Genomic DNA, 131,676 nt, shown 5'->3' on the forward strand with positions numbered 1-131,676 from the left:
GAAAGATGTTGCTGGTCCCCAACCCAGGCCCGGGCCCTGTTCTCTTCCGGACCCCACATCTGAGAGCTAGCGCTGGGCAGAGCGGGCAGGTGGGCTCTTGCCTCCCAATTAGTCACGGCTTTCACTTCCTGAGCAGCACCCCGCTGGCTGGAGCGGGTGGGGGTGCAAGGCAGAGCCAGACTCCCGGGGGGCCTGCAGGAGGCACTCAGCCTCGGGAAGAGCTCCGTGGTAATAGCCAAGCCCCTTCCCCTGGGGCCCGGGGAGATTAGTGCCTGTGCAATTCCGGTGGCTCTCGGCGGAGGTGAAAGCATTACCGACTCAGACGTGCTTGGCGCTGGAGGGGCGCTCCTCCGCCCAGAGCCCGTCCGTCCATCCGTCCGTCCGTCCGTCCGTCCGCCTCCTAGGTCCTTCTCTGCCTCCAGCTGGACGCGCCCCAGGCTGAGCCGAAGCTCCTCCTCCGATCCCCACCTCTGCCCAGAACACCCGCCATGGGGACCCCCACCAGGAGGAAGCTCCACGTGCTGCTGCTGGCCGCTGTGGCCCTCCTCTCTTCTCCAGGTAAGAGGGTTCATCTGGGCTCCGAAGCGTAGCAGGGATGAGCACATCATTATGTCACTGCTATGGTTTTGGTGAAGATCACAGAAATAACCGACTTCTGCGTTTGTTGTAGCACCTGGCTATCTGAGGCCATCTCCTTGCTAAAATTTCCCATTCGTGGATCTTCCTTCCCCTTGAGGTTAGGAGGGGAGGGAATACATCTTTGCCATGTTATAGAGGAAGGAAGAATGGCCCAGAGAGGATGAGTGGCTTGCCCTGGGTCACACAGCGAGGGTATGCACCACCTGATCTCCACGCTATCAGCCCTGAGTCGCAGCCTCCGGGGCTGACTGTCCAGTGTGGTAGGTGACAGCCACGTGGGACGACGCCGACGCAGGTTCGGCTCAGTTTTAAGAGTCCTTTCCTCAGTGGCCATGGCGCCAGCGTCCCATAACCATGTGGGGTAGCGCAGATGATAGAACATTCCACCGCGGCAGGAAGTTCCCTCGGACAGTGCTCTGTCGTTCCCTGACATGAGGAGACAGCGGTCAGTCCCATGAAACTCTGGGAGGGTCCTTAAGTCCACACTGCAGCCCGGCAAACGGACTGGAGCAGACCAGGCAGAGCAGGGGAGCCCGAGTGCTCCCCGTGGAGTGCTCCCTGCTAGGAGCAGGGCAGGGGGAGGCTGGCAGAAGGAGACAGTGGCGGGGAGGGCAGGGCCAGCTGGGCTGTGGCGAGCACGCCATGCAGGAGCCGGACAGCCACAGCCCGCCTGCCACTCTCAGGGGCCTGGGGACCCTCAGCCCCCATCAATAGGCATTTCTTTTCTCCTTAAACACCTCCCTCCCCCTACACCCCTCCTGGAGTTCCAACCACCTGACTCTGCCTTCACCACCCCACACCCCCTGCCAGGCTGCAGCCTGTGCATTTTAGGGCCTAGTGTCACCAGGGAAGGGCCCCACTGGCACACTTTCAGACGTTCTCATTTTGTCCTACCTGCCTCCCAGCCCTGCAGCCAAGTCAGGGAGGCTGCTGGGAAACAGGGCTGACCCTGAGGGTGAGGGGAGCCGCCTAGCCCCCCAGATCTAGCTTCCCGTCCCAGGCCCACCAGACTGAGAGGAGCTGCCAGGGTGGGTTTACCCACCACAGAGAGAGCAGAGGAGAGGTGCCTGGGTTCCTCTGCAGTCCCCCTCAGGGACAATCCCACGCAGGACATGCATCATCTGAGACAAGGGGCAGGGGCAGCCTGCAGGGTCCGCAGACCCAGAGACCCAGGAAGGCAATTGCCAAGGTGTCAGGCCTGGTATACCACTTCCCGGGGCTCCCAGGAGAGACAGGAGTGACAAATGCCATCCCTTGTTCCCACCCCTCCTAGCAAGGAGCCTCAGCTCCGGCCTCCCTTGCTGACCGGCCCTCGGGGTGCAGCTTCGGAGTCCCGGCAGCCTCGTGCACGGACAGGCAGGGAGGATTCTCCACCCTCTCGCCCCTCCAGTCCCCTCCTCGGCAAGGTGTCCGATGCCTGGGTTTGGGGCAAAGAGTTACAGGACAGGGAACCAGGAGAGACCCAGGGAGGGTGTGGAACCAGAACCGCAAGGAGGGCTGGCTTTGCCTGGGACTGTGTGTGTGTGTGTGTGTGTGTGTGTGTGCACGTGTGGAAGGCACACGTGTGGGCGGCGTGTATGTAGCTGTGGGGAAAGCGCGGGGTGTGAGGGTGCGCTGTGGCCGCGGGTGTTTAGAGGGTGGAGGTGCGAGCGAGGTGGTGCACAGGGGCAGCCGCAGGGGGTGACGACCGTGTCTGGAAGGCCTGACAGCGCAGCACACGGCTCTCAACCCCAGCAGCCCCCAGAATGCCCACGGGGCATTTTTAAAAAGTTGGATTCCTGGGCCTCACTCCTAGAGATTCTGGCTCCTTACCTCTAAACAAGCTCCTTGCTGTGTGAGCTGGGGCGAGTTATTTAAGCTTTCTAAGTTTCAATATCCACATTAGGAAGATAAGCAAATGGCCACACCTATCTTGTAAAGGGGTTACGAGAAGGAAGTAGGGAGCTTGGTATCTGATAAACAGCAAGTCCTCAGTCGATAGCACCTATTTTTACCACTGTGAATGCTCGGAGGGATGTGAGTGCATGTGGCCCTCTGAGGCTGTTGGTGCGTGGAATGGACGTGTGTATGAACGTGTGCATCTGGCCATCCGAGCAGCCTAGAGAGGCACGTGTGTATAGGTGAGCGTTTGGATGTGTGTGTGTGATGTGAGTGCGCTGGAGAGCTGTGGAGGTGAGAGATGTGCAGAGGCGTCTAAGTGGATATCTGGGTGCGTGCGAGGGTGTGCGGACGGCTGAGTGCAGAGGAGAAAGCTCTTTCAGGAAGAAAGATAGTCTGAAAGCATCCGTGTGCCCCGGGTCCACTCGGCCACCCCCGCCCCCAGCCGAGTTCCTGGAAGCTGTAATTGTACAAGGAGGTTCCCAGCAGCCCGCTGCCTCCTCGGCCCCCGCTTTGCCTCCCCTCCCAGCAGCGCCAGCTGGGGCAGGGTCCCCACCCTCCACCACCATCATTAACTTGGGATTAAACCGGGGTCTCCAGCTGAGATGGTGCCGTGGCGGCGAGGTGCTCCGAGGCCTGGGCGGCAGAGAGGGACAGTGGAGCGGGGACACCTGCACCGGGCTGTGTCTGGGAGCCCTGCCTCCCACCTCATTCTGAGAGCCACTGAACAGCTGCCCTCACCCCGGGGGGCCAGGGCTGGGCCTCAGCTGCAGCACGGGGACCCCTGGAAGAGATTGACAGCTGCATGCGCCAGGAAAGGAGGCACTAATTGGTTAATGGGGATCTCTCCCCCCGAGCCCCACCAGGGAGGGCCCGGAATCAGCTGTGTTGGGAGGTAGGAGCCAATTAGGGGTGGCCTGACTCCGCCTGATGCCACAGAGGCAAAGTGGACTGTCCCCACCGGTCAGCAGACAGAGCCCGTCCCTGCCCTGCGGAAAGGCAGCTGTGAGGCACCATCCATCTCTGCCTCTGTGTCCCCTGTCCCTGCCCTGGTGAGGCAGGACAACACCCATGGAGGGAGAGGCGTCTGCCCCAGAGCAGGGCCGGGCAGGAAAGCTCCATGTGCATGTGTGGTGCCCGTGTGTTCGGCAAGTTCAGGAGGTCTAGAGCTGTCTGTGCGGCACACAGGGCAGGCCACTTTCTCTTCTGGGCACTTCTTGTATTGTGACACCAAAGCAGCCTGCCCACAGTAAGACCTGCCCTCTCCTGGCAGTCCCCGCCCACCCGACACTGCGGTCCCGCAGCCATCTGCCGAGCATGCTCCCTGTGCCCTGTGCCCGCCACCTTACCAGGGTTCTGGCTGAATCCTCATGCAGACGCGGGAGGTGAACTCACATTCTTTCCATTTTGCAGATGAAGACATCGAGGCTCAGGAGGGTTCTATAACTTGCCCAAGGTCACGCAGCTGGTAGGAGGCCCAGCCTGGTCCCCAGGTGTGGCTTCTTTTCCTTGGGCCACACTGTCCCAGAAGGGGCATTAGACTCCAGGGACACACATCCTCTCTGGACGTTTTTGGGCGGTGTCTTCTTGGGCATGTCACACCCTGCAGATCAGTTCTGCGAGGCTCGCCTGAGAGCCTGGGGCAGTGGCAGCTGCTTCTGTTCCGAGAGCCCCAGCATCTTGAGCATAAACCACTACTCTGGCATTTGCCACCTTGCACTGTCGGTTCTCTGTCCTCTCCACGGACTGCAAGCTCCTTCAAGAAAAGGAACTGTGTCTGAATCATTTTTGCAAGCCAGTCTCTAGCCCAGTGCCAGGTATACAGGAGGTACTCAACACCTGCGTGTAGGCTGGGTGATTGACTAAACTAAAATGACCAGATGGGACCTGCCTAGCCTATTTGAATTCATTAAAATAATGAACGCAGGGCTGCATTTCGGTGCTCAGTGGCCATGTGGCCAGTGGATACCGCACTGGGCAGTGCAGGGAGTGGAGCCCTGCCACCATCACAGTCTTGCCGGACAGCGAGGCCCAGGCCCTGAGGCCTCTGCTGGTGTCCCTCCTCTGCAGCCTGGACTTCAGCCCGGGGAGCCCTGGCGACCTTTGGGCCTGTCTTTGAAGAGCAGCCCCTGGGTCTGCTATTCCCAGAGGAGTCCACAGAGGAGCAGGTGCTGCTGGCGTGCCGGGCCCGGGCCAGCCCTCCGGCCACCTACCGGTGAGGCCCCCATGGGGGACGCTGGGGCCCTGGGCAGCCGTGGAGTCCCTCCTCCCATCAGCCCTGCCCCCAGCAGAACTCAGAGGTCCCCTCTCTGCACCCGCTGCAGGTGGAAGATGAACGGCACCGAGATGAAGCTGGAGCCCGGTTCCCGTCACCAGCTGGTGGGCGGCAACCTGGTCATCATGAACCCCACCAAGGCGCAGGACGCGGGGGTCTACCAGTGCCTGGCCTCCAACCCAGTGGGCACTGTCGTCAGCAGGGAGGCCGTCCTCCGCTTCGGCTGTGAGACCCGCGGGGGCCACGACACTCGGGGGAGGGGAGGGAGGGCTGGGAGAATGTACCCAGAAAGGACAGGTAACGCCCCCAAGCCAGGCTTTCCTGACCTCACGTGACCTGCCACAGTGAGCTGCTGCTTCCCCGAGGAGGATGAGTTGGGGAGGGTCTCCCAGGCCAGGAGGACAGTGCCTGAGACCCCCGGCCTCCCCTTCCAGTTCTGCAGGAATTCTCCAAGGAGGAGCGAGACCCAGTGAAAACCCACGAAGGCTGGGGGGTGATGCTGCCCTGTAACCCGCCCGCCCACTACCCAGGTGAGTTGGGAGCCTGGGCGGGGTCAGAGGGCTCAGGAAGGCTTCTAGATGCTTAGCAGAAGGATGGAATAAAAGGCGGTGAGTGACCCTTGGAGGCATTGGTCTCTGGGGCCCCAGCTTGAAATGATCTGTGTTTCCATCATGGGACTGTCACTTGCTAAGTCTGTGCCCTGCCTCCCCCCTCAGACTGGAGGGCAGGGACAAAGTCGCGTCTTCCCTCTAGGCCTCCCCCAGCCCTGGTGCAGAGCATGCGGGCTCTCAGGACAGGGTCGGCACATTGCCACCAGCATGCTGGGCTCCACCCGGAGTTGCCCTGTTAGCCCAGCACCCCCTGGTTTCCTCAAACTACCCCCGTCCTAGGCTTGTCCTACCGCTGGCTCCTCAACGAGTTCCCCAACTTCATCCCGACGGACGGGCGTCACTTCGTGTCCCAGACCACAGGGAACCTGTACATTGCCCGGACCAATGCCTCAGACCTGGGTAACTACTCCTGTCTGGCCACCAGCCACATGGACTTCTCCACCAAGAGTGTCTTCAGCAAGTTCGCTCAGCTCAACCTGGCTGCCGAAGGTCAGGATCAGCCGGGGGAGGGGCGGAAGGCTCAGCCCGCGTGGGAAAGGGCTTCTCCCTTGAAGATCGTGCAGAGCAGCTCGGTCCTCCTGCTGCAAGGCCTCCCTCAGACTCTTGTCCCAGGCCCCAAAGGGAGAGTCTCCTGGGACGCCACACAGCTGCCCAGACAGAGATCCCTAACACGGGAGCAGCTGACCTGGAGTCACCTGCATTTGATCTGCGAAACCCCTTTCTCCCCAGACACCCGGCTCTTCGCGCCCAGCATCAAGGCCCGGTTCCCAGCAGAGACCTATGCGCTGGTGGGGCAGCAGGTCACCCTGGAATGCTTCGCTTTTGGGAAGTGAGTGATGGAAGAGGGAGACACAGCCTCTCAGAGGAGGGCACAGGTGACCCCCGGCTGAGGGCGGGCAGGGTCGGTGCTTAGTCATCCTGGTGTCCCTCACAGGGTCTAGCAGGCACTGAGCACACACTCGCTGAGCACTAACTCCGGGTGAGGCATCACACACACCAGAGGCCCTATGCATATCAGCTCACTGGCCCTCCCTGCAATGCACGGGACAGCTTGAGTAACACCCAGGGCTGCAGGCGGGCAGCACAGTGTGCGGACTCCACCCCAGCCCGCCTGGTTCAAATCCCAGCTCTGCCACTCACTGGCTGGGAGACCCTGGGTAGCCTACCTAACCTCTCTGTGCCTCACGTTCTTTGTTTGTAAATGGTGATAACCATAGTACCCACCTGACAAGGCTGTTATGAGGATTCCATGAGTCAGTATATGCGAAGCGCTTAGAACAGTGCCTGGTGTTCAGTGAGGGTTCCACGAACATTAACAGTTATCTGTTGAAGAGGCACAACAGAAAGCTTTACCTTTCTTGCTCTCCCAGAAACAGGATTCACTGGAACAGGGCCTAAGCAAACAGCAGGTGCTCAATAAATGTTCGTAGAATGAAAGAAAGAATGTGATTTGTACTCCGGTCCCCCAAACATCTCCTGAGGTTACCTGGGATGGCCTTTACTTTGTGGAACGTTATCGCTTCCAGAAAATCCATCTGAAAAGCACGTGGAAGGGTGACATATTAAGCCTGTAGGACTCACTGACATCTCAGTCCATTTTAGTGCACAGATTGCTCGTAACCTTTGAAGAGTAGAGGCAAGGCCCTGTTGGGACGATGGGGAAGGGAACCCGTAAAGACCCAAGTCACAGGCTACCGCAGAGGAGGGTAGACCCAGGGACACGGTGACCAGTGCAGCGGGAGGGTGAGCTGGCTTCAGGGCACAGATGCACAGAAGACCAACCTCCCTGGCGGCACAACTGTTGGAGGGGACAGGGGTAGAGGAGCCCTGCCTCTTGTCCCTTCCCAGCTTGTGCTCCCAGCCCACCTGGGGAAAGAGCGTGAGAACAGGCTACCAGGCTCCCTCTCCCTGTTCCCTCCCAGGCCCAGGGTCCCCTTGCCCCCTCCCCACACCCACCTGCCAGCTCCTCAGGAGGGCCTGGGGGTCTGGGCAGGAGGAGCTGCAGGCACACAAGGAACTCGCCAGCCCAGCCCCGCCCCTCCGGCTTTGTCTCCCCCGCCAGCCCTGTCCCCCGGATCAAGTGGCGCAAGGTGGACGGCTCCTTGTCCCCACAGTGGGCCACGGCCGAGCCCACCCTGCAGATCCCCAGCGTCAGCTTCGAGGACGAGGGCACCTATGAGTGCGAGGCGGAGAACTCCAAGGGCCGCGACACCGTCCAGGGCCGCATCATCGTGCAGGGTACAGACCCGGGGACTGCCCTGTCGCCTCCCCCCAGCCTTGTCCTTGAGGAGACAGACCCGAAAGTCAGGGGGGAGACAGGGAGGCCCCTTGCTGCACGGGTATGGGAAGAGAGGGGGCTCGTGCTGCGGCCGGCTCAGGGCCTCAGTCAGGGGTGCGGAAAGCACGTGGGAGGCTTTGGAACGATCTAAGTCACTGCGCGGCGACTTGCCGGCGCCTGCTTGCTCCGCCGTCTCCCGGGTCCTCCCGCCGGGATGCCGACGGCGCCCTCTGCCGCCCGGCACCGGTACCGCAGCCTCGCCTCTCCCTCCACGGAATGAGCTGCGCCCCCTCCCGGCTCATCCGCGTTTTCTCTCCCTTGGTCCCCACAGCGCAGCCCGAGTGGCTCAAGGTGATCTCGGACACGGAGGCCGACATCGGCTCCAACCTGCGCTGGGGCTGCGCGGCCGCCGGCAAGCCCCGGCCCACGGTGCGCTGGCTGCGGAACGGGGAGCCCCTGGCCTCCCAGGTAGGAGACGGGGGGCCCCTTCCCACGGGCCACCACTGACATCTGCTCACCCGGTCCCCTTGCCCCCAAAGCCCCCCACACCACTGGTGGCCCCTCTGGTAGCTAATTAGGGTGCCATAGGGTGGTCCTAGGTGCTTCTTGCCATCCCAGAGTCACGTGGTCAACCTGATGGAGACCCAGAGACCTGGGTCCAGGTACAACTCGGCCACAAAAAACGATGTGGTCACCTCGCCCCTCTGGCTTCAGGCAGGCCTGGGTAACCTCAGAGCCCTGGGGCGTCAGGCGGCCCTGAGGTGGGACTGGACAAATGAGCCACGTCCTTGAGGGGTCATCAGCCTAGAGTCTCCACCGTGCCCACCCCTGCCAGCCCTTCCTGCCTGGGCCTCCGGTGGTCCTGATCCCCTGCCCTGCCCTGGGCCGGGCTCTTCTGCACAGAACCGGGTGGAGGTGCTGGCCGGGGACCTGCGGTTCTCCAAGCTGAGCCTGGAGGACTCGGGCATGTACCAGTGTGTGGCCGAGAATAAGCACGGCACCATCTATGCCAGCGCCGAGCTGGCCGTGCAAGGTAAGGGGCCCAGGGACGCAGGGGACATCCCCGAGGACACACAGGTGGGGACTTCAGGAGTTCTGAGTTTAGGCATTGACACACACACACACACACACACACACACACACACACATGCACGCGGGCAGTTTTCCTTGGTTTTCCAATGGCTTCAGAGTAGGAGAGCTCAGAGATCTGAGAAAGGAGGTGAGACACTGGACTGAGGACTCCCAGAGGACAGGCTCTCTGACTTGGTCCATGTCTGGCACAGGCAAAGTAAATGTTTGCTGCAGTGAAAAAAAGGTGACAAAAGTCAGTGAAAACCAAATCAATCAGATCTGCATTTAACCCAGTCCATTCAGCTAAGTGAGCTTAGGCAAGTTACTATGTTTCTGTGTCTTGCTTTCTTGATTTATAAAATATGAGTAATCACAGCCCTGCCCTCCTGGGCTCTCATGAGAAGCAAATGAGACAGATGGGAGAGGGTCTGCCCATCATATAACAGGTGCCCAGTAAATGTCAGCTAGTGCTCGCTGAGCCTCAGTTTCCTCATCTGTAAAGTGGACCTAATGATACCTGCCATATCAAGTTGTAGTGAGCCTTAACCAAGACTTATTCATTCATTCATTCAACCAATACTTACTCAACACCTCCTAGGGAATAAACATGAAAGATCAGGTCTCTGCCCTCAAGTGGTTTACAGTCCAGTAGAGGGAGAGGGACAGATAAACACAAAACCAAATAATTAAATAATTTCAGATAGCCATAAAAAATACAGTATAAAGAAAATCCAGCAGAGGGATGGGGATGAGGGGGCCAGTTAGATGGGGTGGCAGGAGAAGACCTCCCCGAGGAAGTCACATTTGGGATGTGAGTGTTAAGAAGGGGACACCATGGGAAGATCTGGGGAATTTCCAGGCAAAATTCACAGCAAGTGCAAAAGTCTGGAGGCAGGAAAAGACTTGTAACTTCAAAGGATAAAAAATCAGCCAGGTGAGTGGCGCATGATGAGTTTTTAAAAAGACGTTCCCAGCTGCTGTGCAGAGAGACTGGGAGGGCAGCACGGAAACAAGAGGGCCGATCGGGGGCTTGCTGGAGGTCCAGGCAGGAGACTGGGCCTGGGCCAGAGGGACGGCAGTAGTGGGGAGGAGAAGGGGCTGGATTCTGGATGTGTCCTGGAAGTGGTGCCGCCAGGAGTCACGCATGGGTTGGCCTTGGAGGGCAGGCCGGGTGACATCTTAATCAAGGGTGCTGGGTGCTGCTGTGATCCCGTGGGTGACTGTCTGGCTCTCCCCTTTCCTGCCAGCACTTGCCCCCGACTTCAGGCTGAGTCCTGTGAGGCGACTGATCCCTGCGGCCCGCGGGGGCGAGGTCGTCATCCCCTGTCAGCCCCGGGCGGCTCCGAAGGCCGTGGTGCTCTGGAGCAAAGGCACCGAGATTTTGGTCAACAGCAGCAGGTAGCACCCGCACCCCACCCTGGGCAGGTCCTGCCCCTCCTCGTCCTTCTTGGAGGTCAGTCCCCTTCCTGTGACTACAGTGTGTCCCAGGGTTGGCCAGATCTGCTTTGTCCTTGCTGCAGAGTAACTGTAACTCCGGATGGCACCTTGATCATAAGAAACATCAGTCGGTCAGATGAAGGCAAATACACCTGCTTTGCTGAGAACTTCATGGGCAAAGCCAACAGCACTGGAATCCTGTCTGTGCGCGGTAGGGCTGTGGTTTGGTGAGATCGGTGGCTCCGCGGCCCAGGGTGCCACCCTCCCCATCCTGCTCCTGTGTCTCCCTATTGCTCCTGTCTGGTGTGGAGGCCACCCCAGGACTCAGTGTCACCTGGGACCACACCCTGGCCACCAACTACTACAATCCAGTCATGCCTCCCTGCCTGCCACACACTCATGGGGCTGCCGAGGGGTCAGGACATGTGTTGGTCACACCACCTCTTCTCTTTCCTGGGGCTTAGGACAGAGCCTCTCGCCCTGCCCCACGGCCCATGCCTGGGCCCATTTCCTCCCCCATCCACCCAGGGGCCTTGTTTCTCTTGGCAGATGCAACCAAGATCACCCTAGCCCCCTCGAGTGCTGACATTAACTTGGGTGACAACCTGACCCTACAGTGCCATGCCTCTCATGACCCCACCATGGATCTCACCTTCACCTGGACCCTGGATGACTTCCCCATCGACTTCGATAAGCCTGGGGGGCACTACCGGAGGGCTAACATGGTGAGGCCTGAGGCCAGAGTCCCCATGGCTCCTCCCTCCTTCCAGATAGACAGATGTCCTTAGCCATCTCCGCCTCCGAGCCCCCCACACCCTTCACCACTCCCTCAGGCCTACGCACAGCAAGCTCATCCTTGGATTAATAACCACCCTTCCTGGGTTCCGCATGGCAACCGTGCATTTAGGACAGGGCTAGGGAAAAACCTGGAGCTCCGGCACCCAGAAAGAATCACTCCCACTGCTGTCCTTGCTAGCCTGCCCCCAGCACGAATATCATTATTAACTTGGACTATCGTTGACTGTCTCCTGTAACAAACTGTGTCCTTTAGTCCCCAGTGCTACTAAGTGGAGAGTAGCCGATTCCTCCTATTGAGCAAACAGGAAAACTGAGACGCAGGGGGTGCACAGACGTCACAGAGCGGGGCTCCCAAGCTCTCCCTGGTGTCCCATGGCCCACTGCACCAGCCAGGGCCACCTCTGCTGACCTCCCCGCCGCTGTCCCCCGTGTGCAGAAGGAGACTGTAGGGGATCTGACCATCCTGAACGCCCAGCTGCGCCACGGCGGGAAGTACACGTGCATGGCCCAGACGGTGGTGGACAGCGCGTGCAAGGAGGCCACGGTCCTGGTCCGAGGTGCCGGGATTTCCCACCTCTACCCCTCCTGACTCCCTGACCGGCTCTCCCGGTCTCCCCCACTCTCCCCCAAAGCCACGGGCAGGGCTCCTGCCAGCAGTCGCTGAGCTGGGCATGCCCTGTGGTTCTGCACAGCTCCTTAATGACTAGAATATTTCTCTGCCAAAGCCAAACTCTTGAAAACTTCACTCCTAAACACATGCTAAGATGAGAGTACTTTGCTGAGCCCGAGGTTTTCAGAGCCTAGCGCTGGGAAACCTATGCACCCCTCTGTTCCCACCCCCAGCCTGGAGACAGATGCCTCCCACACACACCCACGTCCACCACCTGCCGCCATGCCTCGCCCCCCAACCCAGGGTGTGCGTGGCGCCCTCTGCTGCCCTGTCTTGGTACTGCACCAGCCCGAGCCTGGCCTGGAGGAGGCTGGTCCCGCTCTGACTCACTGTGCTCTGCCCTCCTGGTGCAGGTCCGCCAGGTCCCCCAGGAGGCGTGGTGGTGAGGGACATCAGCGACACCACCGTCCAGCTCAGCTGGAGCCGTGGCTTTGACAACCACAGCCCCATTGCCAAGTACACCCTGCAAGCTCGCACTCCACCTGCAGGGAAGTGGAAGCAGGTTCGGACCAGTAAGTGTGAGGCCCTGGGGGTCAGCGCTGATGGGCCCGGCGGGTATGGGAGGTGGGAAGGGTCGGGGACTGGGTGTCAGGGGTTGGAGGGCCAGGGCTGAGCCTGGAGCTGCGAAGAGGGACAAGCTTTGCCCTCGGCCAGCCAGCGGGGAGCAGCCAGGCAGGCAGGGAGACAGTCACACAGAGAGTAGGAGAGTGAGGAGGGTGTTAGAGGTGGCGGCGCTCAGTGTGCCCTTGCAGAGTTGGTAGGACTGTTACTGGAGCAGTGAAAATAGCTGTGGGGTGCAGGTACACACAGCATGAGCAAAGGCCCCAAGACAGGGAGGTTTACTCATTTTCAGTCATTTCTGAAGGAGGCATGAGTGCTTAATATATAGCAGTACCGCATGAGGGCTGGGTGTTCAGGCCCCGTGCCTGCCCGCCACATCCCGGTGAATAAACACACGCTGAAACACTGACTCCTGGTGCCCTGCAGATCCCACGAACATCGAGGGCAACGCCGAGACCGCCCAGGTGCTGGGCCTTACGCCCTGGATGGACTATGAGTTCCGGGTCGTAGCCAGCAACATCCTGGGCACCGGCGAGCCCAGTGGGCCTTCCAGCAAAATCCGGACCAAGGATGCAGGTCAGAGACCTGGGTGTCCCAGAGAACTGTCATCAGGGCAGAGACCCTGGTCCCCTTTACAGGGACCCCCAGCCCAGCAGCAATTACGCCGAGTTCCAACCCTTCTTGCCAGCTTCAGACTCTCTGCCGAAACAGATTGGAAAGAACACTGCGCGGGGACCAGGGCCACTGCATGGGTGAACTAGTCCAAACTCCTCATTTAAAAACTGGGCAACCTTACAACTGCATGTGATTCTATAACTCTTTTAAGTTTAATTTTTAAAAATGGAAAAACCAAAGTTTGGAGAAGGGAAAGGTCACACTGACAGAGTGTGGACTTGAACCCAGGACCATGGGGTGGTGGGCAGATGTCCTCCTGGAAGGGCATGAGCCGCAGAGATCAGTTGATGTGGAAGATGCGTGTGTGTGTGTGTGTGTCTGTGTGTTCGCATGTGTGTGTTCTGGGCAGGGGTAGGGAAGCAGCCAGTGTCTCCAAGCTGTTCTTTGCATGGCTTCTTTGGGAGCAGGAGAAATTAATAATCTGCCCACAGCCCTCAGTGAAAGGCACGCAGCTGTCAGAACCTGAGTGGGGAAGGAAGGGAGGAGAGAAGCCCTGAGAGAGGGGGAGGCACCGGCCCCAGTCAGCGTCTGCTGAGAGGCCCCCGCCCACCCTCTGAGCCATTTGTGGATGGGGGCCTGGGATGAGAGCCCTGGGAGCCTAGGACTCGAAGCACAGAATCAGGACCCTGCCTCCCCTCCAGCACCTGTCCAGACCCACCACACTGGTAGTCTTGTCTCCCCTAAACATGTTCTCCTACGTGCCTCAGGTTGGCTCTCCAGGCTCTTTCTGGAATCACTCAACATTTTTTTTTTTGGTGGTACCTCCCCTGAGAAAGAAATTTCAGGGGGAGCCCTTTCTTTGTTGATCCCGAACTTCTTGGAGAGTCAAATGTGGGCTAGGGAGGGGACTCCTTTATTCTCATATCCCAGGAGATGGTGACCCACAAAGACAACAGTGATCCAACGGAAAGGTGATGGGCTTTAGCATCAGAAGAGCTGAGTTCAAATTCTAGCTATGCCATGTAATAGCTGTGTGACCTCAGGCAAGTTGCTTAACCTCTCTGGACCTTAGTCTTCCCACCCTGAAAAGGGCAATAATAATGCCCACCACACAGGATCAGATGGGCAATGTGTTTAGGTGCCCCTTGCAAGTTACAAGCCCTTAAGATACTGTCATCAGAACCAAGTGAAAAGTCTCCAATTTGCTGGATTCTCTGCAGAAATATTTTGACCCTCAGCCAAGTTACTCCCTGCCACGTGAGCTGATGAAATAGATTCTTGTTGTAATATCAGCCTTGTTTAATACTAGAGACAGTTAGGAAATTAAATTGTGCCACAAAAAGAAAAATAGTAATAAAACACCCTGCAACTGTTTTGTTTTGCATTAACTGCAGTTCTGGGTTATTTATTCCCCTTAATTTCAAGTAAACGACTTATTCTCTGCGATTTAGTTTAAGCTGACGGGGGTGAGGAGGACATCTACGATACGCTAGCCACTGTCTGTTGAATTCCATTCTCATTACCGCCTTGGAAAGAAACATGATTATCCTCGTGGAGAGGAGAATCAGAGGCTCAGAAACGTTAAGTAACTTGCCCCGGGGAACACAGCTAGCAAGTGGCAGAGATGGGATTGATCTCAGGCCTGCCTGACTCCAGAGCCCACGCCCAGAGGGGCTGTTGGAGGACAAAACCAGGGCCCCCTTGAAGCCGTGCCCCATCCTAGCATGCTCTACAGGCACTCGGGGCTTCTGTTCCCTTGTGCCCACTAACAAGTCACATCTGTGTCCCTTGGTGCCCGACAGCCCCCTCAGTGGCACCTTCAGGACTCAGTGGAGGAGGTGGAGCCCCGGGCGAGCTCATTGTGAACTGGACGGTAAGCTGGCAGGGACAGACGCCCCCTCCTCCTCCCTTCTGGACTCATCTCCCGCCTGTGCAGCGTGCAGAAAGGAGCACTGCTCAGCTCTGCCTCACACGCAGACAGCTTCTCCCCACCCCTGCACCAGCAGCCCCTCCCGTGAACCCACTGCGCATAAAACCGCAGCAGGCACCGCGGCCCGGGGCCACCCCTCGTGCTGAAGGTTGGGTGGGGCCAGAGGACGGGCAGGGAAGCGCACCACGGCCCTCGCCCATGCCACGCTCTTGCCCCCCAGCCCGTGTCACGGGAGTACCAGAACGGAGACGGCTTCGGCTACCTGCTGTCCTTCCGCAGGCAGGGCAGCACTGGCTGGCAGACCGCCCGCGTGCCCGGCGCCGACGCCCAGTACTTCGTCTACAGCAACGACAGCGTCCGGCCCTACACGCCCTTTGAGGTCAAGATCCGCAGCTACAACCGCCGCGGGGATGGGCCCGAGAGCCTCACTGCACTCGTGTACTCGGCTGAGGAAGGTGGGCTGCCCTCTGGGCCACCCTCGCCCCCACCCCAGCCACCTGTCCCTAGGAGTGCAGGGTGGGAGAACACTGCTCAGCCCCCAGCTCGATTCCACAGCAGGAGGTGGAGAGGACACCGGAGTTCCCAGCCACCCACCGCACTCTGGCCCTTGCTGCCTTGTCTCCTCTTGGCCGAGGGAAGGAGGAGGGAGGCTCCCTGGGAGGAGAAGCGGGCCCTGAGGCAGGCTCTGGGGACTCCCACTGGCCTTGGACCTGGGCCCTGGGCTCTTCCCACAAATCCTAAGCAAAGGCAGCCCCAGTTGTGGGCTTCTCTGTAGGGCATGGGGAGGCCCTTGGAGTCGAAACCCATTCTGTATCGGTCCCCAGAACCCAGGGTGGCCCCCACCAAGGTCTGGGCCAAGGGGATCTCAGCCTCAGAGATGAACGTGACCTGGGAGCCCATGCAGCAGGACATGAATGGCATCCTCCTGGGCTACGAGGTGAGCACCCACCTGGGCCTGGGAGAGGAAGGGGTGCTGGGGCTTCAAGGCCAAGTGGGGGCAACTCAGCCCACTAGTCATTCCTCTGGAATCACCTGTCACTGACACGGCAAACTGAGCACCAGCCTGTGCAGCACTGTGGATGCAAACCTCGCTAAGAGCCACGCGGACACCCACTGGGGAAGACAGACCTGGGGACGGCCTTGTAGGAAATGCCTGGCTGGAGCTGGAAGCCAGGGGAGGCGGGGGTCTGGGAAGGGGCACGGCCTGCCCCTTGTGCCAAAGCCCATTCCAGCTGGGGCTCTGCCCCCAGAACAGCCTGGCCTCCCGGGGCTGCACAGAGGACAGCATGAGCCCCTCCACGTACGGGTGATTGTCTTGTCCCTGGGAAGTCTGGGCCCACTGAGGACTCCACACCGCGGCACCTGCGGAGTAGATGGAAGGCGAGAGGGAGCGAGAGGGAGGGAAAGCGGAAAAAGCGAGAACCGGCATTGCCCGAGGGAGCACCAGGCTGGCCTGCCAGTGACAGTGCAAATTCATCCCGGTAGAGTCAGCTCTGGATTTGAGCGCGACAGCTTAGGCAAGCCACAGGGAGGAGACAATTCCAAACTTTGCCCTTGATTTGGAAGAGTGTCTAGCAGGTCTTACAATAATGTCATGATTGCCATTACAATGGCTCTGTATTTATTGGGCAGCCCTCGTCCGCTTGCTGGGGGCCAGGGCGCTACTTCGCAAGAACAAATATGCCTTTCGTATGTCTTAGCAGAATCCCCCGGTAGCTCCTGCATTAATGAGGTGAGGGTGGCTTCCCGCAGGCCATCGCTAGGTTGAGCCTGTGCCCACTGGCTCCCTCATGCGGCCTGTATCTCGAGCCCACCTTCCTGGGCACTGAGAGACAGCGGGGAGTCACACCAATGTGGCCCTGCTCTATGGGTGCTCGTGATCTAGTGTCCAGGTTCCGAGACTCAAGACTGAGTCACGAGGACCAGGGTGAGAAGAGGAAGAGAATGTGGGGCCCAGGGTAGCCCTGAGATCCTGTGCTTGACCGCTGACCCTTGGGGACCCTGCCCCCTTCAGATCCGCTACTGGAGAGCTGGAGACAAAGAAGCAGCCGCTGACCGAGTGAGGACAGCAGGGCTGGACACCAATGCCCGAGTCAGTGGCCTGCACCCCAACACCAAGTACCACGTGACCGTGCGGGCCTACAACCGGGCCGGCACTGGGCCTGCCAGCCCTTCTGCCAATGCCACGACCATGAAGCCCCGTGAGTCTGTCCGCCTGGGCTGGGGGTGGGAGTATGTGCTGGAGGGTGGGTGCCTCTAGGATCGCTCTTTCCCCAGTGATAAGACAAATGCCGGAGCCCACAAGCCCTAGGCTGGACAGACACTAGGCAGCGAGCCTCAGGGAAATAAGGGGGTGGAATTCATGGGCTCTGAAGTTCCTCGCTCTTCTCCCGCCTTTGCATTTTTATGGGCTTTGTTTCTTAGGCAGTGGTGACAGAATGTTCTGGGCACAACTGCTATAGGCAGACATCCAGAAGGGGGCTGGCTAAAGGCTAGGGGGTGCAGGGGCAGGGAAGCGTTTGGACATCCCCCTGACTCTCCCTCCCTGGCAGCTCCACGACGACCTCCTGGCAACATCTCCTGGACTTTCTCCAGCTCCAGTCTTAGCCTTAAGTGGGACCCTGTGGTCCCTTTCCGCAATGAGTCTGCAGTCACTGGGTATAAGGTGAGGAAGGGACCGACCATGCCAGGCCCGGTGAGGACCAGCACCTCTGTCTCCACTGAACACAGGGAGCTGCAGTTTACAGCAAGTGGGATCTGAGAGAGACATACGCAAAGGGTTTGTGACTGAGAGGCAGGAAGTACATGAATGGTTCTCTGGGTAACTTGTAGTGGAAACTATCAAAACAGGCAGATGGCACCGCTGCGGCAAGGCGGGGTTTACAGGGGCGGTGATGGACTGGGTGGAGTCCAGGGGTCCTTCCAGCCTAAGAAGTCTGCAAAAACAGTTTAGCTGCTTGCGAGCTTTCCTCCCACCAGAAAGGAGCTTGGTCAATAGGAAACACAAAGAGGGGTGAGGGGGTGGGACCTCAAGGACTCTGAACTCTAGAGGCTCCTCCCAGTGTCGAGAGCTGGGAAGACACAAGGATCAGCCCTGGTGCACGAAACTCCACCCGGGACCCCCTTCCCGCAGATGCTGTACCAGAATGACTTGCACCCGACACCCACGCTCCACCTCACCAGCAAGAACTGGATAGAAATCCCAGTCCCTGAAGACATTGGCCATGCCCTGGTACAGATTCGGACCACGGGGCCTGGAGGGGATGGGACCCCGGCAGAAGTCCACATCGTGAGAAATGGAGGTGCTGCCCCCCCCACCCTGATCCCCCCATTGGGGTCCACCCAGATGCCTGGTGAAGGGATCATTCCCGCACAACCAACTCCAGCGTAGACCCCACGGGGAAGGCGGAAGGCAGGCAGATAGGAACCAAATGCAAAGTAGTGCTAGAATTGCCCGTGCCACCCCCTTGTACCCACCCCCCACAACACCCCTGAGGGCCGGGGAGGTGAGTGTGCTCTTTGCATGGGGTACGGGGAGGTGGGGAGGCTGAGAGCAAACAGCAAAACAAAGGTCCTTAAAAACGCTGGGGAGTAGGGCTAATACCACCCAGCCGTCCACACGCCCAGGCCTGCAGCCGGCCCCTGCGAGTCTCCTTAGGAAAGGTCTGGATCCTGTCACAAGGGTGGGGCTGGGCTGGTCCCAGGCCCCGCTGACTCAGCCCCCTCATTCCTGCCCACTGGTTTCAGGCACAAGCATGATGGTGGAGAACTCGGCCGTCCGCCCGGCGCCGCACCCCGGCATCATCCTCTCCCACTCCATGGCCATGCTGGTCCTCATAGGGTCCCTGGAGCTCTGATCCCGGCACCCTCCCCCTGTGCCACAGCTGGCCGCCACCTCCGGGGGACACAGCCAGCTGGCTCCGGCCCCTTCCTGCTGCCGAGGTGGCCCAACACTGTGCCCAAGAGTGGCTGGTTTTAAACACCTACTTTAAACAGTGCTCTTTTTGTAGGAGGCAGGATATTTTATATTCTGCCACAGGTTAGAACCCACGCGAGGATTTTTTTCTTTAAATGAAGAGGCACCGGGCGGTCACGTCTATGATGCTACTAAACCCCGTGCCTGGGCCCTCTGCGGTGCCTGGATGGAAGGAACAGGCCTACGGGAAGAAGGGGGCTTTAAACACGTACCTTCAACTCAGCACAGGTGGCACTCTGGGACCGCATGTGGCTCTGCACTTGAGGCCTGGCGGGAACGGCAGGCACGCACAGGCTGAGGATGTGGGACAGGCGTAAACGTCAGCATCCTTCAGTCCCAGGAGAGCAGCAAACCCTGGGACCAAGAACTCTCCGACTTTCTCCTCTTGAGGAGCGGCACTGCTGGACCCTGACATTGTCCTCGATGACTCCCTAGGGACCCCTGTCCGCCCAGGCGGCTGAGGGCCAGTGTCCTGAGCCCGAGCCCCTTCAGCTTTGGGGAATGACACTCCAGGCTGCTAGGGGTGGGAGCTAAAAAGGGTTGAGAGGCCAGGGCACCTGGTGGAAAGGGGCCCCAGCCTTGGTCTGAAGCAGTCACAATCCAGGTGACGTTAACCTCTCAGCCAACACTGCCAACCCGACCTGTCACCCCCAGAGTGACAGAGCCACTTAAGGTGGCTGGGTGACTAAAGGGCTTGTCTTGGGGAGGTGCCCCGCCCCACCAAGACCCATCCTGCACAGTCCGTACAGGTTTGGGCCAGAGACAGCCGGTCGTGCACCCGCCTCTGCCAGCTCTGCCCGCAGACCCGCGGCTGCCTCCTGCCTGCAGGCCGGGATTCCGTTCTCCCAGCTCTGACCCCGCACCTGGGAGAGCAACGCGGCACAGGCTCTCTGTTCTGCAATCGGAAGGCTTCTGAGAAGGGCAAAGGATCAATGGGGCCCTGCCTGCTCCCAGGAATATCCTTGACCACCTGGCAAGACCCACTCCCAGACTGCCTTGGACGCTCTTTTGCATTTCCCCAGAAGAAAATGGGGCTAATAAATGGGACATCCTATTTTGAGCTCTGGGTATATGACCAGTCACAGAAAGTCAGAGCTGGAAGAGGCCTTTGAGCTCAACTTGTCCAAGTCCCTCACTTTACAGATGAGGAACTGGAGGTCCAGAGAGGGTCAGGGACTTCCCAAGGTTACACAGCCTGTAAATGATGGGCTGGGATAAGAACCTGGGTCTTCCACCTTCCTGCTCAAGGCTCTTTGTCTACCCAGAGGAAGGAGCCATGCTGAGTGGCTACAGCCTGATTAAGAAGGTGGTTAAGGCCAGTGGGGTAGGAAAATTCTGCCTCAAGGGGTTCAGGCTGGTGATCACAGGGACTGGCGTGGCTGCGTCCCAGCCCAAGGCACGGGCAGATTCCAGGAGACATCCAGTCCTTTGCCTTCCTTCTGAGCCTAGCTTCTGCTGCAACCTCCAAATGCAGTGCTGGCTTGAAGCCCGTGCCCCTCACCCTTGCTCCAAGAAAAGCAGCCAAAGGCCGGGCAGATTCCCGAAATCTAGGCAACAGTGGCAGTACAACCAGGAAACCCCAAAGCCTGTGCTCTGACAGGTGGCCCTCCACAGGGAGCAGCGGAACAGGCATCTTGAAGGACAATGCCCCTGGAAGCTCCCTGAGCCTGTTTTCTGTAGTTTACAGTTAGAGCTCTATTTTGTTATGGTTTTTTAAACTTTTAAGTCCTGCTCTATTTTCCTGGGCAGGTTTATGTTGATGTTTACCTGCTATAATTTTCTAAAAATGTACGTTCATATGCCTTCTCCCTGTCCCCACTAAACCCCTTCTACCCCCAGGACAGCTTCCCTAGCTGCCCAATCAAAGCCTCCTAACCTGTTCCCAACTCCCACACACAAGGGTGCTAGGGGCGCAGGTATGCGACCATTGTCCCATTACAGGGACCCCAAACGGGGCCTAGCACCCTTCCTGGTCCCCCGCTGGCTGTGATCTAGCCTGTGCCTGGCTCTCTTTCAGAAGGGGGATGCTGAGCCTCCTTCCAAGGCTTATCTGACTCTTCCCTCACTGCCTCAGGCTGCGGCGGGGGACAGGTGTAGGGCTGCTGGGCTGGCGGGATGAGCTGGTTGGGGCAGGACCTAACCAGTGAAGCTGGAGGCTGCAACCCCTAAGCTTGCTTGAGGCAAAAGATTCTTCTAACTAAGTCCCTTAATTCTAATGAGGTCCATTCGGAAGGGAAGGCAGACCTGCCGGAAGACCCAGGAAGGGTTTTTAACCAGGAAAACCTAACCACTGTGCAGGCAGAATTTGGGGACCAGAGGACTATACTAAAACAGAGACATTCCTGCAGTCTGAGGTTTCAGGTAGAGTACTAAGGTTTACTGAGACAGTGGGTGACATGAGGACATGCAGGTGCGTAAAATGCAACAGCCTCTTGCTGGGGTGGTTTGTTATGCGCCTGCTTGGAGAAGACTAGACTAGATGTGTCTTCTCAGAGTCCCCTCCTGCTCAAGGTCCTCTGACTTTTGTCTTCTCTGCTTGCACGGGCTGGGGGTGTTGAAAGTGTGGCTCACTCTCACTGTGGGCGTGACTCGGTTCTGGATTCTCTCCTCTCTCGCACACCAAGCCCACGCAGGAGGAAGGGGAGACGGTCACACCGAGTACTCTGTCCCACAGCTTAGTGGCCAGTAAATGCTTGAAGACTAGGGACAGAGACGGACTGTAAACACCTCCCGGGGGCCCAGGGAGATAAGCGCCCTCCATTCTGCATACACGTGGGCTCAGCCTATGGAGGGAGCCCTGTGCTCCTGGCCGTGGCTGCTGGTCTGTGTTGTCACCAGTCCCCATGCATACCCCGCCCTCAGAGGGAGGGAAGCTCTCTCCAGATGGAGTCTCGGGACCCAGCAAGGTCAGATTATCTACTTTCATTCAGGGCAGCAAATAATACAGATGGTGCCAGGGAGTGGCAAGGCCATGGTGGGGGGGTGTCTTTCTCTTTTGGTAAAGTAACAACAGGAGAGACTGAGATTAGACATCAGAAAAAAACTTATGCAATGATATCCTGGAATAAGGAAGAGGTTTTTTTTTAGGGACCTTTGAGGAATTTTGACAGCCGCTGGTGTGGGGTCTAGGACAGGTGAAGCTGTGCCTGGAGGGCTGGAAGAGGCTCCAAGTGTCCTTCCAGGGCTGAGGTTCTTAGAATCAGCAAGTGTGTAGCCCAGGAAGAGTCCTGGAGATGCCACCTGCTGCAGTCTCTGCACCTCAGAGGAAGCCATCAAGGGCAGGCTCACCAGGAACTCTGGCCGCAACCCAGCGCTTTTCCTAGCGCGTGCTGCCTCTTGGAAGTCCCAAGAGCCATCCAGCCATACTCCGGGCAAGAGCCCAAAATAGCTAAGGATGTTTTACTCCCTTAATCTCTTCCCCAGCTACAGAGGAATCCTTCCTCGTCCTGGTCAGAATGGGACTGCCAGCTGGGCTCCTGTGTCGGGGAGATGGCCGTGTCCCCACACCTGTGCTCCTGGGCACACCGCGGTGCTCTCTAGGCCAGACCTAACCTGGGTTTCATCCTGGGGATGAAGGGGGTTGCCAAAGAGGCTCCTGGAATGGCGAGAGGGATTCAATGGCTATTTTTCTAAGGGCCTTCAAAGAGCTCCACGGAAACAGGCACTCGGTACCTGAAGCATGCCCCGTGGACGTGTATATATGGTCATAGGCTTTGGGAAGGCAGGACAGTAAAGGAAAACTGTAGAGAAACAAAATGGGTCAGACAGCTCAGAGCCCCAAGCAAGCTTAGGGGCCTACAGCTCCTAGTGCCCTCAGATGGGTACATACTGCCTTGGCCCAAGGCCCCTCAACTTGCCCACCCATCCAGGGCCTGCACAGCTTAGAGAGGCTCACGGCTCGGCACGGGCTCGGGCTTCAGAGGACCACTGACTTGACTTGACCGGTGTTTGTTAAAATGGAACCACTCCACTGGCCTGTTGTTTCTCTCTTGTACTTTCTGTAACGGTAGCTATTTATTGACTCTGGTAGCAGGCAGTTCTTAAATAAAGATGGTTTCTCAACCTGTTGAGGCAGCTGGCACCAGCTGTGGGCGTTTTTATCGTCAGGCGAAAGAATACCTACCTCCTCGTCCTGTTCTGTAACTCCAGAAGCTTTTCTCCAATACTTGCACATTTCACACAGTCAACTCTAAGTTACAACATATAATCCATACTGCTTCATTCACTCCTGGGAGGGGAAAAAAATGAGGCCAAGAGACTTTAAGGCAGGCCTGGGCAGAGCACAAGCAGGCACTGTGCTAGACTGGACTGGCTTTACCTGACACGGTGGCAGTAAACAACGCTTGTGTGATGGTACTGCTTCAAGGCTCCCCGATTTTTTAAGATGTTTGGGGTGTTGACTCAATGGTCCTAAAGGGAAGTCTTCTCCCTGTATGATCTTAGTGACCCCCCGCTGGTGAGAATGGGGGTCACTTCTTTGCTGCCTCTACTCTCTGCTCACAGCAGCCAAAAGTATTGAATTTCTAGTCAGTTTCCAGCTACAACATTCTTACACATTCAACAACCGGTCATCAAACTTCCATAACAGATGACGAGTGTGCAGAGACGCGCAGCCCTGTGTTTGAGTCTTTCAATGCAAGGTGGGTAGGGCTCCAGCCAACTGTGCCCTCAGCTTTTCTCAGGGAGGAGGGAGATGAAGGTGATTGAAGGCCCCACTACTCAGTGCTTAGCTATCTGCCCAGGGTCCATTTGGCATGAGAAATGCAGGCTGAGAGCGAGCCCCCAGAAGGGGCCCGCACAGACACCAGTATGACAGTGCAGCAGGGTCTTCTCTTCCACTTTGCACCCAAAGGGGAAACACCAGCCACTCTAGAACCCAAATGTCAGTCCAGTCAGCATCACCCTGACTCTCCACGGGCAGATTACATGCACAGAACTCAATGAACTGAATTGGGTTTTTGTCTTGACTAACATATCTGAGGGTCTTTTGTTCTCTTCCCTGCTCAATGCCTTCACATTCAAGAACCCAACAACACGCAGCAAGTTATAAACCTAGAGCTGTGCAATAGTCCATCTCATACTTGACTACTGCCTTGCAACCGAATCCTGGAAAAGTTATTCAGTGCGTTTGGGGTCCCAGTCTCTCCATTTGTAAAATAGGAAACAGTACTTCCCACTCCTCCTCCTTCCTCAGCAATGCAATATTCAGTCTATTACACAGAAAGTAAGAAACTCCTTTAACGGCTGCTGCTTCTAGCTTAAGATAGCTTGCTTAAAGCATAGCTGTCTTCTGAATGCTTCAGCAAATTGTCCCGTACTGAACTAAAATGCAGCAATAACATTCCTGAACTCAGGTCCAGTACTTCAGTTTACAAAGCAGTTTAACCCTCAGGATCTCACTGGATCCTCACAATCACCTGTTTCAAAAGTGAGGCCTTGGCCGGGCGCGGTGGCTCACGCCTGTAATCCTAGCTCTGGGAGGCCGAGGCGGGTGGATTGCTCAAGGTCAGGAGTTCGAGACCAGCCTGAGCAAGAGTGAGACCCCGTCTCTACTAAAGATAGAAAGAAATTATCTGGCCAACTAAAAATATATATACAAAAAATTAGCCGGGCATGGTGGCTCATGCCTGTAGTCCCAGCTACTCGGGAGGCTGAGGCAGTAGGATTGCTTAAGCCCAGGAGTCTGAGGTTGCTGTGAGCCAGGCTGATGCCACGGCACTCACTCTAGCCCGGGCAACAGCGCGAGACTCTGTCTCAAAAAAAAAAAAAAAGTGAGGCCTGCAAAGTGTCAGTCAGCTTGCTCCATTACATAGTTGACGACAGGACCAGGGGACCAGAACCCAGGTCTCCTGAAAACCATCCCCTCTGGGTAGGGGTGTGTGTAAAACTTATGATCTTTTCAAGAGCAATAGTAAAAATGACTCCCCATGCACGGGCCTTTGCTACAGATCAGAACCACCCATAAAACTTTTAAAAACCGAAGATGCTCTGAACTCATGATTTATATAATACATATCTAGGACGCTGAAAGGGCGTAGGAGTGAAGACTCTGCAGTAGCAACGAGCACATCCACACCATGCACCTGGGTTTCTAAACACTGTTCCCCACACTAAAAGGAACCAGGGTTCCTTGCAGAAATAGCAGACTCAGGTTTGGGGCAAAGAAAGTCCAAATGTGAGCCTGAGATACTGTGCTGTACTAGAAAGCAAGAAAATGCTCAAAGTCAAATGGGACTGTGGCAAAAGGTTGAAAGATCTGGCTTTACTGGCCAAGCTTGGGGACAATCTGAATATCAAGAAAGTGACTAGAGTAATGGATTATATATAATTCATTGAATAAAAAGAGAATCCACTGCAACCTCAAAAACAAAAAGAGGGTAAAAAGAATAAGCTTTTCTTTACAGAAAAGTGTAGGTTAATAAATCTAAAAACAACAAACTTAAAAGAATTACCATTTTGGGCTGGCAGTGGCTCACACCTGTAACCCCAGCACTCTGGGAGGCCAAGGCAGGAGGATTGCTTGAAGCCAGGAGTTCGAGACCAGCCTACGTAACATGGTGAGACCCAGTCTCTACAAAAAATTTTAAATATTTTTTGCATGGTAGTGCGCACCTGTAGTCCCAGCTACTCGGAAGGCGAGATAGAAGTATCACTCGAGTCCAGAAGTTTGAGGCTGCAGTGAGCTATGATCATGCCACTGTACTCCAGCCTGGGTGACAGAGCGAGACTATCTCAAAAAAAAAAAAAAAAAAAAAGAGAATTACCATTTTCAATCCCCAACATGTATGAGTGAATAAGGCAAGGATCATCAATGGATGTCAAAACATTTGTGAACAGTTTTTAGAAAATCAAGTAATTGCAAAATATTAAAGATCACGAATTACAAAGGGGCAAAATATACACACACACACACACACACACACCTTTGGAGAGATCTAGCAGTCACCACCTTAACCAAATAATCAAGCTTATCATCACCAATAGCGAGTCAACCTCACATTCCGATTCTCCTGCTGTGAGGCAGTAAGCACAGATCCATGTAGGGCTCTTGTCAAAATGCTTAAGATTCATTCCTCATGAATCTAATCATGAGGAAATGACAAATCCAAATAGCAGCACACTATCCCAGACTACTGGATTAGCTTGACTGTTCCATGAAATCAGTATCATGAAGAACAAAATGCAGGGGATCTGTTGTAAAATAAGAAACTTATGAGAAATGTAACACAAGAAATCTTTATTTGGTCCTGGATCACAAATTAAGTTAAAATGATAAAAGATTTTGGAAACTGGGGAAAACAGAATACAGGTTAAGTATCTCTCACCCAGAATGTTTCAGATTTCAGGTTTTTTCGAATTTTGGAACATTCACACTATACTTACGGGTTGAGCATCCCAAGTCGAAACCATCCAGAATCTGAGATGCTCCAGTGAGCATTTCCTTTGGGTCCTGTGTCAGCACCAAAAAGTTTCAGACTTTGGAGCATTACAGATTTCGAATTTTCATATTTGGGATGTTCAATTTGTATAAACTATATGTAAGTTAGGGAATTGTTAATTTTCTTAAGTATGATAGAGATATTGTGGTTACAGAGAATGTCATTATTAGGAGATGCATACATGATTTGGGAGTAAAGAATCACAATGTCTATGACTAGCTTTTAGAGGATTTAGCAAAATTAACATATATTTAAAAAGACAATCGTGACAAGCATTACCTGGTGAATCTCGGTAAAAGGTCTATGGATGGTCACTAAACATTTCTTTCAACTTTTCTATGACTTTGAAATTTATTTTAAAAGTTAAAGGTAAAGGAAATAACAGAGCTCCTGTAGTCGTCATTTAAACTGAATCAGCATCTTCAGGGTTGGGGAATCTTTTTATTTTTCAAAAAGTCATCGGTGATTCTGACACACATCTAAGAGAAGAGAACTACTAGTCTTTGGTTTCTGCTAGCTCCTCCTGTAGGTAAAGTGAAAGGAAGAAACGCTATAATTTTCTCAGTAGAATCAGCTCAGCTGGTGGCCAAGAGCCTTTTCCCTGATGGCTCCACGAGCCAATTATAATTCTCAGGCACAGTCTGGCCCCTCAGCAGCTTAAGAGTGGATTTCCTACTGAAGAATGACGGCGCTAGTCCTCCCTTGGGGGCCTTGGCTGCTGTAAGAAACCGATAGAATTGACCTTTCCAGAAATACAAGCTTCAGGGCACTGAAAGGGCTAAAAGGGAGGGAGCAGGGGGCAAGCCAGGGGACTGTCTGAATGGCCAGGGAAACCTACCAGGAAATGCAATTTAACACTGAATGGGAGGTTTACCTGGAGAGTAGAGGGAGGGCAGACAATTCATTCACATTTAGTGACTGTCTACTATTAATACATACCCAGTCAGATGTCATTACTAACAACCTCTGCCACACATAGGTAGGTATAAGCTACCCCTAACAAAGCAGACTATTTGTTCAATGTCTATTCTAAGAAACCTGAGGAAAATAAAAGCCAGATTAATTACAGGATAATTTAAATAAACACAAGAAATTTTAAACTAAAAGCAGAAAAGTTAAATCTCCATACAGATACTGTGAATTATTTTTATTGAAAGGAAAAAATGTTTTCACTATAAAAGCTATTAATAACATCCTTCTCCATGAACACGTTGCTCAGAAGAGGGGGAATGGAGGTGGGAAGGTATACAAGTTGTACAGGATAGAAAGTGAATGCAAGCTTGTTCCAACTGTTCCCAGGAACAGGGGCGATGCCTACAGTTTCCCGGGTACATAGTGGGCAAGGACGATCAGGAGGAGATTGATCTGGGACAAGCAGTTAGAGATTGCCCACAGCTGCCGCAAGACTCCCCCTCCACATCCCCTACTCATTCTTCTGGCAGTAGGAGTCCTCCCTCTTAGCCGATCCACTATCAGGCAGTCAGAACACTCACTCTCCTTAAAAGCTAGCTGGGCTTCCTGGGCAGCCAGTCCTTCTGGAACAAGGCTTTTAGGCTCTGGAGCCTGTCATTGCTGTAGGTCTCCCTCAGCACACTGCAGAGGGCAATGATCACCAACACACCACCCACCACTCCACTGGCGATACCTATTCCCAAGGCTGTTGCTACCTTCTTTCCCCACTTTGGGTGGTGAGGCTTGGAATAGTTGTCCAGATTAACTTCCAAGCCCTCATCTATTAACTTCTGATCCTCAGTAAGGGACTGATGGAAATTCAGGTTTACCAAGTTAGGAGGAAGGACCCTCAGCCCAAAATAAAGCCTCTTGACAAGTCTCAAGTTTTTTAACAGCTGCACATCACACCGGTATGTCCCCGAGTCATACTCCTGAGCAGACTGAAACTTCACAAAGTGGGAATTGGCTCGGAAGGGTTTGAAGACTTCGTCATCGGTTGAGATGATACCCCGAGCAAGTCTCCACGTGAATCGGAAAGCTTCCTGTCCGACCTCCAGGATGTCTGAACTCAGACAGCTAAGCTCAAATTCCTTCCCAATGAGAATGGTGAAATGGAGCATCCCACAGATCCAGTTGGTCAGGCATTCCAAGCGCTGAGACTTGCACTTCCTTCTCACTCCATCAGGGCCCACCTCACAGACAGTCTCCTCCTTATAGCCAAGGCCACAGGTGACAGTACAGGTTGTGGCATTGACAATAACTTTCCCCACAGCTTCTTGCAGCTTCTTAGGGATGGCCAGTGTTCTAGGTGTAGTCACCACCAAAGGCAGGTAGAAGGGCAACACCAGGATCCCGAGGATGAAACTAGTGGCCAAAACCTTCATGTCTTGGTAGGCACTGCACCACCCTCCACCAGCACCCCAAAGGTATTCCAGCTGACTTCTCTACAATATCATAACTTGATTCCTTTGACATGAGACAGCCTTCAAAATCAAAAGATACGATGCATGTATTGTCAATAAAGCAGTGCAACTTAATAAAAGACCAGTTCTTATTAACAGGGCTGCAAGGCAGAAAAAAAAATCACAATGCTGTTGCTTTACTATATATGCTTGGTAAAGACCACCCTACCATTCTTTTTACTTTTTTTTAGAGAATTTACATCTACCTCTTGGGAAGACAAAGATAAAAAGGCTTCAGAAACTAAAGTGAATTTCCAAATTATCGCAAATGCATAGTGAAATTACACTCTTTCTCACCCTTTCCCCTCCCCTCCAAACTGTGGAATCTAAAGGGTTTCCAAACACCAAGTTAAATGGCACCAAATAAGAAAACAAATACTAAAGTCTTAAAAAAAAAAAAAAAAAAAAGATTAACGTGAATTAAGTTCAAGTTAAAGAACCTGACTCATTGACTCTGAGTGCTCTTAACCCTTCTATAAAAAGATTAAGAACTCTGGACTGGGAGGCAAGTCACTTACCCTTCCTGAATTTCTATTTCCTCCTTCGTAAATTAAGACCTCCTTGCCTATTTCAGGACGATCACTTTTAGCATCAAATGATACACTGTGCATGAAAACACTTTGCAAAGTGTGAAACACTCTTCATTCATATGTAAGGGATTTTCACCAGAAATGAAAATTCATGAAGACAAGGGCCAAGACAACCTTTTAGAATCAGAACATTTAAGGCTCTGTTAAAGGCAGCTCCTCCCTCCCTTTCAGGTACTCTTCCTGCCCAAGGGTACCGAAGATGTTTTCTGGGCCAGACAACGCATAATGTTCTCTCTCAGCCTACTGCCTTTACTCTATAGGACAGAGGATCTCATTGTTCACTTAGGTCAAGGTTGCTATGAAACAGCTATGATGTCAAAGACAGGGTTCCCAGTCACACAAAAGATTAATAAATTGACACTCAGATTTGGCACTTATTAAAATAAAAAAACTCAGACTTTGTGAAACATTCTTTAGGAGACAAGTATTCAGTGGCTTTTAAAGCTATGTAATCTAAAAAAAAAAAAAGGCTAATGAAGAGGAATTTAACTGCACTTAGACTTGAAGTCAAGATCCTTGGAAGGCAGGAACCTCCTGGCATGCATTTGTGTAACTTCCAGAATGTCTAGCACTATGGCCTCTTCAGAGTACTTACACAAACATACTGAGTTAAAGAATTTGAAGAGGGATCACTCCTAGATCATCGTTTCAATTAACAACTTTGTGCTCAGATCATTTATTTATAATTTTGTGTACAGGCAGAAATCAAGACCACCTGCCCAGCCCTAGCCCTTGCAGATCCGCATTTCCACACAGAAAGATCTAACATCACCACAGTAAGCCACGTTTTCCACTGTACAAAAGCAAAGCAGCTGGTGACTTCCGGAAGTGAGCAGTGTTTACAAACGAACATCTACACCTGTTCTTTAATAAACATCCGATTTTATTTACAAAGCATTAAAGCTTCAGCAAGATATACCCAAGGCTAAGTCTCATCTTGTACAAAACTACAGAACATTTTAAAAAAACAAACAATGGGGGAGTGGGGAGGTGACAAAAAGGAAGAGAATATACATATATTGTACAAATCAAGAAAGTCAAACTAACATAGAAGGTTTTAGGAGTTGAAAAAAAAAATTCCAAAAGCATAAATAATTATTAGGAGCTGCTGCCAGAGACAATCTGACAGGGCTTAAGTCGCTTTTCTCAGTAGCTAGTTTAGGAGGTGGACACAGCACAAACACACAGATGCACAGGCAGAAGGCAGGGGAAACCAAGCCACTTCACACACGGAAATAAGGCAGAAACGCTTTGCATCACACAGTTTGCACACTATTGCAGGGGAAAGGACAAAGAAAACTGGAATGGATATAATATCTGTAAAACAAAAACATGTCTAGTGATCCACTTACCAATCTCAACCACTGGTCTAACTCATATGCAATTCACAAAATGAGCATTTAAAGAAAAAGTAATAGCATCTAACCATACAGATGTTTTGAAACTGACTCAGGGAGAGCTCTTTCTTCAATTATTGAATATACTGGTTCTAAAGGATGGAATGGGAGAAAGAGGCTCTTACTGATGTGTTCTACTTTGATTTCTATCCTAAAATCTAAAAGGTAATCAATGTGTTTGGCTACCTACAGGAGCATCCACCAACTGATAAAGATTTCACCATAAGCACAATATTTGAATTCTCCTTTGAAAATACCGACAAAATGATGATCCAGGTTAAGCACTTCTGGTCAACTAAAAGCACTACTCAGGGAGGCTACTGAGTGCCTGGCTTCCTGACTAAATTTTCAGAGAATCAAACACCTAATGTACACATCTATCCACTCTTTCTATCTAAAGAACAACAAAAGCAAAAAAAGGCAAAAAAGCTAGCAACCTTTCACAGAAAGGAAGTGACCGAAAACATAGAAAAAGGAGCATAGATACAGGAAGGGACTGATGGGAACAGATTTCCACAGGCAATGATAAAAAAAAAATTTCACCTTAATCTTTGATTTGAACTGTGTTGCTGCTGCTTTGATTTTGGATGGTTTTACCCTAGTCATTGCATAGATTCCCCAATCCCAATAAAAAAGAAGCTTGTTGAGTGACACCTTGGTTTGTTTCCATCTCTGGAAGCCAGCACACATAAAGTGATACACACTGCTGATGATTCTTTGCTGGAGATGGACAAAACTAGCTATCTTCAAAAACCATGATTAATGACAATGAACCAATACTGGAGGGAAACATGCAATGAAAGGAAAACAAGGAAAAACCTTGAATCTCTTACAGCCCAGCTTCTCGAGCAAAATGTAGTACGGTAGGTATAGGGGGGCCTTCTTATCTTTCTTCCCTTTCTGAAAATTTAAAATTTTTCAAGCACGTTCTTTCCTGCCCATCCTTTGTACACAATATGGAAATATAGGAGATATCTGGGGGGAAGGTAAGTTTAAAAAATGAAAGAAAGAGAATTAGCAACAGAAGTTTCCCTAGGATATTGTAGCAAAATTTCAGATAAGAACAAGTCACTCAAGGACATGCACTGAGGATGGAAGGCTAACAGGAGACAGGAAATGACAGCCAAAGTGATGCTGGGTACAATAACGTTGTATGAGCAACACATGGGTATTTTTTCTCCAGCAATATAACTAAGCATCAAAGTTTAAATGAGTCAAAACTCCTATTTGATGTCTTCACAATCCTCATTCCTGAGAGCCTATTTGGACTTATACTTGAAAAGGAAGGTAAGGGACATATACTCTTCTTCCATAATTCACTTCTTCATTCAAACATAAAATTCACTCCTCCCACCTCCTGGGTGGGAGGCAGAGGCCTTTGTTTTAAATTAAAGTCAATCTCAAATGACTGACCACAGTGTCCAGAGGCCACATGATGGCAAAGTGGGGAAGAACGAAGAACTTCAAGGGTCTTCATAACAATTCTGAGATTGCTCCTCCTGCTAAAGAGATTAGACACAAAAGGTTTTCTGTTAGCATTAACTTAGACCAATTACTTATAAAATAGAAATACTGATGGATGATGGATGATGCATTACAAGCATATATGAGCCAAGAATTTCCCCTTTTTAAGAAAAATTAAAACCAACTCCAACTCCCAATTACTCTTTATTGAAACAAACAATTCAAATCCCAAACCCCTACCCCCAATACTTTTCTCAGTACTGCTCCAAAGGGTGAGGGAAAAAGCAAAACGACCAGAGTTCTATACATCTTCTAAGCTGCTGGCCATTCTCTAAGGGGTTCACAAATAATGCTTAGCAATCCAAAAAGTGCAATAAGTGGAGGAAATTTGAGGGCACTACACCTTTAACCTTTCATATATTAGACTAATTAGTAACTACATGAGTAACAGTGAGCAAGAAACCCTTTTCCAAGCACCACTGTTCCTTAAGTGACATCCTTATCACCTTAGAATCCCAAATATGGTGAAATGTTGATGAAAGCTACTGTTTGCATTTCTATGCACCAACCGATCAATAAATAATATCCTAAATAGTAAAATCAAATGAACACTTCCCTGATTATTCCATAGAAGCTGTTCAACCTCTGAGGGACATCCTTAAATGGGCAGGTGTGAAATATTAACTAGGAAGTGTAAAAAGAGAACAAGGTGAAGAAAATCCTCCCAGATGTCATTTGGAATGGGGGAGAACATGCCACTTGACAGTAAAATGGTTAAAAAAAATAACTGCCCAAATTATGAAAGCAAAGTACTCATTTATAAAACTTTACTTTTAACATGATTTTTAAAGTTCCTGTACAAATGAAAACTGGCAATAAAAATATATTCACATTTGCCTGAAAACAGACGGAAATTATAACAAACTCTCTACTGAATGCTACAGTGTTAAAAATTGAGTTTAAACTTTTTATAGTTCAGTAAGATAAAGATAAAAAGTTGAGGTAGGCCTTGTTTTTCAGATCTCTCCTGACATAAAACGTAAGGAACCTCTTGAGCTGATTAAAGAAAACCTCTCAGATACAGGAATCCACTCCTCAATATCATACCTTTACCACTCTAAGGCTAGTTTCACTAATTGTTCCCATAGGTACCCTGATCGACTTAGTTTTAACAGTTTAAAAATGAACACAACATTGCCATTTCATTAAGCCTAAATCACGATGGGAGAAAGTGGTTTCATCACAAATCCAGAGCATTAATAATGGGCACACAAGATGACTGATATACAGATTAGCTGAGGGCAGATCACGTTTCTATACCATCTTGTTCTTGTAAGTAGAAAAAAGAAATAAATAAAAGCAAAGCGGGGGGTGGGGGGGTGGGAAGGACTTGTTGAGGCATCAGGCAACTAAACCAAACCAAAGCAGGCAATAGGATGAGCCAGGTAAGATATACAGAAAGAGCAACACAGAGGACTCCAGGCAATCTAAAGATCTGAAGCAGCAACTGCGCCCAAGGAAATGTATTATTTAGCTGCAACATAAAGGAAATCTCTAGTAATATAATATTAAGGAAAATTCAGCTCATAAACAGTTACTATTGGTACCTCCCAATAGCAGCCCAATCCAGGCTGGCCTAAGAGAACACTGGGTCATGATTTTCAAATCCTACTTACTTAGCTAGTAAGATCACATAGAATGAGAAAAAACATCCAACTAGCTATCTGAGTTCAGCAGGAATTCATAAATTAGTCTTTCGGAGACTGCTCTTTAAAAAAGAGAATGAAAAAACACCTCACTCACTACCGAGCATTTAAAACAGTCACAGATCCAGTAAGTGACTTGGAGGTGGTTCAGAGCCCCGAGGAGGGGCTGGCTGGCACCAGAGGCAGTGGTGCAGGGCAGCCCCAGGCAGGGAAATCCACATGGTGCCTGCCCATCCCCAGGAGAGGTGCCTTGGCTCACTTTGGCCTTTGCCACCCCCAAAAGACCTAGGTGCACACTAACCACCACCTCATGCCCACCATCCCATGAGGGCTTTAGACCACGTACATGACAGCCTCACTTTACTACTGATGTGTACTGCCAAGGAGCCCTAGTTCTTGAGCAATCCCAGGGCAACAAGGCAATTGGTGATTCTGTTCACATCCCAAGTTTCTCCAGATGACTGGCCTCTGGAGAGTATTTAAAGTAATTGAGGGACATTTGATAAATGGCGCAAACTATGTCAGCCTGGTCTCTCTGAAAAGGCCCAAGCTCAGGGTTACCCTTACCAAGCTTCACTGTTGGGTCTTCACTCAACACAGAGAGTGTCTTCATGGATGTGGGCCCTCTGGTGCTATCCAATACTGATGAGCTGTTTGATAGGAAAGAAGTTTCTGTAGCCCCAGATTCCAAATGGCCAGATTATTTCTATAGGGTCTATTTGTCTTCCAATTTTCCCTTGAAATGCATCATCTCCTGCTGCAACATGCAACAGACTACAGTAGCTTTGTTAGGGCTAATCAAGGTTTACGGAACAGTTTTTTCAGTAACCGGTCAATTGTAGATATTAACAAAGAGTTGTCATTCATCTAACTTAGGGTAGTAATACAACACCTATAATCCTGCCTTCAAACAATTTGACTCTAATGCAAAAGATGTTCATGGTGGGGGTGAGGGAGTATGGATAGGTCCACAAAACCTTGAGTCTACAAATACAACCCTCAAATTGACTTTTGAAGATGGTTCCACCTCAGGAATTCTGGATCAGGTTTCATTTCTTCTTATCTAGTGGAAAATTTACAACGACTGCACACTGCCTTTTATTGAAAATCTCCGAGGTGTGGATGAACATGAGATCCAAAGGCCAAAGAGTTTCTCTCAGTGGCCTTGGTGGGCCACATGCAAATCAGCAGCAGGTGCCAGCCAGACTCAGCCTGCTCTGGCCCTCTAGGACGACCATGTCATTGGATGAAGCCCTACCCTCACCCAGAGAATCCCACATATACAATATGATAGGTTGTCTTAAAACTGAGACTTCTCATGGAATTATCTGTGATATCTAGTTTCACTACTCCCCCCAGCAAATCTGCAGCCTTCACAAAGATTGAAACCACCCCGCAGCTGGTCAATAAAGCTGGATGCAGCCCTTCTATGGGAGTCTTGGAACCATGCCTCAACTCTCTTTTGAGATTTCTTAATGATCTTGTTCCACAGTACTCTGGAGTTTAATCTGGGCATTTCAGTGTTGGAGATTTCCATTCAGGAAAAGGAGAACCAAGGCCAGAGACGAAGGGAGGAAACATGAAGAAGGCTGTGTAGATTACATGGGGAAGCAGGCTGCGCAAGCGATAGAGAAGTCGGGGAAATGTTTGCAGTGATCTGTGCATGCGGTTTCTTTGCCTGTGTGTTGTCATAAATTACATTATCACTCTGGTGCTGCCATGTGGAAGTGTCCTTTAGTCCTTGTAAGAGGTAAAGCTGTTAAAACAATTGTCTCTATTTAAAATTGACCAATTTAAGTGCCTAATAATTAGAAAACAAAAGTCCAGTTTAAAGCACCCTCCTATTCCATGATACGAGTTCTAGCCTCTACTGAGATCAGTACTTTATTAAACTTTGTCAGTAAAGTGAGTGGGAATGATCTTTTAATGAGCCCTTGATAATGGAGTATCTACGCTTACCAGGAGGAGCTTTGAAATGCTGACTTATACAAATACATATATCCTACACACAGTTCAAAATTTTACTGTAAGCTTTCTCCCATCACTAAGCTAATAAAACTAATACATGTATTCAGTATTTTGAGAATTTTAGGGAATAAAAGGGCCCATTCCTTCAGGGCTGTGTAAACTTTCCAACACTTTGCTATTGACCCTAAGGTAGACATTTCCGAAGCACAGCTGAGAAACACCACTGCTGCCATACTCTGAGCTGCGAAACCCCACAGTGCTTCACGGTGCCTCTGACAGAGCCCAGTTCGGGAATTGCTAAAGATAATTAGTTACTGTTAGTGACCACATCAGCTAGAATTAAAAGTTGAAATCACTGTATTCTAGAGAAGAAAATGTGAGTTTTTTACAAATTTGAAATGATTTACCATGTACTTCCAAAGTACATGATAAATCATAGACAGGTTTTGACGAAGCTAGGATTCTATGTCCTAAAGTGTTTTAATTAATGGAATATGTTTGGCCATGTTTTAAATCACCCTAAACATTTTAGCCTTCTGGACTAGAGAAATCTATTTAAATTTGACCAATTTAAGTGCCTCACAATTAGAAAACAAAAGTTTCCTAAGTTTTTTATTTTTCTTCTGTAGTGGCATCAGCTTGTGCAAGAAGTGGGTTACGGATGATCATTTTATTTACATCTAGTCAATCTGCAATCTTTGTTGGCAATGCCCGTAGGACGGTTCTGGCTATTCTACTATGTACACAGACGTAGCCTTAGGTGGACCGACTGTGGAGGTGGTAACTGATTATCAGTACAACACCATGAACATTGTTGTTCGGGAAAAAATCTTGGTGCTCAGTGATACGGTGTTGAATTATGAAAAACTAAAGTCTAAATCTAGCAAACTCGAGGTGAAATACTTAAAATGATGAGTAACTGAGTCTGTTTTAGCTTCACTGTGGAAGAGATTCACGTTCAAAGACAATGACTAACTGAGGTAAGGTATAAATTTTTTTCTTCATTTTTTTACATTTTTTTTATTTTTTTTAAAAATAGAGATGGGGTCTCACTCTTGCTCAGATTTGTCTCAAACTCCTGAGCTCAAGCGATCCTCCTGTCTTGGCCTCCCAGAGTGCTAGGATTACAGGCGTCAGCCACGTCGCCTGGCCAGGTAAGGTATAAATTAAACAAAGAATTCTGTTTGCATTCTAGTACTTATCATCACATTTGGATTAACACACTTAGATTAAAATTTTAAAGCAAAAGGGAAAAAAAACTGCATGCAACCACTGATGTTAACAATGCTGCCTTTGAATCGACTAAACTAGCCACAAAAGAAATTGAGTACTGTATTAACTAACACAGGGCTCACATATAAAATAAAAACTTCCAAAACCCAGTGTCTGAATAGAAATGGATTCTAATTTGATTAATATTTTCTAAACAAAAGACCATTTAGGCTAGCTTCATGAGTATTTGGTAGGAAACTGAAATTGTTCTCCAATACCCAATAAAAATCCCTCAATCATATAAAAGTGAGTGTTAAGAAGCTACATAGATATTGTAGTTTCTCTGTTTTTGGTCATCTCCTCCTGTTTTCAGATATTGAGGAAAAAAACAAAAACATGTCATTTTCCTTAACATGATGGTACTAGTAACTCCATTATGGCTGCTAGACTACTGGGGGAGAGAAAGACACCCTCTGTGGGGTTTGAATGATTTGAAGAGAGAGAAGTAAGATGCTACAGCTAAACAGTCAGCAAGCTACATAGAATAAGCTTATATTTCTGGCTATTTGGCTGTTTCATTTGAGACTAAACAAATAAACAAAGAGCCTAAGAGCAAACACAAAGAAATGAATTAAAGCAGGGGTTCTTACCCTTTTTTGGGTGATGGATTCCTGTAGGAATCTGATAAAAGCTATGGATATCTTCCCCAGAAAAATATTCATATATTTTACATGTAATATCAAGGGAACATAGATTCCCTTGAAACCTATTATGGACCTAAGGTTAAGAGCCACTGAATTAAGCCAAATCTGGTTTAGCCTGCCCTTAGCAGCAGCTTAAAATTCAGAGACTATTTACTGCTGGGAAAAGGAGGGAAGGGAGAAAAAAAAAAATGCTGCAGTTAAACGGAGTCAGGGGCTGTACAAAGCAAGGCCACGAAGCAAGCCAGACAGCGCTCCCAATGTGTCCTTACCTGTCAAGGGCTGGCTGAGTTCCGCCTGCACTTTACCCTTCGCTGATCCTTCCAGAGGTAAACCTCTGTCCCCTTTGTAGAGTTTCGGTTTAAATGGAGAATCTTTCTCTTTACCTTTTGATCCTTTAGGCCGGCCTGCTTGCTTCTTCTTGGATTTGCCATCCCCCTTCACACCCAGTAGTGGATGGACTTCTGTAGAAGGACAGATAGGCTTGGACAGGGACCCACACAGCACCAGCCCCAACACCCCAACAGAGCTCTGTGAGCAAAGAATGTTGCTTTGTGTCTCAGATCCACTAATACAGGGAGGAAAGTTTACCTTGTTTATTATTTATAAAACCACGTGAGTAGCCATTAAATGAGAATTAGTTTGGCCAAAAGCACATGAAGCCTGTATGGGCCATACCAAGCCACAGCAACTCTGAACAGGAGCTGAAAGACGTACTGATGCTATTCCAAACCAAGCCACACACACGGAAAACACACACACACAGAGGCATGTGAGGCTGTGGAACCAGACAGATCAGAACAAGAATCTTGACCCCCTACCCCCACTTCCTGTGAGACCTTGGACAAATTACATAACCTCTCAAACATAACCTCAGCCTAAATTTTCTCCTTTGAAAAGCAGGGATAATAAATCAGCTTGCAGGATTGATATAAAAGTCAACAATGGTATACAAGCCACACAACCGTCCCTGAAACAGAATACACAATCAACAGCACCAGGGAAATGTACAGTTGCATGCTTACTGGATCTGTAGTTAGCTAAAAGGAAAGAGAAAGGAGGATGCCCAAGAGTAAACATACACACACCCCACCCCTCCATCCATCCCCACCTATCCCAAGACATGGTATTAACCATAAAGGCTTCCAGAGTCAGTCTGTAAAAGGTGGCAGGAAGAATGAAATGACTGCCCAGGTCTAACTAATACGTTACCACCTAATAAAACCACTCTATGAGAAAAAAATAAAAAGGAAGAAGAATGGTATAATAAAACAAACTTTGAGCCAGGCATCAGAAGACTTAAAGCGTGTCACCTTAGGGACAAGGTACCGACGGGCAGAACTCCCCCATTTTAAAAGAGAAGTGAACACAGATGTCATCATTACAAAGTTGGAAAACAATGTAAAAAAGACTCCTGGGAAAAGTCCTTTAACTGTAAAACTGTTCAAACAGGAAATTACCAGAGTGCGCTGGGCACTCAAGAGTAGTGGTTGTCAGACAACAGGGAAAAGATGCAAACTCTTACCATCATTTGGTACTCCTTGAAGTTCTATATTGGTTGTTTTGGGCTTCTTCTTGGGTGGCTGGGACCCGTCTGCTGACGACTGCCTCTTCTTCTCTGAACTAGCCCCTTCGTCCATCAAGGAGGTTTGGACTGCATCAGGTGGGGGGCCGTAAGGATTTTCTTCTGGGTCTTCTACCTCAGGGGCAATGGGTAAATACAATAGAGCCTTTGAATCTTCCAGCTCTTCATCACTATTTGGAACAGGATCAGACAAGGGATTGGAAAAAAAGAGGAGATAGTTGCTTAAACCATGAGCCCTTCCTCTATTGCCTATATTACACATAAGCAACACGTATGGATCTAGAACTTTAAGAAAGCCAAGATGAATAAAAAGAAATCAGACACCATGATTAATAAAATCGGTAGTAAAAATAAACAGGATAAATGAATTATTTCAGTTTCTTAAATTCTCTATCAGGGAGAAAGGAAGGGGAAGTAGGACTAGAGAAGACTATATCACATTTCTTGTATACCCAAGGAGTTCTCTCTTTTACCAAAGGGGCAGACAGGACTGCAGGGATGGCCAGAGGAACTGAATAGCACCCTCACCGCCGCCTGAGACTGAGGAGGAGGAGCATCCTAAACTGCCCAGCCCTCCATGCCGGCTCACCTGCTACAGAAGGCAGCAATGGGGTCCACACTGGTAACATCCACCTCCTCATCTTCTGCAGCATCAGCCCCTGTAGGACAGAAACACAGGAGAGGTTTGAGAAGAAGTGGAAAGCTGCTTTTATTTGCAGCTTAATGGTTTTCATAAACTGAAATCCAGAAGCAACAAAGGAGGAAAACTAAACAGTTCATATTTAACAAATGTGTACTGAATTTCCACCCTTTGTTAGGCACTAGAAATAGAGCGATGACCAAGAAAATTGGGAATAGTTCAGTAAAAGCTTCACAGTCTAACTGGGGAGACAGATACAAACAGATAATTTCAATTTAATACAGTAAAGGTATGTGCAATGTGCTCAGGAGACGGCAAGGAGGAACAATTTATGTGGAAGTCTGGGAAGGCTTAACAGAACATAACCCAACAATGCCAATACAATCCAAAACATTCTGCAGCCCTGGAGGTCTTCCTAAAACACATGAGGCATGAAAGTTATCTAGTATCACAAAAGTTAGGACCAGTACTTTCAAGCTGGTGCATACTAACCTCAAGCCTGACTTCCTGGTTCCTGGCACCACTAAGTGACCCAGGAGTCAATGATCTGTGGCATGAATCATTGACTCACTGACAGTGACAATTGGGCATCCTAAGCATTGACACACATGGACCCCTCCTATGCATAAAGCCCTGCGTTAGACATGATGGAGAGAAAAAGTCAGATCTTTATTCTCAAGGAGCTCCTATCTAGAAGTTCACAAGAGATAAAAATAACGATGATTACAGTCATAATCATAATGGAAAATGACACCTGAGTGCCTATTATGGCGTAGGCATATATTAAGTGTGTTACATGAACTATTTCATTTGTTCCCCTCAACTCTAAAGGGCAGGTACTATATTACCCCTATTTTATAGATGAGGAAATTAAGGTGTAAGTATTAAGAATAAGTATTTTGCCCAAGGCAGTCTGACTCCAGAGCCTGTGCTCTTGACCTTTCCCTTACTGAGAAAGGAGAGACAGAACACACGACACAAGCCAAGCACTGGGCACACGTGGCACGTGGCTGCTCTGCCAACTGCTGCGTGTCCACTGCACTTAATCACCTGCAGTTAATCAGGAAATGCAAAGGGAAATGTCAAGAGAGCTGCCTGAGCTCTGGTAATGCCCATATAAGCCCTTAGTTAATGGTTTATAAATGAAGACTCTCCAAACACTGTGAAAACTATGTAAGTTTAAAGAACAAAGTGACATTTTAGCCTAAGTACTAAATAAATTTACAACACAAATTAAGAATATTAAGTGAACCAATTATTTTCCCTTTAGGAAATACTATCTGCAATTGATAAATATTACCTGTTTGCTCAGGCTCACTCTTATCTTCATCTTCAATATCAAACTCTGATTCCCTTTCCTCATATTCTACATTTTCATCCAATTCTTTGAAATCTGGTGCAAATGCACTCCAGTTTTCCTATGCCACAAACAAAATATACTATTTAACCACATGAGAAAGCAATAATCGGTAACCTAGACATTAATATTAATAATAAAATGAAAGATTTGAGCACGAAAGAGACTAACAACTCTGAGATTAAATTTGGCAGATTAAGAATAAAAATTAGGTATCTGTAGGCTTTACTATCTTAAGGTATTTTCTATCTTAAACATTTTAAGTTATTAACTATAGCTTTTTCATAAATAATTGCCTTCTTTCATCTTTTAATATGTAATTTTGAAGGAAAATGTTAAATTTTCTTCAAAGTACACAGATTATAAATATAGTTTAAAAGGGTTCAAAGTAAAACCAAGATGTAAAACAGAAACTGAGCTGAAACTAAGAAAAGCAAAAGAAAAATATGTATTGAATAAATCGCAGAAAAATGTAACAGAAAAGTCTAGTGTCAAGATTTTCTCCCTGAAAACAAATCTAGTAAACTAGCTTGGGACCAAGACTTTCCTATCAAAATAAAGTGAAACTAGATGCATTGAACCTATTTAATTAGGTTGTAAGAATCATATGCAATAAAAAAAGCAAACAAGATAATTATTAGCTTACTATGTATCTAGATGGTTCTTTGATAATAACTAGGGGTATCTAGTTTCAAAGCAAGTAAACCAGAAAAATACTTACCACTTGATTTTGTGCCCAGATAGATACCACTCCACTAGAAATGGATGCTATGATGGGTCGAACAGGATGCCACTAAATTTTAACGGAAAACAAAAAATAGATTGTAAAATAGATTCAAGATATTCGGGCTTATGTAACAACACCAATGGCCCACCACTCTACTCACAGCTACATCCAAGAGGAGTTCTCCTCTCGTTCCATGGAGAATCTTCACCAGGTTACCGATGCTCTTCTCCCAGATGTACAGGGCATGCTGCCGGGCAGAACCTGCCACTATGTATTCCCCATCCCCAGAGAAACAACATTTCTTCCACGGGGTCCTAAAGTACAAAGAAAGTACCAAGGAGAACTGGAACCTGAGTCCAGGTCATGAATTATCACATATTCTTCTAGGTCGTGACACATACCTATTCACCAAGTCCTGCAGTTTTTGCATGGGTTCAGGCTCTCCATCTCTTCCACAGGTTAAGATTTCTCTGCCATCATAAACTCTGATTATTCGATCTGCCGTGTTAATTAAAAAGCAACTACAGGAATGAGAAAAACATCAACACCAGAGGTCATAATCTGTTCCTGTTAAGATTTTCTGTTATTATCAGTTACTTAGAACAGTGCCACAAAACAACTAACTAGGGAGAAATTGAATAAAAATCTAAGTAGGAGCATACTTATATGAGCATACTTATATGTCTACTTGTCACCTTTCAACCCAAAATATAATTTGAATGAGAATATGTTTTATAACTTCTTGTGTATACCTGAACCCAAAACTTACAAACTGTCAGTATTAACTAAGACCCAAGACCTCTAAGCTGAAACCAACTTGCTAAATTCACAGGTTTGTAGTTAAATGCATATAAACACTTCATTTCACTGGCCTGTTATATATACAATATATTCTTCTTAATGAATTAAACTAAATATGTCATTTTAAAATGTCCAACTTTTTACTATAATGACATCAGAAATCTTAGAAATCTGTCTAGAATAAGTTATATTTCATCACTTTCTTACCGGGACTGTGTCTGGGTCTGCTGCCCAGACCCGAGTGCAGTGGTGTAATCTTTGCTCACTGCAGCCTCGATCTCCTAGGCTCAGTGGATCTTCCTGCCTCAGGTTCCTCAGTGGCTGGGACGACAGGAGTGCATCACCATGACCTCTATTTTTTTTTTTTTTTGTAGAGACAGGGTCTCACTATGTTATTTGAGGCTAGTCCCCAACTGCTGGCCTCAAGCAATCCTCTCACCTTGGCCTTCCAATTGCTGGGATTATAGGCATGGGCCACGGAATGTCCTTTACGTATGGCTGTTCCTAACCAAAATAGGATGACTATTATCTCTTCTTGTTTCTGCTGATATACCTACTTCTAACTGGGTAACCGAACTTATTAGAATAACATACAAAATTAAGAATAAATAGCTTTTATATAAATGCATGTTCAGTTACAATGTGAATTTTATGACATCAGTTCTGATTATAATAATAGCTAATCTTTATCTAGTCCTTACTAAATGCCAGGCATTTTGGTTCTAAGCACTGACCACTCACCTTATAATATATACAAAAACTGCAAATCTCAATGTATTTTTGCATTCCACTGAATTTTAAAACTGTCCTTGGTGAGATCATTACTTTAAAAAAAAAAGAAAAAGAAGAAATAAAACTGTCCCTGAAAAGGTAAGATCTTGCTCACCTCCCTTTCCGGGCAAATTCAATTGATTTAATGGCCGTGGTATTGCTTGTTCCAGTTGTTACTCTGAAGGAAGCAACAAGATCCTGAGAATCGGTTTTTAGGACCAAAATCTAAAGTTTGAAAGAGAGAGAGAGAAAAAAAAAGTAAGTATTCTGATTAATAATAATGAGATCTGGCTTTTGTTTCTAAAATTGGGCAGAGACTGGGTAAAAATATAAACATTTCCATTCCCACGTATTCAACCTGATCATAACTAGCATTTCCTTTTTGTCTTTTCAAATAAAGGACAAGGTTTTAAACAATTCTTAAAATATAATGTTTAGGATTATTCACAATAGCCAAAAAGTAGAGGATTACATTATAATATTATATATTTAATATTTATTATATATATTTAAATAGATTTACAATTATTCACAATAGCCAAGTATACACTGACAGATGAACAGAAAAACTTGGTATATACATGGAAAATTATTGAGCCTTGAAAAGGAAGAAAATTCTGAAACATGCTATGACGTGGATGAACCCTGAGGACATTATGCTAAGTGAAACAGGCCAGTCAAAAAGGGCAAATTCTATATGATTCCACTTGTCTGCGGTACCAGAGTCGTCAAATTCATAGAGATAGAGAATAGAATGGTGGTTGCCAGGGGCTAGGGAAGAGCAGTGATTGGGAAATGACTTGTTCAATGAGTCCTGAGTTTCAGTTTTACAAGAGGAAAAGAGTTCTGTGGATGGATGATGGTGATCGCTGCACAAAGTAAATGCACTTAATGCCACTGAACTATTTATATAAAAATGGTTGAAAGGGTAAATTTTATGTTATATGTATTTTAACACAATTTTTTTAAATTGCCACTTTGTAAAATAGACATGCAATTCTACTATCCCATGTGTCCCAGTCAAAAAAAAAAAAAACAAAACACCAAAAAACACAAGTCATCTAATGGAACTACTTTAACTCTAAACATAAAAAGAATCTTGGGCCCTGCTCGGTGGCTCACGCCTGCAATCCTAGCACTCTGGGAGGCTGAGGCAGGAGGATTGCTTGAGCTCAGGAGTTCTGAGACCAGCCTGAGCAAGAGCAAGACCGCCACCTCTACTAAAAATAGAAAAAAAAAAAATTAGCCAGACAACTAAAATCAGAAACAAAAACTTAGCTGGGTGTGGTGGCAAGCACCTATAGTCCCAGCTACTCAGGAGGCTGAGGCAGAAGGATTGCTTTAGCCCAGGAGTCTGAGGTTGCTGTGAGCTAGGCTGATGCCACAGCACTCAGTCTAACCTGGGCAACAAAGCAAGACTCTGTTTCAAAAAAAAAAGAAAAGAACCTTGGCCAGGTGCAGTGGCTCACACCTGTAATCCTAGCACTCTGAGAGGCCAAGGCGGGAAGATTACTTGAGCTCAGGAGTTTGAGACCAACCTGGGCAAGAGCGAGACCCTGTCTCCACTGAAAACAGAAAAAATTAGCCAGGTGTGGTGGCACACACCTGTAGTCCCAGCTACTGGGGAGGGTGAGGCAGGAGGATCCGTTGAGCCCAGGAGTTTGAGGTTGCAGTGAGCTATGATGACCGCCAGTGTACTCTAGCCTGGATGCTAGACTTTGTCTCAAAAAAAAAAGACATTAAAGCTCACCTAACCTGACTTCTTACTCCACAGAAGAAACACCTTCGACAATGTTTCCCAGATAGAAGGGCCTACATATTCCAAAAGGCAAGGTCAGAAGTATAACAAGAAGAAAAAAGGAAGGATAATAAAGTCTCAGTTCTAGAGGTTAAGCTGGCCTGAATTATACAATATTTCATAAAACCAGATATTAAGACATTTATTTTCATCAGCAGTGTTCCAGTTGATAACATGACTTTTAAATTTTATAATTTAGTAATGGCCCTTCATTACTAGCATCTAGTTAAGGCTCTTCCACCATTTTCTAGGTCAAATAATCTCTGACCACTCTAAATTCAAAAAACAAATTGTTATTAAGGCATGGGAGAAAAATAGGCTATATTTGCTACAGGCAGAAGTCATGCTTAGTCCAGGAAGAAAAGAAATTTCAAAACTAGTAAACAAGGAAACATGAAATAAGCCAATGCACAAGATGCCTAATCCTTATTTTACCAACTTGTAGGCTTCAAGGCTTACCTTGCCTTTTGCATTTCCCGTATAAATATATTCCCCTCGCCTATCAAAAGATGCCACCACGTTCAAATCGGAGTCATCGTCTACCGGCAGAACAACATGTTTGGAATCTGAAAGGGTCAACATGACAGGAGCAGATTTCATGGGACACACGAGAACCTTGTTCCTGTTTAAAAATATGAACAGTACATTGGCTGTTGCTTTGGCATCAGCAGGCTGATTCCCTGTCCTTTTCCCTGATCCCTGTCCACAACGCTCATCAACTCTCCCAGCCTCAGCAAATTTGAATAGTGAAAATATAATTTCCAAATGTCTAGTAACAGGGAAAAGACAGTAAAATTATGGGATCTTACTCTGACAAATATAATCATCCAAAATAAATGTGAAGATATAGCAAACTAGTAAAATATGAAATAAAGTGAAAAGGCAAAATATTGATTGCAACTATATAAAAACATCTATTTGTGTGCATTTAATACGTATTGAGACATGAGGCACTATATAATAAGCTTTATACTTAAAGAGAACTTGACTGAAAGAGAACCCAGGGAAATGAAAACAGTTATGTCTGGGTAATAGAATAGTGAGTAACTCATTTTCTTAAATGTAGCTTTAATGTTGAACTGTTTCCCCCTCCTAAAGAAATCCAAATAGTTAAAGGGGGAAAAGCCCCAGGTCACGGCCGAGTGATTACATTTATTCCCACCTTTGCCATTCCCAAAGTCTTAATATTAGCCAGTTTTAAATTATATAATACAGTAACACTCTCCTTAAATGTATTCAGCAGAGCCAACCTAGACAGAAAGATTTTATGTAGAAGGTTTGAAGAGATGTGTGTTTACCTCCTAAAACCTTAAAATTATCCTAAGGCCAGACCTAATCCACATAGAATTAGACCCCATCCCAGGAAGGAAATGCTTAGATTAAACATACTGATCTCGTGGATGATACTGGACTTTTAAGATGGGTGAAGGGAATCGAAACCTCTGGTCGCAGTCGCCTGAAAGAACGTCCCACTGTGACACTATGTTATCAGTGGAAGCACTCACAAGCTTATGGCCATCTCGACTCCAGCTGGGGAGAAAAAGGGGTAAGTTAGTACATAGTCTAAGTTAAAGTACATCATACCACTCTTCTCGATAAAATGTATGAGTCACACACATTGTCCTAATTGCACAGGTCAGCGATGTTTGTTGTTTTGTTTTTCTTAATATATACTCAAATCCACAACAACCTTTCCCAATTAAACAGTAAATAAGAATGTTTTCATATCTAGTAGTGGAAGCTCTTAGTATTTCAAGTTAATACTACAAGTGTTCAGTGAAATAACAGAGATTCATGGGCTAGGCATGGTGGCGCATGCCTATAATCCCAGCACTTTGAGAGCCCAAGGCGTGTGTATCACTTGAGCCCACGAGTTCAAGACCAGCCTGGGCACAACATAGCTAGACCCCATCTCCACAAAATATTTTTAAAATTAGCTGTGCATGGTAGCACATGCCTATAGTCCCAGCTACTTGGGAGGCTGAGGCAGGAGGACCACTTGAGCCCAGGAGTTCGAGGCTGCAGTGAGCAGCTACGAGCCACTGCACTTCAGCCTGGGTGACAGCATGAGACCCTCCCTGTCTCTTAAAAAAAAAACTACAGTCTCAAAACAATAACCCACATGCTCAGCAGGTTTCAACTGAAAATCACTTGTCACAACTCCAGAACAAAGAAAATCTTGAACTGAATAAGAGAAGACAATCAACAGATATTAATGTAGAGAAGACATAGATGTTAGAATTATCTTTCCTGGACCATCTATCCCATCTGTAGCACCTCTGCTTGAGAGTTCTTTACTCTGAGTAAACATTCATTTCCTTGTAACTTTGGTTCACTACCTACTAGTTCTGTTTCTCCTTCCTGGGCCATATTTTTCTGTCTTCCACAAATCAGCTCTCTGATAGTTGATGACAGCTATCATATAAAACTTCTCTTAGTGAAACTTCCTTAGTCCCTAATATGTTCAGATGTTACACAAAGATTAAAATAATACTTAAAGGTATATTCTGGGCCTGGCACGGTGGCTCATGCCTGTAATCCCTGCACTCTGGGAGGCTGAGGTAGGAGGACTGCTTGAGGCCAGGAGTTTGAGACCAGCCTGAGCAAGAGCAAGACCCCACCTCTACAAAAAACAGAAAAATTAGCCAGGCATGGTGGCGCACACCTGTAGTTCCAGCTACTCGAGAGGCTGAGGCAGGAGAATCACGTGAGTCCAGGAGTTTGAGGTTGCTGTGAGCTATGATGACACCACTGCACTCTAGCTCAGGCGACAGAGTGAGACTCTGTCTCAAAAAAAAAAAATTAGGGAACAGTTAAATAATTATGATGCATGTATACTATGCAATACTATATAGACAATTATTTAAAACAATGAGACACAGAAAAAGGTCCACTATATGTTAAATGGAAAAGCAAACTACAGAACAAAATATACGGTATGGCTCTATTTTTGTTTAAAAACATATGTGGATATATATATTTATGCTGTCCTATACAGAGAGAAAAAGATATAACTATCTCTTATAGATAAGATATATTCCATACTGTTTAACAGTGGTTACTCCAAGAAGTAGACAAAGGACTTTCACTTTTTACTTTGCGTACTTATATTTGATTTTTTTAAAAAGTGTTTAAAAATCAAGTATAGGTTTTGTGGTTTTAACAAGTTGAAAATGTTGGAGTAGGAGAGAAAAACCTCTGGCTGTTCATACCCTTTCACCGCCTAGCAACACACTTCTGGAAGTCCATTGCAATGCAAAATCATAGATCAAATGCCTGGTGTGCATCTCCACCAAGACACCCCCATCCATCCAACAAACACCCAAATGCTTACTACACAGCAGGTACCATGCTAGAAGCTAGGAACGTGGCAGCGAAATGGCATGGTCTTGCTCAGGCTGGTCTCGAACTCCTGATCTGAAGTAATCCTCCCACCTCGGCCTCCAAAAGTGCTAGGATTACAGGCATGAGCCACCAGCACCTGGTCACACATTTTTAATAGGGAGGCATTCTAAAATTAAACTGTGATTATGGTTGCACAACTCTGAATATATAAAAACCCATGAATTGTGTACTTCAACTGTATGAATTTTATGTTATGTGAATTATATATATTTCTTAAGCTGTTTAAATCTTTACTGCAAGAGTACAAGAGAAACACAGAGAAACACAAAGGAGCTGGAAGGAACCTGAGAGATCATCCATACCAGTGCTCCCATTTTGCATATTAAGTTCTGTCCAAGCCACCAGTATGTTAGTGGCCAACACTAGACTGGAATTCAGGCCTGCTCTCATTCTATGTTTGGTAATACACTACTGCTTCCATTCAGACAAAAGGAAATAGTTACAATTTAATTAATTGGATTAGGGGCTTTTTGTTGTTCCCGAATTCATCATTTAAAAAAATGCTGCTCCAAAATAAAATTTTCTGAAGCAAATGGTTTCAGAGAATAAGAGTAAAATCAATGAGAATTTATATAATAGCAGATTTCAGCTATTTCTCTATTTGATAGAAAGTCTTAATAACTATATTTCACTGAAGGAATAGGCAGGCTTGTGATCACTAAACCTGCTGGAATTCAGTAACTCACACAAAGCTGGACTAGATGACTTTCAAGCTTCTGTCCTAACCAAGACTTTTTATTAGAAATGAAAGGTAAATATTACAATTATACTGTATTTCGTTTCAGTATTGAGATATTCTCAGAGCCTGACAGAGATCTGTATTACAATGAATTTCTCCCCACAAAGGTGCTTCAGGGACAGCATGGGTTCAGGGTCTAAATAAACTATGAGAAATTGTATTACTAGTGGCTGAATATTTAAAATCCAAATATTAAAATGCCTACACTGGCAAATATAGTCATCATCGATTCCCTTCATATTTAACATATTAATTTAAAAATTCCTTACCATAAAGAACAGACTGGATGGATGTGTGCACTAATTATTTTAGCGATGCCTCTTGTCAAGAAATCCCAGATGACAATTCGGCCATCATTACAGCCAACTGCAAGCAGTGTGCCCCACCTGTTAAAGGTGCAAGTCAGGGCCATGCTGATACAATCCAAAGTTCCATCAGCCTCCTAAAAATTAAAACAAATACAAGAATACAGACAATAATAGCTAGGCAGCCAAATTATTTCCTGAAATTTCTCTATCATTTATGAGACTTCTATTGAATTTAAATTATAATGTATACCACAATAATCTCCATGTGGTAGATTTTTATCCCATTAAAATACCTTCTTATACCTATTAAAATAGCTAAAATGAAGAAATATTTATAAAAGCCAACCATGGATTTTTGGAAACAGATGTGATCAATCCCTTACATTACCACTATAACTTTGTACAAACTTTCTGGAGGGCAAATCAGCAAAATAAATATAATAGAAGTCATTAAAAGAGTCATACCTATTGACCCAGTAATCATAGTTCAGAAAATTTATTCCAAGAAAAAGTATTTAAAACAAAAAACCCTGGAATAGCCTACATGTGTAGCATTAGGGAAGTCAAATTATTTTATATGAACATCAAGCCATTTTAAATAAACACAATGACTATACTGAAACATAGTACAGTATATGTGTTATATACTATACTATATCCAAGTGTTATAAAATATTTTTACACTTAAGTATAGGCCAGGCACAGTGGCTCACACCTGTAATCCTAGCACCTAAGAGGCTGGGGTAGCAGGATCGCTTGAGGTTAGGAGTTCGAGACCAGCCTAAGCAAGAACAAGACCCTGTCTCTACTAAAAATAGAAAAAAAAATTAGCCGGGCAACTAAAAATAGAAAAAAATTAGCCAGGCAACTAAAAATAGAAAAAAATTAGCCAGGCATGCTGGTGTATGCCTATAGTCCCAGCTACTCAGGAGGCTGAGGCAGGAGGATCACTTGAGCCTGGGAGTTTGAGGTTGCTGTGAGCTAGGCTGATGCCACGGCACTCTAGCCAGGGCAACAGAATGAGACTCTGTCACCAAAAAAAAAAAAAAAAAAAGAAAGAAAGAAAGTAAAGTACACTTACAGCATACATATTATTACTGTAAAAACATGATCAAAACTAGAAAAGCACACAGAAAAAAAAACTTGTACAGGTAATGGTGCTGTTGGTGGAAAAACCTTTGATTAAAGTTTTTTTTTTTCCTAATTTAAAGGAAAATGAACTGTAAGATTACAACATTATGGTAAGATTTCCAGCCAATATTGTCTATTTTCCCCCAATCAAAATTATATTATATTTAGTTATATTTAATTATATTTAATATATATAATAAAAAATATATATTTAATTATATTTAGTTCCTTATCATGGCAAAACATATATTATGACACTTAATGTTTCTTTGTCAAAAACAAGGACCAAAAAGCATTTTCCATACTAACAAACCACAAGTAGTTACCATGTTCCTAAAAATCACAAGAAAACTATATTCTTACCTCTGGATAGTTCTGCCCAAAGGACTCTGCAACAAAGCAAAGAAAGACTTAATGGAACATGTGCCACATACTTGCAAGGATCACAGAAGTCATGAACAGCACACAGCAGTGACTGGCAAAGGGAAGGGAGGAACTGACGCCCTGTCAGGGGTTCCATGAGGTCGCACCTGTTTCCATTATCATACTGAGATTTTTTTTTTTTACTTTCACTGTCTCCTAAGAATACAGATGAGTTTTCCTGAGGCTATGTGACCTGTGGTATTGGAATAGAGCGAATGGAGAAGCAGATGGGGGAATCCATGCCAATTTCTACTTAGGCAAACTTTAAGGAGACTGGTAAAAATGGAAAACTATGCCATTCTTCTCAATAAATATTTTCTGTTTTCAAAAACAAAACATTTACATAAACATGTAATGGATTTATTATGGTTACTTTTAAATAATAAGCTTTAAAAATACTATCTCAGTTTTAACTTCTAAACTGGTAAACATCAGTAGATATAACCCACATAAACAAAAGCTCTTTAGCGGTCTTCAACTTCTTAGAAATGTAAAGGGATGCAGAGACCCAAAAAGTTTGAGAACTGTTGATATATCCAGGTCTAGCAATAGTCTTTCCCTACCGTACCCTTTGGGCATTTCACAATTTATTTCTGTATTTACTAAAATGAAAAACAAGGAAAGGCAAGAATCAGATGAGTCAAATTATCTTAAGTACCAACTACTCTCTGAAACCTTTATTAACAGCAGCGATCACTCTCCTTCCTAATAATGGCATTCAGGTTGTAACACAATCTGGTGGTTGACTAAACACAAAATTCTCTATATTAATTACTAACAATCCTATCTGTAGATACTGAAAAAACATTCATCAGCCATTTCAAGTAAAAGAAATAGAAGACTACATAACTGATTTTAAAAAATCTAGGCCGGGCGTGGTGGCTCACATCCTAGCACTCTGGGAGGCTGAGGCAGGAGGATCGCTTGAGCCCAGGAATTTGAGGCTACAGTGAGCTATGATAATGCCACTGCAGTCTAGCAACAGAGCAAGACCCTATCTCAAAAAAAAAAAAAAAAAAAAAAAAAAAAAAGCCCTTTTATATGAGCAAGGAAAAAAGTATAAAAGGGTAGACTTCACTAAATATTTGGGGGGGGGGGAGAAATAATTTTTTCTGTACGTATACTTGTATTCTTTCCACTGTTTTGACAAATATGTACTATGTTAATTTGAAAAGCATCAAATGAAAGAACTTCAACAGGTCAAAGACCCATGGGCCTTTCCCAGATGTAAATTCACGCTGGCTCATCATTTCTTTGAAGTGCTCAAACTTCCATTCATTCACTCTTTCATTTAAATACAGGGTCTCCACATGTTGCCCAGGCTGGAGTGAAGTGGCTATTCATAGGCGCGATCATAGCGCACTACAAGCCCTGAGCTGGGCTCAAGGGATCCTCCTGCCTCAGCCTCTGGAGTAGTTGAGACTACAGGTGTCTGCCACCACACCCTGCTAAACTTCCATTAACAAATGGAATAAATTTGCATCTGGAAAGGCCCATCGGTCTTCAACAGCTACCACTTATTGAATGGGCCAGATCCTGCACTAGAACTTACTTATATTATCTCATCCAATCCTCTAAATTCATTATTAAATGGGTACTATCACACTTCATTTTACAGATGAAAAAAGTCAGACTTAAAGATTGTCCTTTCCTAAGTTCATTTAAAAACTGGCAAAACTGGGGTCTGAAGCAGAAACCACACTTTTCACAAAAACTACAATAAAAAGTCTCTATAATCTTGCCTGAATTTGACCTCAAGGTTACTACTTTATGATTTGCAAAACACACCGGCCCTTTCTGGAAAGTTAATTTGCCCATCTCCTTTGGGCACGTTTTCTTTTCTCCTCAAATCCTCAAAGATCACTAACAGTGACTTCATGTGCAAGCTCCTTCAGGGCCAAGCAACGTAATGCAACCAAGCAATGAGCCAAGTGACCTACCCAAAACCTCTACCTATTGAGGGCTTTTCTTGGCAACTTCACTTCATTCTATTTGTTTTGAAAAACCATCCTTTTGGCCAAAGGCAAAAGAAAATAAGAATTTAAGCATTCCACTTCCCCTTTGCCTATAAAGCCCATAGTAGGCACACAAATGATAACCGAGCATTGAATGAATAAATCTGGTATTGCATCATCCAGCCCAAGCAGAAGACTTCCTTGTTCTTCATATTCCCACATAACATCGAAAACCCTGTCTTGTTGCATTTTTACAATCTCGGCTTTTAATCACATTAGCTTTCCAAACACTGTTCTTAAAAGCCGGTGCTACCCTCATCTGTTCACCTCACATGTGCCCCTCTTGTATGTGCCCTTTCAGATCGTGAGCTCAGACAGCTTTCAGTGCAATCACACCAGCTTCTTCAGGCACCTCCTCCTTTTCTTCCTGTTAGGATCCTTTCCCCAAACTGCACTTTAGCTTTCTGGGTCTCTCAAGCGTTCTTCCTCCCAGTCTCATGACATGGAATAATGTCTGTTCTCTGAATTACTTTAACACCCACCTCCTTAAAGATTTGATTGCCATGAGCTCTAAAATTTCATGGACCTTTTCTCCCACTGGTCCTATTATTTCTACTTGCCAAAAAATTCCTCCCTATTATAATAGTTCAGGTCCAGAGTAGCAATTTCCATTTGCCTCCTCTAACAGGTGCTGGCACTATCAGTATTTCTTTTTAGTGAAATGCAGCTTGCAGGTGTAAGATGATTGAGCCCATTCCGCCCCCAGCCCATCACCACCGTAATTACATGTCCCTGGCTCCAGTCTTGCTGCCAGAGAAAGATTTCTAAGCCCGAAATCATGTCACTCACCTGCTAGAACCTTCCTTGCTAAGTAATATACAAAACTCCTAAGTATAATTTTAACAAGTAATTTCAATCAGGCCCCAACCAGTATTTTCCATTTATCTTTGACTAATTCCCCATCAGCACCTAGTATAGAAGCTGGAGTAACCCACCCCACCCCCAGCACCAGCTGCAGATTACTGACCATTTCCTGAACATACCACACATATTAATGCCTCACAGCATTTGCCCCTGCTGTTCTCTCCACTGGAAATTATCTTCTCCAACTTGTCCCTCTGAAAAAATCCTACTCCATCTGTAATGTCTAGGTTAAGTGGCACTTCCTCTGTAAAATCATCCCCAAATTCTACTGTCAGTCCCACCAACAACGCAGACGCAATTGCTCTTAATTGCCTTCAGCTGGATTTCCATAAGCCTTCCTTTACTACGGATCCATACTATCCAGTTACTTATGCTTGTCCCCTCTCCTAGCTCCACGTTTTTACCAGGGCAACGGTGGTATCTTATTTCAATGTTTTTCAAATACAAGCACTCAATCCGCCATAAATGGATAAATCAATACAGTGAGTTGCAACAAGTGTTTCAATACATTAGAAAAGAAAATATTAGCACACTGAGCGCGACAAGGATTTAAGTATAATTTCGAGAAATTTAGTTAAATGTGTATGTATATAAAATGGGTTAAGATAGAAACTATACTTCCTACTGTAATTTGTAATAAAAATAAGTTTTAAAAACTATCTTATTTAACTTTGTATCTCCAGTGCACACTGCCGGACACACAGCACGGGAAAAGTGGTTGCAGAAGTAAAATTAGTATGTCACCTATGGGCCACCTGAACGACCACATTGAAAACACATTGTCACTCATTTCCTTTATCTGCCCAGATGTCCTTTAGTATGCTCCCACAATCACATCACTTCTGTTCCTTTCTCCTTTTTATCTGTAACCATTACCTTTCTGGCTTCAAAACTCAGTCATTTTCACAGAGATTTTATCTTCTGGACCCAGACCTTTTAAATTGTCTAACCTTCCAATGCTAAATATTCCTTCCTAAGTGTCACCCTCATGAACCTGCTTTATCATTCAAGAAAACCCTCTCCTGCCCCGTAGGTAGGGCAGGAGACTAGTCTGAGCCCAGGGGCCTGTGCACTGTCCCTGCTGGTGCCCGGAGGGTTGGGAACTGAGGGCCACACCTGACACTCAGACAAAACCCAGGGCCTGAGGAGGCCCCTCTCTCTGGTAGGGCTTTTTTGATGCAGAGCAACCACTCAAATAGCCACCTTCCTTTGACAGTGGCCAAGGGGACACCTCTGAAACCTAAGGAACCCACCCAAGGAAAGGCCAGGCTTCCCTCTCGCTGCCTACACCAGTTAGCAAGAAAGCGTTTGGAAGAGGTTCTAGAAACCAAGTCCTCTCCTAGCTTTCAGCTTTCTGCTCTGGGGTTTCCCGAGACCCTAGTGTAGGGATGGTGGAGGCGAGGCCATCTCAGTGGTAACTAGGGACCAGGGCTGAACAATGCCCTTGGAGGGCTTAACCTCCCTGGATGGAGATGGCCCAACCTGAGTGGCTGCACAGGGGATGCGACTAGCAGCAATGGCATGAAACACAGCCGGAGAATTCTGCTATGGCTTTCTTCTTGCCCTCTTTCATTTTTTCCTTCCTGGTGAAGCCTCTTGAAGAGACTCTTACACCATCTTAGAAGCATAGGAGAAAGCACCTTTGTTTCTCGGGGAAGCAGCTGTACTTCTCCGTCCTTAGCTTTCAGGATGAGAGTAAATGAGGGTAGCTGCCATTTCCATCCTTCAAGCCACAGGGGAAGAGTCTAAGAAAGCAGCGGATACAACCTTCACACCAAAACAGTCTCAAGGAATCACTGCCATAAAGCAGATCTAATTCAGCGATTCCAAACCTGTTTCATATTTTCATAAGCACCTGAGTTCCTTTCTTTTTAATTCCTCCTCTACCTAGGTCCCTTCTTTTTAATTTCTACTCTTCCCCCACCTGCTATGATTAGAATGATTTTGTATCCCAAATAAAGTATAAAGTATTTAAATTAAAAAAAAAAAAAAAGAAAACCCTTTCCCAAAACCCTGCTACCTCTTTCAAAGTACTAGCCTATCACCTTTCCTCTATCCTTAACTTTTTAAAAATAAGGGTCAACCTTTTGCCTCTATTGTCTCCCAAACCTTTCTAAAGTCATCGTAATCTGGCTTCTGCTCCAGTTGCTGAGGGGCCCAAGCTGCCCAAGGACTAAACAGAGCAGCCCCTTCTCAGCTCTCGGCCTCAACTGCTCTACAACTGGCTTCTATGAAAAGGCCCCACACCAACCTGTATTCTCTTCTACCTCTACATGGACAACACACGGACAGCACTTGAAGATGTGCCTTGCTCATAGTAAGTACTGTATAACTGTCAGCTAATGTATTATATGATCATTTATTCCTCCCCTTACCCCCTAAGCATAGGTAATTTTTCAAAATTCTGTCCTTGGAAATTTTCTTTTCCATCTCTTCCACTTTCTCCCTTGATCATGTCCTCTACTCACAAGGTTTCAATTAGCCCGCCTGTAGGATTACAGATCTTTCTCATAAATCCAAACCTGTCTCCTGAGCCCAAGATCCACACTCAACATATCTAAAGCTAACTGTCTTTTCCCAATGTCCTTAAATTTTATCATTAGCACCATTATTCGCTCCCATCATTTTTCACTTCACTCTCTTCCTCACCACCAATACATGCAATCAATTCTCTAATTTGTCATCTCTACCTCCTCAGTGTCTTTTCTTTCCATTTCCTAGCTCAGGCCTTCCTTATCATTCACCTACTCTAGCCCTCCAAACTGGTTTTACAGCCCTCCAAGATTCAGCTACACACTGCTATCAGATAACCCTTACAAAATCATAACTGTTTGAATTACCTACCAGGTCAAAACCCTTCAATTGATTTACTCTACCTTCCTTAAAAAGCATAAACTTTTCAGCTTGGAACTCAGGAGCCTATATAAAATAGAAGGCACCAACCCCAACTCTTGGGCCTTCTTTTGTTCATAGTACCTACAACAACCTGGCAAAGGATAAATATTCTTTAGGTCTTCTCTTACTGATGCCTTAGCTCAAACATATTCCTGTTGAGCATTCCCTCCCCCCGTATCTCCATACTTCAGCCTGTTGATATTTTAGCAACCTTAAAAGTCCATTTAAAATTCCAGCTCCTCCACAGGTTTTGGAAGATTTGTTTTTGTTTTCCTGATTGCCTTTCTTCCTCTGCCCCAAAGATATTCATTCCCTCTTCCAGACATTCTTAGCAATTGGTAATGACTCTTACAGGCCTGACTACATTCTGCAACACACCAGGACTGTTTACGTAATCACCTTACACTCTCTCCTTAAAGAAAAGCTCTCTAAAGGCAAACACCATTTCTTAAATATCTCTGTGGCCCTTTGGACAGTCAACACATCTTCTTAATCCTTCTTTAAGAGAAACCTAACCATTAAGGACACCAAGTCATGTAGCAGTTCTTGAAAACTTCAGATATCCTTAGGCTACCACGCTAAACATAACCTAACAAAAGCCCAGAGGGACCTACAGTTTTTAAACAATTTGGGTAACGGGCAAGCAGAAACGACTCAAAATGAGGGTGATAAAAGACAACTGCTTCGTAGTTCACAGCTTGACGTTTTACGCACTGTCCCTAGTAGTAAAAGACCATAAATAGGAAGTCAAGATAACTAGATTCCAGTGCCAACTATGCCTTTTACTTGCTTAGCGCCTGGTCACGACCCTCTGAGCCTTTCTTCACCTGTTCAGTGAGAGACTTCTATCAGAAGATCTTCAAGCCCCCTCCTTAGACATCCCTTGTTTCTATAAAGAGACTTACCCTATCTAGGCACCCAAACCCCTGACAAGTCTCCAAAGCTTCATCCCAACCCTCACTTCTTCAGATTCCATCTCCAACAACTCTGGTCCTGCCTGGTCTGGGCTACTGCGATCCTTGCAATCACAGCTAAGTCACAAACTGTTTGTCCCTAGCGTTCCCCAATCGATCTGAAAGTGGCCTCGGGAAAGGCAATGCATTCTACCTGGGCAGAAACTGGGTTTCCTCCTGCTGCTGATGCTCCGTATCAGGCGTGCCCAATGACCCACCGCAGAAGCGTCCCTAAGGTGCAGCCTGACTCCCCTCCCACCCGGGTTCCCTCCTTCCCAGTACCAAAGGGCTCTCCAATATGCAGCCACAGCCCTCCTCACCCAGCAACTCGAGGTTCATCCCTGCGGACTCCGGCCGCCCGGTCTCAGCTCCGGCAACGACGCCTTCTCCCCTGCTCGCTCCGGAGACCTGCGTCTGAGCCCGGGGCGCCGCGGAAAGCCTGGCGCAAGCTCCGGAGACTTTCCGACTTAGAAGGCCCCGCCGCTTCCGCTTTCTTCCCCCGCCTTCCTCGTTCGTTTCCAGTGGGCTGCCCACATATACGCCTAACCAAAAAGAAGTATAAACTCTCTCGGAATCAATTCATTGCGACCCTTTTATAAGGTATAAAAATGTTATCGTCACTCTGGACTTTAACAAGTGCAAGCACTTAAGGCTGTTTTCTCTGGGAACATGTAGAGGAGCTGAAAATTCCAGGCATATCGTGAACCTACTAGCCCTTGCTCTGCTGTGTGTTCGGCCGCGGTGTCCGGGCGGGCCGCCTGGGCCGCGCACGAAGGTTCCGGGCGAGTCCGCCTGGCGTAGGAAGCCCGGAAGGCCGGCGTGCGGCGCTGGGCTGCGGGGCGCGGCTGACCTTGCCGAGGCGCGCGCGCCCCCTGTCGTATGCGGGAAAGTTGCCGGGTGTCTGGCTGAGTCTCGGGGAAATTTTTTCACACTTGTAAAGATATGCCATCGATCCTACGGAAAGGCACGGTGGCGTTTGTTAGGCCTGTCTATGTTAGGATGATAAAAACCTTTTCTGAGGTCTCAACCGTGTACCCAGCGTTGACCAGGATGGCGTTGACCGGGCTACTGGGAAAAAGAATCGGAATGAGAGGTGGACGGGGTTCCTCGGGGCTCAGTCACGCAGAATGGTGGTGAGATACACAAAGCGATGAGAGAAGGCCTGTTGACAGTAACTAACAAAGGGGCGAGTTTTACATAAACGGATCCCGACCGTAGATGATGTGGACCATCACAAAAAGAGAGAGAAGGCTCGCTGCAGAAAATAGCAGTTGGGCTAGATCTCCCTATGTAAATATAGGGCCGGTAATCCCAGCTCCACCCCTAAATAACTCCACCCCTTGTGCAAAATGTCATCCTCTGTGCCTCAGTTTCCTTATATTTAAAATGGGGATGATAATAATAATAGTATTTGCAGGAGTATTGTGAGGATTAAATGAGTTAACACTTAAAAAGCGCCTAGAATATAGCAAGCGCCCAGTAAACATTGGCTATTATTTACAAAATACTTTCCCCTTGAGGCTATTAGGGTAGGTATTAGCCTTATTAGACCAAGTACAGTAATTGAGGCTCGGAGATACTAGGAAGTTTACGCTCTTCCACATATCCAAAACATTGCCAAAATGCCATCCAAAACATGGCACTAGCAACAATGGTATGGAGTATTTCCTCATACTCTTATAATCAATCTGTCAATTCTCTGCCCTTCGGATAGATGAAAAAAATGTCATGGTTACATTTATTTCTTAATGAGGATAAACAACTTTTCACATGAGTTTTTTTCTCTTACATGAGGTGGTCTGTTTGTGTCCTTTGCCTATGTTTTGGATGGAGTATTCATCTTGTAGGATTTTTTTTTTTTTGAGACAGAGTCTCACTTTGTCACCCAGGCTGGAGTGCAGTGGCACACCACCAACCCCTCACTGTAACTTAAACTCCAGAGTAGCTAGAACTACAGGTGCACACCACTATGCCCAGCTAATTTTTTGTAGAGATGGGGTCTTGCTATGTTGCCCAGGCTGGTCTTGAACGCCTGGCCTCCCAAAGTGCTAGGATTACAAGTATGACCCACCATGCCCAGTCATCTTGTAGGATTTTTCAGCAAGGAATAGATCGGTGTTTAAGAAATAAAACTTAAGGACAGTGTGGAGTAGGAACTGATTTAGACGGGAGGAAAGATGTTAAGAATTTACTGCAGTAATCCTGTAGAGAGATGAGGAAGACCTGAGTCAAAGCCACAGTAGAGGGGGAAAAAAAGAAGGCAACAGATTAAGACAGATGTACAAGACAGAACTGATAGAATGGGAAAGTAATAGAGGGTCAGGAATTCTGTACAAGCTCTGAGGAACTAGGTCCATCCATGTTTCTAAGTTTGGGTGGCTCCATTTGCCAGGGCAGAGAATGCAAGAAAAGGAACAGCTTTGGCAAGGTAGATGGAGAGTCCATTTTGGGATAAGTTAGGTTTAAGAAACCTGTGAGAAATCCAAGTGACCATATAGGTTTGGAAGTAAAAGAGGTATAGGCTAAAGATCTACTGTATTTCATCAATTTGAATATGCACACTTTTCCACATTTTAAAATCTCTGAAATACAGATATAATCGATTATATCTCATTTTAATTAGCAGGGTTTTTTTCTTCCTTAGTACTACATTTCTTTGTGTTTGTAATCTGTGGTACCTTTGATTTGATGAAAAACAATATAATGGGTGGACTTTGCTTTACAAGTGTTAGTTGGAGCTTATTAATACCACCAACTACCAAAGGAGGGTACTCAGATTTGTGTGTTGAAGGAGGGGAAAAGAAATTTAATATTCTTCCTTCTTGGCCTGAAGCAACTTGTACCTGTCTCAACTCTGTGTGAGAAAGAGCTTGGTTCTTAGCTAGGCTGAACTTGCATCTCATTAAGACAATACATGTCCTCCCTCAGTTAGGCCAGAGGTCCTTACCTCTCCTCCAGGTAAAAATCAGGAATTCCCTGAGTGGAGCACCTCCCAGTCAGCCGGGATACACTCTGGCAGCTGGCCCAAATAACAGGAAGTATGGTGGGGGCCAGGAGATCGTTGTAACATTGCAGAGATAACCCAGTAGTTTTCTTTCTTTCTTTCTTTTCTTTTCTTTCTTTCTTTCTTTTTTATACAGAGTCTCGCTCTGTTGCCTGGGCTAGAGTGCACTGGCATCAGCCTACCTCACAGCAACCTCAAACTCCTGGGCTCAAGTGATCCTCCTGCCTCAGCCTCCCGAGTAGCTGGGACTACAGGCGCTTGCCACCACACCTGGCTAATTTTTTCTATTTTTGGTAGAGACAGGGTCTCCATCCTTAAACTCCTGATCTCAAGCGATCCTTCCGCCTTGGTCTCCCAGAGCGCTAGGATGACAGGCATGAGCCACCGTGCCTGTGTCCCATCACACTGTGTGTCTTTTTATGTATCTTTTACCCCCTTTTTTTGACTTCTTTGGATTATTTTTTTGTTTTATACCAAAGAAATGAAAACTATGTCCACACAGAACCTGTACATGAATGTTTTGTAGCAGTTTTACTTGTAATAGCCACAACTGAAGCACCCAGAATGTCCTACAATATTGTTAAATTTTGATACATCCACACTCATCAACAAAAGGAATAAACTTTGATAGACAAAACAATTTCGATGGATGTCAAAGGCATTATGCTGAGTGAAAAAAAAGCCAACCTCAAAAGACCACATGTTATATGATTTCATTTATTTAATATTTTCTAAATGACAAAATTATATAGAGAGAGAACAAGTCGTGGTTGCCGGGAATTAGGGATGATGGGGAGGAGGAGGGTGGGTGTGGCTTTGCAGGGCTGCCGAGAGGCAGATCTTTGTGGTGATGGAATAGTTCTGCACCTTGATTGACAGGGTGGTTCCATGGATCTACACAAAGATGTGTGGATGTGATAAAATGACATGGAGCTATGCACACATTGTTCCAATGTCGATTTCTTAGCTTTGATATTGTTACGTAACTATTGGAGAAAACTAGGTGAAGAGTACATGGGACCTCTCTGCACCTATATTTGCAACTTCCTGTGAATCTGTAATTATTTTCAAAATATAAAGTTAAATAAAATAAAATAGCAACCCAACCCCCATCCCTGCCACTATTATTCCCTTTTACTTTAGCTTAGCGCTCATCATGGTTACACTATTCCATCAATTCTAAGATGCACATTTTTTTTCACTTTGGCATCTAAGAAATGCTGTGTGTTACAATAAATAATTGTTTTGTTAGGAATAACACCCACTGTTGCTGAGCTCTGTGAGAGCATGGAGGAACATGCTTTGTCTCACTGCTCACACTGCAACCCGCTCCATGAACAAATTTCAAGGACCCCCTATATGTTTTTTATAATCCTCTCGCTTAACTAACTCCGTGACCTTTTGAGTTGTTTCCCAGAAATGATGGATTTTCTGCAAAAGAGTTGAGATTCTGAAAGCCCCCAGGGAAGACTTCCTGACACCAGGGGCTCACATCCCCCCTCAACCTGCCCCAAGGCACACGGCCCTTCCTTTAAAAAGCACAGGATCTCCATTAGTCAGAAAGACAAATTTGAGGCAGCTTCTCCCTTTCTTCCAGCAAGAAGTCTGCTGTACTGAAAAGTCCTTTCTTCCTTGGCAGCCCTCCTTGTCTCAATAATTGGGTCTTTGTGGATGAGCAACTGGACCTGTACCAAAACCCCCTTGAGGTTTTGACAACAGCATGATACCCAGATTTCGGGTCAGTGCCTGGCAGTTACTAAATACAGAAAGGAGGGAGGTGGACAGTGAGGGGGAGATCAGAAAGTGCCTTCTCTTTGCAGCAGGTGAATCTACCTTGAAGAAGTGAGGCTAGAGCGGCACAAAGCTCCGTGCTCAAAGATGCTCCAGGGTTACTCACACAGGCAAAAACCTGGAAATAGCTTCAACGGCCCACACTCGGGGGCTTCTTTTTAGCACATTCTTTGCTAAATTCTTTGTCTCCTTTTTCTTTCTCTAACTGAAATGTGAATGGTCCCCTAATGACACCACCTTTCCTGTAGATTTTTAAAGTAGAGGAGGATTTAATTCTCACCTTTGTAAGGTCTAGAGATATGGTAGGTCTCCCCAGAGCCTCTTCCGAACCGTTTCTTTTTCCTGAAAAAAAAAAGTCCCGATCCTTTGAAGGCTCTACCATTAAACGCCACCAGCCCCTGTTCCTCTTCGTTGCTATTAACAACTCTCCCCCTCTTCCCCCCAATTCGCTGAATATTTTAGCACAGGGTTCCTGGTCTTCCTGTCTCCTTTATTCCTTTCATCATTCTGGTGACCTCCATCCGCGGCTTTCTCCCAGTGCCATGGCCTCCCGGTTTCTGTGCCCTCTCCCCTCCAGTGAGCTTTGTCTTCACGCCGCTCCGGCCTCCCGCGCCCAGGGTCACATGCTCAATCCCGCCACCACAGTGTCCCATTTCCTAAATCCCACATCCTATTTTTTCAGCTCACTTACTCTTGTCTCTCAATCAAAGATTCTTCAGTCTCACGAAGATCTTCCAGACCCCCAATCCAATCTGGCTGTCCACAGGTCCCCTCCTGTCCTCTCTGCCCTCTGACCCAGCTTCAACTCCAGGCCCATCAGGATAATTCTTCCCTTGCAAACACCCTTCCTCCCATGTTTCTTCCTCCTTACATTGCTCTTCCTCTTTTTCTAAAAAATGGTGTTAAATGTAAAAACATTAACATTGTTAGGTCTGGAGCCGAGAGGGAGACACACGAAGCCTCATGTGTAGCAAAATGCCGTTTATTTGAGCATCTGGGTGCAGATGGGTGGAGGCCGAAAAGAGCGTCCACGCTGAGGGAGGGGAGAGCCTTGGGTTTTACAGAGGGTTTTTCCAGGGAGAGTGAGCAACTGGGCCAAAACAGCTGCTGCAATAAATTCTTTTCAAAAAACAGGAGGGATAAGTGTTGTCTTTATTAGGCGGTATAAGGAAAGTAAGTCCCCCTCTTGCATTCCATTGCTTTATCTCCCTAGGGGTCTGGCAAAGGCTAAGTGCCTAATACCCCCCTAGGAAGGGGAGAGCAGTGGGTTCTGTAGGAGGTTTGGATGGAAGCTTGGGGAGGGTGAATTCTTTAAGCCCAACAAATGTAAAATTTATCATCTTAACCATTTTCAAGTGTATAGTTAGTTCAGTAGTGTTAATTCTGCAACAGATCTACAGAACTTTTTCATACTGAAAACTAAAACTCTATACTCATTCAACAACTTCCCATTTTCCCTCTTCTCCCAGCCCTTTGTAATCACCTGTGATGGTTAATTTTACCTGTCAACTTGGCGGAGAGCCACAGTGCCCAGATAATGTGGTCAAACATTATTCTGGAAATTTCTGTGAAGGTTTTTTTTATTATTTTTGACACCTAATAATTGTACATATTTATAGGATACAGTGTGGTATTTCAATACATGTATACAATGTGTCATGATCAAATCAGAGTAATTCGCATATCTCTAATCTCAAATATTTATCATTTCTTTGTGTTGAGAACGTTCAAAATCTACTTTTGTAGCTATTTGAAAATATACAATAAACTGTTACTTACAGTCTCCCTATAGTGTTATAGAACACTAGAACTTATTCCTTCTATAGAGTTGTACTTTTGTATCTGCTAACCAACCTTTGGCAATCTCCCCGCTCCTCTTGCCTTCCCTGCCAGTGAGGGTGTCTGGGATAAGATGAACATTTAAATCGGTAGACTTTGAGTACAGCAGATTACCTTCCACAATGTAGGTGAGTCTCATCAAATCAGTTGAAAGCCTGAAAAGAACAAAAGACCGACTTCCTCCCAAGCAAGAGGGGAATTGGGAGCAGACAGCCTTTGGACACCAACTGCTTCAGGCTCTTCCCTGGGTCTCCAGCCTGCTGGCCCACCAAGCAGAGTTTGGACTTGCCAGTTTCCATAATGTCCTCAAGGCTCAGCTCATCTGTACTGTAGCATGTGACAGAATTTTCTTCCTTCATAAGGCTAAAAAATATTCCATTATTACCACAATATCATATATATATATATATATCCTATATATCAAAAATATGTATATACCCCAAATATTTGGTATATTACACAAAGAATTATTTATTTTGCTACTGTATCAATCAGGGTCCTAGCAGGAAAGAGATGGCATATTCTAAAGGGGGAATTGGAGAAAACTTAATGAGAGGGCTTTTTTTTTTTTTTTTTTTTGAAACAGAATGTCACTCTGTTACCCAGGCTAGAGCGCCATGGTGTCATCATAGCTCACTGCAGCCTCACACTCCTGACCTCAAGCAGTGAAGGGGCTATTTAAAAGACATAAACAGGGGCCAGGCACAGTGGCTCACACCTGTAATCCCAGCACTTTGGGAGGCTAAAGCGGGAGGATCACTTGAGGCCAGGAGTTTGAGACCAGCCTGGGCAACATAGTGAGACCCCATCTCTACAAAAAAATTTTTAGGAGTAGCTAAGGGCAATGGCATGGGCCTATAGTCCTAGCTACTCAGGAGGCTGAGGCAGGAGGATCCCTTGAGCCCAGGAGTTCGAGGCTGCAGTGAGCTATTATGGAGCCACTGTACCCAGGGTTTTGTGAAACCAACAAGGCATCCTAGGACTAACAGCAGGGAGAAGCTGTCACCACGCCTAGGCTTGACAGGGCTCTTCCATCTCATCTGCCTTGTGTGGACACAGCGTTAGTCTCCTCTGGAGGACACAGCAACCAGTGCCATCTTGGAAGCAGAGACCAGCCCTCACCACACACTGAACCTGCTGCCGCCTTGATCTTGAACTTCCCAGCTTCCAGAACTGCGAGAAATAAATTTCTATGAATTATAAGTTACCCAGTCTGTGGTATTTTGTTACAGCAGCAGGAATGGACTAAGACAAATGGATAGCCAATTTTACCAAATCATCTACTTTTTCCACTGGTTTGAGATGCTACCTTTAAAAAGGAACAGGCCATCCCTAGAAGGCCATTAGAGGTCTCTGTCAGTCTGTGGCCACTGATGGTAATTGTGCTCAAAAGGAGGCTATTTCAATTAGCACTTTGCAGACTCCCTGGGATTCTGCTAAAGGTAGAAATCTTGATGTAGAATTGGACGATGTTTAGACACTTGGTGGCCTCAACCCTCTGAGCCCCACCCACACACAGGACCAGGAAGAGCACCCAGATTGTCCTACTCAGGGATGAGCTTACTGAGGGATGTGTCCTTGGAAAAGTATGCCCAATCTATAAATGTATATAGGACAGCTATTTTTCCAAAGTAATAATCGTAAGGGAGGAGGTTAAGAAAACTCAGTCACGCTGAACTTTAGAGTACAAGGTATGTGCATGCAGGGTGGGACGGACCCAACTGTGAAGGGTGGCTGGAGTTCCCTGAGAGTTTCCCAAGCATGAGAGGGTTATCTGCATTAAAGGACTACGGTGTGGGTGTCTGAGAACCAGAGATTCAACTCCAGCTTTTCCTTTAAGAAGCACAAACACACCAACTGTCTAAGAAGTGCTGCCATCTCCTGGCCAACCTTCTGCGGCAGTCAAATCACAAGCAGTCGCAGCAAAAAATGACTCAGCCACACAAGCCCGGCATGATATGGTAACCAAAAACAAACCAAAGCAAACACAGCCCGTGGGAGGAGAGACACGCTGCATGCTGACCTTTGCCGGCCACTACGGTCGGTGCTGCTCTCCTGGTGGTGGCCCATGATGTGGCCCATGATGGCACGTGTCAGGCACTGCTGAGCAAGTGCATCCCAACAGTGGGGTGAGCCCAAATTGAAAATTCAAAATATCTAAAGGCAGATAGACCAGTGTATAGATGACGTCCCCAATTCCCTCACAGTGTAATAAAGAATAGCTAGGCTTGTGCATGAACTCAGAATGCTACAAGTTCGTGCTGAAAGGACACTGGAGAAAAGGGTGTCACCCCAGGATGGGCTCTGGAAAATCAATTGCTATCATCCCACCTTGTACCCTTCTCCTCTGCCATCCTAACTCCCATGCCCTTGCCCCAGCCTCTAGCAGTGGTAATTAATGTACAGCATCCAGAGATCAAGAGCTATCATGGCTGGGGAGGGCCCCTCATGGGGAGTAACATGTTCCATCAATCTCTCCTAAGGCAGACTGAGATGTCTGACTGCAGGTCACAATGGAAATGGAATGAAATAGGGAACATCCTCTTAACATGGGTAGCGAGGCAAGGGAACACCAAAGCCAAACAGATGTAAACCTAAAACGTTAATGTGATCTTTATTATACAGCACATTGGGTATTTGTGTCTCCCAAGTATATAGAATATGCTATAAAACCAAACCCAACTATTCAAAATTACACTAAATGAAGACTTAACCCAGAGTTGTGTCTCTTAAAAATACACACAATTACCAAGGTCCTGCTGTAACAGTATCATGGAAAGAGCCAGGTAGCACAAGAAAACAGAGAATATGACGACTGAAGTTTGTGCCAAAGTAATTTTTTTTGTTGTTATTGCACTTTTATTCTATACACTTAGTATGTTACACTTTTATTTAACACTGTAATAAACATTAGTCCTTTAAAACCAACAAAAAAAAACCATTACATAACGACAAAAGACAACAAGCTGTCCAGGCCAATTTTCTTTTCAACCATTTGGGCCAGGTGGCCTCTTCAGTGCCAGGTATTCTCACACAATCTCTGCAATCGCAATTGGACTGGGTGTGAACAAAGCAGATGGAGTTAAAATAAAACCCTTTTTAAGAACAGTAGTGCTACTTGAAACCTCCAGGGGCGTTTGCAGTACAAGTCTCAAGGCCACTCTCTCCTTGCCCACTTTAACAGTGAACCAGCTCTACCCACCCCACTCCCGTATTTAGAAGGATAAACCCTTTTGTTTTCTTTTAAAAAGTGGATTATTTGATCCAGCAAATCCAAAAGGCAAGCTTTGAAAACTCAAAGCAAGCATCTACTCCTTTGGCAGTGGACTCTCCCAGGGCTGTTAATCCCACTCTGAGGCAAAGTGGACTACGGAGGTTTCCCAGTTGGCCAAATAGAATACCAAGCATGCCTTCTCTCCAAAGTAAGGCCAGAGGGCACCTTAATTTCCCAAAGTGCTATGTATTCACCAATTGCCCTGGGCTTCTCAGTGCTAAATAATAAGTCAAAGCCAAAAAATAAAGTGTCATTCAGTGCAGTTGTCACTTCACAGCCCTGCAACCCCGAGCCACTTCTCCCATCAAGAAAAACACGTTGGGACCCTTCTTTGGCAGTTCAAGCAAAGATACAAAAATTTATTTACTAGTTGAGAGTTCTACTATTCCCCTATTTCTATCTGTGGTAGTAATGTATCCTCTCCTCCACTGCTTCCTTGAATTTTAGTGTTAATAATGAGGAGAAGATTCTGCCCAGGCTGTCCCTTTGAAGATGATGGAGTCAAAAGTGACTCTCTTTGGTCTGGGAACAACCAGCACAGTCCCCCTTCCCAGAGAAGTGAAAGGCTTGCTCAGTCAATAAGCTACTCTCTGTAGAGGATCAGGGAACTGGGATGTGCCTGTGGAAACCTCCCTGAAATGAGGCTTCCTCAACCGTGCCAGACTGACCTTGCCACTAGCTCTCTAGGCACAGGGTCAGCCATCTCTTCTGACTGCTCTGCAGGACGGCCTCTTGCTAAGTACTGACGCAAAATGAGTGACCACACTTCAAGCTCATTAAAAATGGCCAAGTCATCATTTTTGTACTGGGGTAACCTGCCCTAATTAAGTTGATTAGAAGGACAGAATAGAACACAGTAAGGGCCATTCTTTCATGCCATACTTCTTCCTCCCCTAGCCACCATCTTACTTACTTCACCACGGTGGGGGGGGGGGGAATGAAATGAACAACCAAAACTGGGAGGTAAAATCTTCAGGACTTTGGCCATGCTGAGCCCTCTCTACAGCCCAAGTGCCGCCAGACTTCTTTGAATGCCTAGTGTCTTCCCAAGTAATATACAATACAGTACATTTCATGGCATTCCATCACTTTAATAAGAATGGGTGCCAAGGAACAAAGAACCCAAAATTAGCTGACAATGTTATAAAACAAAAGCAAAGTATACACATGCTATACACACCTATTCCTGCACTCAGCCTGCTGAGTATTTAAATAACACCCCCAAATATCCATATGTGGACTTTGGATGGCTTGGAGACTTTCAGGAATATTTTGCACCTTTTCTTGCAATACTTTTTTTTTTTAAATGAACCGTAACACAACTACTCATCTCCTTACATACATTAGTCCCTCCATTTCTCCCTCCCCACCAGGCAAAAACTGTGGGGAATCTGCTAGAAAACTGGTATCTGATAGCAGACTAAGCCTTGGGGATAAAGTGAAAAGGGACTCTGAGTAGGGAAAAAAAAAATCTAACCTCCCATGTGTGAATTGGGGTTTGAGCTAAGACTTCCAAAGAATGTTAGGAATGTGGTCTCCCCAATGGAAGCACAGATTCCTGATTATAGCTAGAGTTAAAAGAAAGCAGTTTGGAAAAGGGAACTATATAAGACTTTTCTTGAAATTCCACACAGAACGGACTTACAATGATTTTTCAGCAAGTAGAAAACTACTCATCCCTCCTTTCTTAATTTGACACCTGGCTTCCTGGAAGCCCCATCATAGTTCCCAGAAGAGCAGCTGAATTACTGCCAAGAAGAATAGAATACCTGATGCATAGCTAAATAGGTGTTAAAAATTCTAAGAGATAACTAAACATTCTACTAAAACAATGCTGGAACCTATAGAACCCAAAGACACTGGGCCAATTACTTTATCATTTGCAAGTAAAAAGGTTTTTAGCACTACATGGAGTTTCTGAAAAGCTGCAAGTGCTTTGGGGCTAGTACGCTCAAATATATCATAATCAGAGCCCAGGACAGCCAAAGAGTTAAAACTGAACTTTAAAAGTTATATGAAAAACTTATTATAGACTCCATTTATACTGTTAATATTTAAGGGATGGACATTCTGTCACAAACAAGCCTAGAAAAATCACCTGGGGACCTGTTTCCCACACTTTAGGGCTGGGCACAGGGGCCAGACCACAGTTCCTGGGGATTAGGCAGATAGAGCGAGGCTACTCACCTCCACTGTTTTTCTACTTGTTTTTCTGAATCTAATGGACCGCTCTGGTTGAGAAAGGCTTGAAGTCAAGATCTGAGATGCACCGATGTTTAAACTGTTCCCCTTTGCGTGGAATCAGAGTTTCCCTCCTCATGTTCCTTTATGAGGAACTCCGCAAAAGACCATCCATCACACCACCTCCCGACTCCAGGGGAAGGGAGCTTCCCAGATACGCACACACAGCGGTGAGTCACACACACAGAGAACTACCAGAGGAGCATTCTTCTCTTTTGTCTGATTCTTTTTTTCTTCTAACAGATTATATTTAAAATAAGGTGAAAAGAAGGGATAAATTGCAGAAGAAACCTTGGTTCAAAAGCTCATTGATAAAATTTTAAAAACATCAGTGTGTTAGAGTCAAACACAAAAATAATTTCTGATTTTGTTAAGTTTTAAAAACAAGCTGGTATCCTTTCATTAGGTTTGTATGCAGGCCACGGCCTCTGGATCATTTCCCACTTCTCAGATCTCAGCCAGATATTTCACGTTGGGTTGGTTTTGCTCGGACACTCACTCCTAAGTACCATGTTCTCTGGAGTTTTCCTACCTTGGGACAAAAAGAAGGGGAAAAAAAAGAAAAAAAAAGACCCAAGGGTAGAACAGATTCTGTTCTGGGGTTAGCAGTAACTCAGAATCCAACAGCTTATGTATATATGTATGTATGTATGTGTACACCCACCCCCACACACATACGCACACACACTCTTTTCTGTCTTCTTTTGGCCTCTTGGTGATGTAACAGTGAAACCCTCCCCTAGAAACCAGGGACATGTGGCCCTATACACGTGAACACACTGGCGCTGGGGGAAGCACACAGCTTTGTTTCCACCTCCCTCCCTGGCTTTCCGACTGTCGCAACCTGACATCCCTAGCTGCAGACAGCAGGAACCAGACATCTGTTAAGTTTGTTTTTTGTCCCCATGTTCTCATCAACCCAGAACCAAGCTCAAATGTTCTAAGGGTCCTGACCAAATTATTCCTAGCTAGAGCTCAAATCATGGAAATGATAGGTTTTAATACTATTCCCACTGCAGTGTCCCACTTGTTGTCTTAGAAACATATACAGTGAGTAGACAATGGTAACATTTGCCTCCGCTTCAGTTGTGAGGCCAGAACGTCACATTCCTCAGCTTTCATACGGCTTGGACACTCTTCTGTTAAACAGATAGCTTGGGGCTTCAGTGAACTGCCGAGCATGCTCAGTCATCCAACTCTTCACTGTCCTGGAGTCATCTCTGCCTGGAAGGTCTCAAGTTGCCCAGCAAGCACCAATTCCCTTGGGAGTGCCCTATAGTGAATAAATGTCAATTTCTCCCCATGGCCAAAAGGTGAGGGGAAGGAGAGAAATAGAGAATGAAAGAGAAAGGTCCTTGCTTTCAAGTAGAATCATCCAGCCCTCTGTTCGGCTGCTCAGAATTCAACTTGCACAGCCGGTCCATGATGCCCTGGAGCATGGGCTGGACAATGCCCAAGAGAGGCCTCTTCAAGGGGTCACCATCCCAACAGGCTTCCATCAACTGCCAGCACTCCTCATCAAACACGGAAAGCCGTTCCGGGCGGGCCCCTAGAGAAAGCAGCATGGAAGTAAGACCACAGCCAGAAGGGACCCAACACAACGTCTTCACGGCATGACCAGCTTGAAGGCTCGTTACTCAGCTGGGGCTCACTAAAGAATGCAATGAGCTTTCAGTGCGTTTTAGAACTGAATAGTGATAAAAATATGGAACATATTGGCATAGAAAGTTGAAGAATTGGAAGTTTTGTTTTTTGTTTTTTGTTTTTGAGACAGAGTCTCACTCTGTTGCCAGGGCTAGAGTGCCACGGTGTCAACCTAGCTCACAGCAACCTCAAACTCCTGGGCTCAACCAATTCTCCCACCTCAGCCTCCAGAGTAGGTGGGACTATAGGCACATGCCACCACGCCTGGCTAATTTTTTCTATTTTCAGTAGAGACTGGGTCTCATTCTTGCTCAGGCTGGTCTCGAACTCCTGAGCTCAAGCGATCCTCTCGCCTTGGCCTCCCAGAATGCTAGGATTACAGATGTGAGCCACTTCGCCTGGCCAAGAATTGGAAGTTTTAAAGAAGGCTTTTTGAGATCATTCAACAGAATGTTGTTTGGAAGCAAAGGCTTCATGTAAATGTCTTCTCTGGCTTCCACGATGGTTTTCATGTGCGTGCGGTCCCGCTGTGGAGCAGCTAGGGAGGGGTGACACGAGGCCCCTGCGGCAGGGCCTGGGCTCAGCCTGCTCTTGCCAGGGGAGTTAGGACAAAGTAGTGCTGGTGGCTCTTACCTCTCCGCACGTTGTTCCAGAGATGGTCTTTGCTGGCACACCTCTCAAATGCCTCAGGGAGCTTGACAGAGCCTGAGCAGATGTACCAGAAAAGAATCCCAAAAGCGTAGACATCCACGGAATTATCATACTTCCCTATGGCAAGAAAAGATGAAGAGCAGTGAGCCAGGGAGAGCAAGGCAGCAGCACTGCTCCCTGGCACCTGCAGAAGTCTTTAAATGATTTTTTCTAAAGCTCCCAACACCCCTGTTGGGTAGGCAGGGCACATTCCTAACTCCCCTTTACAAGACAATAAACTGTGACACTGGGAGGTCAGAGCTGGATATTAAGAGAGCTAAGACTAGAATTTGACAAAGGAGAAGAAAAATGAGGCCTTTTATTTTAATGGGACAGTCAAAAAAATTAACCTGAAAGGTCATATGAGGAAAATAAAGTTGGGAAATACAAGTGGGTGGGTAAGCTGTTACTGGAACATAGAGTGTTTAAAGTCAGACAGAAGAGTCTGGATTAGTGGGCAGCAGGAAGTCATTTATGTTTTAGAGCAGGAGGTGATATGAAGGATCTAACATTGTAGAAAGATGGTTCTGACAGCTCTAGCGTAGACTGCAGTAGAAACAATCGATGGAATTTCAATATGCAGTAGCCAAAATAGAATAATAGCAGTGTGAATAGAAATTTTTTTTTAAAAAAGTAAATCTAGGGATAGAAAAATGATGACTGTCTATTTGATGTGGGTAGGACTATCGTTGTCTAGCTAACACCTAATATTATGTGTATCACTCAGTAAAGAGCTGGGGGGAGACGTGTACAAAATGGGAGAACTTCATTTATGTTGCTAATTTTAACTCTTACCAATAGTAACTGACCTGCACCCACATTTCCATCTTTCCCAGCAATGGAACAACCATTCCCTATCCACTTGAGCTCAAAACCTGAGTCATCTTTTAGTCCTTCTTTCCTGTTTATCAACCATATCAAGTTAGTAACAAAATCTTGCCCGTTCTTCCTCTAAATTGATCTCAAATCTGTCACCCTTCTCTTGTTTCATCACTAATACAACCTAATCCTGGGGGCAACCGCTACATATCTGGTCCCTTTACCTTGGTTCTTCCTAATCAAGTCCTCTCTACCTATTGCTGCTGAGCTCATCTTCCATAAACATCTTCACCTCATCTCTCCCCTGCTCAAAAACTCAGTAGCTCCTGAAGTCTTGCACAATCCTTAACTCCTCTGTGGGACTTTGAAGCTCAATGTATTTTATCTCCAACCTTGTTTACCACCATTCTTTAAATGGCTTTCTTTACTGTCATGCTTATGTCTATTCTGTGATTTTCCTCATTATTGCCCCTTCTCTAGCCTCCAGGCTTCTTCCCTGCTGGCATGAACAAGCTACCGTTAAGATGGCAAAACTTTGTTGATAGTTTAGGCACATACTTTGATTAATTGTACCGCTTCTTGTTTGAGATATAATAAAATACACTTTTGATTCGAAATTGGACATTTCATATTTAATGACCTAATGCTTAGCCCGAGGGGTAGCACTCAGGGTTAGAGAAATGAGCTCTGCCCAAGCCCACCCCCATCCCTCCAGCCTTACCTGTGAAAAGTTCAGGGGCCATATGGATTGGTGTCCCCACAATGCTGCCTGACATCATGGCCTCCGGCTTGCAGAATCCTAAGTCAGTGATCTTGGCACGGTTCTGCTTGTCCAGCTGCCAACAAAGCAGGGCAAGAGTCACCTTGTCTCTGATCTTGCACACAGCACTGCTGCACATCCAAGCTCAAGTAGATATCTCAAAGTAGTCCAGTCATGCATTTGTTAATGATGGGGATATGTTCTGAGAAATGAGTCATCAGGCAGCTTTGTCTTGTGCAAACATCAGAGTATTTACACAAACCTAGATGGTACAGCTACTACACATGTAGCCTAGATGGTACAGCCTAGTGCTCCAAGGCTATGAACCTGGACAGCATGTCACTGTACGGAATACTGCACGCAGCTGTAGCACAGTGGTAAGTATTTGTGTATCTAAAACATATTTAAGCATAGAAAAGGTACAGTAAAAATATGGTATAAAAGGTAAAAAATGGTACAGCTGTATAGGGCACTTACCATGCATGGACCTTGGAGGACTGGAAGTTGTTCTGGGTACGTCAGTGAGTGAGTGATCAGTGAATGTGAACGTCTAGTCTAGAACATCACTGTACACTGCTGTAGAGTTTATAAACACGGTACACTTAGGCTACACTAAATTTATAAAAACCATTTTTTCTTTCTTCAATAATAAATTAACCTTAGTTTACTGTCACTTTTTTAGTTTATAAACCTTTTAAATTTTTAAAATTGGCTTTTTTGTAATAGTACTTAGCTTAAAACATAAATACATTGTGCAGCTGTACAAAAATATTTTCTTTCTTTCTATATTTGTTCTATAAGTTTTTCTGTTTGTTTGTTTTTTTAAGATAGACTCTCACTCTGTCACTTGGGGTAGAGTACTGTGGGATCAGCCTAGCTCACAGCAACCTCAAACTCCTGGGCTCAAGCGATCCTCCTGCCTCAGACTTCCAAGTAGCTGGGACTACAGACGTGTGCTACCATGCCCAGCTAATTGTTTCTATTTTTAGTGGAGACTGGGTCTTATTCTTGTTCAGACTGGTCTCGAACTCCTGACCTCAAGCAATCCTCCCACCCTGGCCTCCCAGAGTGCTAGGATTACAGGCGTAGAAGTAGTACTTTTTAATCATATAAACAGTACATGTCATATAAAAGTATAGTATAGCAAATAAACCAGTTACATAGTCACTTCTTATCACTATCAAGTATTATGCACTATACATAATTGTATGGGCTGTATACTTTTATATGTTTGGCAGCATAGTAGGTTTGCTTACACCAACATCACCACAAACATGTGAGAAATGCATTGCAGTATGATGTCACCAGGCAATAGGAATTGTTCAGCTCCATTATAGTCTTACAGGCCCACTATCACATATGTGGTCTGGCACTGATTGAAATGTCACGTGGTGCATGACTTGACTTAATAAATCCTGCCTCCAACCTCCCTACCTCCAGTTTCATTCCCATTACAGGTTGAGTATCCCTTATCTAAAATGCTCGGGGCCAGAAGTGTTTTAGATTTCAGATTTTTTTGGATTTTGGAATATTTGCCTCATACCTAACGATTCAGCATCCCTAATCCAAAACTCCAAATCCAAAATGCTCTAGTGAGTATTTCCTTTGGGTGTCAAGTCAGCACTCAAAAAGTTTCAGATTTTAGGCTGGGCAAAGTGGCTCATGCCTGTAATCCCAGTACTTGGGAGGCTGAGGCAGGAGGATTGCTTTAGGACAGGAGTTTGACACCTGCCTGGTCTCAATCCGGTGTGAATCTGGGTGAAGGCCATATGGGTCTTTACTGTACCACTCTTAGCTTTTCTATAAGTTTAAGATTTTTCAAAACAGTATAGGGGCAAAAACCTTATGTAACATAAGTTAGGTCTAAGATGAAACTGCTCCCTAAGCTTTCGGTCCAAGACACCACCCGTCACTGTGTTGTTAACTCTACTACTTTCCCTGTGGACTTTTCCTAAGACCGAACTTCCACTTATATGTACCCGCCATAAATAAGGTCACTTCACCCACAGAGGCAGGGTACCAACTGCAGGCAACAGCTCTTACTTACCAGCACGTTTTTTAGTTTGATATCGCGATGGACGAGTCCCTGGCTGTGCAGGAAGCGGATTCCCTCCACCACGTCTAGTGCTATCTGCAAACGCGTCTCCAGGGTCAGCCCAGCCTTGGGGAGACAAAAGAGCTTGTCACGACACCACACGGCAACTCCTTAGTTCAACTTGCCTGAACCAAGTGAGACTTCCTTTTGTGGGGAACTAAAAGACTGACTGCCCTAGGGCACACCAAGAGAAAAGTGCATGAAAAAAAGGGGGGAGGGGTAAGCAGCTAGGAGAAGGAAGTAGAGGGAGAGCAAAGAACAAGCTGTAAAGGAGACAAACTCAGATCAAATCCCTCACAGGCTGCAGTCCGGCCAACTGGACAACCCCAGATATGACTAGGAGAGGTACAACCAAACAACTGAGGGATGGGCTTATTTCTAACATCTAAAACTCTGGAACTGGGCTGGGTGTGGTGGCTCATGCTCAGGGCTTTGGGAAGCTGAGGTGGGGGGATCACTTGAGGCCAGGAGTTTGAGACCTGCCTGGGCAACATAGCAAGACCCTGTCTCTACAAAAAATAAAAATTAGCCGGGTGTGGTGGTGCACACCTGTAGTCCCAGCTACTTGGGAGGCTGAGGCAGGAGGATCACATGATCCCAGCAGTTCAAGTTTACGGTGAGCTATGACTGCGCCACTGCACTCTAGCCAGGGTGACAGAGCAAGACTGCCTCAAAAACAACAACAACAACAACAAAAAACCAAACTCTGGAACTGCCTTGGAGGCTCAAAGTAAGTATTCCCAGGTCCCTCGGGCAAATTTACTTTCATTGCTTTATAGGCCTGGTTAGCCCAGGTTTGGTTTTACGAATTCAAATACCAAAGTCACTCATATTACTTCAATTTAGGGTCTCTTGAATTCTTGAAAATGCCAAATCATTCACTCCAAGGCTCAATGAGGTTCTCAAGCCCACTTGCAGAAAAGCATCACACATTGCCGTGCTTAACTCCTCCGAAACGAAGAGGGAAAACTGTGTGGAGTCATTTTCTTCATCCCATTGACTCCACTGATTCCTCCTGACTCCTGGAAGCGCTTCTAAGGTTCCTTTCGGCCCTACCTCTGGAGGCCTCTGTATGGACTGGTATCTGCGAGAAGGGACCTACCCAGATATCCCTCATGAGGTCAGCTTTTCTCTCCTACTCAGCTCCAGTGCAGGGAACAGACAAAAGAAACCTCTTTAGTTTCCTTTTGGTAGTTGTTTTAGAGAAGAGAAACTCAACATCCAATGGAGGGCTTTACCTTCACTTAAATAAAATCCTTCAGTAGCTTCTCATTGTCTACAACAGAATTTGAATTCCATGGAAATCCTTAACATTCTGGGTCCTGTATAACTTGTTCCCAGCATCTCTCTGCACATCATCTCCCCATATTCCCAAAACAAACTGGCTGCTCCCACATGCCTGGTGACCTTCAGATGTTCTGGGCATTAAGCCCTTTCCTCCCCCTGGTACGGCCTGTTTCTTCCAACTGCCCAAACTCTGCCCATCAAGGTAGACTTGCCAAACTCAAACTCCACATCTTCTTGAAATGTTCACTGACTACAATTCTCTCAAAAGCTCCTGACAGTCACAGTTTTTGATATTCCCCAATAGTGCTTAATACAGGACCTTGTAGAGAATAGTCACTAATAAATATTTGTTGACTGAACAACAAAAACTGGCTTTATCCACTGGGAGAAAAAAAAGAGAAAGAAGAGCAGAGTTATAGGAATTCTGCTCTTCTACAGAGTAGAGATTTTTACCACCACCACAGGGGGGCACAGTGATAAATGACAGTATTCTGGATATATAATAGGGCAAAAAGTAGGTTCTGAGAAATCTTTAAGGCTTTGTGGAAGAAAGTGCAACAAGTCTGATTACGGCAACAGTCTCTGGTGAAAGCTGGCAGCTCCGAACAAACAGAAAGGGATGAAGTGCCAGAAAGGAACCTGCCGGCTGGGTCTTGCTCTCTCCTTGCCGGCCTCACCTTCAGCCCCGTGTAGAGGTCCCGGTGCAGCCGCTCCATGATGAGAAGCACAGCGATGCTGGAGCCACCACCGTAGTTGTAGTCGATGACTGAACCGTGGAGATCCACCAAGCGCTCGTGCTTGGGCAGAGACCTGGTAGGAGGGAGAGAGTTCTGGGCTACCACACTCGGGCGGTAATCCTGCATGACATGCCGAATGCAGGAAGGAATAACCTCAAGACCATGTGTAGTCCAGGTCCAGACACAATGGCCCTCAGGGCAGACAGAAGGCAAAAACAATGGCCTCTCCCAAGAAGGACAAAGAATCATGAATCAAAAAGTTGATAAGGCCTTAAAGACTAGAGAAGAAAGTGAAATGAAGAGATGAGTCTGAGAAATCAGGACGGTGGGGAAAGAGCCGGCAAAGACAGTAAAGGCCTTAAAGAGAGCACATGTCTGGCCAAGACCCAGAAATACTAGTCTATCACATTCTGAAACCGAGGTATGGAGGGACAGGGCATGCTGTAGCTGACAAAACTTATCCCAGGCTACTGGCTGCTTTTCTAGATCTTTCCCACAGAGATAAATGAGACCAGGACCCACCTCATGTAGTGAAACTCCAAGGCCAGATCATTCCAGTGCTTCTCATCTGGAGGAACAACTGACTTGAGGGCACAGGGGAAGTGTCCCCCCCAGTTGTCACACAGGTACACCACACCGTACTGGCCCCGGCCCAGTTCCTGTCCCAGTTTAGGTTTACCTACAAGGTGTAGAGACAGAGATAAGGCAGATGGATGGGAACTAGATGGGCAACCTCTGTAAGACTCTTAGATGTGGACCTGCCTAGAGGCCAGGAAGTTGTAAGCACGCCAGGGAATGAAATTCCGGTGTCATTCTAAACCAGCAGAAAGTAACCTAACTCGTTTAATTCAAACAAACTTCTGTCATGTTATTTGAACTATATAAATGCCAGGACCAAACAGGAATTCAAAACCACATCAGTAAGTATTGAAGCAGCTTTAGAAACTGGGATTCTTCAAGGCTGGACATAAAAATGTCAGGTACCCTGAGCCCTCTTCCAATTTACTTGGAAAAAAACAAGGACTCACGGTGTAGCAAGACATCCTGTAAAGAACGACTCTCCAGAGAAAGGCGGGCCAGGCGAGGGGCATGATCTTTCCGAACCTTCAGCCAGAGATCTTCGGTTTTCTCGAGCCGGCCTGAGTGGCCAGCTTCCAGCTGGGAGGGAAACAGGAAAAAACAGCATGACTTATCAAGTACCTGGCTTCAGCTTCCTCACCTGTTATATGGAGATAACAGGATCTACCTCCTAGGGACAACTGTGAGAATTAAATAAGATACATGTAACATGTTCAGCACAGAGACTGGCACATAGTGGACTCTCAATAAATAATAATTTTTCCTCTTGGATGCATAATCACATCTATCCACTCCCTGCCCTGACACACACACACACACACACACACACACCCCGAACAGACAAGCAGATGTCACATCATTATGAAACAGTATGGAAGCTGGAAAGTCATCCCTTCTGTTGTTCATTCCTAAGATGCTACATAAACTTAAAATAAAATTCCTACTCCTCTATTTTCTTCCCTTACTCACTGAAATGAGGAGAAATTAACTGACCTCCCTCCATTCTCCCTAGAGCTAGAAAAATGTCCACATGAAAAATTTATTGATGAAACTTCTTGTAACGGAACAGAATAGAATGAACATATATTGATGATTTTTAGAGAATTATATGAAGAGCAGAGAGCAAAATATTCCCCTGCGGATGAGGCTCTGTCTCCTTTCCCACACACCGACCTGCCGCAAGGAGGCTGCGAAAGCCTCGTGGGAACTGTTGAGCCGAGTACGGAACTGGCTGCAGATGCTCTTGGCCAGTTTGGAGGCACTGAGGCTCTCGATGGCTTCCTGGGCCACTTTCCTCTTCCATTCCAGAGTGATGACAGGTGGGCTCACCCACGTGATGCGCTGGATGATCTGCCAGGAGGAGGACAGTAAGACCATTGAGGAATGGGAGACAGGAACCACCACAGAGACCCACTGCCCTTCCTTTCTGGGTTGCCCACTCATTAGGAGGAGGCACTTAAGTTAGCAGCTATATGAAGTCCAAGGTTCCTCTCCAATTCCATCCACCTCAAAATTAGGGCTGAGCCTGGAGGAAAGCATCAAATAATACCAGGCCTAGTCTACGTGCTCACAAACCCTCAATACATCACATTCAGTGCCAAGGAGTGCCTGATAAGTCTTTTTCTGAAGTCAGTCAATAACGCTACATAAGAGCCAGACCAAATTCCAGAATCGGAACCACGCTCGTGGCCTCTGGCAACAACAAAGCCTGGTTCTGAAAAGACACTGAAGCTGGGAGAAAGAAATATGAGGAAGCTAGTAAGGTAGAGTCTTACAGCTGCATAAAAATCATTTTTTTAATTGTCTACAAAGAACACCCAACATGAAATCTCATATAAACCCACAACTTTTAGGAGTTAAAGGGAATACTGTTAATAATTATTTGAGAATAGGCACAAACCAGAATTCTCTTGGGTAGGCAAACCAGAACAAAAGGCCACCCTACCTTAACAGAAGATCCTAGGTATCTGTTCTCTGTTGGGGCGACTAGGATTCATTTGAGCCAACTACAGGCAGAAAACTATTTCTCTAAGCAACCCCTACCTGCTTGATTTGCTCCCATAGCATCCTTGTAACCGAGGACCCTGAGTGAAACGTGACTTCAACGTGATAGGCAGCATTTAAGATCTGAAAGAGATCACACAAAAGAAAATACGCCCTCGGTAGTGTGGCTATTTCAAAAATGCAATAAATGATACTTACTTTAAGAACACCGTCCAGACTCAGGGCTTCCAAATTTATCCCTCAACATATATGCAGAGTCAACTCAAGTTAATCATCTATTTTGTGAAGATTTAGGCCCCTCCACTTCATCTTTAAATTCATCAACTTAATTACAATTTTACAGCTCCCCAGCACCTCCCACAAGCAGTGGTCATGTGATAGAAAAACAATTCAAACTGGATTGGCAAAAAGTTGAAAGGGAAATTCTTGGCTCTAAGTTGAAGCTGGACTTGCGTGTAAATTGTTTCATGTATTATCCATGACACGGTGTTCTTTTTTTTTTTTTTTTTTTTTTTTTTGGAAGAGACAAAGTCTCGCTCTGTTCCTAGGCTGGAGTACAGTGATGTGATCATAGCTCACTACAACTTCGAACTCCTGGGCTCAAGCAATCTTCCTGCCTCAGCCTCCTGAGTAGCTGGGACTACAGGTGTGTGCGACTACCTGATATGGTGTCTTAACAACCATTCTTTGTGTACCTGTTTGAGATAATTACTGGTGATGTGGACTGAGACATCCTGAGACTTCTCCAGGCTCTGCAAACATCGTTCCAGCGTCCCGACAAAGCTCTCACGTAGGTAATCCACCGAGCTGATCAGCTTGTTAGCCACTGCCTGATTAAGCCGGGAGATGATGAGTTCCTGGATCTGTCGGATGCAGCATTTGATCTCTCTGGTGCCCACTGGTTCTCCATTCTCAGGGACAATGACATCTACAGAAGCAGAGAAATAAGTCAGTCTGCAATGAGCAGACACACTATATCAAGGCACCTCCCAAATCACAGCCATGGAACTACCATGATGACAGCTACAAAAAAACTGGTTTTGATGAAGTCTGATTCTCAGCATGATCGGGGGCTATGTAACCCTCAGCTACTTAAAGCAGCTAAGATCCTGAGGAGGAGCAATTAATTCTAATATGAGCCTGTTGATTTTGTCAGCTTTTATGTCACATTTGTAGGAAGGGAGGAACAACATTTATTGAGTGTAAACTATAAGAAAGGCACTATAGTCAACATTTTATATATGTGATCTAATTTCATCTTCATAATAACTTTATCAGGTGGGTATTACACACCAGGAAACAGCCTTAAAGAGAGGACAAAGTGGGCATGGAAAGGGTACGGTACAGTTAAGAAGGAAGACAGCTAACATTTGAATCCAAAACTCACTGATTCCAAAGCCTGTGATCTTTGCAAAATTTTATACTGCCTAGCATATTAGTGAGAAAAATCTAAGGGTCAGGAGTTTTTTACTAATCAATGACTAGATAAATAAAAAGTCAAACTCAATTGTTGCCCCCCCATGCCACACTACCTTTTAGCACTAGAAAACCTACTTTGTAAAACAAAGAACAGAACTTAAGAGAAATCAAATATCTGCAAAAATATCTGTTCCTAAAAAGGCACTCTCACGCTTACTGATGGAAATTTAAATTGGTGCCACTCTTCAGAGGAAATTTGGCAATATTTATCAAAATTTTAAACCAACCAAGAAAAATTCACATACCCTTTGGCCTAACTATTCATCTTCAAGGAACTCTTTTTCTTGAAATATACCCTTGCAAGTCCCAAAGATGTGTATTTATATACAATGCTGATCAATTCAGTACCGTTTGTATACTCACAAATCCACAATGTAGTTAACAGAGCCAGACATGTGATCTATTAATACTTGTTCCAGTTACTCCCACATCTGTTTAGCTAACTGCTGTATCCCAGACACCAAACATGGGCAATAACAATCAAATATTTCATTGTCTGCCCAACCTAGCTGCCCTACCTCCCTTCATCACACCCACCGTGATGCCAGCATTGATGTGCCAGTGTCTTTAATTAAATATCGAGAAGACTTCCAAGGATATCCACTGCAAGTGAGCATTTCTCAGCAACTCCACCCTGCAATGGGGAATTCTTTTTTGTTCATCTTTAGAAAGACCTATAAAAAATCAGGCATCCTGTGCCTGATAAAGTCAACTATATTTCTTTTGTATTTGTAAGCATGACTTAGCTAGATCCATCATTCATAAACTCATTCATTCTCCAAAGATGTGCTGTATCACAAGCCTATGTTATTTGCTGCAAGGGGATATGGTGAATAAGACTCAGATCCTATTCTCCTTTAACTCTAGGATTTTAGAAAACAGGAGACTATAAATAACTACAATAAAAGGTAGACAGCGAAATTCCAGGGATAAGCTACAGATGAAATGCCGTGGGAATACTGATGAGTGCAATTGTTACTACCTACAAAAATTAAAGAAGATTTTGTGAAAAATGGCATTTGGGAGAGGCCTTGGAGGGTAGGTAGGATTTGGAAATTCACAAATAAAAGCCATTGCAGGTTTGAGGCAGGGCATGAGCAAAGAAAAGGTGAAGGGAGTGTATGTTGGCCCGTAAGCAGTTAAGACCAACTAAAATAGAAATTACAGGAAGGTGCACAATGGAAAATAAGACTGGAAAAGTTGGCAAGGGCTAGGCTTTGGAAAGTCTTTAATAGTAGGCAGAGCAATTTAAACTTACTCTATAGGAATCAGAACCAATAAAGATAAGCTGGAGAAAGAAGAAAAGGAGGTCAGGGAGATAGATTAGGTAACAATAGTTCAGTTAGACTAAAGAAGACAGAATAGAAAAGGTAGGTATAAAATATGAAAGAAAACTCATCAGTACGTGGCAACTGATAAGACAAGGGAAAGAAGACAGCTAAAGACTGTGCTGAGGTTTTGCAGCTGGGTACTAGGAAGAGGGTGGCATCAGTAACTGGGAACAGATTAATAAACAGTAAAACATGGAAATTAAGAGTATGGGCTCAGGAATTAGACTGTCTACATTCAAGTCCTACATCTATTATTTACTAGCTGTGCGATCTTGGGCAAATTACTTAACCATTTAAAAAAAAATTTTTTTTTTTTTTTTTAAATTTATAGAGACAGGGTCTTGCTCTTGATCAGGCTGGTCTCGAACTCCTGAGCTCAAGGGATCCTCCTGCCTTGGCCTCCCAGAGTGCTAGGATTACAGGCGTGAGCCACTGCACCCAGCCTTTTTAAAGCACAATTTACTAACATTCTTCAGCTTCATTGAGGACAAGGAGATACAGATAGAAAGTGGAGGTTAGAGAGCTATTAGGATGAATTTAGGAAAAACTGGGCTAATGTTCTTGGGAAGGAATGACAGTGGAATCTTCCAGAAAGGTCTCTGAGAGCAAGAGAGGCCACCTTGGCTAAATGCTTTAAGGTGGGCTCCTGTTGGTAACAGTGGGGTGGATGAAATTAGCCTGAGGTTCCTTTAACCTTAAGAATTAATGTACTCAATCTCCAGCTACAGAAGGGTGAGAGGCTCCTGCAGTCCCAGCACCCCGACAAGCTCTCTGAGACATACCTTTAAACTCCATGTTGGTAGCATCATCTAGAAGTTCCTCCTTCATGGTGTTAAGTGTCTCCACAATCATATCTTTCATTTCCTCCTGCTTCCGGTTGGCAATATTCATCAGTGACTCATACAACTCATTCTCCTTTTTTCGAGTGTATTCCAGGCGTTTGGGAGTGATCTGCAGGTCCCGCTGCATGTCAAAGGCCTGGTTGATAAAGACGTCGAGGCAGTGGCAGTGCACCAGGTTCAGGGCCTTGGCTGCGTCCACCAGGCGCGCCTGTAGCACCTGGTAAGAAAATGTGCTCAAGTGTCTCAGCTTCTCACTTTGTTCCACCAGCATACTTGGAGCTTTAGTGTCCTGGCCGGGGGCCCCACAGTTCCAGTGACTGCTGCTCAGATAGCCCAGGTCAATCAGCTGGCGATAAAGCGGTGACCTTTCAGTCTCCATTCTCCTGGTGGAGTCTATTATCTCTGAGCCCAGCTTCGGCACTTTGAAAAAGAACACGGGAAGGGAGAAATACTTTCGGATTTCCTGAAGCTCTTGCTCGTCCCTCTCAGAGAGTTCATCTTTGTGGAGTGCATAGGTTATCACAGGCAAGAAATCATTCACCAAGTCACCCAGAACATCCACTGTGGGCCGGAGGCCTTGGCATGGTGCTACCACAATGTCCACTTCCTGGAAGGGGAAGGGGGTCAGTCAGCACCTCGGGGTCAGAAACAATCCATGCCTCCCCAGAGTCCCACACTGAGACCCCAATCCAGCTCTCTGGTGGAGCAATTAGACCTCAGTGTGCCCCAATCATCCGTCCACTTCCTTCCTCGGTTACCAACACCCCTGGTGCAGCCTGCGAAGGCAGACACTCATCCAGAGAGAGTGAAAAACAAGCAGAAAGGCTGGCAGTCCCTTTAGCCATTTCACATCAAAAGAATATTTGGTCCCTGCTTTCCTCTGTTGCTTAGACATTCCCACCGATTCCCTCTGATGAAGAAATAAATAATGGAAGAAAAAGGAATTGTTATGGAAGCTATCAGGCGGGGAGGGGGTATGCCTGGAACAGTCTTCCCCCTCTGGCCCTGCTCTCACACCCCCATCCCCACCTTTCCAAACGGGCTAACTCCCAAGTATCCTTTACGTCTCCAAGTGCATGTCACGGCGTATACGTACAGAGCCCTTTCTATTACACAATTCCAAGCACTCTTTACTTCCCCTTTCTTAATGTTCAACACATTTATAACTCACTTATTTAAAACCCATTTCCCCCCATTAGTCTGTAAACACTTTTGAGGGCAGGGACCAGGTCTACTTTTTTCACTACTGTAGCTCCAGTGCCTAGCACATAGTAAGTCCTCAGTATTATTATTATTATTATTATTTTTTGTGAGACAGTCTTGCTTTGTCACCTGGGCTAGAGTGCCATGGCATCAGCCTAGCTTACAGCAACCTCAAACTCCTGGGCTCAAGCCATCCTCCTGCCTCAGCCTCCTGAGTAGCTGGGACTACAGGCTCGTGCCACCACGCCGTGCTAATTTTTTCTATGTTTAGTAGAGACAGGGTCTCGCTCTTGCTCAGGCTAGTCTCGAACTCCTGACCTCAAGCAAGCCTCCCACCTCGGCCTCCCAGAGTGCTAGGATTACAGGCATGAGCCACTGCACCTGGCCAGTCCTCAATATTGTTGAACCAATCATTTGGGCAGCAAACTAAAAGCCAGGTTCACCAAACATCATTACTGTCCTATTATAAGAGTTTGCGGGTATCTAAAGTCTTAGCCACCTAAGTCTTGATAATATCTTTGAGAATATGAACACTTGGAATGGCAGAGTCCAAGGATTGCCTGTCCAATATTTAGTCTCTACATTATTGGGGCAGGCAATGTCCTTTACAAATAGGGGTGGCCAATGAGTGGGTGGGACTTCCAGGAAAGCTGTTTGGGAGAGAAGGGGGCTGATTCTACCAGGAAGTGTGCCCTTTGTCCCTGCCCTTCTCCCTGCTTGGAGCACAGATATGACAGCTAGAGCAGAAGGCCTAAGGCAAACCTGAAGGCAGAAGCCAGAGCTAGGATGATGAAGCAAAAACAAGAGCTGACTAGCTCCAGATTTCTTTTACATGATGGAAAAAACAAAAAACAACTCTCTATCTTGTTTGAGCCTCCTGATTTTCTGATGGTCTATTACACACAACTGAACCCAATTCTAATATACTCAAGTTCATAAAGCGAGTTTCAAGAATGATCTTTGGTTTAGAAACAAACCTTCCACAGGTCCTTTTCCCAGCCTATACTTTCTGCTCTATTAATACTTCTTTCCTAAGAAGTTTTGAAGTACGTAAGAGCATATATTTCCATCCACTGCAGAGGATGCTCCTCTGTATCCCTGAAATTGCCTACTTTGCCTGGCATTCCAGATGTAAACGGTTGACCAGGGACTCATGCCTGTATCACCATCATAGGTGACAGGTATACAAACTACTGACGTCTTCAGGGGTCTGCAAACTCGGAATCAATCTTCCACAGAATTCTATCATCTACAGAGTTGTAAAAGAACTCAATACAGACATGCTCAAGTTTGTGTCCTTGACAGTTATCAGATGTTGAATATTTATTTCATTTGAAATCTAATAAAAGATACCAATTTTGTTTATTTCTTTCATACTAAAATTCTGATTTCATTCCTCACCTTATTTGAGCAGTATGCATTTTTGATAAAAGATTAAAGGAAATCAAAATCTGGGCCTTTTTCCTTTCTGATCTCCCTCTTTAAATAAGAAAGGATTGGAGATGCCAGCCTATTATGTCTAGTGTCTCTTTTCCATCGACACTGACACTTGCTATGTGTTTTGGTTTTCAGAATTTTTTCCAACCTCAACAAAGCACAAAGGTCTCACCTTCTTTCCTAAAAATAAGCTAAGCTTTATTCTTGGGTAGGTCACATAACTTTCATTTGCCTGGCCACTTTGAACTCCCTAAAGCTCAAAGTGTTTTCAGCATTTCACCATTTGTAATTTGAATAAACACTGCATAAATCTACCTACTCTCCGCCTAAGCCTAGGCCAAGAAGAAATGTGCTGTCTCATCTGTGTACAAACTGCATGGAATGCTTTCTGGTTGGAAGACCAGTCTGACACTTACCTTGCTATTCAAAACAAACCCCCTTTCACTACCCTGAGTCACACATGCTAGAGCACGAATTACATCAGTGAGGAATATTTAAAAAGTTTGTAAATAAAAAATTTTAAGGTTTAGAATAGAACATACAATGGCATAAATGCCAACAATATAATCAAGTAAAATAATTAGATAAAGACTAAAAGCACTCTAAGAAATGAAAACAGTTTATTACAGTACAGAATTATAGGTGGAAATGTTTTTTATATTGCAAAGCTTCCCTAAATACACACATTTTTTAAAGATATAAATCAATCATTCAAACTTATTATAGGGGCCGGGCATGGTGGCTCAAGCCTGTAATCCTAGCACTCTGGGAGGCCAAGGTGGGTGAGAGGATCACTTGAGCTCGGGAGTTCAAGACCAGCCTGAGCAAGAGTGAGACCCTGTCTCTTTTTATTAAAAAAAAGAAAGAAAGAAAGAAAGACAGAAACCCAACAAACTTATTAGAAAAAGAAAGCCTAAATATTGAAAACCAAAGTAAATACACAAATTCCTAATGTCTTCGAGGGTGTGCAAACGGTACTGTTCAGAAAATTTTCAGGAAGAATTTTGTTTGCTTATTTTTTTGATGGATTTTCTTAAAATTCTAACATAAAATTTCAGGTTTTCCTCAAAGGACCATTCTATGTGGGCAACAGAATCATCAGCCAAACCTGCCAAGTCCATTTGTAAGACCAATACTGTTTTTAGGAGACCAGTTGGCCTTATTTGCTCAGGTGCAAATTCACTTTTTTTTAAAAAATGGATTTAGGGCTTTCTAATGGCAGGGTATGGCCTGATATACTGGCACCAAGAAAGAAGCCGCCAACTCCTAAATATATGTTGCACTGAACAAAAATGGACAGAAAACAGGTACCGTGCTCTCTCTTCTCCCTTCCCCAGTGGATTACCTTGTGCAGTTGGTCTCACTGCTCTACCATGATTGTCAGAAGACAGGCAGAGAGCTGCTGGCTGAGACCCTGGCAGCAGTGCAGATTAGGCTGGAATGTGCTCTGCAATTCTGCAGTACTCAGGGTGAAAGGATGACTCATGCCTGACGGTTACAAACAAAAAAGGAAGCCAGCACTGTCTCCTGGAGACAGGGAGTGGAAAAATAATAATTAATGTAAAGAGGATGAGCCAGACCTGTTCTGGGCCCTATTATGGCCACCTGAGAGGGAAGTCCGAGCTCAGGCTGTTCCATGGAAGGCTATATCTCTTCCCAGCACCCAGGACAGTGCCTGGCACGAAGTAAGCATCCAATCAATAAACGTGGCATGAACTAATGCAGAAATAAATGATGCCTTTACTACTTGCTCAAAACCACTTTCAATCAGCATATGTAAAATTTTCTATTTTTCAACGTGCATCCCACACATTTTATCCTACACATTTATCTGGAATTGCTGTTTGCCTCTACTTCAAGAATAAGGCAGTGAGTAAGCATTTTGTTCCTAACTCAATCAAGAAAAAAAAAAGAATCTCAGGGAATCACAACAGTATCCCGTAATTCCCATTTGGAATCACACTGAATTCCTAAAAAGATGTCTCCTGTGGAACGCATTCTGCACAAATCCATGGAATTTATAGAAGTTGATCTGTTACCATCAATTTTCTTGGCAGGAAAAAGGGATAGAAAGGAGCATGCTACTCTGCAAACACCAGACGACACCTCTGGTTTTGTTTTTGATGTAAAATGACACAATTTTAAATGCCAAGAAGTAATCACTCAATCACTGAAGAAGGCTAACCTAACCACTTCCTAAGAATATCGGCTCTTGGTGAAAATGCCTTACTGTAGAGCTCATGGCACATTACAAAAACTCAATTATCACAAAGGATGATACACTAATTGATAATTTGAACAGAAAACAGTTATGCACTCTGGCTAAAGTTGGTAGGTAGCAGGTGTCTTTGCTTTGCTTATAGTTCTGAAGCCTCAGGTTTACATCACATAGAAAAGTAAACAACTATATAATTGTCCTACCCTTGCTCAGAAATCTATACAGCCTTGACCCTCAATCCCTGTCCACATATTCTAGCTATCTTTACTTCCAATTCTCTTCCCATGCCATTCTCACAGGACACTGGAGAGGTTTCTCCTGTTTGTTTTTACACAGGGTTGATTCTTTTTCATTTTTAAATAGTTCCCTCAACTATTACTCTTAAATATCAATTACATATTAGGTGAAATATCTCTATTCTTGTTATAGTATAGAAAATACCGTGACTCTTCTTGGTACATATACTCTTCAAGGGAGAGCTGCAACTGAACAGGTTTCTAGGCCATAACGTGCCTCGTAAGAAATTGGGATTAATTATCCCCACTGTCAACACAGGATGGATACAAACCCATCTCCCTATGTGGTAAAAGCATCAGTGTGGTAACTCAGAGGCCAGACATAAGACTTGGAAAAAAACATAATCACAACCACAGCCCTAAGCTACCCAGAGAAAGCATGAGACCATCACGCTAATAGTAGAAATATATTTATAAGCCCAAACACCTAAAAACACAGGCTTTAGCACTGAGTCTCAACTCATAAGCGTGAAGACTTTAAGGATCTGAACTATCTTCCCTGTATTTCCTACTGCAATGAATTAGGTAACAGACAAGTTGACAAGAATACACTGAATGGCCTCTATGCATTCTACCTTGTAGACAGTCAAACACCCACATATCCATAGAGGCAGAAAAAAGTAGGAATCTGAAGTTTTCTTCTCTTACCACTTACTAGATTCATCAAGAGAGAGAGACAAAACAGTAGAACGGACAAGGAGGAAAGAAAAAGGAGGGAAAACTTTACCTTTCAACTTTTATACACTTCTGTATTATTTACCTTTTTATAATATCGTTCTCCTTTCATTTTATCACAAAAATAAGTCATAATGAATTATGAAGAACTTTGTCTCTAATAATAGCAGAATAATAATTATAAGCTGGAACAACAAGGACTTAAATTTGACAAAAGGGAGGAGTTTCAAGGGGGATGGCTGTCAGGAAAGGGATGGGTGACCAAGAAAGTAGGAATCTTCTTCTCAAGGTCACTGATGTACTCAATCAAAGGGAGGAGGGAACTGGCTTAATGCATGCCAGACACTGTGGTCGGTGCTTGAAGCATACTCTCTCATTTTCGCCTCATACCGATCCTACAAGACAGGGATTACTAGCCCCATCTTATAAATGAGGGAATAGAGTCACACAGCTAAGTGACAAAACCAGGATATAAATCTAGGTCCATTTAACTACAAAGACAATTAAACAGTCACTGGAGGGCCACTGTGTGTCAGGCACTGTCTGATTTGGTGTTTGGGAAGCTCTGAAAGAAGAAAAAAGGAAGGACAAGATGCTTTCAGGGATCCTAACCACCAGAGGGTTCTGTGTTAAAAGCATATGCTGGTTACGAAGTCAGGGCTCTGCGATGACACAAGATAAGACCCTCCAACAACTGGCTGATACATCACAGTAGAAGTCAAAAAGAAAATATTTTTATTATAATAGCCCCAACAATAGTTTCTACCTGTGGACAGTACTTTGCAACCTTTGAGTCTCTGAATCAAGGAAGATTCCCTACCTCCACTGTCCTCTACTCAGAAGGAAACACAAAGAAATCTTTGAGATAGTAAAAATAGAAAGGAAGCCATTTGGTGCAGGAAAGAGATAGAAAGGATCCTAGCAAAGGGAGAAGACAAAAGAGGAGATTAAGACTGGAATCTCTGTCATATTTTCTCCCCAGGAGTTAACCTTGGAAGGTCAAAGATAAATTACTGATAGTGAATTGAGAAAATATAGCCTCAGATTCATGTTGGCCTTTTAAGAGATAATAAGGTTACTATAGTGAGCATAGGGATTAAAAAAAATTCTCGTCTCTAAATTATGCATATCCTTAATAGGCATATTAGCCTATAACACGTATTCCTAGGTTTTTTGGCAAAGAGCAATGTATGCAGGATGGTTACATTTCACTGTGTATGCTAGTATGTGTTAGGGGAAAGGTGAGAGAGATGTTAAATTCAAAGAACGTAGAATTACTGCCTAAGAAGAATTTACAATTTAGCATTTGCCTGAACTTCCCATATCCTTTTTTAACACATCACTTCAGTTTCCCCCCCTTTTTTTGCTCCATAAAATAATGGTTTCTTTATTTTAATTATACCTTTATTTCTCTGTCTTGTACATATGGACCCACCCTTGTTTCTTTCTCTCTGGAATGACCATTTGTGGCCTAATGGTATATATTCCCTCCCCCCAACAGTATCTTCTTGCCCTGAGGACCTGACCCAACATTCTTTCCTATTTTTTTTGTTTTGTTTTTTGAGACAGGGTCTTGCTCTGTCACTCAGGCTGGAGTGCAGTGGTGCAATCATAGCTCACTGCAACCTCAAACTCCTAGCCTGAAGCAATCTTCCTACCTCAGCCTCCCAAGTAGCTGGGACTACAGGTGCGTGCCACCATGCCCGGCTAATTTTAAAAATTTTTTGTAGAGACAGGGTCTTGCTATGTTGCTTAGGCTGGTCGCAAACTCCTGGGCTCATGTGGTCTTTGCCCCTTAGGCTTCCAAAGTGCTGGGATTATAGGTATGGACCACTGCGTCAGAACTTTTCCTACTTTTTAACCTATCAACCTTTATCTTTTGGTCTAGATACACTCAAGAGACAATATGGTATCTAACTAAAGGTAAAAAACACATAATGAATTTTGTTTCATAAGGTGCCATAATAAATGCCAATAACTAGACAAACATTGAGAGAAGGTAGTTTTCTAGCAACAAACAGTGTTCAGTAAGTTTGGGGAATAAAATTTTATATAAACTTTTGTCATGTTAAGATCCTTTATTATTATTATGAGTTGTAACAGCATTAACTGCTGAAAAATTAAAAATATCAGTATCTGTGTGATATTAAAAACAGATTATTTGCACTGAAAGCTATTGAGGGTTATAAAGAGAAAAGTTTACTACTCCAATTGGTTAGAGGTAAAAAAAGTAAAAAAATAAATAAATAAATAAGTTGATTTGCAAGTTATTGACCTTGCCTGGAAATACCAGTCTATCTCAGTTCCCTGAAATAGACCCCAGTGGACATCACCAGAGCCAATAACCATGTCAGTGTGTGGCAGTCTGGCCCAGGTGACACGCGCATGTATCCAAAGGGCTAGAAAGCACTTGGTGGGGACGAGAGGGCTATTGGTAAGAGCAGAACAACTGAAGCTACGTATCTGCCACAGTAAATGAAACACTACTGCTGGGCTGCAGGAATCCCAGCTCAGGCTGAACAAGTTTAATTACCTCTGCTGCTTTTTATTCCTTTTCTTACAGATGTTCACAGGAAAAAAAAATCACGCATATACAAATATCAGACTGAACAACTCTGAGGCAAACAAGTGTTCACCAGATTTTTTAAAATCTTTCTTTCTTTTTTTTTTTTGAGACAGAGTCTCGCTCTGTTGCCTGTGCTAGAGTGCTGTGGCATCAGCCTAGCTCACAGCAGCCTCAAACTCCTGGGCTCAAGCGATCCTCCTGCCTCAGCCTCCTGAGTAGCTGAGACTACAGGCATGGGCCACCACACCCAGCTAATTTTTTTCTAGTTTTAGTTGTCCATCTAATTTCTTTCTATTTTTAGTAGAGACGGGGTCTCGCTCTTTCTGAGGCTGGTCTCGAACTCCTGACCTCAAGTGATCCTTCCGCTTCGGGCTCCCAGAGTGCTAGGATTACAGGTGTGAGCCACCATGCCTGGCCTAAAAATCTTTAAGAAGAAAGAAAATAGAAAAGGAGGTGGTAGATGTATGTGCTAGAAAGAGGGCTTGAGGGTGGGGAAGGGGAAGTACTTTTGTATATAAAGATAGAACTAGTGAAGACGGTGAATGGTGAAATGTACTGCCAATTGGAAAATGACTAAGTTTTAACACTAAAAGGTTTCAGATACTAATGCCTTGCCAGTGTTCCTCTATTGTTGAATTATGAACTGAGAATCTCAGGGGATCCAGAACTAAAAAGCTGGGAATACCAAGCAATGTGGGTCCATGTGAGTCGTCCTATTCTAGAACAAACTGAAAATGGCTAATTTATGAGGACTTTAAAGTAACATATTAGAAGAATGACCATTGTATAAGAGGGCAGGGGGAAATTCTGCTTCGATGATTTGACAGTTCAAAATGAACATTGCACTTCCCCGAATTCAATCTTGGTTTCCTTTAGCTAAATGTTTCCTTTCTTTACTACCACCTTAACAAATCAAATAGAAGAGCTGTTTAGAGCTAACTCACTGGTCCTAAATATAACTGGAGCTAAACAAAAAGATCTTTCTCACTGGCATGAACAATCTTCTAGGTAGCTGTGCAGCGTTCCCCGCAGTGAGCTGGGCAGCACTGATGTATTTAATGGAGACAGGAGCCCGACTGTAGTGAGAGGGCAGTGCCTGGATTCCACAAAGTCTGCAGGGTTCTCTGAAGGTCAGCATCAAGGGGTTCTAAACTTAGAAACACTGGGGTCTGCCGCTAGTTCTACATCAAAATCAGTGGAGAATAAAACAGATACAGAGAAACATTGGCCAAGCCAAGGAAGCCTCACAAACCACATGAAATAACATGAGAGGCTAGAGAATTCCTCAAGGAAAGAGAAGAGTGAGAATACACAGATATATATGTGTTATTTTTAACCATGCTCAGAGAAAACTGATTTGGTATTTCAACATCCCATCCAAGCAGCTCACTGAAACTGAGCTGAGAAAGAATGGGGGCTTGTTATGCAGCCCCCTCTAGCATTTACCAAGATAAAAGAAATACAGATTATGGAAGGAAATGAGATGACAGTTTCAACTTCTAGAAGTCACAGGCCATGGCCACAACCAAAGGACTCATTCACTGACTAGAGACCAAGCCCCTCAGAAGAGGGGTAGATGAAGAGGTTATAAGAAAGAAGGAACCACTCTTCCAACTCCTGCCAAGCTAGCCCGTCCTTCCTGGCACAGGTAATCATGGTGACGAACTCTCTGCTCTGAGTTTGTTGGCATTCTTTGATCCCCACCCGCTCCTGACCCCTGACACAGTCACATCCCCACTTGGTCTAATCGAATAGCCCAGTCCTAGCTATCCAGTAGGAGAAGAAGCCCAGAAAAAGACAGTAGTCCTTCGTCGGTGGATATATGAATACCAGACAGACAATATGATCTCTTAGGAGATGTGCCAAAGGATCTGTGCTCTTTGGGACTTCAATTCAAAAAAAAAAAAAAAAAAAAAAAAAAGCTAAAATATTCTTTAAATGATGGGATCTCCATGTCTCCTTACTTTGAGCCAGATCTGTCCTCATATCCTGAGTTCCTTATAAAGTAGGAGAAATTATCTGTCCTACTTAGTAAATTAATGGTTCGATCTAGGGAAAAACCCACAAAATTCTTCTCTTGGTCTCAATTCTAGTAAGAACATTAATTATCCATCATCTTATTGTTCCTTTTAGAAAGAGGTGACTAGAGACAATTCCAGCAGTATCTTCCTGCTAAGAAATGAAAAAGAATTTCTAACTTTGATCATAATTATTCTATAAAAGCATGTTGAGATGCAAGTATCACACAGGCCTTTTACTGTATTAATAGAAAAGAAGGCAAGGAGGCAAGGAGAAAAGCAAATTTCTCAGGGCCTTGCAGCATGGTAGGCAGAAGCAAGGATGGGCATCGGCACAGCCTTGTCTGTTGGTTCAACCTCCTAGATTACGTTTCTCTGACTCATCAGCTCCTGCTCAGAGCGCAGAGTATATATTACCAAATTACTTTTTGAGAAAGTCACAATAAAAGAAAAGCTGGTATGTATGTGTACAATTGGAGTATAAGCATGAGATTGGTACCTGTAAGAGAGCATGGTGCATTGTTACCTCCAGTTCGGCTAAAACATGAGCAGCATCCTCATTGTCTTCTTGGACCTCCAGATCCTCCTCGGGGATGGTCTCCCAGTTGCCCTGGTGAGCAACCAGTGTGTGCACTAGTTCATACTGTCCAGGGAGCGCCAGGCTGACCCGAGTCTGAGTCCCATGGGTGAAGCGGAGGCGCCGGAGCTTACAGCTTTCCTCGCTGCCCAGCTTGGTGGTGGGAAGCACCTGCACCCCCAACAGCAGGTTCAGCAGCTGACACTTGACATGACAGTCCTGGCCGAGGACCAGTATGCAAGGGAGGCAGTCCACAATCTTCTGGAGGTACTTTTCTTCCTTAGGTGGGAAGGAAATGCAGCTCAGCTGGCCTGGTTGGGGAAGGGAAGAGTGGAGGAGAAAGGAGCAGAGAGAGAAGAGTGAGGAGGAGTAGAGGGAGACTCACACAGAGACCCCATTAGGATGTCAGGTCCTAGAGGAGAAATTATAAGGAAACTATCAGTTGAAGGAGATACCTGGGAAAAAACCCCAGTCAGAAAAGGCTCTTCAAATATCAAACAGAGTTCCTTTCCCTAGCTCTTCCCCAGGGAACAAGCTGTTATTTCTACCCAGAAGGGTGGCAGTGGGTGATCTTCCCTCCCTCGTCCCCCTTTTTCAGTCAGTGGAGGGACGGCCTAGGGACATTACAAGGACTCTACAGGGACTCCCATCACAAACGCACAATCATTAAGATGACAAAACTAAAAAGACTACACTAACTGGGACATGAGTCCAAGGAGAAATACACCCAAATGTGTCAAAAATAAAACCTTCCTTCTAACAGAAGACCTAATACTTGAACATATACATACAGTCATGTGTCACTTAACAACAGGGATACATTCTGAGAAATGTATTGTCGGGCAATTTCATCATTGTGCAAACATCAAAGAGTGTACTTACACAAACCTAGATGGTATAGACTACGACATATTTAGGGTAAAGGTGAAGCCTATTGCTTCTAGGCTACAAATCTGGACAGCACATTACTGTACTGCATACTATAGGCAACTGTAACATGATGGTAAGTATTTGCGTATCTAAATATATCTAAACATAGAAAAGATACAGTAAAAATGCTATACCTTCATTGACTGAAATGTCATTATGCAGAACATGATGTAGGGCCCTTTTAAATTTCTTTGGCTTATTTTCCTCATTTATGACATATTTTATAACTAAATGTATGAGCTAAATATACATACATAGAAATGAAATGTTATTCAAGTTTGCATAAGCTCTAGAATCTTTTCCAGTTCATCTCTCTGATGGCAGGTGACAGCATCCCAGCTGCCAAGTCATCTGTTTTCTTAAAACACTGGGTACTCAATTAAGATCAATACCTCCTATCAAGTCACATTCCTTCCGTCTGTGGATGACAAGACCCTAAGACAAAGGGAAAAGAACTGTCAGGATAAAATCCAGGCAAATCTAGGAGGAGATGCGATCCATCTCAAAAACATTCTTCTTAATGGACACCCTAATTACCCTGATTTGATCATTACACATTGAATGCATGTATCAAAATATCACATGTATCCCATAAACATGTAAAATTATTATGTATCAATTTAAAAAAATTAAAAAATTCTCCTTTCAGGGCAACCACCACTAGTGGCTAGCTTCCCCAAACAAATTCAAATAGTATTCAAGAGAGAACAAAAAGCTTCCTAAAGTATGAGAAGCTCTATTTGGGAAAAAGAATCAGAAATTAGTTGACCAAAACTCTCAGAATCTGAACTAGATCACTTCCCCACTTCTTTAGTACCAGCGTCTGCCTAAATGTATGATTCAGGCAACCGTTGCATTTGTTCAGAAAGGCATAGACACACAGTTCTCAGGCTGTAAGAAGGGCCAATCTTTGAGCCAAACACATACATCATAACTGAAATTTTTGGTGGCACTAACTGAAATAGTATTCTCTTTAGTCACTTAACTATAAGCTGCATTAAAGCATTTGTAGGCTGCTTATTTTGTTTGTGGAATTGAAGCAAGAGAGGCCTGATTACTTCATACTGAACCTACCCTGCTACTATTTCAAATCCTCAAGCCGCCTCCTCTTCTACAAATGGCACCACCAAAAGGGTTAAAGAGGTGGGTGTTGACGCAGACCCCTCCATGTATTTCATTAAGGCCCTTCCTTTCGTGTCTGTCTCCAAGTTCACCACCCTGGCCTGCACATACACATCAGCAAGACCAGACTCTGACACAGGGAAATCTGTTCTCCTGGGAAAGAGACGGGTCCTTTGAAAAATCAAACAGCATTAACTGAGTGCCTAATTCTGTGCAGGATATTTATGAGGCACAAGAGTGAAACACCACACTAATCTTTGATCTACAATCTAAAAGCAAGGGGACATACATAGCCAATTGCTTGTGTGACCACCTAACAAGTAGCAATAGGCTAGCCCTGGGTCCCTTCATAACAGATTCACAACTACACAACACTTATCACAGTTTATTCTAATTATCTGTTTATCAAAAGCAAGAAGAACCACCCTATTTCTCTCTGTATCTTCAACGCCCAATACAATGACTAACACATAGAAAGGGCTTAATGTTATACATTTGAATCCATTTCTTGTAGAGAACTATCTACAGAAAGCTACAAGCAAATCTAAGAACTTCAAAAAGCCCAACAGCATGATGAATAGTTTAAGAGCAACCATCATTCCTAAAACCTCCTTCAACTCAACATGGAGAGCAGATGTGGACAAAAGAATAGGACCTCCCCTCTTCACCTTGTAGAATTTAACTGCCATAGCCTGAGCTTGAGCAGTGAGAAGTCCAGCTAGACTGTCTTCACCCTCATCTATACTTCCCAGCTTTCCTCTTTCCCAGTCTTCCCCAGATTCTCACATTGAGCATCTAAGTGTAATTGCCTACTGACAACTTTTAAATTCCCGTAGTAAAAAAACAACAAACCTAAATAAGCTCTGTTACTGCTACTACTAGGAGAGTGGATAAGAGAGAAGAAAACCAACTACACCACTTTTCAGGACGAGAAGGCGAGGCCTCAACACCTCTCAGACAGAGTCAACTACAGGACAGTTAATAAAACACTCTGCATCAGCCAAAGCCAAAACCGCAGCAGACACACCCCATTATTCATCTGACCCAAAGTATCACCTCCCCCTCTCCATCTCTCCTACAAAAACAGTCACCCTACAAATAGACCTGTCAAAACAACCAAAGACCAGTGCAATGGGAAAGGGGGCTGAAGTTGAGTCCAGTGCACTCTGCTAGAGTTCCACACTGGACCTGCTGGACTGAAGAAATAAAGAAAGGTCTTCAACTCGGACACCGTGGTATCTGTTTTTCGATACATTACTATCCAAGCCCTTTGCTTCTCCCACTAACTTTTAGCTTTTCCAACATGTCTACAAGACCGAACAAGGGCATTGAGAGAAATGAAGCTGAAAGGAGATGGTTTCACTCCTTGATTCTCTGGGTGCTCTGCTCAGCGATGAGTGCGACATGAAAGAAGGAACAGTGCTAGGGTGGAGGGCAGATTTTCGGATCCCAGGCTTTGCCACTGACCACCTCTGTGACCTTGGCAGTCCAGTTGATCTGAGTATTGAATTGCTCATCTATAAACTGAGGGAGTTGGTTTAGGTCATCTGTAACATTCTTTCCAGTTCTAGAAGTCCAGCATACCATCAGGTTTTAACTGTTGAAAAAATAATGATGTGAGGGGGCATGAGTGGTTGTCTGGTGGTTTTTATTTTATTTTAAATTACATGTGAATTTAATTATGCAGGCTCCCCCCTGGACTGCTGTAACTGCAGATCAGAAAGTTGACTGAACTAGCCAGGGGCTCTGAGGACCTACAGCGCAGTCTTAGCAGTTCTTTAAAGAAGAGATTAAAGGCTGTAGACTGACAGTAGGAGAGAGGAAGGAGACCGGATTCAGAGCTGGAGCAGCTGCCTCCCTGACAGTTAAAGGACTTCCGAATTAATCGGGTTTTCTTTTGTAATTAATACAACAGCATCTGCATATGGGCTGCCAGAAGGTAACAGCACGGCCTCTCAGCTGGTGCACATTAACCCTGCCAGCTCTGGCTGGAGGAAAATTCGTATCAAATCGTCTTTAAGTGCAAACCAAAGCTTTTTTTTTTCTTGGTGGTTGTTCTTAAATACAGACTATTTTATAACTGGGGTTACTTTTAAACAAAGGTTTCAAGTTAGAAGGAGGGGAAGAGCAGCTAAAGTAACAACCCATTTTGTTTATTTATTTTAGATAACACTTATTGAGTCTTTTCTATGCATTGATCATTTTATTTGCCTCATCTCATTTAATGCTCACAATTCTACCTGACAAGGACTATTATTATCTTCATTTATAGATGAGGAAATGGGGCTAGGTGAGGTGGCTCATGCCTGTAATCCCAGCACTTTGGGAGGTTGGGGCAGGAAATCGCTTGAGGCCAGGAGTTTGAGATCAGCCTGGGCAGCATAAAAAGACCATGCATCTACAAAAACACATATATACATTTTGGAAAAAATATATATAGATGAGGAATTGGAAGCTCATAAAACTAAACCAAACCAAGAAACAACCCAAGTTTCTCCATTTATCTAGGCAGCCAAAACGTGAGCCACGGGGCTGTGCAGGAGCTGTACCTCAGGTCAGGTTAAAACATGGTACTAGACAATGCCCCCTACACCACATTGTTTCCCAACCTGGGGCCAAATACAATTTAGTAATTGTAGGACCTCAATGTAAACCAGACTGACATAGTCCCTATGAAAATTGCCCCAAACCATGAGGAAAAAAGCCTGGAGAGAAAAAACAGTATTAGCAGGTGCACACTTTAAAAAAGTGTTATTGCTATTCTACCTAAGATCTCTAGAGTCCCTTTTCTAAAAGAAACAGTAAGTGCTTTTCGGAGAAATTCTTAATGGTCCACTTAATAGTGTGTATGACCCTTTGGGTTTGAAGTTAAAACTATTCTAAAGCGAGAGGACAGGAAGGGAGAAATGCCAATGAACTGTCTATGTCACTAGTAACCCTTTAGGATAGATACTTTATTTAAATTGTTTTTGGAGTAATGGCAATGGATTTTAATCAATACATTTCCCTTCTTGCTTGTTGTCCATCCCAACTGTTGGGGCTCAGAAAACGATACCCCAAAGTACTTTGAACTAAAGGAGACAGGAAAGCCCCAGAAGCAAGGTCTCTCTGACCTTCTGCCCTCCTGTCTCCCATCCCTCTGTCTCCCCCTAACCTAGTCACAGAAACCAGAATTCCTATCCTCTAAAGCCACAGAAACCAGAACTCCTCTTCTCCACAGCAAGCCGTAAAACCTAGAAAGGTAACTCTCCTTTCTCCCTTGAAGACTCTCATTCTAGAGGGACCCTGCCCCATACCCTGCGGGAGGGAATGATACACAGAGACGCCAAGAAGAATCTGAGCAGACAAGCCCTTCTGGGTTTCTCAGTCTATTGCCATTAGATCATACCCTTCTATCCAATCACATTTCTACACGGCTGTCCATTCTTCATTGAACCTAAGCATAAAAACAGATGGGGTCTTTGTGTCTTCATTTCTGAAGGCTCCTGTGTCACCTAAAACTTTGATTAAATACAATTGGTATGCTTTTCTCTCGTTAACCTGTCTTTTATTATAGGAGTATTAGCTGTGGCCTTTCTGATGGGTGAGGAAAGCTATCACACTTTTCTGCCCCTTCACAGTAACAATATATACTGGTGAGAGGTGAGTGGAGGCCAGAGTAAGGTGCAGTCTGTGGGCAGCACAGGGACGGCACTGCATGGCACAAGTGAAATGGAATGCCTCACTCTGCCCCATCATACTGCTGCAACTCATCAGGTTGACAAGGACTTCAGAGTCAAGTCAGGTCCCAACAGAGTTACTAGTGCAATACTTGTTTCTGGTACTCAAGGATTTCCTTCCTTCAGTAGTTTTTTTTAATCGTACTTTTAACACTGCACTTCCCTGTATGTAATACATATATTAATATGTGCTTTTTTTTTTTGCCCAGGCTAGAGTGCAGTGGTATCACCATAGCTCAGTGCAATCTCAAACTCCTGGCCTCAAGCGATCCTCGCACCTCGGCCTCCTGAAGTGCTGGGATTACAGGCATGAACCACTGCACCTGGCTACGGTATGTGTTTTTATGGCAAGCCACCTTAAGTCTTCTCTGAAAGCAAATGAAATACAAAGGATTTAACAGTTAAGTGAAGCAACCAGTGACACAAATATGCATTCCCACAAATAAGTAGTAATGTTTTATTTCTTATTAGCTATAGGTGCCAAAAGTAGAGAAGAGGACAAATCCTAAGTTTAGAAAGCAATGTTATACAGTCTTCCTACTGCAAGCTTCAAAGTACTGAGCTACAAAAACCCAGGAGCTGACAGAGAAAAAATTCTAGCCAAGAAACATTTATTTATTATTCCCAAACAAGCTCTCTGACCTTCAGCTAAATTTAAGAGACGCTGAATGACACGGGAGGCACCCTCATTTATTTAAGGAAAACATATGCTTGAGTAGTCTGGGTTTCAGAATCTTCAGGACCAAGTAGTACAAGGTATTTTAGTTGAAAAGGATAGTTTTTGGAGATTAAGAGACCAAGTAGCTAAAGCTCTTGTTAGAACCTGGAAAGTCAAGCTGGCAGAAGTGTCTCTAAAGTTACCTATATTGTGGCCACGTTAAGATCTCTAACAGTTTTTAAGAATCAGCTAGTACTAGCACCTGGGAAGAGGGAGAGAGCATCCTAGAGGCTTGCATCCCGTGGGAGCCAAGCGAAATGAGGAGGACACACCCAGCAGCCTGCTGACAGGTTCCTTTCTGGGAGAAACTGCTCCTGAGCCTGGTCATGCCACAGAGGGAACAGAAACGTAGCTGGCCGTTGAAGCTGTAATTATGGGATGCATAGGTGGAATCAGTTCCTCGAAGGACGCTAACGCTATGGTTCACAAAGGGCTTAGTGTCTGTTGTTTGGAAGGTAATGTACAACAGTTTATAAGCATTAAGAATGATCCAAAGGCAGGAATGTGTCAAAAGGACACAGGAACCAGCTTGAAGGCAGACTCGCTGACCAAACTGGGGACAATTTAAGCATAAAAATAAAAAGTGACAGGAAGAGATTATAATCCCTTGAAAAAAATACACAAGTCTACACTGATATAAATAAACAAAGGAAAAAGAAAGCTCTTCTTTACAGGAGAATACCAAGTAATAAATACAGAAGAAACAATAAAAAAGCCCTCGAGGCGGTAGGAGTTGTTGATGAACGCTAGCTAGGTCTAGTGGAAGGAAGTTTCTTGAGGGACAGGGTATCCCTGAAATCTCAGAATACCTCCCCACAAAAGACTAATCAATAGCAAAGAGAAAAATGATGAATTTAAGGTAGGAAAAACATCTCCAGGGATGGGTTGACATCACATACCCTGTGACAAAAAAGAGACATTGTTGGGACAGCTGGCAAAACTTGAATGAGGTCTGTGGGCTGGATGGTAGTACTGAATCAATGTTAATGTCTTAATTTGGAGAGTTGTTTGTTGATATGTAGAAGCACAGCCTTGTGTGGGAGAAATGCACACTAGAGTGTTTAGAGGAGATGAGACAACCTATCTGCATTCGGCTCTCAAAAGGTTTAGAAAAAGACTAGACATAATATAGCTAATAATATATATGTGAGAGGAGAGAGACTGGATCATGGAGCAAATGCATGAAAACATTAATAACTGGGAAATCTTCATGAAGCAGGTGTGAGAGATCTTTGTACTGTTTTGGCAAGACGTATATTTGAAATAATTTCAAAATAATTTTTTTTTTTAATGATCCAAAGGGATACCTAGCAAAGCATATCTAGCTCTTGATCTCAGAGGAAAGAGATCAAGAGGCAGAATTTTACTCGATAAGAAAAACCAGCAGGGAAAGAAAATACATTAAATACAGGAATAATAGGATTTGAACACTAACAGTTTCTTCAATGTCCTCACTTTTGCTCTGCACATTACCTTCTATCTCATCAATCTTCCTGTGATGGTTTACTGTTGCCTACTCAGCATCTGGGTAGTTCAAGGCACTAATCTAAGTAAGTAGTTTTGGATCAGATTTAGAATCCAAATCTACCACGCTAAGCAGTATAGACCAACATCATGGCCCAGCACAGGGCACCCTGATGAAAGTTACCTGTAACCATCAAGTTCATTAAACAAGAAACCACCAGAGGAAGCTTGACTTTGCACTGCCTGTGGTGGCCCCTTCTGTTTACTCAGAAGGGAGAGGTAAGAACACACTGTTATTATCATACACTAACTACTTTTAATCCTATACTAGCAAATCACTTTTCCAAGTTGAAACAGCAGAACTTCTCCATTTCTCTCCATGGAGCAAAACCCAGCATTGAACAGGCCAGTTGTTCAGTCAGGAGCAACTGAAACAGGTTTCCCCAGTAGGGTTCTTGTATACTAAAAAATAAGAATGACTTTTCTCCCACTAGCTGTTTTCCCTCACCTTCCCCTTGCACCTGCATATCTCTGTAATATTAAAAGCTAAGGCTAGAGTATATTGTATGGAATACTCCTAAAAGGTAAACCCCATATTGGTTCAGTCACTGTCCCTCTAATTTGAATAGAGAACTTTCATTCAGACTAGTCTTATAATTAGTTGCATTTGAGACAGGGCCTTAATTCTTGCTCTGGAAAGTTTGGCTTGATTAAAAAAAAAATCCTGGGAAATTCTCTCCCCATTATGTGGACTGGAAAAGATTTAAAATACACACACACACACACACACACACACACACACACACACACACATTAAACTGAAATCTCAGCATAAATAAAGCACTAAAGCTCTTAATCTGATGAAACTAAATCTACACACTTTTGGGATAAAAGCACTTTTTAAAAAGAAGTGTACATTTTAAAAAAATCAAAGGCATTTTTGAATACATAACTTAGACATCATTCTTTGGGACAATTCTGAGGCACCATTAGTTAGACAAGTGAAACGCAAAACAATCCTCAAGTCCTATTTCCCATTTTCCTGCCCAGAAGACACCCCTCCGGGGAACGGAAGCGCATTATAATCAAGCCCAATTCCAAAGCAAGTGGTGGTCAAAAGGTTCCCACAGCCACGTGGCACACAGCTGGGCAACACATCCAAACTGTTCACACTGTCTGGTAAAACAAAAAACTGTGTGCACATGATGAGCACTTCAAACGGAGGCCCACAGGGGATATTAATGGGTCCCCCATGCTCTGACCAACTTTCCTTCAGAGTCTTGATTTGGACTCTGGAGGAACATTATGTATAAAGGAACTTTCCCAGACAGCCTGATTTATAGCTCAAAACATGAGAACACCTATCTCAACCACTGCTACCTCTGTTTTCCTCTGTTCCGGTGTCAAGTTCCAGGATCCCCAAGATCACCAAATACCCCATTTGGCCAAGAACTCAATCAATCTTTAAGCCTGGGAATGGCCTACACTGGGACTAGACGTCCTCTCAGGGTGCTCCAGTCTGACACCTGGGACATAAGAAAGAAGAACTGCACCTTCCACACGGACTCGCCCTCTGTGCTCTTTGTTAAGAATGACACCACTCAGATTCCCTGGACCACACAGGAAGCAAAACCCATCATCCCTAGAGGCTGACTATTTTCCTACAAGAAGGAGCAAATTAACCTTAGGTCTTACAACTGTTACCAAAAAAACCACATCCACCCACACACCTCATACTCTTCCTACTGGCTTCTCTGTGAGTAACTTCTAAGAAGACATGGACATGGAAAAAGCTCTAACAACGATCTTTATGAATGCATTCTGCATTTGAGCCATACAGACAGGGTGATTATGATTGCTCCATCAAAGACAGAAATAGGGCTAATTACTCCGTCAGAAAGTGAGCAGTGCATCTCAACTCCTATTCTTATCAATGCCATTGAATCTTACAACTGCCCATATGCCCTATCCCTGGCCCCGCAAAGACAGCTAATGGTTAACTAGGTAACCAATTTGTAGTAAATCCTGTAGAGCGGACATGATGAAACACTAATCCTTCAAAATATCAATTTGGAATTAATGATCTCAGTTAGTTGGACAGAGTGGTTCACCACTGTGTGTCCTGTGCCCAATACAGTGAGGCATTAGATAAAGATTTGTTAAGTAAATGAATATTAAGTATTTACTTCTCATATCATGGTGAAAGCTCTGGTCCACTGGTACTGCATGTGACTCATTCTTTGGGACATGAAAATAATTCTTTGGGATACTGGCAATAGAATGCAACTCCAGCCTAACTAGTCATTTAGCAAATGCACATCATTGTTCTTTTTTAGGGGATCAGATAATAAAATAAGTATAATCTACAAAAATCCTTACCTTCTGTGGGGAAAAAAAGTACCTTCTGAAGAAGGAATTAAATTACATTTAATTTCAAAACATCATCCCAATATCTACCAGCCTGGTAGTAATTTAACAGATATTTATTTGCCCATTATTTACAAAGCACTATGGTAGGCATTGCAAGGACACAAAGAAGAGTAAAACACAGTCTTTACCCTTTGGCATTCATAATCTAGTCAGCAGGATAAGCTATCATACAAAAAAAAAAAAAAAGAAAAGAAAAAAGAAAAGGGAAAAAATGTAAATAAAAAAGCAAGATCTGTATGACCAGAGCTTATAGGAACTGGGCATCAGGTATAGAAAAATTCATATTCCAAAAGCTTTTCAGGCTCCCACAACCAGCCATGAATTGCCTTGCTCTTCCCCCTACATCAGTAGTGGATGAGATCAAGAAACCCCTTGGGAGTTACAGGGTCCCTCCTAAAGCTTACAGCACTCAGGGACTCCACCTGGGGGACCAGAGTCTACCATGGACACAAAAGAACATTTCCGTAGCTGGCTCTACCACACAAACATCAACCAATGACAGGGAGAACAACAATATAGCCCATCATAGCGTCTTCCAACTCAATTAAACAGGGTGTGGCTGATTCACACTCACAAGTTCCACCCATTATCACCAAGACTAAGCTGGGGGACCTAACTCACTACACACTGTTGGGAAGAGGTAAAGAGAGCAGGTCAGAGATAACCCAAGAGGTACACCAAACCTGCTAGAACACCCATAGGCAACTCAGGACCAGCACTCCTCTCTCCGGCACGCTCGGGGATTGATCTTCAGGGACTGGAGACAGGCCTGTAAGCCAGGCAAAGCACTACCCGGATCTTGACCGAGAGTCCAGATGGGAAGGAATCAGCAAAAGAACTCTGGAAACATGAAAAATCAGAGTGAAAGGATACCCCAAAAAGAAAATGATAACTCCTTACCAGTGGATACCAACCAAAACAAAAAGATTGAAATGACAGATAAAGAATTCCAAACATGGATTATAAGGAAGCTCAATGAAATACAAGAGAAAATAGAAACCCAACACAAATAAACCACAAAAACAAATGCAGGAAATGAATGAAAAATTCACTAAGGAAATCGAATTATTAAAAAAAATCAAACAGAACTTCTGGAAATGAAAAATTCATTCAAGGAAATACAAAACACAGTGGAAAGCCTTAAGAATAGGCTAGATCAGGCAGAAGAAAGAATCTCAGAGCTTAAACACAACACCTTCAAGCTCTTAAACAAGTCAAAGAGAAAGATCTGAGAAACAAGAGGAATGAACAAAATCTACAAGAAATACGGGATTATGTAAAGAGGCCTAACGTAAGAATCATAGGCATCCCTGAGGTTAAAGAAAAAAATACACAAGGGTTGAAAAACCTATTTGAGGGAATAATTGAAGAAATTTCCCTGGCCTTGCTAAAAATCTAGATACCCAGGTACGAGAAACTTAAAGGACCTCTTCATCATGATGAGGCATTCACCATGACACACAGTCATCAGACTGGCCAAAGTAAACACGAAAGAGGCACTCCTACGAGCTGTAAGACAAAAGCAACAGGTAACTCACAAAGGAAAACCCATTATGCAGACTTCTCAACTGAGACTTGAAAGCCAGAAGGGACTGGGGTCCCATTCTCAGTCTTCTCAAACAGAATAATGGCCAGCCTAGAATACTGCATCCTGCAAAACTAAGTTTCTTATATGAGGGAGAAATAAATACTTTCTCAGAAAAGCAAATGCTAAGGGAATTTGTCAAGACCAGACCTGCCCTGCAGGAAGCACTCAGAACTGCATTATGCATGGATCAGCACAAAAGACACCCACCAGTGTAAAACCACCCAAAAGCTAAAGATCAGAGCCCAGATACCACAATGATTTAAGAGATAAAACAAAGCAATAAAGTTCTACTCAATAGGATAAACAGAAATCCACCACACTTATCAACTCTTTCAATAAATGTGAATGGCTTGAACTCCCCACTCAAGAGACACAGGCTGGCTGAAGAGATTAAAAAATACAAGCCAAGTATCTGCTGTCTCCAGGAAATGCATCTAACCCACAAGGACTCATTCAGACTCAAGTTGAAGGGATGGAAAACAATATTCCATGCAAATGGAAACCAAAAGAAAGCTGGTATAGCCATTCTCGTATCAGATAACATAGACTTCAAATCAGCAAAAGTAAAGAAAGCCAAAGATGGCCGTTATATAATGGCAAAGGGAACAATTCAATAAGAAGACATAACAATCCTAAATATTTATGCACTGAACACAGGTGCACCCAGATTCATAAAGCAAACCATACTTGAACTAAACAAAATGATAAACAGCAGCATTGTAATAGCCGGGAACTTCAACATCCCACTGACAGAACAGAACAGATCCTCCAAGCAGAAAATAAGTGAAGAAATGATGGACTTAAGAGGAACTATAGAACAAATGGGCCTAACATACATTTACAGAACATTCTACCCAAAAACTGCTCAATAGACATTCTTCTTATCAGATCATGGAACATTCTCTAAGACTGATCTCATCCTAGGCCACAAAACATGTCTTAACAAATTAAAAAAAAATAGAAATTATACCATGTATCTTCTCAGACCACAATGGAATAAAATTCAAAATCAATTCCAACAGAAACACTCAACTCTACAAAAAGTCATGAAAATGAAACAACTTACCACTAAATAGTTACTGGGTCCAGGAAGAAATTAAGATGGAAATCAAAAGAGTCTTTGAACTAAATGACAAAGGGGACACAACTTATCAAAATCTGTGGGATTCAGCAAAAGCAGTTGTAAGAGGAAAATTCATAGCCATAAGTGCCTACATACAAAAGACAGAATGATTGCAAATCAACAATCTAATGAATTGTCTCAAGGAATTGGAAAAGGAAGAGCAAACCAATCCCAAACCCAGCAGAAGAAGCAGAACTAAATGAAATTGACAACAAAAATTATAAAAAAGATTAACGAAACAAAAAGTTGGTTCTTTGAAAATGTGAACAAAATCGATAGGCCTCTCACTAGATTAACCAGAAACAGAAAAGGACCTCAATGAGCTCAATCAGAAATGAAAAAGGAGCTATTATAACTGATACCATGGAAATACAAAATATCATCTCTGAATACTATAAAAATCTCGAGGCACATAAACGTGAAAACATTAAGCAAATGGACAAAAAGGGAAACACACAACCTCCCTAGGCTCAATCAGGAAAAAACAGAACCCATGAACAGACCAATGTCAAGGAATGAAACTGAAGCAGCAATAAAAAAAATCTCTCAACAAAAAAAAGTCCCAGACCACATGGTTTTACAGCCGAATTTTAACAGACCTACAAAGAACTGGTATCTATATTGCAGAAATTATTCCATAACACAGAGAAGGAAGGAATCCTCCCCAACTCATTCTATGAAGCCAATATCACCTTGATACTAAAGCCAGGAGAGGACACAACAAAAAAGAGGAAACTATAGACCAATATCCCTTATGAATACAGATGCTAAAATTCTCAATAAAATCCTGGCAAACCAAATTCAGAGCTGCACATCAAAGAAATAATCCACCACAATCAAGTGGGCTTCATCTCAGAGATGCAAGAATGGTTCAACATACACAAATCTATAAATGTGATTCACCACATAAATAGAAGCAAAAACAAAGACCATATGATCCTTTTGACAGATGCATAAAAAGCATCACACAAAATTCACCACCCTTTTATGATAAGAAATCTTAACAAAATAGGCATAGATGGAACATACCTCAGTATTATAAAAGCCACATACGACAAACCCACAGACAATATCATACTGAACATGGAAAAATTGAGAGCATTTCCACTTAGAACTGGAACCAGACAAGGTTGCCCACTGTCACCACTTCTTTTCAACATAGTGCTGGAAGTCCTAGCCAGAGCAATCAGGCAAGAGAAGGAAATCAAGGGTATCCAAATGGGGAAAGAAGAAGTCAAACTATCACTCTTTGTTTACGATATGATCTTACATCTAGAAAACCCCAAAGATTCTGCCAAGAGAATCCTGGAATTGACAAAGAAATTCAGCAAAGTCTCAGGTTACAAAATCAATGTACATGAATCAGTAGCATTCCAGCCAGATGCGGTGGCTCACACCTGTAATCCTAGCACTCTGGGAGTCTGAGGCAGTAGGATTGCTTGAGCCCAGGAGTTTGAGGTTGCTGTAAGCTAGGCTGACGCCACAGCACTCTAGCCTGGGCAACAGAGTGATACTCTGTCTCCAAAAAAAAAAAAAAAAATCAGTAGCATTCCTATACACCAACAACAGTCAAGCTGAGAATCAAATCAAAGACTCAATACCTTTCATAATAGCAACAAAGAAAGCAAAATACCTAGGAATATATTTAACCAACGAGGGGAAAGACCTCTACTGGGAGAACTACGAAACACTGAGAAAGGAAATCACAGAGGATATAAACAAATGGAAAAACATATCATGCTCAGGCATCGGCAGAATCAACATTGTTAAAATGTCGATACTACCCAAAGTGATTTACAGATTTAATGCAATCTCCATTAAAATACCAACGTCATGTTTTGCTGATCTAGAAAAAATAATTCTATGCTTCATATGGAACCAGAAAAGACCCTGAATAGCCAAAGCAACCTTAAGCAAAAAGGAGAAATTGGGAGGCATCACTTTACCAGACTTCAAACTATACTACAAGGCTATAGTAACCAAAACAGCATGGTACTGGTACAAGAACAGAGACACAGACCAATGGATCAGAACAGAGAACCCATATATAAAACCATCCTCATATTGCCATCTGATCTTTGACAAAGCAGACAAAAACATACACTGGGGAAAAGAATCCCTATTCAATAAATTGTGCTGGGAAAATTGGATAGCCACATGGAAAAGACTGAAATAGGATCTGCACATTTTACCACTCACAAAAACTAAGTCATGATGGATAACAGCCTTGAACCTAAGGCATCAAACTATAAGAATTCTAAAAGAAGAGGTTGGGAAAACTCTTATAGTTATTGGCCTAGGCAAAGAATTATGAAAAAGACCCCAAAGGCAATGTCAGCAACATCAAAAATAAATAAATGGGACCTGGTTAAACTAAAAATTTTCTGCACAGCCAAGGAAACAATGAATAGAGCAAATACAACCTATAGAATGGGAGAAAGTATTTGCATGCTATACATCCAGTAAAGGGCTAATAGCCAGAATCTATAAAGAACTTAAGCAATTCAGCACAAAAACATCCAACAACCCCATTAAAAAGTGGGCAAAAGACATGAACAGAAGCTCTTCAAAAGAAGATAGACTAATGGCCCATAAACATATCAAAAAATGCTCAACATCTCCGATAATCAGGGAAATGCAAATCAAAACCACAATGAGATATCACCTAACTCCAGTGAGAATGGCTTTTATCAAAAAATCCCAAAACAACAGATGCTAGCGGGGAGAAAAAGGAACACTTACACACTGTTGGTGGGACTGCAAACTAGTTCAACCTCTACGGAAAGTAGAGTGGCAACACCTCAAAGAACTAAAATAGACCTATCATTTGATCCAGCAATCCCAGTACTGGGTATTTACTCAAAGGAAAAAAAGATATTTTATAAAAAAGACACTTGTACTCAAATGTTTATAGCAGCACAATTCACAATTGCAAAGATGTGGAAACAACCCAAGTGCCCATGAATACATGAGTGGATTAATAAAATGTGGTATATGTATCCCATGGAGTACTACTTAGCCATAAAAAATGGTGAACTAATACCTTTTGTATCAACCTAGATGGAACTGGAGACCATCAAAATATCACATGTACTCACTATTAAGTCAGAACTAAATGATCAGCGCTCGTATGTACATATGGTGGTAAAATTCAACAGAAATCAAGCAGGTGGAAGGAGGAAGGAGGCGATGGATAAATTCACAGCTAACGGGTACAATGCACACTGGATGATGGACACACTTATAACTTTGACTCAAACTGTACAAAAATAATTCATGTAACCAAAACATTTGTAGCCCCATAATGTTCTGAAATTTTAAAAAAGAAAAGAAAAATTCATATTCTGCTTTACTTTAATAACATATTTTTGTGGTTTTATTGCCAAAGGATTGGTTTTGAAAAGTACATTTATTGCAGGAAGATTCCTCTTTCTCTTAATCAAGTAAAACAGAACAGAAGCATAAAGAAAGAAAACATGAAAGTAGACACAGCAAAACAAAATTTAAAAACCAGATTGCATTTTTTTTATTTAAATCTATGCTTTCTTTAAAAACCATTCACAAGTCTAAAGAACTTAACCATACTGAAATCAGTAATGACTTTTAAGACAAAACATGTTGCAAATAATAATAAGCTTAAAGGCAATATGTTTTTTCTTTTAAGAACAGGCAAATTTTTCCAACTCTTTTTTAATAGCAGGCTGCCCTGTGCCATGGGAAACAGATTATCCCAGGAAAGGAAGATTAGGAAGGGGAAATGCTAAAAAGAGAAAGGGTAGAAACAGCTACTGTGCCTGGGGAGGCCATTTCCTCCCAGGTTCCTCCCTGGGAGCAGGAGGTAGCAAGATCAGCAAAGAGGGGCCTGATGCCCTAAACATCAGGGTGCAGGAACTGGAAGAAGCCTGAGTAGGTAGTGTCATATTACACTCATTCAGTTGGATAAAGTCTCCCACTGAAGTACATTTTGGTTCCATTGCAAGCTATGGAGCCTGGGTTATGACTCATTTGTAACAAAGTCTCTCCACTGCAGAAGTGCATCTTGCATTCCCATGGCCAGGTCAGAAAAGAACAAAGGAGGGGCCAACAGAAGTAGAATTGGACTGAGAGCCTGGAAACCTGGGCCTAAATCGGGCTCCCGTTCAAAACTGTTCTGTCCCACATTCCATCTTTCTACTCCTCTTATTCTTCCCTCAACCCCATGTTCCAACTTCCTAATCCAATATTCACCAACTACACACACACACACACACACACACACTCACTCACTCACAAATACTCAAACAGCCATATATAGTTAGCACTAACTACATCTCTGTGCTTTAATGTATATTATCTCCAAATATAACAATTTTGTTAAGTTAGGGATTATCACTCCCATTCTATTTATTTACTGAGATATAATTCACTCCTTTTAAGTGTGCAATTCACTGGTTTTTAGTACGTTCACAAAGTCATACAACTATCACCATTATCTAATTCCATAGCATTTTCATCCTCCCAAAGAAACACCATACCAATTAGCAGTCATTCCTCCTTTTCCTCTCTCCACATCCCCTAGAAACCACTAATCTACTTTCTATCTCTATAAATGTGCCTGTTTTGGATATTTCATATAAATGGAATCATACAATATACGGCATTATGTATCATTCCCATTTTATACACAAAGAACCTAAGACTCAAATAGGTTAAGTAACTCGCCCCAAAGTCATACGGTTAATAAGAGGATACACTAGAATAGGAACCCAGGTCTGATACAAATGCTTGTGCTTACTTTCAACCACTGTCTGTTGCTTCCATATAGGAAGAAAACTGAGAAAATTTTAGCTATTCTTGAGGAAAAAATGCGGTTTTGTTAATCTAAGGTAATAAAAGTATTAAGAACCACAACTATAGCACCGTCTCTACTGAGCTTGTGTTGAAATACACAGGCAGCTCTTCTAAACAGACGATTGTGGCAAACCACTAGAAAGCGTACCCAAGCCAGTCAGCAACCACTGTCACCGTTTCACTCCGCAACTCCAGCTTCTCCCCACCCTTCAGCCCCACAAAGATGGCAGCTGTATGAAACCAGACTAAAAAGAATCTCCTCTCTCCCAGTTTTTCATCCCTTCCCCAAATGTTACTCTGCCAATTAAACTTTACTATCCATACAAATTTCTGTCTAAGAAGACCAAGAAAAGTAAGTACAGTAGCGCTTTCCCCCTTCTTTTAAATTCTGGCAACCAGTTTATACTAGGTGTGAAAAAAAAAGGGTGAAGAATGTTGGAGAAACACAGCTGTCAGCTCACCAAAGGCAAAGAACTATTAAAAACCTAAGAATTATAATTTATATGAAATGCCTATAACCTAGCCACACTTCAGCTTTCTGCTTTGTGTGTGTGTGTCTGGGTGTGGCATACAGACCGTTTAGATTAGATTATGCCTTTCTAGAAGACCAAGTTCAGGTCTTCCTAGTCCCTTTTATTTATCATCCAACACAAACAAGTACACTGTAATGATGATAATTATAACTATTTTTTCTTTCTTAGGAGAAAAGCATAGAAGGGAAAGATTGCTCTCCACTAGACCAAGGCCAAGGCCAATGTCTTTATTTGACTCTTTATCCCCCATAAAATGGCCAGTACATACCATGCACTTAAACGTTTATTGAATAATAGCTAATGCTTACATAGCACTTTCCCTGGCACTTCTCTAAATCCTACATATATTAACTCCCAGTAATCCTAGAGGTAAGTACTATTATAATCCCCATTTCCAGATGAGGAAACGATGACACAGCCCAGTTGTGATTTGCCCAAGGTCATTCTGTTAGTAAGGGGCATAACCAAGAAAGGCAGCACAGGCTAGAGCATTTCAACTAGACACATTTGAGTCACTCCAGTTACTTAAAATTGAGAGGTTTATGACAAATTGCAACAGCCAGGAACTCCACTGGATCATAAAACAAGAAAAATACTTTTCCCTCTGCTACTAATACTCCAGCCTGCCTTTCTTCAGAAGTGCTCAAAGCTTTCATCAAAGCTTTCATCTCATGACTTCTGAACCCTCTGACAGAGGAAAATCAACAGATAGAGGGGCTCTCATCTCCCATAGTTAATTGAAAAGGCGGCCAATGATTTGGGCAGCAGAGAACTGAATCAAGGAAACTTCACTTACAATTCGGTTTTCTTTGTTACAAGCCAACCTACTCTCAAAAAAAAAAAAAAAGAAGATCATTTTAGAGTTCTATTCCACCTACTTTTTAACCTCTAAAATATCATGTATATTTCATATTCTCTGCACTGACCACAGTGAATACAGAACTATCAAAATTAAAAGGGAAACAGAGACAGGCGCCTTGGCTCATGCCTGCAATCCTAACATTCTAGGAGGCAGAAGGAGGACTGCTTGAGCTCAGGAGTTCAAGACCAACCTGAGCAAGAGAAAGACCTCGTCTCTACAAAAATAGAACAATTAGCCAGGTGCAGTGGTACGTGCCTGTAGTCCCAGCTACTCGGGAGGCTGAGGCAAGAGGATTACTTAAGCCTGGGAGTTGGAGGTTGCAATGAGCTATGAACATGCCACTGCACTCTACCCAGGGCAACGGAGCAAGACTATCTCAAATAAATAAATAAATAATAAAAAGGGAAACATTATTTGGGGGTCCTTCACTCTCTTTTGTGGTTGAAAGCGGAATAATAAAATTTTGTGGTATTATATGGCATTATAAGTGGTACATACAGACATGAAAATTATTTTACTATTGTTATCATCCTTATAGTACAATAATTTCAAATGCAGAGTTAATCCCTGATCTTCGATTCCTCGAATTCCATACTGCATCCAACCTAGAGGGACACTTCTATTCTGAAATGATAATTAAAACCTTCTAGAGGTTTGTCCAGGTTAAGAATCAACAGCCAGGCACTGTGGCTTGTGCTGGTAATCCCAGCTACTTGGGAGGCTGAGACAGGAGGATCGCTTAAGGCCAGGAGTTTAAGGCTAGCATGAACAGCATAGTGAGACCCCCATCTCTAAAAAAAATTAATTAAAAAATTTTTTTTCATGAGATAACATTAAAAAAATTGAGTGTTCCCTCCCTTAACATTCCAAGTTCCTATTAATCAGAAACCAACATTCATAAAAGAAAGTTGAGACAGTCTCTGAATGAACTTGACCTTACAAAGATAGCCTGTAAAAAGGAGAAAACAAGAGCTAGTTGTCCTTTAAGGAACGGTTTCTACTTTCTGACATGACTATCTACACAGCTGGGAAGATGCATCCCTAAAATACACACAGTAAATGCCTCCTCACTCATTTTCCCTTTTGCATTTTCACCCCCAAAGATAAAACTCTCCACGCTGAAAGGAAGGAAGCATTTTATGGAACAAAATCAAATTGCTCCCGATCCTCCCATCTGCACCCTCCCAGGTTTTTATCTGGGATGGACAGACTGCAGAAGGTGAAGAGAGTTAAATACGTAAAGATTAGTTCATGATCCAGTCAACTAGAAAAGCCAATGAGGCAAAATACAAAGGTATATTCGTATTTCTTTGGTTGGCTTTTAAAGAATAAAAACAAGAGATAACCAAGGTTCCCTGAAAACTTCCACCTCTGAGGTGAATCTATTCTCTGATTTTTTTTTAGCAGTAATTCTAAAATAAATAGTTGTTTTAAAACAAGGAGAGCAATGGAGGGCTTTTAAAGATAATCTACAAGAAAAACTCTGAGCAGGGGAAGCCACTGGAAAGCACTGCTAAGGGAGAGGGTGAAAGTACAAACTCTGGGGATCCTCTCTGGAAACAGCCTTTCTCACCAGTTGTTTTCCGATAGCCTCACGGAAGTTAGTTCCCTCTGCAAGTCTATTCCAGAACAGCAAATCTCTGGACATACGATGTCAAAACTACAACTTCAAAAAAGCTGGTCATCCTCCTCCCATTTATCACATGAGGTAAAATAAAAGTTTTTATTGATATCCAGGCCAAGTGAATGGTATGGTATCATTTAGGACCCTATTAGCATCTTAGTCTCTTATTTTTAATCACCATTTCTGGAGTCTTAGTCAAACTTAGGATATTAAACATGAAACTTTGGGAATATCCGGCCTAACACACAAAGTTAGAACAATTCATTCAGTTCTGAGCCTCATGTTCAAATCTGCTAACAGCACATCAATGTGTGGTTCTGAAAGTACGTTAGCAGACCACCTGCGTCAGGATGCCCAGGGTCTTTTTCTGTTAAATTAGAATCTCATGACCGCCCCCCCCCCGCCCCCTCCCACACCTACTCAATCAGAATAATAGGAGATAGAGCCTGAGACCTGGTGTTTTCAATATGCCCCTGGGGTGATTTTATTTTAATACACACTTTAGTCTGAGAATCACTAAATTAAATCCACTGATTTCTTTGCTATTTTTGTATCCAAGATATCTATCTACATGGGATGCCAATCCCTTCTCCCTTCCAACCTTTTTCTTAGTTAGATGCAGTTGTTAACAAACCCTCCAGTTCCCTACCAACAGCAGTTTCAAAAGGAAGCAAGAGGTTAGGAAAGATTAAAGACCATGCACGATTTGGCACCTCTGGCACATCCCAGAAATAACCATGTCAAGAAGAGCTAGAGTAGCTAGCCCTGCAACGGCTTGAGACCAAAAGGATCCCTTCCCTCTGTAACTTCTTCGCCACAAGCACAGCAAGATCTCTGGTAATTCTCTGGCACCCATCAGACACGATTTCCTTCGGCGACCCCTAACCCTGTTTAGAGTACGTTCCTTACTTCTTCACAGAGCTGCCTCATGATTGGAGTCAAAACATTTCACATTTGATTATGTTCAAACACACACACACTACAGTCCTGTGGCCTCCTCGGGCCCCCGAGACACCCTGCCTACTGCCGCTCCTCCATCCGCAAACCGGGACCTGACCACAGCTGCCCACTCGCCTAACTCAGAGCAACTTCTTCCCACTCCTCGCCATGGACCCCCGCCCTCTGCAAACACAGGCCCTCCCCGGTCCCGCCCGCGCAGCCTGGTCCCCGGGGTCCTGCTCCTGGGACCTCTGCCCTTGGGCGCCCCCCGCCCCCAGGTCCCCTGGCCGAGGCCTCTGCGCCCCCCTCCCCCCACCGGGAGGGATGCCCCCCCCCCCCCCGGCATCCCAGACGCGGCCGGCCCGGGCCTGGGGGGCCCAGCCACGCGGCCCGGCTCCCACCTTCGGCCGCTTCCCCGGGGTGTTTAGCGGGGCAGGGGCGCAGTCCGCCCTCCAACTGGCTTCTCCTGCCCTCTCGCCCTCGGAGCTGCCCTCCTTACCCGCCTGCAGCCCGGTTTCGGCGACATCGCCTGCAGGGCCGAGCTCGGCCCAGCCGCCGCCCGTAGGGGAGGAGGGAAGACTGTGGTTGTGGGAGCACTTGATGTCGCGGAAGAACTTCTGAGTTTCGCGCAGGTTCTGCCTCAGCCGGCCCAGGTAGCGCCGGTAGCGACCGAAGCCCCGGCACAGCTCGCGAATCATTCCGCCGCCTCCGGGGCCGGGACCCGAGACGGGCTCGCTCCCCCACGGCACCCCGTCGCCCTCCATCTCTGCTGCCCACACTGTCTTCGCGGCTTGGTCCCCAGCCGCTGGCCCGGCCTCCCTCCTCCCCGCCCCCCCGGTGCTTAAAGGAGGAGGAATCCGCCCCCTGACGCCCCCGCCGGCAGCCGGCCTGGCTCCCAACCTCCCTCACTGCCGTCGCAAACAAACCAACCCGCAGCGCACAGCCAACGGAACCTTTCTCTCCACGGTCCGCACGAGCGAGGGAAGGATCGCTGGAGGACGCGGGCACTGCGGGGTCTTCTGGGAGTTGTAGTCTGGGCAGGGGTTGAGCACCAAAACCCCAAGGCTGAAGGCGGGGAGGCTGTGGATGGGGCTGCCCTGCCTTTGGTGAAACCCTCACCTGCTCTTGTGCTTACACGCTCTCCTCATTTAAAACTGTGTTCCTAATCCCTACATGACTGTCCCTGAGGAGAGGGAAGGGCTGCAGAATCTGGACTCCAGCAGAAGTGGGCTGCCTTACTGAAATCAGAGCCAAAGATTTTAATAGAGAAAAGGAAGGAAATGTGACTGAGGACAGTAATATCTCCATGGTTACCCTAAATGGCTCTCTCACTTTCCGGATACAATAGATACTGGGGAATTGACTGAAACTGCTCTGGATATAGGGAAATCTCTCGTGTTTGTATTGCATCCTCCTTTTCTGACTTTCCTTCTCCAGATGTGGAAAGGAGAGATGTGTAAGGGTCGATATGAGCTAAAAGCTGAAGTGCAATTGGTTTCTTAAAGGGAGACAGGGCTGGGTAAGGGGAAGTTGAGGTTTGCAGCCTTCCAGACCACTTCTGATTATCTTAACCCGGCTTCTGCTAATATGCAAACCTTCCATTGACACAGACTGTCACAGACCCTTGGACATAATCACAAAGGGGGCAAACCTTGACGTCACATCTTTTACACTTCCTGCTTTCTTTCCCCTTTTCGCCGGGCACAAATTCCACCTGTGTCTTTCTTGCTGTGGAAAGACCCCATCTTTTACCCAGATGGAGACCTTTTCTCTGACAGGCTGGACGGTGTAGTTCCTTAACTGAAATTAAGAGATTGGAGTTTGGGTCTGGACTCCAATGCCTTGGCTTGTGACCTCAGGCAGGACCCTGTTTCATCATCTATGAAATAAGGGTTTGGACTGCTTGATCTTTTTAATATTTCCATTTATTTATTTGTTTATTTATTTATTTATGAGACACAGTCTCAGTCTGTCGCCCAGCCTAGAGTGCAGTGGCATCATCATAGCTCACTGCAACCTCAAACTTCCCATCCTTCTGCCTCAGCCTCCCAAGTAGCTGGGAATACAGGTGTCCACCACCATGCCTGCCTAATTTTTCTATTTTTTGTAGATATGGGGGTCTTCTTGCTCAGGCTGGTCTCCAACTCCTGGCCTCAAGCAGTCCTCCCGCCTCAGCCTCCCAAAGTGCTAGGATTACAGGTGTGAGCCACCACACCTGCCCTGGACTAGTTGATCTTAAGCCCTTTTGGCTCTAAGATTTTGTGAGTCCTGCTTAAAAAATTTTATTTCTCCCAACCTCTCATCTCATCTTGAGTGCAAGTGATCTTAGCTAAATGATGTCATTCTGTTCAGATTAATTCAATGTAAAATGTGAAGGCTTTAGCTTTCTAGGAGGTTTTAGCATCTTATAAAAAGCGGTCACTAATTCAAATGACTCTCTACTTGGTAAAGGTGTGTGAAGGCTGCCTGCAAGAGGGGAGCTTTATGCTCTTGCCCATTTACTCCCTCCCTTTTATTTGCTCACATATTCTCCATTGGCCATTCTTCTTTTGCAAGATTGTATTCTCTGTGCAACTCCCAAAGGCTCAGTAAAATAGAAATGAAAATATAAAATGGGAATTTTAATACAAGATGGTTGATACTATTTTTAAAAATAGAACAGCTGCAACAAAGCAATGTGTGATGATTTGCCACACACAATAATTTCTAGCAAAAGAGATTAAATGAGAGAACACTCAAACTGGAGTTGTCTAAAATAGGAATCCATCTTGAAGAAGGGGCAAAATTTGGATAGGCAGAAGTAATCAGAGAGGGCATTATTTCCGGTAAAGGTCACAGAACCCACCCTTTTAAAAACTATTCATTAGTACTTTAAATTATATTCATTTTTAAAATAAGTAATACAAGAATGTGGTATAAAATTCAAATGGTGCAAAAGGTATACAAGGAAAAATTAAGTCTTCCTTAGTTTTTCTGTTCCTGTCTCCCAGTCACCTAATTCCCCTCCCAGAAAGCATATATAGATATATGTATTTTAAATACAAATGATAGCATACTATGCATACTCTATCATACCCTCACAGACTTCTGCACCTAAACATAAAGATCTCCCTCATTCTTTTTAACTGTGTAATAAACCACCATATGGATTGGCATGTTTTATTCAACAAGTCTTCTATTGGCAGACCTTTAGGTTTTTTGCAGTGTTTTGATATTCTAAGTAATGCTACAGTAACTAACTTTCTATTCACATCATTCTGAATTGTGCAAGTATATCTCATTCCCATTTTTTATCTGTTGAGGAAAGCAATCATTTTTTGCTATTTAAAACCTTAAAGGATGTGAGTGACAGTGAGAGTGAATCTTTATTAAATTATAATAACCTACCAATAAAAATATATATTTTTTCAAATCTCTAATTCAAAGGACAAATGGGGGAAATAAGAGTTTGAATGGTAAGAAGATAGGGTTTAAGGTTGTATAGAAAAGTGTTTCCTGAAAGTGATGAGAGTTAATTAATGAGGATGAACACACAGATCTACTTTTGTTCCCTCCTAGAACATCACTAAGATGACAGTCATGGAATTTTTAAAAGCATAAAGCCACAATAATGAAATGAGCTGGTAGCAAAAAATAAAGTGGAAGCTGGAAAGCCAATGGACAAGTGTTACCTAAGTTCCCAGCCTAAGCGAAACCTGAATCCTAAACCCAAAGTGGGAAAAGCTGAGATTCAGCCTGATTATACTGCAGAATCCCCCAAATCTTAGGAATTGGTGACAGTAGGTCCTCCCACTGCCCACTGTGGAATTATAGGACTACAGAGCTGCCATATACAGGTTATGTGGTGAACAGGAATTAAAACACGGATTTTGAAAGTTGTTTCAGAGCAGTTAGAACCTCAGGTCACTTTCCCCATCTTCAACTGTCCCTCTTCACACTACCCCCAAAAGAAAACTGAAATATTTATTCCACAGAGAAGGTTAAATAGGAGCTGTCTGTATAAACAGGGAGATCAAGTGAATGTATGGATATTAGGTGGCCTCTTCCTCCATTCAGTTCCTAGATCTTTGGCTACTAAATGTTCACTCTCCAAAAAGGAAACCTAAAGTGTCTTCACCAAGGTATCTGTCCAGACAAAGAGGAAAGATCCAAAGATACTGACATCAGAATGGAGATTTTTATCTGGTTCGTTCACTGCTGTATCTCCAGCACCTAGAATGGTGCCTGTCACTTAGCTGGTGCTCATTAGATATTTGTTGAGTGAATGAGTGTTTACTGTAGACATTTTTGAATATTCAGGAAAGCACAAAGGAGAAAATAAAAACCACTCATATTTCTACTATCTAGAAAGAACCAGTAAGTTGTATTTGTATCTATAAATGTTGTCATTGGAGGAAGAGGGATAGGTGAGAAATATATTCGTCTCCTTAACTTTACTTTTCTATTACAAGTTGGTTAGGTGATTTCTACAGAGATTCTGAAGCCTTGATCTTCCTGTTCATGTAGGTGGAAATCAGGTGCTTTTTTGTAGAACACAAAAAAACATTAACATTTAATTCTCTCATGTAAGTTAAGAAAAGTTTATTAACAGAACGTATGTCTGTTTTCTATTATGCAACATAAAACCACAATTACAAATCCAAGAATTTTTTTAAAATCCAAATATTGAAGAAAATACAGCAATTACACATTTCTGAGATTTCCATAGGTATTTTTAAAATATTTGTTCAATTATTGTGATTTTCTAAAGTTACTAACAGGTGAGTGATATTCAGCTCCAAAAAAAAAAAAAGGAAAAGTTACGGAAGAAAAGATGAGAAAATACAATTGATTAACTTAATTTTTTCTATGAATTGGGAAAAGATCACCACTATCAAATTTAGCAACACAACATAACCTTCTTCCAGCTCAACACTGATTTCCAAGGGAACAAGTTTGAGAGTCCCTGTTCTATACAATCTTGTTCTCTTCTCTGCCTATTCTGTGTATTTTAGCCAATGTTGCAGAACAATGCTTCTGCAATTTTTTTTGTTTTGTTTTGTTTTGTTTTTGTGACAGAGTCTCACTCTGTTGCCCAGGCTAGAATGCAATGGTGTCATCATAGCTCACAGCAACCTCAAACTTGTGGGCTCAAGTCATCCTCCTGCCTATCCTCCTGAGTAGCTGGGACTACAGGCATGAGCCACCACGCCCAACTAACTTTTTCTGTGTTTTGTAGAGACAAGGTCTTGCTATTGCCCAGGCTGGTCTTGAACTCCTGGCCTTAAGTGATCCTCCTGCCTCAGCCTCCCAAAGTGCTGGGATTGTGGGTGTGAGCCATTGCACCCAGCCTTCTCCAACTTTAATGTGCATATGAATTATATGGGGATCTTTTTTTTTTTCTTCTGGTAACTTTCATGGAGTCCAGGGCTCTTTTAAAAATATGCTTCTGATTCAGTAAGTCTGGGATGGTGCTTGAAATTCTGCATTTATAACAAGTTCCCATGTCAATGCTGCTGGTCTGTGTCAATGCTGCTGGTCTGTGGACCACAGTTTGGGCAGCAAGGATGTTAGGATACAGTACAGGAGTTAGCAAAGCCTCATGGCTAAGGAAATAGGCCTTGGAGTCAGATCCTAATTCTACCCCTTCCTGTTTGTTATGTCCTTGGAAACATTACTTGTTTTCTCTGACTCTTAGTCCCTCACTTGTAAAATGGGGATAATAGTACCTTCTTCAAAGGGTTATTGTGACTATTTAAAAGAGCAGTGCCAACATAATCTCAAAATATGTCAAAATAAGCTTTTTTATTTTTTTAAAGAGCAGTACCTGACATATAAGCACTCAATAAATGGCTGGTGCTTTTATCAATTGTGTTATCATTTTTACAAACCTGAGTTCTAGTCCTGACTTGCTACTATATAATTTTGGGCATATCATTGGCTTCTGTAAGTCTTGGTTTTCTCTTCCACCAAATGGAATCCTAATAGTAGCCACCTCTAGATTATTATGAGGATTAAAATGGGGAAAAAGTATATAAGATGCTTAGCGCAGAGTCTACACATAGAAGGAAGGCATTTAATAAAAGGTAACTGAACTGATGATGATGATGATGATGATGATGATGATGACTATAAACCTAGAGGCTAATCATGGCTCTGTGACTTCTGTTAAAAGGGAGAATCAATTGTGTTCAGCATCACTGGATTGTTGGGAAGATTCAATGAGCCATATTGAGTGAGAAATGGAATAGAAATAGAAATCCTGTAAAAAGTTAGGGAAAAGCAAGGGAGTCAGAGAAAATCTGACCTGAGTTTGAGTCCTGGCAGTGCTGCTTACTTATTTCATGATTTCAAGCAAATTACTTAACTTTTTGCAGCCTCTCTCACTTCATCTGTATAGGGGAACTAATAATGCCTACCTCACAGGGTTCTGACGATTAAATGACATAATGTAGAAAGTATTTAGCACCTTACCTGGCACGTAGATATACTTAAGAAATGTTTTCTATCTGCAGTAACTACTCACATTCAGTCTTATGTATTTTTCCAAGGAGGATAGTATTTTGCAGAATATTTTGTTTTTGAGATTCTCTACATGAACGTTTATTAACTTGAAGATTAAAGGTCTATAAAATTGAACTGCTAAATGCATCCTATTTAATTATACATCAAATATCATTCCAATGCTGAATATTTCATCAGTGGCATCCCTGGCTGTTAGGATGCCGAGCATGGGGAGGAAAAGCAATCAATTAAGGGGAATTTGGTATAACCCCAAACAGAGATCATCTTTGTTTTACTGCCAAATCGAAGAACAAGGTTTTCCAGAAATTATTTAGAGTAACTGACCCAAAACTTTCCAGAAGCCCTGAACATAGTTTTGCTAATTCATTTTTCATCAGTAACATTAGTAGATTGGTATTGCTTTTCAAAGCCTAAATAGTTGTGGCCCTTTCTCCACTATGTTACCTGACAGTTCAGTGAAACCCATTTTTGGTTATTTCCTTACCTTATCTGACCTGAGTTCCAGTCCTGGCAGTGCTGTTTACTTATTTCATGATTTTAAGCAAATTACTTAACTTTTTGGAGCCTCTCTCACTTCATCTGTATAGGGGAACTAATAATACCTACCAATAATTGTGAAATTATTTACACCTACAACAGGTTATATTCTTATATTTGGTCTGATCCTAGATGAAGAAGGATAGATGAAAACCTACCAATACCCTTTTCTATGTCAACATTATCTTGATAGAGGTTTTCTAGAAGATTCTTAAGCCTGATTTCTCATATTCCAACTGCCTTAGTCTGTTTATATTCATATGTGTCAAACCCCATGCCTGACACAAAGAGTGTGCTCAATATATATTAGCTGAAAGAAAATACTTCATTTTATTCCCCTGCCTTCCTTTCTCGTAAATCTAGCTCTGCAGAGAGGTGGTTTGATGGAAGTGAGGGTTAGGATTCTGAAGCAAAGACGGATGAAAGGCATCGTGGTCATGAGAACATTCTCTATTCCCAAATTTCAGAGGGGAGAGGGACCTCCACCTAACAAATTTCATATACACCACCGTGTGCTTAAAAGACCCTTGGCTGACCCACCTTCACGTGTGTCTGTGTTGCGGGGATGGGGGTGGGGGTGAGTGGTTGGGAGGTCCTATCATTTTCCTAGAGCTGATTTCAGAAGCACTGATCTAGGACCCTTCTCAAAATAGGGCTTAGTGATCCATTTAGGCAAGTTTCCAGATTGCATGCACACACATTTCTTGCATAAGGAATATGAAAATGTATAAGGGTGTGGAAGAATAAGAAGAAAAAGATAGTATTAAATTTAAAACATCGTAAAAATAGATTCATTCAAATGAAATTTTCAACAGTTCCATATACTAGCATCAAACTTATGATTACTTTTTAGTGGTACTCCCTCCCATCTTTTTTTTCCACATCCAGCTAACTTTTTTATTTTTTATTTTTTGTAGAGATGGGGGAGGTCTCGCTATGTTACCCAGGCTGGTCTTGAACTCCTGGCCTCAAATAGTCCTCCCACCTCAGCCTCCCAAACTGCCAAGATTACAGGTCTGAGCCACTGTGCCCAGCCTTTCCCATCTTTATCCACTATTTATCCAAATTTTATCCATATAGTTTGTATCGTCTTTAATTCTTACAACAACCCTGGATATTTCTATCCCTGTTTTACAGATGAGGAAATTGAGACTAAGGGTAAATGAGTTGTCTAGGTCCGTATAGCCAATAGCACAGGTTTGTCTGACTCTAAAGCTCTAATTTTTCCATCTCTACACAATTTTGCATTCTAATGCTTTCATTTTATATTATTTAAAGAGGGCTTTTAATGTTTCTATATACCCATCATATTTATTTTTTTCAATAGCAGCATAACATTCCATTATATTGTTATGTCATTGTTACTCACCCACTCCCTATTCTTGGAACATTTAGGTTGTTTCGGGTTTTTCATTATTTCAAACAATGCTGCTATAGGCATTTTTGTTGTTGTTTATGCAGCTTGTTTTCTTCTTTTGAATTATTTTCTGGAGATAGATTCCCAGGAGGGTATTACATACCTATATGTCTCTAGCTATATATTATCAAACTGCCCTCTGATAGACTTGTATTATGTTATTGCATCTTGAAAGAGAGCACTATCTTCTTTCACCAGCATCCTGTGAGTGATATTACTATAAGGGAAGCCTGGGTGAATCCACTAATGAAAACAGCTCTTTGTCTTTATATCTGCTTGGGTATGCCCCAGGGCCATATGAGACTCCTTGAAAAAGATTTATTCTATAATAAGATCTCACATGGGATGGTGTGATTCCCCTACTCATGAGAGGCTTCCTTGATTAAATTGTCTTTTTCTCTTTGAAGTCACAAGATCAGCAGCAGGTTTTTCAAGCCACTGACATTTTCCTGTTGATTCAGAGCAGATCTCCATTCCTGTGTTGGAAAAAAGTGTGGTGCCTGTTAGACACAAAAGCTAGACTTTCGCTCATAGTTTGCCATTGCAAACTTGGTGCAAAAGGGTTGGATAAATTACACCAAGGAAAGGAAGTCCTGACAGAGCTGAAAAAGGTTTCAGGAACTGTCAGGAAGAAGTGAAAGTGAGAAAAAGTGGTACTAGAGTAAGAAATCTCGGTTCCCACTATTGGAAGGTAATTTCGAGGTTATGTGTCAATATCTCTCCATCTTAGTTACCGTACTTGGCAAGAATACCACTTGAGGTTATGGAAAGATTTAGATCTAATTATATGGCACATTAATAGGAACTCAAATGATAGCTTTTATTATTATTAATAAACATGGTATCCATAACATAGTCTAGGCAACAGGGCAGTAGGCATTATGGAAAAAATATGGACATTGAAAGTAAGCAGTTTTCTTGGTTTGGCTATCTCTTTCTAGCCAGGTTATCCTGGGCAAGTTTTTAAATACTCTTTGAGCCTCAGTTTCATTATCTGTAAAATAGAAGTTATGATACTTACCTACAAAGTTTGTTTTACAGACTAAATGGGAGTATGTGTCAGGCATGTAGTAAGCGCTTAACTAATTCATAAATCTATCAATAAATGTTGTCGACCAAGTTTTCCCCTATATCAGTGGTTCTCAAACTTCAATATGCATATCACTTAGGATACTTGTCTAAAGAGCAGATTTTTAGGCTCCACCCCCAGAAATTCTCTATCAGTTTCGAATGGAGCCTGGGAATCTGTATTTCAAGGTGATTATGTTACTGGTAGTCCGCGAACCATACTTTCAGAAACACAGTCCTACAATCTCAGAGAATAAAAAGAGGGAACATTTTTTCCATTACTAATATTCCATAAAACTCTGTAGCATGCAGATGCAAAATTAATGAGATCCAAATATTGAATGATTCTATTTTCAAGATGATTATGGAGTTCTTACCTACTTAAAGGAATTAGAATCATCCTAAAGCTACCATTTTATCCTTTTACCACTCATAATATGGATGAATGTGTGTAAACATCTCTTCCTTGGAGTCATCTTGATCCCTTCAAGAGATCTCTGTCTCCTCTGGACCTTGGTACTTAATTATCTGCCGCTGGGAGTGTTGATGGACGTTACCATTTCAATCTTGCTTTGTTATTTTCCATTTCATTTATGTCTTATCTCCCCAACTGGACTTTAAGGGAGGGACCAATGTCTTTTATTGTTCTATATCCTCCACAAGTATCCTATAAAGCCTTTGTACATGATATGTGTTTCATAAATATATTTGAATGAACGTAGATATATTGACCTGTAGGATAATACTCACTGATAAATTCTTCACCATTAGACTGATTCAAAATTAGTTGTGAAAGGGTGAGTTATTAGGATTTTAGGCCTTAGAGTCAGAGCTGAGTGCAGATTTCAGGCCTATGTGAGTGCTGTGACCTGTCTGAGCTGATTTTCTCATTTGTAAAGCAGGAATACATTTACCTAGTAGGGCTGTTGTGGGAATTAAGTAAGACAGTATTCACAAGGACCCTAGCAAAATGTCTAACACCTGTGGTTCTCTTTAAACGGCAGACGCTTGCGCTTACTATTATATCTAAAAGTACCACATAGAATAATAGATAGAACTGCCATAGATATTTATCTTTAGATGAAAAATAATAAACAACTGATTCTCTCCAAGCAAAGCTGATATTTTTTCTTCCTTTTTAAGGTCTAGAATTTTCAGCTTTAAGTAACAGATTGTCCAGAAGTTTGTATGGATTCCCTATAGAGATGGGAAAGGACACAAAGCAGCCATTTTACCAGTCCCAGGCTTTCACACAGAGTAGTACAATCAGGGTTTAAGTTTATGCTTCACAGACCTCCTCTGTTCGTGGCCATGTTTATCGTAACTTTTCTCCCATTACTGGTGGAGCAAGAAGCACCCAGAATAAAGAATCTGCATCCTACCTGACATGAGAGGCAGGAGCTTCCAGCTTTTTCACAGTACAGATAGGAGAGTCACCAGTCCCAGGACTGAGACAGACACTGGGATCTGCCGTACAGGGATGCTGTGAGAGGGACGATCACAAGGTTGACATTCTGGGTTTGCTTACGCCTTTAAGACAGTGGTCCCCAACCTTCTTGGCACCAGGGACCGTTTTCATGGAAGACAATTTTTCCACAGACGGGGGGCGGGAGGGTTTGGGGATGATTCAAGAGCATTACATTTATTGTGTACTTTATTTCTATTATCATTGCATTGTAATGTATAATGAAATAATTATACAACTCAGCATAGGTTGGGGACCCCTGCTTTAAAGCATTGCCAGTTTAGTTTCAGAGCTTCTATGCTTTGAAGGAAATAATGTATACAATTACTGCATAAATATCACAATTACAGCTTTATTTCTAAAAGCAAAAATTTGAGACAACTAAGTGTTTTGGAATAAGGAAGATAGTGGTTAAACCATGATATATTCACTTGATAGAATGTTAAGCAGTCATTTAAAATGTTTACTTAGACATGGACTAATATGGGAAAATGTAATAACGTGGAAAATGCTTCTGAGTACATTTAAAGTAAAAAACAGGATAAAATTTAGTTTAGGCTCAGGGCTCAGAGCGAAAAACTCAGGGGCGATGCAGAGCCTTCCTGGTCCTCCCTGCCTCTTACAATAGCCAATAAAAAACCTGTATTTAGGTGGTGGGATTGTGACATCATCAGTGATCCAGCCAATCTCCCTAAGGATTATTTGCATAGTTTACTCCTCCAAATGCAACAGAACTCAATTTCTTTTAAGGAGCACATTGAGTAGAAGTGGTAATCTCTAACAGAAAGAGAAGAGAATTACATTAACAAAGGAATATTTTTAATGATATTGCTATGAAAATACAGTTATCAAAATTATTGTATTTAGTCCCTCTGGAGAGTACTTTTATCTTCTGAGCACTCTACTCAGTATATTAATCTTAAAATAGCTCTCTGGGCCCTGCACAGTGGCTCACGCCTGTAATCTTAGCCCCCTGGGAGGCCGAGGCGGGTGGATCGCTCAAGGTCAGGAGTTCGAGACCAGCCTGAGCGAGACCCCATCTCTACTAAAAATAGAAATAAATTATCTGGACAACTAAAAGTATATATAGAAAAAATTAGCCGGGCATGGTGGCACATGCCTGTAGTCCCAGCTACTCGGGAGGCTGAGGCAGTAGGATCGCTTAAGCCCAGGAGCTTGAGGTTGCTGTGAGCTAGGCTGATGCCACGGCACTCACTCTAGCCCAGGCAACAAAGTGAGACTCTGTCTCAAAAAAAAAAAATAGCTCTCTGACAACTACTTATCCATTTGATGTTTAAATTTTTTTAAAGTATTCCTATAGAGTAGGAAACAGAATTTTCTTGAATAATCTACAAACCTTCCTACTGGCAAAAAGAGAAGCCTTCTATTTCTCAAAACTAATTGCTTTTACAAAAAGAAAAAAAACAAAACAAAACCCTACTCTACACTTTGTTGATCTTGGCACTTTATCCTCTATCATGAAAGCTTCATCAATTTATCAAACTAAATGAACTGGGTGTTGACAGGGAGCAGGATTCCATAATCCTGCTCTTAATCCTCCTTGTTTATATGCTACCCAGTTTAGCAAATTTGATACTAGCAGGAGTGCTCTCCTTCATTAGTGTAACTGGGATTTCTGTTCACAAAAAGCAGTAAGCTTAGTGGGATAATTCTGCCTTTTTCATATGGCATACAGGGGGCTTGGACAAGTTAATTATTTTTTACCAAGCCCATGGGTTAAACATTTTCACATGCATTATCTACTTTCATCCTCACAATGACCATGTGAGGATAGATATTCTTAGCCCCTACTTATAGATGAGAAAACCAAGAGTGAAAAAGCTTAAAGGAGTCAGTTGCCTGAGAAATCGCAGGAAGTAACAGAATCACAATTCTTACATGTATTTTCTGACACCAAAACCAGTGTTCTTTCCACTACACCATATTGACCTCCCACCCAAACTTCTTTGGCAGTAGCTTATTTATTCTACAATACATTATTCAGTGAAGTATTAGCTGATTTTACAAAGCACATCACAGACTTTTTTGTTGACCTGCATCACACCATACTAGATATGGCCACAATAGGAAGTTTGGCCATCAAGCTGTTATGTATATGATAATATAAAAATCAAACTTAACTCCAACTTCTATTTAGTAAACAAATGAGACATAATTCAAAATTATAATGCCCTCTGCTTTCTTAAAGGTTCACACCGAATCCCTCCCCTGTTCTTCAGCTTAGAGTCTGGTCATGAATATGTGTCAAGGTGTGCTCGTCATTTGCTGGCCACCACTTGCCACCCTAGACCTGCCCAGGGTCTCTGGGGCCTCTGCACCTCTCGGGCCAAGTCAGGCAGGGGGCAGTATACTCCTCTGCCTTACATCTTGCACCACGGGAATCTGCCCCCACTGGTTCTGTCTAGTTCTGCCCACGGTCTACACTGGCACTCCGCCATCCCCTCACCATTGAAAATGCTAAATAAAAGCTTATAGCTTTGTGTTTCCACATTGTGCCCGATACTGTGTAGTGGATGTGGGGGGTGGTTCTACATTCCCAGCCCTTCCTAAATTCCTATCTTCTAAAAATGGAGCTGCCTAGTTTAGAAAGTAGCTGCTTGACTGAAGTAAATTCTTAACAAATTAGTCTCTTCCAGGATACACAGTCAAATGAGTGGTTGGAAAGGGAAGAAGACAGAACAGAGTCAGGAAACGCGCAGACTAGCGGGACTGCAGCAAGGCTAGAATGGCATGACGGGTGTGAAAGAGATTGGTAAACTGTAAAATCCTTTAGAGAGCGTCACTGTGACTCACAGACTGCGTGGCCCCTTCACCACCGTCTATGCCAGTGGTTCTCAAACCTTAGCATGTGTGGGAATTACCTGGAGGGCTTGTCAAAACACAGATTTCTTGGCCCACTGCTTCTGATTCTGTGGGTCTGGTGTCCAAGAATTTGCATTTGTCTCACGTGTCCAGGTGATGCTGATGCTGCTGGTCCGAGGGCCACGTGGTCACAAGCGCTGTTTGCTGGAGGAGCGAAACCCACTGTAAGCACCGTAGGCATACAATAGGCACTCAAACGGGGTTGTCATTACTACTACTCTCCGCATCTTGGTGACCCCAACATATGCTCTCTCTTCTGTATCCAGACTACTCGGCGAGGTTTGGCTGAGGTTTGTGGGAAAAGAGACAGCACCCCTTTTCTGCTCTTCTGTATACATCGGCCTGCCATTGATACCCCTTCTTATTTAAAAGCTGCTTCAGTTTGCAAGGAAATCCCACATATGTTATTGTGTTTTAATAGGAAAGACTTTCCAATTTCTGAGCACAAAGCTAAGTAAAGCTCATATGAGAA

The 131,676-nt window shown here is 44.4% G+C and overlaps 4 protein-coding genes across 11 annotated transcripts; 1 reads left to right on the forward strand and 3 right to left on the reverse strand.

Moving 5' to 3' along the window:
* Positions 1-297: 297 nt before the first annotated feature.
* On the forward strand, positions 298-19,799 carry CNTN2 (contactin 2). The gene is made up of 22 exons (XM_045536329.1): positions 298-558; positions 4,588-4,732; positions 4,842-5,017; positions 5,227-5,322; positions 5,683-5,892; positions 6,133-6,232; positions 7,466-7,641; positions 8,013-8,149; positions 8,585-8,714; positions 10,000-10,150; positions 10,273-10,400; positions 10,739-10,914; positions 11,424-11,544; positions 12,011-12,169; positions 12,645-12,794; positions 14,636-14,706; positions 14,984-15,218; positions 15,588-15,700; positions 16,778-16,964; positions 17,316-17,428; positions 17,897-18,065; positions 18,511-19,799. The coding sequence occupies exons 1-22, from the start codon at positions 489-491 to the stop codon at positions 18,618-18,620; spliced, it is 3,123 nt and encodes a 1,040-aa protein (XP_045392285.1). The 5' UTR covers positions 298-488; the 3' UTR covers positions 18,621-19,799.
* A 7,511-nt stretch (positions 19,800-27,310) lies between these two features.
* Positions 27,311-28,967, reverse strand: TMEM81 (transmembrane protein 81). The gene has a single exon (XM_045536330.1). The coding sequence runs from the start codon at positions 28,512-28,514 to the stop codon at positions 27,684-27,686; it is 831 nt and encodes a 276-aa protein (XP_045392286.1). The 5' UTR covers positions 28,515-28,967; the 3' UTR covers positions 27,311-27,683.
* Positions 28,968-30,030: 1,063 nt separating this feature from the next.
* Positions 30,031-58,524, reverse strand: RBBP5 (RB binding protein 5, histone lysine methyltransferase complex subunit). 7 transcript variants are annotated; one of them, XM_045536331.1, is made up of 15 exons: positions 58,363-58,524; positions 51,256-51,281; positions 49,723-49,895; positions 46,699-46,839; positions 45,769-45,931; positions 43,627-43,736; positions 42,341-42,460; positions 42,100-42,253; positions 41,934-42,005; positions 41,156-41,273; positions 39,805-39,874; positions 39,156-39,385; positions 37,903-38,094; positions 34,317-34,399; positions 31,996-32,081 (listed from the first exon to the last, which is right to left on the reverse strand). In XM_045536331.1, the coding sequence occupies exons 1-14, from the start codon at positions 58,379-58,381 to the stop codon at positions 34,359-34,361; spliced, it is 1,629 nt and encodes a 542-aa protein (XP_045392287.1). In that variant the 5' UTR covers positions 58,382-58,524; the 3' UTR covers positions 31,996-32,081; positions 34,317-34,358. The 7 variants fall into 7 exon arrangements, with proteins under 7 accessions (XP_045392292.1, XP_045392291.1, XP_045392288.1 ...); XM_045536334.1 differs by having other exon boundaries at positions 38,017-38,094; positions 58,363-58,509; XM_045536336.1 differs by lacking the exon at positions 34,317-34,399 and having other exon boundaries at positions 30,031-32,078; positions 38,017-38,094; positions 58,363-58,509.
* Positions 58,525-67,492: 8,968 nt separating this feature from the next.
* DSTYK (dual serine/threonine and tyrosine protein kinase) lies at positions 67,493-118,165 on the reverse strand. 2 transcript variants are annotated; one of them, XM_045536046.1, is made up of 13 exons: positions 117,830-118,165; positions 95,371-95,759; positions 84,399-85,065; positions 81,502-81,734; positions 80,846-80,929; positions 79,976-80,152; positions 79,252-79,381; positions 78,746-78,902; positions 78,164-78,296; positions 76,152-76,265; positions 74,066-74,180; positions 72,469-72,603; positions 67,493-71,740 (listed from the first exon to the last, which is right to left on the reverse strand). In XM_045536046.1, exons 1-13 carry the CDS (start codon positions 118,092-118,094, stop codon positions 71,553-71,555), a joined length of 2,787 nt encoding a protein of 928 aa, XP_045392002.1. In that variant the 5' UTR covers positions 118,095-118,165; the 3' UTR covers positions 67,493-71,552. The 2 variants fall into 2 exon arrangements, with proteins under 2 accessions (XP_045392002.1, XP_045392003.1); XM_045536047.1 differs by having other exon boundaries at positions 95,398-95,759; positions 117,830-118,097.
* Positions 118,166-131,676: the final 13,511 nt, after the last annotated feature.

Source organism: Lemur catta, chromosome 23 (assembly GCF_020740605.2).
Source record: "Lemur catta isolate mLemCat1 chromosome 23, mLemCat1.pri, whole genome shotgun sequence".
Taxonomy (NCBI): Eukaryota; Metazoa; Chordata; class Mammalia; order Primates; family Lemuridae; genus Lemur; species Lemur catta.

Bases quoted from the DNA above. Each gene is read 5' to 3' on its own strand.
- DSTYK (XM_045536046.1), bottom strand. From the start codon at position 118,094: ATGGAGGGCGACGGGGTGCCGTGGGGGAGCGAGCCCGTCTCGGGTCCC. The intron at 78,297-78,745 runs GTGGGTCCTGGT...CCCTCCTACCAG, and splicing joins TTGGAGTTTCACTACATGAG to GTCTCTGCCCAAGCACGAGC. The intron at 72,604-74,065 runs GTAAGGCTGGAG...TTCTTGCCATAG, and splicing joins GGCCCCTGAACTTTTCACAG to GGAAGTATGATAATTCCGTG.
- TMEM81 (XM_045536330.1), bottom strand. From the start codon at position 28,514: ATGAAGGTTTTGGCCACTAGTTTCATCCTCGGGATCCTGGTGTTGCCC.
- RBBP5 (XM_045536331.1), bottom strand. The intron at 46,840-49,722 runs GTAAGGAATTTT...TTTTCTCCCCAG, and splicing joins CATCCAGTCTGTTCTTTATG to CTGGAGTCGAGATGGCCATA. The intron at 38,095-39,155 runs GTAAGAGTTTGC...GTCCTTCTACAG, and splicing joins TCAAGGAGTACCAAATGATG to AAGTCCATCCACTACTGGGT.
- CNTN2 (XM_045536329.1), top strand. From the start codon at position 489: ATGGGGACCCCCACCAGGAGGAAGCTCCACGTGCTGCTGCTGGCCGCT. The intron at 559-4,587 runs GTAAGAGGGTTC...CCTCCTCTGCAG, and splicing joins GGCCCTCCTCTCTTCTCCAG to CCTGGACTTCAGCCCGGGGA. The intron at 10,915-11,423 runs GTGAGGCCTGAG...CCCCGTGTGCAG, and splicing joins ACTACCGGAGGGCTAACATG to AAGGAGACTGTAGGGGATCT.